At 44.5% G+C, this 142,814-nt stretch overlaps 5 protein-coding genes across 9 annotated transcripts; 3 read left to right on the top strand and 2 right to left on the bottom strand.

Annotated features, from left to right (window-relative positions):
- The first annotated feature begins 9,129 nt into the window (after positions 1-9,129).
- Positions 9,130-27,793, top strand: LOC119544758 (aspartyl aminopeptidase). Of its 2 annotated transcripts, XM_037850282.1 has the most exons (15): positions 9,130-9,344; positions 9,729-9,822; positions 9,909-9,997; positions 10,097-10,210; positions 10,580-10,705; positions 10,900-11,030; positions 11,306-11,381; positions 11,499-11,606; positions 12,292-12,369; positions 13,375-13,458; positions 14,513-14,673; positions 15,035-15,074; positions 15,197-15,298; positions 27,119-27,286; positions 27,643-27,693. In XM_037850282.1, exons 2-15 carry the CDS (start codon positions 9,735-9,737, stop codon positions 27,691-27,693), a joined length of 1,416 nt encoding a protein of 471 aa, XP_037706210.1. In that variant the 5' UTR covers positions 9,130-9,344; positions 9,729-9,734. The 2 variants fall into 2 exon arrangements, with proteins under 2 accessions (XP_037706210.1, XP_037706208.1); XM_037850280.1 differs by lacking the exon at positions 9,130-9,344 and having other exon boundaries at positions 9,735-9,822; positions 27,643-27,793.
- A 46,970-nt stretch (positions 27,794-74,763) lies between these two features.
- RESP18 (regulated endocrine specific protein 18) lies at positions 74,764-83,194 on the top strand. The gene is given in 7 exon segments (XM_037848673.1): positions 74,764-74,769; positions 74,872-75,022; positions 76,614-76,718; positions 77,612-77,744; positions 81,361-81,400; positions 81,523-81,612; positions 83,144-83,194. Coding segments are annotated over 7 exon segments (576 nt in total).
- Positions 83,195-101,116: 17,922 nt separating this feature from the next.
- Positions 101,117-118,711, top strand: PTPRN (protein tyrosine phosphatase receptor type N). Of its 3 annotated transcripts, none has more exons than XM_037850335.1 (23): positions 101,117-101,313; positions 102,731-102,781; positions 103,021-103,134; positions 105,560-105,656; positions 106,546-106,807; positions 106,892-107,246; positions 107,676-107,807; positions 108,416-108,450; positions 109,151-109,425; positions 109,603-109,689; positions 109,983-110,062; positions 110,224-110,288; positions 110,935-111,153; positions 111,613-111,813; positions 111,903-112,050; positions 112,184-112,257; positions 112,489-112,566; positions 112,677-112,796; positions 113,655-113,821; positions 116,850-116,903; positions 117,549-117,613; positions 117,822-117,895; positions 118,111-118,711. In XM_037850335.1, exons 1-23 carry the CDS (start codon positions 101,199-101,201, stop codon positions 118,180-118,182), a joined length of 2,940 nt encoding a protein of 979 aa, XP_037706263.1. In that variant the 5' UTR covers positions 101,117-101,198; the 3' UTR covers positions 118,183-118,711. The 3 variants fall into 3 exon arrangements, with proteins under 3 accessions (XP_037706263.1, XP_037706262.1, XP_037706264.1); XM_037850334.1 differs by having other exon boundaries at positions 107,673-107,807; XM_037850336.1 differs by lacking the exon at positions 103,021-103,134 and having other exon boundaries at positions 107,673-107,807.
- Positions 118,712-120,187: 1,476 nt separating this feature from the next.
- Positions 120,188-127,842, bottom strand: DNAJB2 (DnaJ heat shock protein family (Hsp40) member B2). 2 transcript variants are annotated; one of them, XR_005218721.1, is made up of 10 exons: positions 127,643-127,842; positions 127,286-127,386; positions 126,522-126,631; positions 125,395-125,448; positions 125,105-125,227; positions 124,251-124,343; positions 124,005-124,107; positions 123,720-123,790; positions 121,289-122,440; positions 120,188-121,079 (listed from the first exon to the last, which is right to left on the bottom strand). XR_005218721.1 is itself a non-coding variant. In XM_037848990.1 (10 exons), exons 2-10 carry the CDS (start codon positions 127,348-127,350, stop codon positions 121,069-121,071), a joined length of 831 nt encoding a protein of 276 aa, XP_037704918.1. In that variant the 5' UTR covers positions 127,351-127,386; positions 127,643-127,842; the 3' UTR covers positions 120,188-121,068. The 2 variants fall into 2 exon arrangements, 1 of the variants encoding a protein (XP_037704918.1); XM_037848990.1 differs by having other exon boundaries at positions 122,240-122,440.
- A 7,016-nt stretch (positions 127,843-134,858) lies between these two features.
- Positions 134,859-140,492, bottom strand: LOC119544018 (tubulin alpha-1D chain). Its single transcript, XM_037848989.1, has 4 exons — positions 140,352-140,492; positions 137,128-137,350; positions 136,645-136,793; positions 134,859-135,888 (listed from the first exon to the last, which is right to left on the bottom strand). Exons 1-4 carry the CDS (start codon positions 140,352-140,354, stop codon positions 134,905-134,907), a joined length of 1,359 nt encoding a protein of 452 aa, XP_037704917.1. The 5' UTR covers positions 140,355-140,492; the 3' UTR covers positions 134,859-134,904.
- Positions 140,493-142,814: the final 2,322 nt, after the last annotated feature.

Genomic DNA, 142,814 nt, shown 5'->3' with positions numbered 1-142,814 from the left:
AAGGGCCCTCCTCACAGATCTAATGGGTTATTGAAATGCTAATAGACAAAGCAACCAGGGCCATTAAGGAAAGGTCCACAGGGCAGAGAGATCAGGTTTTCTTCAGGATTTGCATATGCGCCTCAAGGCCTGAGCTCTGCCCTTCCCCTTTCTGTGTTCACCAGAACTCCAAAAATCCTCTGCTTTTATTTTGGAGTTTTTCGTGTTGTTTTTTTTCTATGCCTGTGTCCTCTCTGCTGGGCTGGCTGCTCTCAGAGTCTCTGGTGTCTGGTCTCAGTCTATCTATGGTTGGAGTTTGAATCAGTAGAATGAGTTTCCGATAAGAGCAGCCACTGCAGTTCTCCCTTCTCCTTCCCGGAGCTGACAGCCCCTCCTCCCCCGGGACTGAGCCTGGCAGGGAGGGGCGCGGGTCCCCTGGCCGCAAAAACTTACAGATTTAGCTGATCTCAGCAGTTCCACGTTTTCATGAGTGTTGTATGAAGTATGCCCAAAGACAGATTGCTCTGTGGTGTCCAGTCCACGCAGTTCCTGGCTTTTTACCTACTTTCCTGGAGGAGTAACTAAAACTTACAGCTCACCAGTCTGCCATCTTGCCCCGCCTCTCCAGATTGGTTATTAACAGTGTATTTGTCCATTTCTGATAGGCTGTTTCTATTGGACTAAAATCAGCTTATTTCTAATTGTTTCTTCAACTGCAACTTTTGCAGGGTATGTTCCATATTCTCAGAAAGTTTTTTGGGGAAACATTTATCTTTAACTCTTTAGAAAGTCCCTGTCACTTCCTGAAAAAGGGGACTGCTCCTGGTAACACCAATGTAGGCGGCCAATTTATTGGATTTAACACATGCAATATTTGGGACATACTTATACTAAAAATGTATCCATCTTTTATCTGAAATTCAATTAACTGGACATCCTCTATTTTATCTGGCAACAGTAATTTTATTCCATGTGTTGCTTCAAGTATCCACAACTGAAACTGAGAGACAGAGCTAATCTATCACTACATAGCACATCCTTGGGCCACCCCTCTGTGGTCACATGCACCCACCCACTCCAACCATCTCTAACCCTTGGCACCCACTAATCTGTCCTCCATCTCTATAATTTTGTCATTTTGAGAATGTTCTGTAAGTGGAATCGTATAGTATGTGACCTTCTATAAGTGGAATCATATAAAGTATGAGACATATCGCATCTGGCTTTTTTTCACTCAGCATGATGTCCATGAGATCCATCCAAGTTGTCGTGTTTATCAATAGTTCATTTCTTTTTATTGCTGGATAGTATACCATGAGGGACATTTTTCACAAAGAACAACTTTTTCATTCATTCAATAAATATTTATTGTATATCTACTATGTGACAGGCACTGAGTAAAAATTATTACATGTCGTGGACCTTCTGGTTACTCTGAATCCACAAATACTGAGTTCTCTTACTGTAGAACCAAGACTGCAGATGACACGAGTGCAAGGAGGGGGTAGCAGAGGACTGGGGCATTCTGCACGTATGAGACGTTCAGAAGAGACCTCTCAGGCTAGAGATATGTAAGTTTGGGAACTGTCGGATGTGATTTAAAGCCAGGAGATGTAGATGGTATGTAAAGTCACAAGTGTGGAGACAATCGACAAGGGAGTGAGGTGGACAGAATTCCCAGGGCTGACCTGGAGGTACTCCAACATTTAAGATGGGGAGATGAGGGGGAGCCAGAAAAGGAGGTGCTGAGGCATGGCCAGCAGGGGTGTGGAAAGCCGGGGCTCTAGGTGTCCTGGAAGTTGAGTGAGGAGCAGTTTCCGGGAGGCGGGTGCAGCAAACGTGGTCCAACACTTCCCATGGGTCAAGTGCCACAAAGGCCAAGAATTGACCTTGGGTTCAACATTGCAGAGGTCGTTTTTGACCTTGACGAATAGTTTGGGTGGAATGATGGAGATGAAAACCCCTTTAGAGTGGGTTTACAAGAGAACAGAAGAAGAATTGGAGATAGTAATATATAACTCCTTTTTTAAAAGGAGATTTACTTAAAGGGGTGCAGAAAAATAAGGCCATTGCTGGAGGAAGATTAGCGGTTGAGAAGACAATTTTTTTTTTTTTATTTATGAGAGAAGTTGTACGTTTACAGAAAAATCATGCAGAAAATACAGAGTTCCCACATACCCCCACCATTTCCTCTCATAACACTTTGCATTCGTTTGGTAACTTTGTTATAACAGAAAAACAATGTTACATAATTATACTATTAACTATAGACATTGGGGTTCACTGTTTCTTTACATAGTCATATATTTTTAAATTTTTATTCTAGTGACATATATACAACCTAAAATTTCCCCTTTTAACACATTCAAATATATAATTCAGGGGTGTTAATTACATTCACAACATTGTGCTATCATCACAACCATCCATTACCGAAATTTTCCATCACCCCAAACAGAGACTCAGTATCAATTAAGCATTAACTGCCCATTCCCTACTCCCACCTTGGCCCTGGTTACCTGCATTCTAGTTTCTGAAGAGAGAATTCGTGTTTAATGGGAGAAATTACAGCCTATGTACATGCGGATGGGCATGCCCCCTAGACCTGGGGAGACCGATGATGCGGGAGGAAAGAGAGAATTGCTGAGTAAGCAAGAGGGGTGGGACTAGTGCACAAGGGGAGGGTGTGACCTTAAATAGGAGCACAAAAGGTTCATCCACAGAAGCAGGGACAGTGGAATATGGAGCTCAGAGGCAGGTGAGAGGTCAGACGGGGCAATGGGAACTTGTGGAAATTTTATTTTCAGAGTAAAATGGAAACCAAGGTCATCAGCTAAAGGTGAGGATGGACTAGGAGACAGCAGAAACTGCCTTCCAGGACAGCGGAAGACCGAATCTTCTGGGAGATGCAGTAGGACCTCTGGCCTGAATGAAGAACTCACTTTGGGTTGGTGGATATGACTTTAAAGTGAGACCAGTCAGCACGGCTGTGTGTTTCTCCAGGCACTTGGGTGCAGTCGAACAGGAGAGAAGCTGGCTGCAGTCAGGCTTGGGGTTTGCCAGGCAAGTAAGCAAATCTGGGATAGGGCAAGAGAGTTGAAGGTGAAAGCTGGGAGGGATTATTATAATGGAGCATATGATTTCTGCTGAGTAGGGGGGAAAATAAAGAGGAGGGGAGTGAGACACAGGGAAGAGGTATGTTCAACCGTGTTCCTGTGTGTAGGCGAAGAATTCATGCAGTACCTTTATTTGAAGGTTTCCCTGTCATCCGTTTTTATTTATTGTTTTAAAAATCAACATTAAAAGAAACATTTATAAAATCTACTTCCCCTTCCACATGTAGACACAATTTCCATATCAGAAGGTAATATTGCTTTATGTGTGCATTTTAAAAACATTTCCTATTATTTCACTGAAGACATTCAGGTTAAATGCTAACTAACAAATTCTTACCAGCTCAATCAGGGTACAGAAAAAGAAAAAAAGCAGGGCCACAGAAAGCACTTAAAGATCGTCTTTCCAATTTATATAATTTACATATTTGGTTTTTAAAGGAGGTGTAGGTTTCTGTTTGGGGAGATGGGAAATTTTTAGTAATGGAAGGTGGTGAGGGTACCAAAATACTTTGTGCAGGATTAATCCCACTGAATGGTATGCTTGGGAGTGGTTGAGATGGGAAAGTTTATGTTGTATATATGTTCCCATAATTTGAAAAAAAGGCAACTAAAGAGACAATAACAAATATAATACACGATCCTAGGTGGGATCTAGCAAGGGAGGAGAAAAGGCTCAAAAGGACATTATGGGAACGTATGAAAAAATTGCAATATAGACTGTAAGCTTTATATCAATGTTAAATTTCTTGAACTTGATAACTGTACTTAAGGTGGTTACATAAGTGAATATCCTTGTTCTTTGGAAATGTACACGGCAATATAAAATGTTCAAGGAGTATGATGTATACCACCTGCACTCAAGTGTTCAGCAAACAGAGAAAGAGAGAGAGAGAGAGAGAGAGAGAGAGAGGGAATGATACGGCAAATTTGGCAAAATGTTAAAATTAGTGGATCTGAATATCAGGGGTGGGTAGGTGTATATTGGAGTTCTCTGTAAGGAGTTTGAGTTATTTTTGTAACTGTCCTGAAAGTTTGAAAGTATTTCAAAATAAAAAGTTTTTTTTAAAGGAGGTAATGCACACACATGGAAAAAAACTGAAAAGTGCAAAAGGATTTACAGGGAAAAGGCAGTGTCCCTTCCACCTCAGTCCCTTAGGCACCCCATTTCTCCTTCCCAGAGGCAATCAGTTACCATTTTCTTGTGACTCCTGACACATTTTAAAGTACACACACACCATAAACACACATTTATACACATATACATATGTGCATACATAGTATATTTGCACACACAAATGGCAGCATGCATAACTACTGTCCTGCATTTTCATTTTCTGCATCTTGTTTTTTCACTATTATCCTTTGTTTTCTCTCAATACCTAAAGAGGTGTCTTATTCTTTTCAACCACATAAAATATTGTTCAAACCTCCCTCCTAGAATATAATTGGTTGGAAATTATCTCTGCCAAAGAACTACTCATTTCAAGGCATCTTGGGATTTGTAGTTCATAATCAGTTGAGTCCTGTATGGAAAGCAGGGCTTGGGCAGAAGATATGTGTTAGAAACTATCGTGCCCCTCCAGCAACACATAAGAGAAAAATTGTACCATGTTATACGAGTTCCTATCATTATACCTAGAAGTTAAGTATTTATCTCTAAAAAACTGAGTATTTAAACAACCAGGATATCTACCAGCAGGAGCTACCCAGGGCAGGGCTGTCATGACCCAGGAAATCAAGATCATCTGATTCAGTCCTTGCTGCTCTCATTTTAGCAGACAGGGGCACAGGACACACACACACCTTACACCTTCACTTCCTTACAGCATTGCTTTGGTTTCCTGTATCCCAATTCACCCTTAACAATTATGTGATAAATTACTACTTAGAAAGCTGATCTCATAAACTGATGGATCAAAAAGACATGTATATATCAAATCAACTCACTCTGAAGTATATGCAACTGATTGATGTATTAAGTCAAGCACTTGTACCATAATATTTCTTAAACCAAAAGTATAAATCAGTAATGGTAGGTAGCATTATAAACACTAGCTAAGGGCTGGTGGGAAGATTTTCCCAGGGATTTGAGGGAGAGAATGATTCTCAGTTACTTTTTTTGGATAGCCAATGTCCCCCTTTGAACCTCCCATCTCCCACCCAATATCATTCCCTTATTCAGAGGTAACCCTTTTCCTTTCAAACCTGTTTCCACGCATTTACATAGAGATTTATATAAAATAGAGAAATGTAGCTCTTTATGTGAGTTTTTCCTAAATGCTTGTGCCCTGTAAATATTATTCTAGAAATTTGGAAATTGCTTTTTTTTTTTCACTCAACAAAATATTTGGAACTTTCTATGACAATGCTTAAAGGGCAAGCTCACATTATTTATTACTGCCACACGGTACTCTGAAACACTGCATCTGGAACTTTAGTGTGCATTTGAATCATCTAGGGATCTCTAACATGCAGATTCTGCTACTGTAGGTCTGGGGTGAGCCCTGAGGCTCTACATTTCTAGAAAGCTCCCAGGTGTTGCTGACCTCCTGGTCAACAGAACACACTTTGAGTAGCAAAGATGTAGAACATGGGTGCCAGTTGTGTGCTGTAACCAACTGGTACTGGCTCATGGGAGCTGACTGTCAAATTTTCAGGAATTTTCCAAGCTAGCCATTGTTAAAAACTAAATTAAACACAGCCATTGTTTAAAAACTAAATTATATAAATCTACAAGTAAATAAATTATATTAAAAACAGACATAATAAACACCAAAAAAATCATGTCCTAATTATTTTACTACACTTTAAATCTGTGTTGAGGTTATTGATGTCTGTTTTATCAGTATGGTGGAAATCTATATAAAGGAATGCTTCTGCACAGCTCTTCCCTGTTCAGTGACATCAGGTTGGCAGGTTGAAATCAGCCATGATTTCAACATGGTATTTACACCAAAAATATTGCATATAAAGGCATGTGTTGCCCCAAGCCTTTTCCAACACTTCTATTACCAATCTTTTTCATTTTTGCTGAATAATCAAAATGGTATATCATTTTTAACTTGCATTTTCCTGGTAACGGTGAGATTGGGCCTCTCATGTATTTATTCCTAGGAATTTAATGGTATTTCTAGCTCTTGTCAAAAGGATCTTTTTACTATTACATTTTCTAGTCGATTATTATTCAAGGAAGTTGATGGTTTTTAAAATCAAGCCACCTTGCCAAACAGTTCTAACAGCTTATCGGTATCTAACAGCTTATCAGTTTGTTCTCTTGGGAGTGCAAGGTAATCATATTACCTACAAATAATGACAAGTTTTACTTTTGCACATACATAGTTGTTTTGTTTTGTTGGTTTTGTCACACAGGTCTGCACTGACTATCAGGAGTGAAAACTCAACAGTGTCTCACTTCTGATTTGAATAGGAACAGTTCTGTATGTGGCAGCCCGTGGGCTGAGCAAAACAGGCCTGCAGATCTTGGTGCACAGCAGTCTGTGTGACCTAGGCAGCTAATGTTTAACCTATCATCTTTGTAAGCCAGTAAAGAGAAAAAGGCTAAATTAACCTTAAAATGTAACTTTAAAACGTGAACCAGAAAGTAAGCAGAAGGTGAGGAACTCTTGGTCTCACTAAAGAGCACGATGTAAATGTACCCCAGACCTCCTGCCGTCAAATGTTAATCTAGGCTCCCAAATGTTGTGGTTATCTATTGATCACCCCCCAACCCCTCCCCACCCCCATCCCCACCCCGCCTCAAGACTCTTTTCCTGTGCTTGCACCCTTAGGAATGTCTTTGTCTCAAACCCTTATAACTGTCCCATGGGCCGCGACACTGTATTTCCTAACTGTTTGCCATATATTTTTGGCAGATATCCTTTATCCTTTCTCTTCCTGTTTTGTTTTTTTTTAAGTAAAAAAAAATGGATATTCAGTTTATCAAATGTTTACTTTCACTTTCTAAGTTATGCTTTTTGGTGGTTTCAATTTTTCCCATAAACACATACTCTTTCTGTAATCAGACCCTCCTTCCGTTATACATTGAACCCATGCTCCAGCCCTTATCACTGTCCTTTTTGAATGCGTCCCCTCTCAGCAGCCAGCCTTTGGCTCCTCAGAGGACAAGAGTATTCTCTCACATCAGATTCAGCACTAAACTTTCTACATAAATGGCATGTCAATAAATGGTTAGGGAATCCCAGGAATTTACTCCATCCCAATATCTTTTCCTTTGAAGTGAAGGCTGTGGGACCTTTCCAACCACTCCCTAATCCACCCCCCCACCCCCCACCCCCGCCGAGAATCTAATGGACAGATTGCTCCATAGATCTGCGATCCACAGAATGTTGACTGCAGCCTAGGTGGCTGGTCCCATCATGAACCTAGGGGCCACCAAGAGTCCTGATCAGAATTTACAGTGAGGCAGGTGCATAGAGTTTTAAAAATTGTTACTCCTCTTGAGCTGGTGGAAAATGTGGAAGTGTTGGACTTCCTTAGCTGGATTGTTGCTGATGTTCTCACAAACACTGAGGACTGGTGGTTTGATGTGCTGAGCCCTCTATCTTGGGGCTTGCCCTTGTGAAGCTCGTTACTGCAAAGGAGAGGCTAAACCTGCTTATAATTGTGCCTAAGAGTCTCCCCCTGAGTACCTCTTTGTTGCTCAGGTGTGGTCCTCTCTCGCTAGCTAAGCCACCTTGGCAGGTGAACTCACTGCCCTCCCCCCTACGTGGGACCTGACACCCAGGGGTGTAAATCTCCCTGACAATGCAGGATATGACTCTGGGGATGAATCTGGACCCAGCATTGTGGGATTGAGAACATCTTCTTGACCAAAAGGGGGATGCAGGATGAATGAAATGAAGCTTTGGTGGCTGAGAGATTTCAAATGGAGTCAAGAGGTCACTCTGGTGAACATTCTTACACACTATATAGATAACCCTCTTTAGGTTTTAATGTATTGGAATAGCTAGAAGTAAATACCTCAAACTATCAATCTCCAACCCAGTAGCCTTGGCTCTTTGAAGACAATTGCATAACAATGTAGCTTAGAAAGAGTGACCCTGTGGATCACACTCCCTTTATCCAGTATATGGATGGATGAGTAGGAAAATAGGGACAAAAACGAAATGAAAAATAGGATGAGATGGGGGGAATGATTTGGGTGTTCTTTTTTACTTTTATTTTTTGTTCTTATTCTTACTCTTTCTGGTGTAAGGAAAATATTCAAAAATAGACAGGGGTGATGAATGCACAACTATATGATGGTACTATCAACATTTGATTGTACACGATGGATGACTGTATGGTATGTGAACATATCTGAATAAAACTGAATTTAATTAAAAAATTGTTACTCTTCTTGACATAAGAACATTGAAACTGCCTCCAAGAATATACAGAGGTTTTCTGCTCTCCCCTCCCCCACCACGTCGTTTTAAGAAGGGGAAAGAGCACACTTACCGGAGTCAAATCCCAGATCCACTCAAACAGCTGTGTGATCTTGGGCAAGTCATTAACTTCTTGTCCCTCAGGAACCTCCTGTGTAACCTAATATCTGCCAAAGTGTAGAGAAAAAGACCCAGAAATATCTCAGAAGCCTGTAGTGGTTGCTCTGGGCCTCTGGAATCAAACTATTTGCTTCCAAATCGCACCACCGCCATCTAACTACCTAGAGCAGCCTACTTGTCTCTGTATTTCGGTTGTCTCAGGTAAAATGGGGACAGTAAAAGTACGAAGTTAATAGAGAAGTTCTGAAGATTAAACAAGATAACGCGTTGAGCCTTATCCCAAAGCTAAATCTCCTCGTGAGTCCTCCGTGAACACCAGTCACGTGGCTTTTAGTATCACAAGGGTGATGTAGAGAGAAAGAGCTCCGTGCACCGTCCGCGTCGGACCTGCTGAGCCTGCCGAGCGAGTTTTCGCCGGGACTCACCGCCAGGGGCCCGGCTCGCGGCTCGCTGCGGTCCTAGCACCTCCCGGACGGCAGAGGGCGCCGGTCGCGGGCCGCGCGTCGGGGAGCCGGCCGAGCGCACCGAACCCGCTAGCTACGCCGCCCCGCGCGCGGGGTGCTGCAGGTCAGGGGCTGTCGCCCGCCTCGCTTGAATTTTCATTTCCAGACCCGGCCCCGCACCCTCTCGGGCCTGCGCCCTGCACTGCGCCGGCGAGCGGGGAGCGTCAGACCCAAAGCGAAAGAGCCCCGGCTGGTCGGACCCCTTCGGGGTTGGAAGGGTTCCGCCGCGAGAGGCAGGGGTGGGTAGAAGGGAAAGTGGGGTGTTCCTCGGGGACAGGACTAGGGGCTCTGGGAACAGGGCCAGGGGGCGCGCACGTGGTGCGGAGCGGCCCAGAGTGAGGGGTCCGCTCGGGAGCTCGCAGTTGGAGAACTAGACCCGGTTTTCGTAGCTGGGCAGGGACGTGGGGCCGGCCAAGGCTCGGATTGCGGGGCGGGCCGCCTTGAACTTGCTGAGCGAAGGTCGCGGCGGGAGTTGTGAGCCTTAGATTTCAATGGTTCGGCCCAGGATCTGGAACTCTTGGTGGGGAAAGGGGCGGAAGCCGAGGTCTGAGTCTTGGAGCGGTCGCGTCTGGGGGCGGGGGCCCTCCGGACCTCCCGGGAGGTTGAGCGCCCCTTCCCCCTAGGTGGCCATGGCCGGCAGGGCCCGCAGAGAGGCGGTGCAGGCCGCGGCCCGGGAGCTACTCAAGTTCGTGAACCGGAGCCCCTCTCCCTTCCACGGTGAGTGACAGGACAGGGGAGGAGGATGGGGGCCGGTGAGCCCCTCCGGTTTCCATCGCTGGGAGAGGGTTCTTCTTTCTCTACAGCCGTGGCCGAGTGCCGCAGCCGCCTCCTCCAGGCTGGCTTCCGTGAACTCAAGGAGACTGAGAGCTGGGATATCAAACCCGAGAGCAAGGTACCTGGGGTGGGGTGGGGACGGAGAGGCAAGTCCCAGGGTTGGGGCTCAAAGTCCTGTGCGCCAGCTGGCTAATCTTTCTCAACCCCCCACCTCCAGTATTTCCTGACCAGGAACTCCTCCACCATCATCGCTTTTGCTGTGGGAGGCCAGTATGTGCCTGGCAATGGCTTCAGTGTCATCGGGGCTCACACGGACAGCCCCTGCCTCCGGGTGAGAAACTGGGGCTGTGCTGAGGGTGCCGGCCTGTTGGAAGGTGGGGGGAAGGGCGTCGGGGAGTTTGGGCCAAGAGAGCCAGGGGATGCAAATTGGGGGGGCCCTAGTCCCTGGGGCAGGGGAGAAGGTAGACTTGTTGCCCCTCCTGTACACTTTGTGCCCTTCATCTGGCACTGATATTTTTGGCTCTGGGTTCCTTAGCTTGTGGATGGCTTCGGTCTCATCTCCAACAGGAAACTAAAGTCCTGAAGGCCAGGGTTCAACGTCTCACCCCATGGGTGTGGGGAGTCAGACCAGGTGGGGGAAGATGAGCACGTCCCGCCATTCTGCCTTCTCTGACTTGCCCTTCCCCATCTCCACGTTCAGGTGAAACGCCGGTCTCGGCGCAGCCAGGTGGGCTTCCACCAGGTGGGCGTGGAGACCTACGGTGGGGGAATCTGGAGCACATGGTTTGACCGTGACCTGACTTTGGCTGGACGCGTCATTGTCAAGGTGGAAACTGAGGTTGGGGAGCCTGGGGGGTGGGGTTCTCTGCTTCAGCTGCCTGAAGATTGACTGTCACCCCCCTTTAGGGTATGGGGGTGTGGAGGGAGCCCCTTGGGGCACTGATTTGGTGAGTCTGGGGGAGGGGCCTTACCAGGCAGGGTCTGGAGGCTCCCTGGGCTGACCCAGCTGCTGGGCTGCAGTGCCCTAACTCAGGCCGGCTGGAGCAGCGGCTGGTGCACGTGGAACGGCCCATTCTGCGCATCCCACACCTGGCCATCCACCTGCAGCGAAATGTCAACGAGAACTTTGGGCCCAACACGGAGATACACCTGTGAGGCTGGGGCTGTGGTGGCTGGGAGGGGCAGAGGGTGGCACCACATGGTAGAAGGGACCCCAGTGGAACCTGGGAGGCTCCACCTAACTATGGCCCCTGTCAGGTTCTCCTCATTGGACCGAGTTGGTGTCCACGGGTCCTCACAGCTCTGCCCATGGGGAGCAGGTGGGAGTAGAAGGGCAAGGGCAGTTCGTATTAGGGGCTCAGGGGTGTCCCGCTTTGCCATGCCCCCCAGCACTCCCCACATACCACCTCTCTGGGTCTCCCCACAGGGTCCCCATTCTTGCCACAGCAGTCCAGGAGGAGCTGGAGAAGGGGACCCCTGAGCCAGGGCCTCTCAATGCTTCAGTAAGAGAGTCCTCTGAGCACAGGGGAGGGGCGGGCAGAGGGGCAAGGGGCGGTTCCCTGACATGGGGAGGGAAGCAGAGGTGCAGGCTCTCCTCCCAGAATCCTCCTGTCCTGCAGGATGACCGGCACCACACAGTCCTCATGTCCCTGCTCTGTGCCCATCTGGAGCTGAGTCCTGAGGACATCTTGGAGATGGAGCTCTGCCTTGCTGACACCCAGCCTGCGGTAGGAACTTGTGGTGGGGATCTCCGGGCTCCGAGCCTGCCCCAGCATGTCCCCTGAAGCCAAGCCCCCAATCACTCTTGTCTCCTCTGCCTCCAGGACAGTGATTCTCAAAAAGGCAGGTTCCCCACCCCAGGCCTGCTAATTGGACACTGCGGGTAGGGCCTGGGAATCGTCCTTTTCACAGATTCCCCAAAGGTTCCGGCTGCAAGCGGGCCCTGTCCATACCCACTCTGGCTCAGAACCTCTGGCAAAAGGCCTGGAGGAGGCCATTCTATTTCTGGAGCCTCCCCTCCTTTCTCCAGTAGAAGACAGCTGACTCTTTCAGTGCTCTGTCCTCTGAACATGCCCTACATTTATTTCTTGGCTGGCTTCCTCTGTTTATTTCCTTTGCTTTTTGTGGCTGTTTAGCCCCTCCCTCTTCCTGTCCCACAGGAACTGGTCAGCAGCTAGGGGCCATCACCCACCAGCCATCAGGGCTCACCCCTCAGCACCAGACCAGCCCCTTCTTCATTCTCAGTTCAGCCCTGCACAGCAGGGAGAATAGTGCCCTGAACCAGGGGTCAGGGGCAGATGGCACAAGAAATCAAGGCACCTTGTTCAAGTTCAGGCCCAGGGGAGCAGGGAGAAGAAGCAGGTGAGTGTGGGGGCCGTGATGGAGCTCAGGCTGGCTTTCCCATCTCTCTAGGTCCTGGGTGGCGCCTATGAGGAGTTCATCTTTGCCCCTCGGCTGGACAATCTGCACAGCTGCTACTGTGCCCTGCAGGTGAGGCGCAGGGGCACCCCTAGGCAGCATACACCCCCAGGAGAGGTGGAGTGTTGAATGTGGGGGTGCTGCCTCAAGCCCCAGCAGGTGGTGAGAGAGGGCTGCTGGTGCTGGGTGGGTAGGCTGAGGGGCTCAGCTTTGCTCTCCTTGGCCCGAATCCTTGCACGGGCCTGGAGTTGGGGATGAGGGAAGGGGAAGGCTGAGAAGTTGCTTAGGGCACCACGGGATCCTGCTCTAACCCTGCTCCTGCTGCTTTTCCTTGAGTTAACCTCAGCTCCAGGAAAAGGCCTGCCCTACCACCTTACCATCTGTAGGGTGGTATCATCCATCTCCCCCTGCTTCCCTTCCCAGGCTGAAGCCCACCCAGCCTTCTCTCTGTTCCTTGGCATCTCTGGAGTGGTCTCTCTCCTTCCTAGTTACCCCGATTCCCCACCTTCTTTCCAACCCAAGTCAGTTCTTTCTGTTTCTCTCCTTTGGCCCTCGCCCCATCCTCTGCCCTTTTCTACTCCTTCCCCTCTCTTCCTCTTACTGAGACAGGCTTTAGGGTACAATCCATAGAACCAGAGCCAGACCCGGGGTATGCATCTGCTTCTACCCTGGGCCTGCCAGTCAGTCTTGTCACCATCAACTCTTGGCAACTCATCTTTTAACAGAGGCTAATTAATTCAATGTGATCTCCATGGTCCTTCTGACTTTCCAGGATTCTCAGCTCTTCTCTCCAACTGACATATCCTCCTCCTGCCTTTTGCATGGAAAGGTGTGGGAGAAGAACTCCCAAAGGATGGTTTCCCCTGACCCGGCTGAAAAGCACCCCCATCCCCCCTATATGCACACCCTCTGCCACACCGTGCCCTGAGAGAGGAAGGCCAGCGAAGGCCCAAGCCCACTTCACTCTGGGCAGGGCTGTGGGTGGCACGAGGGGAGTCTGAGCCTCCGAGGTCGGGTGGGCTGGGTTGCCAAGGATGGAGGGGTAAGGACGGTGCTCTTGGTCTCTGCTCCGGACAGGCCTTGATCGATTCCTGCTCAAAACCTTCCTCCCTGGCCACGGACCCCCATGTGCGCATGATCGCACTCTACGACAACGAAGAGGTGCGTGGAGGGCCCTGGGGAGGGGCCCCCCTGCCAAGTCCTCCCAGCCACCTTGTGCCAGGCACCCACCAGAGCCAGGGCTAATCTGGAGGCTCCAAAGATGGGGAGACGCTGCCCATGCCTCCTTATCCCTTGGTAGCCCTCTCTGGCTCAGCGTATATCTGCTTCCAATGTAACCACATCTCCCATCTCTGTCTCTGGTACATGGTGAGCTCCTTGAGGGCATGGGCTATGTCCAGTTCATCCTTGTAGGCCAAGGGTTAGCATATAGGCTCCTCCTTGTGCGTGCTTGTGTTACGATATCATCATAGACGCAGACACAGAGATTCCAAAATACAATGACTTAAACAAATAGTTCTTTCATGTAATTCCACAGGTCAGAGTTAGCTGTCCAGGATGGATCTCTGCCATCCATAACTCCTGGCTTCCATCTCAGGATCCAGGGGACCGTTTTAGCTCCTTCCATCATGTCTACACCCAATTACTAGGAGGGGAGAAGAGGACAGAGAGGAAGTGTACACCCTTGCCTTTTAAGGGCCTGATCCAGAAGTGGCATCCATCACTGCCTACATCCCACTAGTTAGAGTTTAGCATGGCCAAGTTTAGCTGCAAGGGAGGCTGGGAATGTAGTCTCTAGCTGGGTAGTTAGGTGCTTAGCTACAGCTTGGATGTTCTGCTAGAAGAGACATTGGTGGACAGTTAGTCTCTGTCACATGCATACAAGAAAATCAACAGTGCAGTGAGGACCAGTGCTGAGCAAATGGGAGGGCCAGGGAGAGGGGTGGGGGGTGGATGTGGGAAACCCACCCACCACTGACTGCTGTTTCTGCCCCCGAGGTGACCCTGAATTACCTTGGTCCCATCCCACAGTTTTCAGGGATGACACAGGTCCAGGTTTCTGGGATCGGGGAGTTGCTAACACCCCTCATTCCCCACCCAGTGACTCAGTGAGGGCCTGGGTCATTCTGGGCATTGGGCCCCTCTCTGTGGCCTCTCAGCTGCAACTCAGGCCCCCGACTCCAGACCCCCAGAGTCAGGTCTCCGCTGTTGCTAGGTGGGGTCCGAGAGTGCCCAGGGAGCACAGTCACTGCTGACGGAGCTGGTTCTGCGGCGGATCTCGGCCTCCTCCCAGCACCTGACAGCCTTTGAGGAAGCCATACCCAAGTCCTACATGATCAGCGCAGACATGGCCCACGCCGTGCACCCCAACTACCTGTGAGTTGGTCAGCCAGGCCCAGTGCATAGTCTCACCCCGGGGACCTGAGCACAGCCTGCCTTCAGGCCCTGCCTTGGCCCTGGTCCCAGCCTTTCCCCTCCCCCTTCTTCCTCATTCTGCCGGTGGGTTTAGGAGGGACTTCCGGTTGACCACTCCAAGGCCCAGCTCATTGAATGGGCTCTGTCTCACGGACTGATTTCCACCTATTGCTAGAGGCTGCAGTGTTTAGAAGGACTCTGAGGTCCTACCAGCCTGGGCAGGAAAGAATGCTGTGATCCATTAGTTATGTCGGCCGTGGGAGGGGTGGTGTTGACCGGCTGGTCCAGTTTGCCATCGCTGGCCCTAATCAATCTCTCGCAGGGACAAGCACGAGGAGAACCACCGGCCCTTATTCCACAAGGTGAGATGCTCTGGCCTCCTTGGGGACTTGGAGGCCCAGCTGGCTCTGAGCCTCATCTCCATCACTCGGGGCCTGTCACCTGTCTCTACTTCACCCTTAACTTCCGTCTTCCCTCTCCCCAGGGGCCTGTGATCAAGGTGAACAGCAAGCAGCGCTACGCCTCAAATGCGGTTTCAGAGGCCCTGATCCGAGAGGTGGCCAACCATGTCGGGGTACCCCTGCAGGTGAGGGTGGGCCCTGCCTGGGTCATTGGGGTACAAGCTGATGGGCCCCCAGTGAGGAAGGAGCCTGGTAGAGGACCTTGAGGGGCGGGGTAGAGTGAGAAGAACATGGGTTTTGCATATGGACAGAGCTGGGTTCAATGCCGATTCTGCCATGGTATTCGCTGTGTGACCTCAGACAATTCTCTTAACCTCTCTGAGTCTTAGTTTCCACCTCTGTGAAATGGGGGTGAAACTTTGCTACTTTCCTGGTTTGCTGTGGGGATTAAAGGCATGGGATGCTCCTGGCATATGGTGGGTTAGTCCTGCCCTTTTCCCACTCAGCACCCCCAGGTCCCCTGGGGTCTTCCATAAGGGAAGTTCAGGGCTGGGGAGCCTGGAGTCCGAACTACTCATTTTCCCTTTTGCCTTAGAACTCACCCATCTCGTCTCCCTGTGGTAGGGACTGGGGCCCAGGGTGGGCAAATGACTTACTGCCCAGCAAGTCTTGGTGGAGCTGGGACTGGGACCGTGGCGTTCTGACTCCCAGCCCAGCACTCTTTCCTCTGCACCCCTCACCCCGCGCCACCCCATGTACAACTGGGTTGTGCCACTTTCAGGAAGGCCTCTGGGGAGGTGAGAGTTGAGCCGATTGAGGAGGAGGCAGCTGTGAGAGGGTCTGGAGGAAGCCCTCGACCTGTTAGAAGGAGAGAAAGCCAGGGCCAGAGTGGAGGGCATGAGGGGACACCCCACACAGGCCAGTCATACGGAGCTTCCCAGGCCATGAAAGGGCGTCTGGGTTTATTCTAAGGCAGCAGGAAGACTTCGGGAGCTCTTTTCTTTAACAATTTATTGAAGAAGCAGGACATGTATACTTTAGAAAATCAGAAAATACAAATAGAAATGAGGAAGTAAAACTTAATCCCTGGAGATTTGGTATCTATTCTTCCAGAATTTTTTCTATGCATATACTTATACTTTTTAAAAATGAAATCCTATTGGATATACTTTTTGTTACCTTTTTTTAATATTCATTTTATTGAGATATGTTCACATACCACGCAGTCATACAAAATAAATCTTACATTCGATTGTTCACAGTACCATTACATAGTTGTACATTCATCACCAAAATCAATCCCCAACACCCTCATTACCACACACACAAAAATAACCATAATAATAATTAAAGTGAAAAAGAGCAACTAAAGTAAAAAAGAACACTGGGCGCCCTTGTCTGTTTGTTTGTTTGTTTCCTTCCCCCACCTTTCCACTCATCCATCCACAACTAGACAAAGGGGAGTGTGATCCCCATGGCACCCCCAATCCCGCTATCCCCCCTCATAAGCCACATTTTTGTACAATTGTCTTCAAGATTCATGGGTTCTGGGTTGTAGTTTGATAGTTTCAGGTATCTACCGCCAGCTACCCCAATTCATTAGAACCTAAAAAGGGTTGTCTATATTGTGCGTAAGAGTGCCCACCAGAGTGACCTCTCGGCTCCTTTTGGAATCTCTCTGCCACTGATGCTCATTTCATTTCCTATCACATCCCCTTTTTGGTCAAGAAGATGTTCTCCATCCCACAATGCCGGGTTTGTTACCTTTTTTGATTCAGCCATCTACACCTTTCCACTCAGTAAAATTTTGTTTCACTAAATTTGTATCTCACCTAATATGCAGATGATTTTCAATTTCCCCCAGTTATCCCCAGATTTTCTTTGTAGTTGTTTGTCCTACCCTTGTATCCAGTCTAGAATGGTATATTGTCACTTAACTCTCACTTACCCTAGTCCAGCCCCCCCTTTTTTTTTTTTTAATCATCATTTTATTGAGATATATTCACATACTACGCAGTCATACAAAACAAATTGTACTTTCGATTGTTTACAGTACCATTACATAGTTGTACATTCATCACCTAAATCAATCCCTGACACCTTCATTAGCACACACACAAAAATAACAAGAATAATAATTAGAGTGAAAAAGACCAATTGAAGTAAAAAAGAACACTAGGTACCTTTGTCTGTTTGTTTGCTTCCCCTACTTTTCTACACATCCATCCATAAACTAGACAAAGTGGAGTTTGGTCCTTATGGCATTCCCAATCCCACTGTCACCCCTCATAAGCTACATTTTTATACAACTGTCTTCGAGATTCATGGGTTCTGGGTTGTAGTTTAATAGTTTCAGGTATCCACCACCAGCTACCCCAATTCTTTAGAACCTAAAAAAGGTTGTTTAAAGTGTGCGTAAGAGTGCCCACCAGAGTGATCTCTCGGCTCGTTTTGGAATCTCTCTGCCACTGAAGCTTATTTCATTTCCTTTCACATCCCCCTTTTGGTCAAGAAGATGTTCTCCATCCCACGATGCCGGGTCTACATTCCTCCCCGGGAGTCATATTCCACGTTGCCAGGGAGATTCACTTCCCTGGGTGTCTGATCCCACGTAGGGGGGAGGGCAGTGATTTCACCTTTCAAGTTGGCTTAGCCAGAGAGAGAGGGCCACATCTGAGCAACAAAGAGGCATTCAGGAGGAGACTCTTAGGCACAAATACAGGGAGGCCTAGCCTCTCCTTTGCAGCAACCGTCTTCCCAAGGGTAAAACTTATGGTAGAGGGCTCAAGCCATCAAACCACCAGTCCCCTATGTCTGTGGTCATGTTAGCAACCATGGAGGTGGGGTAGGCGAATACCCCTGCATTCTCCACAGGCTCTTCAAGGGGGCACTACATCTTTTTTTTTTTTTTTTTCCTTGTTTGTCTTTTTTCTTTTTTTTTTTTTTTTTAACTTTCCCTTATTTTTTCAAATCAACTGTTTGAAAAAAAAGTTAAAAAGAAAACAAACATACAATAAAAGAACATTTCAAAGAGACCATAGCAAGGGAGTAAGAAAAAGACAACTAACCTAAGATAACTGCTTAACTTCCAACATGTTCCTACTTTACCCCAAGAAAGTTACATAATATAGCAACATTTCAGTGAACTTGTTCCTACTACATCCATCAGAAATTAACAGACCATAGTCATTTCTGGGCATCCCCAGAACGTTAAATAGCTTATCTGTTCTTCTTGGATTATTGTTCCCCCTTCCTTAATTGCTCTCTACTGCTAGTTCCCCTACATTCTACATTATAAACCATTTGTTTTACATTTTTCAAAGTTCACATTAGTGGTAGCATATAATATTTCTCTTTTTGTGCCTGGCTTATTTCGCTCAGCATTATGTCTTCAAGGTTCATCCATGTTGTCATATGTTTCACCAGATCGTTCCTTCTTACTGCCGCGTAGTATTCCATCGTGTGTATATACCACATTTTATTTATCCACTCATCTGTTGAAGGACATTTGGGTTGTTTCCATCTCTTGGCAATTGTGAATAGTGCTGCTATGAACATTGGCGTGCAGATATCTGTTCGTGTCACTGCTTTCCGATCTTCCAGGTATATACCGAGAAGTGCAATCGCTGGATCGAATGGTAGCTCTATATCTAGTTTTCTAAGGAACTGCCAGACTGTCTTCCAGAGTGGCTGAACCATTATACAGTCCCACCAACAATGAATAAGAGTTCCAATTTCTCCACATCCCCTCCAGCATTTGTAGTTTCCTGTTTGTTTAATGGCAGCCATTCTAACCGGTGTTAGATGGTATCTCATTGTGGTCTTAATTTGCATCTCTCTAATAGCTAGTGAAGCTGAACATTTTTTCATGTGTTTCTTGGCCATTTGTATTTCCTCTTCAGAGAACTGTCTTTTCATATCTTTTGCCCATTTTATAATTGGGCTGTCTGTACTATTGTCATTGAGTTGTAGGATTTCTTTGTATATGCAAGATATCAGTCTTTTGTCAGATACATGGTTTCCAAAGATTTTTTCCCATTGAGTTGGCTGCCTCTTTACCTTTTTGAGAAATTCCTTTGAGGTGCAGAAACTTCTAAGCTTGAGGAGTTCCCATTTATCTATTTTCTCTTTTGTTGCTTGTGCTTTGGGTGTAAAGTCTAGGAAGTGGCCTCCTAATACAAGGTCTTGAAGATGTTTTCCTACATTATCTTCTAGGAGTTTTATGGTACTTTCTTTTATATTGAGATCTTTGGTCCATTTTGAGTTAATTTTTGTGTAGGGGGTGAGGTAGGGGTCCTCTTTCATTCTTTTGGATATGGATATCCAACTCTCCCAGCCCCATTTGTTGAAAAGACCATTATGGCTCAGTTCGGTGACTTTGGGGGCCTTATCAAAGATCAGTCGGCCATAGATCTGAGGGTCTATCTCTGAATTCTCAATTCGATTCCATTGATCTATATGTCTATCTTTGTGCCAGTACCATGCTGTTTTGGCAACTGTGGCTTTATAATAAGCTTCAAAGTCAGGGAGTGTAAGTCCTCCCACTTCGTTTTTCTTTTTTAGAGTGTCTTTAGCAATTCGAGGCATCTTCCCTTTCCAAATAAATTTGATAACTAGCTTTTCCAAGTCTGCAAAGTAGGTTGTTGGAATTTTGATTGGGATTGCATTGAATCTGTAGATGAGTTTGGGTAGAATTGACATCTTAATGACATTTAGCCTTCCTATCCATGAACATGGAATATTTTTCCATCTTTTAAGGTCCCCTTCTATTTCTTTTAGTAGAGTTATGTAGTTTTCTTTGTATAGGTCTTTTACATCTTTGGTTAAGTTTATTCCTAGGTACTTGATTTTTTTAGTTGCTATTGAAAATGGTATCTTTTTCTTGAGTGTCTCTTCAGTTTGTTCATTTCTAGCATATAGAAACATTACTGACTTATGTGCATTAATCTTGTATCCCGCTACTTTGCTAAATTTGTTTATTAGCTCTAGTAGGTGTATCGTTGATTTCTCAGGGTTTTCTAGATATAAGATCATATCATCTGCAAACAATGATAGTTTTACTTCTTCTTTTCCAATTTGGATGCCTTTTATTTCTTTGTCTTGCCGGATTGCCCTGGCTAGCACTTCCAGCACAATGTTGAATAACAGTGGTGACAGCGGGCATCCTTGTCTTGTTCCTGATCTTAGAGGGAAGGCTTTCAGTCTCTCACCATTGAGTACTATGCTGGCTGTGGGTTTTTCATATATGCTCTTTATCATGTTGAGGAAGTTTCCTTCAATTCCTACCTTTTGAAGTGTTTTTATCAAAAAGGGATGTTGGATTTTGTCAAATGCTTTTTCAGCATCTATTGAGATGATCAATTGATTTTTCCCTTTCGAGTTTTTAATGTGTTGTAATACATTGATTGTTTTTCTTATGTTGAACCATCCTTGCATGCCTGGAATGAACCCCACTTGGTCATGGTGTATGATTTTTTTAATGTGTCTTTGGATTCGATTTGCAAGTATTTGTTGAGGATTTTTGCATCTATATTCATTAGGGAGATTGGCCGGTAGTTTTCCTTTTTTGTAGCATCTTTGCCTGGTTTTGGTATTAGATTGATGTTAGCTTCATAAAATGAGTTAGGTAGTGTTCCATTTTCTTCAATGTTTTGAAAGAGTTTGAGTAAGATTGGTGTCAGTTCTTTCTGGAAAGTTTGGTAGAATTCCCCTGTGAAGCCATCTGGCCCTGGGCATTTATTTGTGGGAAGATTTTTGATGACTGATTGGATCTCTTTGCTTGTGATGGGTTGGTTGAGGTCTTCTGTTTCTTCTCTGGTCAGTCTAGGTTGTTCATATGTTTCCAGGAAATTGTCCATTTCTTCTACATTATCCAGTTTGTTGCCATACAGTTGTTCATAGTATCCTCTTATAATTTTTTTAATTTCTTCAGGATCTGCAGTTATGTCACCTTTTTCATTCATTATTTTGTTTATATGGGTCTTCTCTCTTTTTGATTTTGTCAGTCTAGCTAGGGGCTTGTCAATCTTGTTGATCTTCTCAAAGAACCAACTTTTGGTGATATTTATCCTTTCTATTGTTTTTTTGTTCTCTATGTCATTTATTTCTGCTTTAATCCTTGTTATTTCTTTTCTTCTACTTGGTTTAGGATTGGTTTGCTGTTCATTTTCTAGCTTCTTCAGTTGATCCATTAGTTCTTTGATTTTGGCTCTTTCTTCCTTTTTAATATATGCGTTTAGTGCTATAAATTTCCCCCTTAGCACTGCTTTTGCTGCATCCCATAGGTTTTGGTATGTTGTGTTCTCATTTTCATTCGTCTCTATATATTTAGCAATTTCTCTTGCTATTTCTTCTTTAACCCACTGATTGTTTAGGAGTGTGTTGTTTAACCTCCAGGTATTTGTGAATTTTCTAAGCCTCTGATGGTTATTGACTTCTAATTGTATTCCACTGTGGTCAGAGAATGTGCTTTGAATAATTTCAATCTTTTTAAATTTATTGAGGCTTGTTTTATGTCCCAGCATATGATCTATTCTGGAGAAAGTTCCGTGAGCACTAGAAAAGTATGTGTATCCTGGTGATTTGGGATGTAATGTCCTGTAGATGTCTGTTAAATCTAATTCATTTATCAGATTGTTTAGGTTTTCAATTTCCTTATTGGTCTTCTGTCTGGTTGATCTATCTATAGGAGAGAGTGATGTGTTGAAGTCTCCCACAATTATTGTGGAAACATCAATTGCTTCCTTAGTTTTGCCAATGTTTCTCTCATGTATTTTGTGGCACCTTGATTGGGTGCATAGACATTTACGATTGTTATTTCTTCTTGCTGAATTGCCCCTTTTATTAGTATGTAGTGGCCTTCTTTGTCTCTCAAAACATCCCTGCATTTGAAGTCTATTTTATCTGAGATTAATATTGCTACACCTGCTTTCTTTTGGCTGTAGCTTGCATGAAATATTTTTTTCCATCCTTTCACTTTCAGTTTCTTTGTGTCCCTGTGTCTAAGATGAGTCTCTTGTATGCAACATATTGATGGTTCATTTTTTTTGATCCATTCTGCGAATCTATATCTTTTAATTGGGGAGTTTAATCCATTTACATTCAACGTTAAAACCGTGAAGGCATTTCTTGAATCGGCCACCTTATCCTTTGGATTATGTTTGCCATATTTTTCCCTCTCTCTATTAATATCCTTTATTGTACCCATACCGAATCTCTTAGTACTGAACCTTTCTCCAAGTCTCTCTGTCCTGTCTTTGTTTCTCTGTCTGTAGGGCTCCCTTTAGTATCTCCAGTAGGGCAGGTCTCTTGTTAGCAAATTCTCTCAGCATTTCTTTGTCTGTGAAAAATTTAAGCTCTCCCTCAAATTTGAAGGAGAGCTTTGCTGGATAAAGTATTCTTGGCTGGAAATTCCTCTCACTCAGAATTTTAAATATATCGTGCCACTGCCTTCTCGCCTCCATGGTGGCTGCTGAGTAGTCACTACTTAGTCTTATGCTGTTTCCTTTGTATGTGGTGAATTGCTTTTCTCTTGCTGCTTTCAGAACTTGCTCCTTCTCTTCTATGTTTGACAGTGTGATCAGTATATGTCTCGGAGTGGGTTTATTTGGATTTATTCTATTTGGAGTTCGCTGAGCATTTATGATTTGTGTATTTATGTTGTTTAGAAGATTTGGGAAGTTTTCCCCAACAATTTCTTTGAATGCTCTTCCTAGACCTTTACCCTTTTCTTCCCCTTCTGGGACACCAATGAGTCTTATATTCGGACGTTTCATATTATCTATCATATCCCTGAGGTCCATTTCGAGTTTTTCAATTTTTTTCCCCATTCTTTCTTTTATGCTTTCATTTTCCATTCTGTCATCTTCCAGGTCACTGATTCGTTGTTCAACTTCCTCTAGTCTTGTACTATGAGTGTCCAGAATCTTTTTAATTTGGTCAACAGTTTCTTTAATTTCCATAAGATCATCCATTTTTTTATTTAGTCTTGCAATGTCTTCTTTATGCTCTTCTAGGGTCTTCTTGATTTCCTTCATATCCCGTACTATGGTCTCATTGTTCATCTTTAGTTCTTTGAGTAGCTGCTCTAGGTGTGTCTCTTCTGGTCTTTTGATTTGGGTGCTTGGGCTTGGGTTATCCATATCGTCTGGTTTTTTCATATGCTTTATAATTTTCTGTTGTTTTTGGCCTCGTGGCATTTGCTGAACTTGATAGGGTTCTTTTAGGGTTTGTAGACCAGTTGAAATCCTTATCTCTAATTTATCAGATCTACAGCTTCGTGGAGTACACTTTCTCTAACTAACCAGCAGGTGGCGTCCACGAGCCACCTGTTCTCCACAAGCCAGATCTCCCCTGCTTAGCCTTTTTGGTGAGTGGGGGAGTGAGTCTTGTGGGGCCCAATTGGTGTACCAAGCTTGCGTGTGTAGTTGGTGTTGCCTGCCCTGTATGTGGGGCGTGTTTCTGGGCAGTCGGGGAGGGGGGGTGGCCCTAACAATCAAATCTCCCTGATGATCCTAGAGTTTTAAAGCTACTGCAATAGTCTAATCCTTCAGTTCAGTCCTGCCACAGTTTGTCTCTGCCACTGACCCACAAGTCTTTGGTATTGGCGTATGGCTCCTGAGACTTGCAAGTGGGCCCCTCTTCCAGGCCGTGCACCCCGGGTCCTCTGTTGAGGGATGACTGTGCTATGTCACAGGTGAGTGCCGTCCCCCCAGGGCAGTTCTGGGCTGCTGGGCTGTGTTGGGAGGCTCCCAGTCTGCTCAAATGATGGCTGAATGGGGCTCTGTTAATTCACACTGCTCCCCCTTCCCAGCTCTGGGACATTCAGTTGAGGTTGCAGGGAAGGCTAATGTCCACGCCCAGTTTTGTGGTGTGTGCCTGTTATTTGAAGCACTTCCGTCACACTGGGTTGTCTGGGGCAGCTCTGGGCTATGGGGCTGGCGATGGGCAGGAGTGTTTCCTGTCCACCAGGATGGTGGCTGTGAGCGGACACCCCCCTTTTCTTGGGAAGTTGTGTTGTTTAGTGAATTTTCTCAGCCACTGGATTATTGCCTTTTGTCTCAGAGCTCTCTTAGTTCTGCTCTTGATTTGACGTGCCCAAATTTCAATTCTTTGAAGCTTTCTGTATTGAGCTTCTTAGAGTAATTGTTTTAGAAAAAGCAAAAAGGATTTAAAAAAAACAAAAAAAAAAAAACAAAAACGGCCCTCCTCAGAGATCTAATGGGTTATTGAAATGCTAATAGACAAAGCAACCAGGGCCATTAAGGAAAGGTGCACAGGGCAGAGAGATCAGCCTTGCTTCGGGATTTGCATATGCGCCTCAAGGCCTGATCTCCGCCCTTCCCCTTTCTGTGTTCACCAGAACTCCAAAAATCCTCTGCTTTTATTTTGGAGTTTTTCGTGTTGTTTTTTTTCTATGCCTGTCTCCTCTCTGCTGGGCTGGCTGCTCTCAGAGTCTCTGGTGTCTTGTCTCAGTCTATCTATGGTTGGAGTTTGAATCAGTAGAATGAGTTTCCGATAAGAGCAGCCACTGCAATTCTCCCTTCTCCTTCCTTGAGCTGACAGCCCCTCCTCCCCCGGGACTGAGCCTGGCAGGGAGGGGCGCGGGTCCCCTGGCCGCAAAAACTTACAGATTTCGCTGATCTCAGCAGTTCCACGTTTTCATGAGTGTTGTATGAAGTATGCCCAAAGACAGATTGCTCTGTGGTGTCCAGTCCACGCAGTTCCTGGCTTTTTACCTACTTTCCTGGAGGAGTAACTAAAACTTACAGCTCACCAGTCTGCCATCTTGCCCCGCCTCTCCAGCCCCCTTTTTTATGACACTTGACTTGTTGAGGAATCCAGGCTGATTGTCTCGTGCAGTGTCTCACTTCCTGGATTTGTGTGGTGGTTCCCTTGTGGTATCACCAGCTTGTTTCTCTAACCCCCCCATATTTCCTGTGAACTGGAATTTCTATCTAAAGGCTGGACAAGTTCAAGTTAAGCATTTTTGGCCAAAAGACACTGTGGCCATGTGCTTCATATTGCATCATACACATGCTGTTCATCTAATGCCTCCTTAGCGATGCCAAGATTGGCACTGGATTGGGGGTATCGGTCTGATCCCCCTATCCTATGGTTGTTTCCTCTTCTGACTGGACAGTGACCTGTACAAGTGACGAGTTCACCACCAACCAGATGCCTGAGAGTTTTAACATCAATTGATAATCTTGCCGTAATCAGTTCCATTAGGGTTTATTGACCCCTCCCCCTCCAGTTCTTTTGTGTTTTCCACATTTTAGTTGCTCTTCTTCTGTGAAGTAGAACTTTTGCTATCAACTAGGTCTATTTGGTCATTGTGACTTCTATTTGGTACTGGAAAGGTGGGATAAATGCATAATTTTTTCCCTATAATAACCAGTTTTGTTTTGTTTTGTTTTGTTTTTTTAATCGACATTTACGTTTATTGGTGCTTGTGGAGTACGTCAAGGAAGCCGAAACGCTATTGGGGCTAACATTCACAGGAAAATGGAATCAAATAATTTTCTAAAAAGGGGACTTCAACTGGAAGCAAATAAAATGCATTATAAAAATCAAAGTAAATACACAGAAATACAGTAATCAAAGTAAAATCTATCATCACCAAAATGCTTGTACTATCCAAAGTCACACTCTGCTATGAAGCCTATAACAACCAGTTTTTAAGGTGAAGTGTTTTAATCGCCCTTCAATTGGTGACAAAAGTTTTGTTTTGTTTTGGTTTTCCTTATTTTTTGAACATCATTATGGAATCACAGCTTTCATCAGTTCGCTGTGGCTTGGGTCCACTGTCATTATTTTGATGCTCACGTTCCACAATCTGGACCACTGGAAGCCCTTTCATTGTAACCCTGAGTCCTTTTAACTAGACTCTTGAAAGTTTTCTTGCTATTTGGCACGGTAAGAAATCGCAGACTCCTCTTGTTAATTTCTCTCTCTCCCCAGACTCGGTAGCTTTTAGTGGACAGTGATATTGGAGAGTGGTCTGGTGTCACAGGTGCTTATAATTATTGGGGGGGGGGGTGCATTGTTTTGGGGCCACTTCCATGAACATAGCTAGGAAAAAATAAATGTATTTTTAAAATCAGGAGTTAATATTGTAATTCTTATTCAAAGAATAAGAACATTTAGTTGATTTTATTCTTTTACACTGAAAATCTTGAAACCTAATATTATGATAGTCTTATTTACTTTTTACCATGATATAAAGAAAATAGATTCAGAATGCCAATAGCAATAATTTTTTTTAAATGTTCACAAATAAAAATTTAGCTACTATACATATTTTAAATTACATACCATTTAAAACAATATATGAACAACATACAAATATTGACTTTTTGCATCCTCACATTTCCAGTCATTGTGTTGAAACTCTTTATGTGATTCTGTGATTTCTATGTCTTTGTCACTATTAGAACTACTTTTTAAGTCATAATTTCTCAGAGTACATCACCTTTTCTGCCTTCTAAGTTGAGAGTGCTTTTGAAAAATCAACTATTTCAAGGAATAATTTAGTATAATAAAATGCACCCATTTTAAGGTTTCAGCAAATGTGTACTCTTTTGTAATCCCCACCCAATCAAGATATCCAGCCCAGTAGCAGTATTTTAAAAAGCACTAAAACTACCGAGTGCTTTTTCTTTTACGGGGGGTTGTTAAAACAAGAGGGTGGCATAAAGGGATGAATGTTTTTTTATTTTTTTAATCTACTTGGCTGTTGTGAGGACAATGGGTTATTTCCACGAGGCAAGAACTAAGGGGGTAGTGTCAGTGCCAATGGAGAGAATTGGACCAACTCAGAATATAATGTACTTGGGCTCTACCATTTAGGGTTGGCTTTGTGACTTTGTACCAATCACTTCTGCTCGCCAAGGCGGTAGAACTGGACCATCTCCCAGGCCCTTTCAGCCTGTTCTAAGGCAACATCCTCCTTGGCCTTCATGTGCACATACTTCATCACTCATCAGCCTCGCCCCTCTCCCCAGGATCTCATGGTCCGGAATGACTCGCCCTGTGGCACCACCATTGGACCCATCTTGGCTTCTCGGCTCGGGCTGCGGGTCCTGGATTTGGGCAGCCCCCAGTTGGCCATGCACTCCATCCGGGAGACAGCCTGCACCACGGGAGTACTCCAGACCCTCACCCTCTTCAAGGTAACTCCCACCCCACCCCACCCACCTTGGCACTGGGCACCTTCCCCCTCCAATGCCAACATCACCATCAGTAAGTGGCTGACCGAGGAGATGGGGGCTACCTGGTTGTCGTGGTGCTACCATGTAGGAAAATAAGGGCCCCCCATTCTTCTCAAGGCGTAAGGACCCTGACCAGGCCCCTAAGGAAAATGAGGGGAGGAGAGGGGATCAGAGAAAGGAAGGTTAGGGCAATTGTCAAGCAGTTGGTGACACAACTGTGCTCTCTTGTTGGGGCCTGTGTTGGTGGGAAATGAGTGGTGGGGTACCTCCATCTGCTTACCCACCAATTCCAAATCCCACATTGCCTCCTATTTTAGGGCTTCTTTGAGCTGTTCCCATCTCTGAACCGCAACCTCCTAGTGGATTGAAGCTTCTTGGAAAGACTTCCCTTCCTTCCTCTTTGCCCTTGAGAGGGGAAGTTCTCAGCTGAGCTGAAACTGGATTATTAAAATGAATTTTTCACTCAAACTCACTGTACTGGGCTTGTTTGCAGAATGTAGGGTGGGGGTGGGGGTGGGGGCTCAGCCTGACTTGAACTTCGGGAACCAACACAGAGGGGAAATGGGGTGCAGGCCATGAATTCTGGTTGCCAAGGAGGCCCAAGTTCAAATCTCTTTTCTCTTTCTTGAGCCCGGGATTGAAAGTGGGTGAAGATCATTTCTTCTCCTACCCCTGGTCCTCCCTTCCTTTGGGAAGTGGCCTCAGTGCTCTTCCCCCTTCCATTCCTCAGGCCAGATTAGCCCAGAGCCCAGCTTGGCCCTCTGATGTCTCCACGCTCAGCATCAGGCCCTCCCAGAGACCTGGGCAGCCAGGGCCCTTTCCCCACCTGCTCCACCCCTTCCCTGCCCCTGCCAGGAGCTGCAAAGAGAATGGCAGCCTGTGTGTTAACATCCTCCTCCTCTTCCACTTCTCAGCAGCGCCTGATGTATTTTCTCATTAATATATTACCAAGAATAAAAAGATTGTCATTGAAAAACTTAAAATAGGAAAATTGTAAATCTGCCTATAAACCAACCTCCACTCTCCCAACCATGATTATTATGCTAACTGGTGTTCTTCCAAATTTTTTGATAGCCACTTAAAAATTAGTTTTTACGTAAATATGACCCCATAAGCTTCTTTTCAAACTTAAGATGATGTAGAGATGTCTCCATATCAATACATACAAATTTAACTTAGCAATGGCAAAAAATCAGAATCATAAAGGTTTACCACTAAGGGCAAAGCTAGTCCATACTAATTAGCTGTTGAGAAGGTAAATCACATGTACTAACATGAAGAGATCACAAGGACTCTGTTGTATGGAAAAAACAAGTTGCAGAATTATCCAGAGTATGATGCAATTTGTGCAAAGCCCTAGTACCCACAAAATGTTACGTATTTTCTATGGGTATGTAAATATGCATGTATGTATGTATAGAAAAAAGATGAGAAAATAGACATCAAACTTTAACAATGATTTTCTGGGGATGGGAGTGAGAAAAGGGCCTCAGCCGTATTTGTGATATTTTCCTTTTCTATACGACAATATATTCATATATTACTTATACAATTTTGTTTTACCTTAAAACTATATTTATCCTTACAATTGTGGTGCCATATTTTATTGTATAGATGTACCATTTTATATCAATCCCTTACTGATAGACCCTTCATATTTTTGCCCACTTGTTGACAATTCTAAACAACATGGGGATAAATATCTTCATACATTTATCATCGTACCCTTGTATACTAATTTTCTCCCGAAATGGACTGTGGAATCAAAGGGTATGCATGTTGATAATGTTGAGAAATATTGTCACGTGGTCCCTGGTAGCTTGAAGTCTTAGAAGGAGGGGTCAGTACAAACAGCGAGGCTCAGCTCCCCTGAACCACAGAATCTCCCATTTTCAAGGGGCTTCACTGTCCTCAAAGCACTTTCATACTTAGCCCATTTGATTCTCACAGACTTTTTAAAGGATTGAGATTTTTTTTCCCCCATCTAGATCCATTTTTTTTTTATTTTGAAATAAATTCAAAGTTATGGGAACAGTTGCAAAACAGTACTAACCCCATAAACAGAACTCCATCATACCCTGACCCCCCTCCCTGATAGCCCAATCCACCAACTTTAACATGCTGTCACACCGCTATTTCTTTCCCTCCCTTCCTCCCTGCCTCCCTATGTTCCATCATCTATTGCTCTGTCTTATGAACATAAGAGAGCAAGCTGCACACATCCTTGAACAAACACTGTAATTCACATATACGCTTCCCATGAACAAGAACATTCTTTTATGCAATCCCATTAAGCACAGCTAGGAAGTACAAGAGAGTCAACAATGATACAAAGCTTACATTCTATATTTCCTTTTCCTTATGTCTCAACTGTGTCCCTTTGAGCCTCCTGTCCTCCATCCTCCAATCCCATCCAGGTTCGTCCTTGGCATTCAATTGTCATCTATTTAGACTTTTTTTTTTTTTCAATTGTGGAAACATATATGCAGCTTAAATCTTCCCATTCCACCCCCTCCCTAGCATTCCATTAGTGGGATTAATCACCTTTAGAATGTTGTAATGCTCTTTCCCACCATCCATTACTAGAAATTTCCCTTTACCTCAGACAGCAACCCTACACTCATTTCTTAACTCCCCATTGCCCCTTCCCCCATTTCTCTTAACCCATACTCTACTTTTCATCTCTATGGTCATATTCTCTGATAATTTCTTTGTGTTTACTGTGGGGCTTAAAATTAACCTCTTAAATCCATAACAATCTTGTTTTTCTTTGATACCACCTTCACTTCAATAGGACATATAAACTCTGTTCCTATACTCCTCTATTCCCCCTCCTTTATATAGTTGTCTAAAATTACATATTTTACGTTGAGTTCAAAACCACTGATTTGTCATTAGAGTTTGTGTATTTTATATCATGTAGGAAGTAAGTAGTGGAGTTACAATTCAGGAATTATTGACTTCTATTTGTATTCCATTGTGGTTGGAGATGTGCTTTGAGTATATTCAACTTTTTTTTTTTTTTAATTTATTGAGGCTTGTTTTATGTTCCAGCTTATGGTACCTTCTGGAGAAAGATCCATGAACACTAGAGAAAAATGAGTGTCCTGGTGATTTGGGATGTAAGGTTCTATATATGTCTGTTAAAATTCTCTATATCTCTTTCTCCTTTCTTTGTTTCTCTGTTGGTAGGGCTCCTTTAGTATCTGAAGTAGGGCAGGTCTTTTATTGGCAAACTCTGTCAGCATTTGTTTGTCTGTGAAAAATTTAAGCTCTCCCTCAAATTTGAAGGAGAGTTTTGCTGGATAAAGTATTCTTGGTTGGAAATTTTTCCCTTTCAGAATTTTAAATATGTCATGCCACTGCCTTCTCACCTCCATGGTGGCCACTGAGTAGTCACAGCTTAGTCTTATGTTGTTTCCTTTGTATGTGGTGAATTGCTTTTCTCTTGCTGCTTTCAGAACTTGCTCCTCCTCTTCAGTATTTGAGAGTCTGATCAGAATATGTCTCAGAGTGGGTTTATTTGGATTGATTCTATTTGGAGTTCGCTAGGCATTTATGCTTTGTGTATTTATATTGTGTAGAAGATTGGGGAAGTTTTCCCCAACAATTTCTTTGAATACTCTTTCTAGACCTTTACCCTTCTCTTCCCCTTCTGGGGCACCAATGAGTCTTAAGTTTGGACGTTTTATTTTATCTGTCGTATCCCTGAGATCCATTTTGATTTTTTTCCCCATTCTTTCTTTTGTTCTTTCATTTTCTGTTCTGTGGACTTCTAGGACACTGAGACGTTGTTCAACTTCCTCTAATCTGGTATTGTGGATATCCAGAGTCTTTTTAATTTGGCCAACAGTTTCTTTTATTTCCATAAGATCTTCAATTTTTTTATTTACTCTTGCAATGTCTTCTTTATGTTCTTCTAGGGTCTTCTTTATGTTGCTTATATCCTGGGCCATGGTCTTCTTGATGTCCTTTAAATCCTTTGCCATGTTTTCATACCTTGATTGTAGTTCGTTGATTAATTGTGCCAAGTACTGTGTCTCTTCTGATATTTTGATTTGTGTGTTTGGAGTTGGATTCTCCATATTGTCTGGTTTTATCATATGCATTAAGATTTTCTGTTGTTTTTGGCCTCTTGGCATTTGCTTTGCTTGATAGGATCCTTTCAAGTTGTAAAAAAAAAATACCAATCTAATTTTTCAGAAACACAGTTTGGTGGCATACACTTTCTGTAACTAACCAGCAGATGGCGTCTGTGAGCCACCTATACCCCTCAAGTCAGTTCTCAACCTTGTCCCCACAGTGTGTGGGGAAATGATTCTTGTGGGGTTCAGTTGGAGAACTCAGTTTCGGTGTGTTGCTGGAACCATCTGCCCTGAATGTGGGGTATGTGTCCAGGTGGCCAGAGAGGAAGGGCAGCTTTAAAATTCAAATCCCCCAGGTTCCTGGAGATTCAAGGCCACCGCAAGAGTCTAAGCCTTCATTTCAGTTCAGCCCCAGACCCTCCCTCTCGCTGTCCCACAAACCACTGGACTTGGCGTAGTGTCCCTGGGTTCTCCGAGCAGGCCCCCCCTCCCAGCCGCAATCCTCCAGGACCTCTGCTGAGGGAATGCCATGCTACATCACAAGTGTGTGCCATCCCTCAAGGGAAGCCCCGGTCTGCCAGGCCGTGCAGGGGCGCTCTCAGCCTGATGCAAAGATGGCCGAATGGGGTGTCTCAAACCCCCCTCCTTGCACAGTTCCTCATTCCCAGCTCAGGGACAACTGGTGGGGCTCTGGGCTGTGGGCACGGCCCCGGGCAGGAGTTTATCCAGCCCTCCGGGGAGCCAGCTGCTAGCCGCAGGGTTTCTTTCTGCTCCCGGCTCTCCCCTCCGTTCCCCCGGCCCCGAGGGTATCTGCAGTGGGCTATCCTCCAGGCCAGACACTGAGAGGCCGGCCTAGCCCCCCTTGCTGTGTTTTACTGCGTGGTTCCCACTGTCACAACTGTAGCCGCTCCTGGGTTTTTCACTTTTTTTTTTTTTTTTAAAAAGAATCAATCTCCAACTGCCAACCCCTGGCTTCCCCACACCACCACGCAGCTGCAGGTCTTCCAGCCAGCTTACTCACTTGTTTCAGAATGCAGACTCCCGGTTTCACCAAGTATATGGCCCCTGTGGTACTAGCAGACCTCATCCAGCTGGCGCATCGCTGTAAGCAGTATTCTGGGTCACTTTCTGGTTTTTATCTAGTGTTTTTCACGGAGGTGTTTTTTTGCCCTGTCTCACCTAGCTGCCATCTTAGTTTCTTAAAGGATTGAGATTTAACCATAGCATATTCCACCACATTAAGGAACCCAAAGAAGTTAGGTGACTAGGGCATAACACAGAGACTCAGGGATGCCTCCGTGGGAGCCTTCTCCATTCCACACGCTTCCAAGGATGGCCAGACCCAACCTTGGACTAGCCGTACTTACGTGTACCTAGTCTGGTTAGACTGCATAACCCCTGTGATGCCTGCACAGATGTGCAAATCTATGCAGCATAAATTTCCCTCTCCTTCATGCAACAAGTCTTTATGGAGCCCTGTGCTTCCCTGCCCCAGACCGCTGTGGATAGCTCACAGTCCCTGCCTCCAGTTTCTTACAGTCTAGAAGGGAGGGAAGTGACTGATAATAAAATTACATGACAGTCACTTCATTCATTCAGTTGATATCGGGCACGACCTTAGTTAGGTACTGGGAACACAGCAGTGATAAGATAAAAATCCTGCCCTCATCTGCTTGGAGGCAGATGGATCATGTTACTTTCCTCCAAACTGTTTCCTGACCTTGCTGCTTCCTGGACAAAGTCCAAGTACTTCATCTAACCCGCAGGGCCTTCAGGACAGCTGCCTTGCCAATTTCTCTGGTCTCACTGGGTGTTTCCCGCCTTTGGTCCACCCCCTAAGGTGTGACAGTTCATCTCACTTGTGGATCCAGATCAGATGTGGGGGGCTTATAGCCCCAGGCCCATGGAGGTGAAGTTCCACCGGCCTCTTGAGTGCCTCCTATCACCACCTCCCACTTGTCTTGTCATTTTTTTTCCTTCAAATCCCAACTCAATTATTGCCTCGGCTAATGAAACTGTCCTAACATTCCAGCCCCTACCCCACCCTAAAGGGTTAATCCCTTCCCTGGGAAAATTCTGGGCCACCTCTTAGTATGGCACACTGGGCATTGAAATGGCCCATCTTTTTCAGAGGGGCATATCCCTGGACCAGCACTGTGTCTGCCCCAGGAAGGGTACTGACTAAATACTGCTAAACTGTATTTAAATTGCTGATGCAAAGCGAAGAGCTATTGGAGTTCAGTAGCTCCTTTGTAAACCCTGGATTATGCCGGCACAAGCATTCCTTCCATATGGGACATTCTATGATCCAGGATTTCTGACTGGAGGGGTCTGAGAAGGCCTCATGGTCTGAATGTTAATGGGAAGAGATAACATCAACAAAGATGCAGAGGCTAGAAGGCACAAAATTTGAAGGAGGAAAAACCAAATATTCTGGTAATTCTGGAAACCAGGCTTTGGGATGGGGCAGTAGGAGATGAGGGTGGTGGACAGCCAGGCTATAGGATTGAGACTTTATTGTTCAATAGGCAGCAGGAGCCATTGAAGATTTTTGAGCAAGAGAGTGATACAATCAACGCCATGCTTTAGGAAGAATAACTCCACATCATTGTAAAGGATGGATTATTTGGGTGGAAAGTCTGAGCAAGAAGCCATTTGGAAGACTGTTGCAGGGCTTGGACCTACCATAATGAGGTTCTGAAAATGAGTAGTGGGAGAGGGAATAGAAAGGGGCCTGGTTTGCAAAAGTTGTTGAAGGATGGCTTGACTGGCCCGGGCATCTACCTCTGGGTTTTCCTCCCCATAAAAATCCTGGTCTGAAGTGTAGGGGCAGCTACCTGAGAGAACGATGGTGCTGCTCAAAGACCAGAATGACTAGGGAAGGATTGCACTTGGGAAGGAAAAGGAGTTAAAATCAGAGTGTACTTCTCCCCGGATTTGTGGTCCTTTGCCCCCACCCTACCCCAAACCAGGGACTGGCGCCACAGCCTGTGCCCCGTCCTCAGGAACTTAGCCTCTGCCAGCCTTCACCTTCCACGAGGAGGTGCCCACATGACACACACCACTTGGCACTGCCAGAGGCCTGGAAGCTTCTACCAAAGTTTGCTGTGGCCTTGGGGAAAAATGGTTGTCCCATCAATTCAGGTAAATCATTTGATTTTAATGGGTTTCTGTTTCCTCTAAAAGGGAATAGAAATATGTGGGAAGCAAAGGTGAGGTAAGAGATATTTGAAAATTATAAAGGCTAGACATCAGCTTCTGATGGTGGCCTACATAGTTTAGACCAACCCTCTTACTGAAGACAATTGAAAAAGCTGGAATAATTATTTTTAAGATCTTCTTAAAGCATCAAAGAAGTAACAAGTGAGAAATTACTACTGGCTGCAAATAGGGAGAGATCACGAATCCAGAGAGTCAGCCAGGCACTGAGGAGCTTTGGCCCTGGAAGTGTTTGCCAACCGAAAAACGGCAGTCAAGGGACTGAGTGTGATTCCGACAGGCTTGAGGCACTGGGGGACAAAAATTGGAGTAAGGCTTCCCAAGGTCTGTGACCCAGATTCTCCATGCACCATGACCCAGATAATCCATGTACCAAAGGGCTAAATCCAAGGAGTGAATGAAAACTAGAAATAAGCTACCTTTGCATCATCTGACTGTTTTGGAAAATCTCAAGTCTTGAACTTGGCTTAAGATGGTCCCAGATTGGTAGCACCTCCAAATGTGAGACAAGACTAAACATAATGAACCCACAGAAAAACAAAGAAAGAGAGAAACCTGAAAGTAGCCAAAGAAAAAGGTTACCATCAAAAGAGCAATAGTCAGACCAAGAGCTAATTTCTCAATAGAAAAAGGAAGCCAGAAGATGATGGAATAAATAACTTTATCATGCTGAAAGAAAACTAGATAGACATCTATAGCCAATGAAAATGATCCTTAATGAATAAAGGTGAAACAAAGACATTTTCATTTAAACAAAAACTGAGAACATTCACAACCAGAACTTGCTAAAGGAAATTCATCAGGGAAAAGGAAAATGACTGACCATGGAAGTTTGGATATGCAGAAAGGAAAAAAGAAGAAAAAATTGGCAAACATGTTGGGTAAATTTAAGTGACCATTAAATGTATAAAACAATAATAATAATGTCTTGTGTGGTTTAAAATATATATGGCCATGGTAGCATAAAACCAGGGAGGAGGTAAATGGGTTAAAGTACAGTAAGGTTCTTGGAATGTCCAGGAAGAAAGTGAAGGAATCAATACCATATTTGATAAGTCAAGGATACATGTTGTAATTTATAGGAAAACCACTAAAAGAATTTAAAAAGCGTATATAACTTCCAAACTAACCAAATGAGGAAAATGGAATAAAAAATATTTAGTTCATTCTGAGACATAATTTCAAATGGTTGGGCAAAACTGTGTGTGTATATGTGTGTGTGTGTGTGAATGTATGTGATATAAACATAGTAAAATGTAAAGTACTGACTTTAGGTGGAAGGACTCTGGGTGTTCATTGTACTATTCTTTCAAATATTTTGTCTGTTTGAACGTTTTTACAATAAAAATGGGATAGATTTTAAAAATGCAATCCACAAGAAGAGAAGAAATGAGAAAAAAAAAGCAGGCGAAGCTATAGGAAGCACTTAATAAGATAGTAGGCAGAAACCCAAATATACCTAGTATTAATAACATTAAGAAAAAGTAGACTAATTATATCTCAATAAAGCTTTTATTTTTAAAAGTGGACTAAATATTTTAGCTAAAAATACAAAGATTCCCAGACTGGATATAAAAAATTATATCTGTTTACTAAAGACACAGCTAAGACGAAGACACAGAAGATTGACAATACAAGAAAGCAAAAAGGTACTATGCAAACACTAACCAAAAGGACAAAGACATTGTCATAGTAATATTATACAAAATAGACTTTAAGGCAAAAAGTGTTAGTAAAGATAAAGAGAGTCTCATCATGATGATAAAAGCTTGCTGTTTTGGATTGAATCATGCCCCCCACAAAGACGTGTTCAAATCATAACCCTTGGTCCTGTAGATGTGAACTCATTTGTAAACTGGAGCTTCAAAGATCCTATTAAAATGAGGCCAAACTGAATCAGGGTGGACCTGAATTCAATATGACTGGAATCCTTATAAGCAGAGGAGACCGGACGCAGGAGCAGGAGGAGACAGAAGGACAGACAGAAAGAGAGAGATGGCCATGTGATGGAGGCAGAGATTGATTTACGGACTGCTGGCAAGCCACCAGCCAAATGCTATCGACTTCAGAGAAAGCACGGCCTTGCCATCACCTTGGTTTTGGATTTGTAGCCTCCCAAACTATGAGACAATAAATTCCTGTTGTTTAAGTCAACTAGCAGCCCTGTATACTGTATACAACTGATAACATGGCTTCAAAATATATAAAGCAAATGCTGACAACTGCAAGGAGAAAAAAGACAATCCCACAGGCAAAATAGGCAACTTCAATGTACCTCTCTCAGTAATTGACAGAATGAGAAGACTCTTCTATTAATTTTTCCCCTCAGTTTGATGCTAATTTCTCCTGTCATTTAGTCATCCGTTCATTTTCTCCTCCTCCTCTTCCTTCCCTTCTTTTTCTATTTGTACATTCTCCTTTTTTTCTTGAGTGTTAGCTGGTAGCTTATACCAGCATTTTTATTTTATTTGTTAGTGATTGGCGTGGTGGTAGTAATTTCTGGCACGCTGCAGTATCACAATTACTAAGATTCTCATTTCCGAGTAACCGTTGTTGGCTGTCCTTTGGAGGCCAGGGTTGATGGAGGGAACGCTGCTGAGGTGCTCAGCTCCCTAGTATAATGGTGATGGTGGGACCTCAGAATAGCAGAGTCCAGGTAGTGGCACTTAACTGTACGAGTTTGAAGTGTTTTGTCTCCTGATTATGCTATAAGCATGGGTTACGATGGTGGTGTGTTTTCCCTCTTTCTCCCTTTGTTGAGTTGAATGACTTTTCTAGGATGTCTAGAGAGATTTAGATTTATGCAGCTGCTATTATCCTGTGGGAACTGCAAATGTTATTTGTAATAGTAAAATGTGCAGGAGTTTGTAGAAAACCCTGTCAGCACCCCACCCGTATCCATTACTTCACTGTACACGGGCCCGTTACCAACTGCCAATGTCTGCACTTCTTTACCCGAGGGCTTTCATTTGCTGCTTGACCAAAGTTTTCCACTCACATGGCAGCTGGAAGTGCCAGGAAATTAATGCTGTATCACCAGAGCAGCCCTCGCCAGTGACTGACAAGAGTTTTTGTATAAATAACTCCAGGTCCCTCACATCTTGGGTGAGATAACTCTGAAGTGTGTATTTTACACTGGCTCCCAGAGTCTCTCCAGTGAGAATCAGCTCCAGAATGAAGCCTAATAACACACTCATTTATGGGTTGCCTTTCCTTCCAGAGTCTCTCCAGTGAGAATCAGCTCCAGAATGAAGCCTAACAACACACTCATTTATGGGTTGCCTTTCCTTCCGTGTTCCCCAAGAGTGTATTCCTTCACCTCCCAAATAAAATACCTGAACTCAGATCCTTGACTCAGGGTCTAGTTCTGGGGGGACCCAAATTAAGTCAGAATTCCTTTGTGACTGAGAATGAGACAAAGTGCCTCCTATCCATTTCTATTCAACATTGTACTATAAGTCCTTAGCTAGGGAGGAAGGGAGGAAAAGAATAAAAGAAGGATTGCAAAGGAAGGATCAAACTTCCTTTTCATATAATTGATTATGTAGAAAATCCAAAAGATTTATTATTTGAATTAATAGAGAGTTTAGCTAGATAGCTGGCTGAAAAATCAATATACAAAAAATCAATCATATTTCTACACACCAGCAATGGATGGTTAGAAAATGAAATTTAAAAAAATTACTTGTATAAGGCATACAAATCAAGTACCTGTGAATAAATATAATAGATACGCAAGATCTCTACAAAGAAAATTATAATATACTGAGGTGAAGAAAATCCAAATAATTTGGAAAATATGTCCCATTCATTGTGAAACTCAATATTATAAAAATGTCATTTATCCTCCAAATTGACATATAGATGCAATGCAATCCGAATAAAAATGTCAACAGGTTCTCTCCGCCTCCTCCTTTTTTGTGTGAGTTGACAAGCTGATTCTATAATATATTTAGAAATATGCAAGGCACTTTTAAGAAGAAAAGGTACAAGGATTGATCTACCAGTTATCAAAATTCACTATAAAGCTGTAATAATTAAGACAGTATATTAGTGGTTCAAGAATATATTGACCAATAGATGGGCAAGAGACTTGAATAGACATCTCTCCAAAGAATATATACAAATGGCCAGAAAGCACATGAAATTCCTCAGCATCATTAGCCATCAGGAAAAATCAAATCAAAACCACAATGAGATACCATTTTATATCCATTAGCATGGCTGCTATTTAAAAAGTGGAAATTAAGTGTTAGAGATGATGCAGAGAAATAGGAACACTGATTCATTGCTGGTGGGAATGTAAACTGGTGCAACTGCTGTGGAAGACAGCTGGGTGGTTCCTCAGAAAGCTAAGTACAGAACTACCATATAACTCAGCAATCCCACTACTAGGAATATACTCAAAAGAATTGAAAGCAGGGTCTCAAACAGATATTTGCACACTGATATTCATAGCGGCATTATTCACAATTGCCAAAAGATGAAGCAAGAGATGAATGGATATATAAAATGGATACATAAAATGGATATATAAAATGGATGAATGGATATGTAAAATGAATGGATATATAAAATGTATATACATACAATGGAATATCATTCATCTGTAAAAAGGAATGAAGTCCTAATACATATGACAACATGGATGAACCTTGAAGACATTATGTTGAGTGAAATAAGTCAGACACAAAAGGACAAGTATCATATGATCTCACTGATTTGAAATAATTAGAATAAGCAAACTCACAGAGTCAGAATCCAGAATAGGGGCTGGGGTGGGGATATGGAATAGGAAGTTAAGGCTTAAAATGTACAGGGTTCTTGTGGAATGATGGAAATGTTTTAGTAATGGATGTTTGTGATGGTAGCACAACATTGTGAACACAATTAACAGCACTGAAATATATATCTGAATATGATTAAAAAGGGAAATGTTAGATTGTATATATGGTAACAGAATAAAATATTTTAAAAATCCATGGAACTACACTACATACACAAACAGGGAACCCTAAGTTAAACCAGAGACTTTAATTAATAGTACAATTATTAAAATGTGGCATCAATTGTAACAAATGCTCCACACCAAGGCAAAATTTTGGTGGTAGGGTGGTGTATGGGAATCCTTTATTTTATGCATGATTGTTCCACAACTTCTCTAATAAAGTAAAAAACTAATAAAACTAATAAACTAATAAAACTAATAAAGTAAAAAAAAAAAAGAATATACTGACTAATAGAACATGATAGAGACCCAGGAAGTATTTGGATACTTGATTTATGATAAAAGTGTTAGTTCAGATGGGTTTTGCAACAAATTATACAATGACAATTGCATATTCATGTGAAAAAATGAAATTGGAACCCTACTTCCCACCATACACAAAATCAATTGCAGACAGAAGCAGATAGCGGCATAGAGAGGAGTGGAAGCTAGTTTGTCCCCCTGGAACAATTAATAAACAACCAAGGACAACTAGTAAATAATCTGGAATAACTGCGGGGGGACAAATGTGACTGTCCATTTGTCATACACCAACCTGAATTGGGAGGAATGCCCGAGATTGCAGCATAAAATCTGTAAGTAAAAACTGTGGATCCAAGCCGGGAGCCCCCTCCCCCCATGGCCCAAACTGCAAAGCCTCATGGTGCTAGAGAGCAGCACTATCTGAGCAAGCAAACATAGCTCAGCTGAGCTCCAACTGGGGTTTTAATTAACAAAGATGGACTGCTCAATACAAGCTATGACTACCCAACAATCAGACAGAGGCTTTTAGTGACAACTGACCTTGGAGAGCCAGAGGGTGGCCGCGGACTGGCCCTGAATGGGGCTTTCTGTCCCTTTTTTTTGGCTCATTGGAGAAAGCCTCAGCCATTTTCAGTTCCCAGTGCTCTGACCCAGACAAGGGTGGAGATAGCCCAGGCAGAGAGACTATTTAAATGTAAATGACCTCTCCATAGTGGGTGTATCTTCCCTAAGAGGAAGAAGTTGGTGCCAAGCTCTACTACCTGCCTTCCATTCAGAACCAGATCTCAGAGGAAAAGCACAGTGACTTGAGGCCTCACAGGGTGCACCAATCTTCTAAGACACACCCTCAGGGAGACGTGATACTATTGCCTCCTTCCAAGACCTGAGCCCGTTCTGGTCTGGGAAAACCTGATTGGGGTAACCAAGGAAACCATATGCCTAGACAACAGAAAACTACAAACTATACTAAGAAAAACAAAATTATGACCCAAAGGAACAAAATTACACTTCAACTGAGATACAGGAATTTAAACAACTAATGCTAAATCAATTCAAAAAGTTTAGGGAAGATATGGCAAAAGAGATGAAGCATATAATGAAAATACTGGGCATACATAAGGTAGAAATCGAAAGTTAAAAAAAACTGACAGAATCTATGGAAATGAAAGGCACAACACAAGAGATGAAAGACACAATAGAAACATACAACAGCAGATCTCAAGAGGCAGAAGAAAACACTCAGGAACTGGAGAACAAGGCACCTGAAAGCCTACACACAAAAGAACAGATAGAGAAAAGAATGGAAAAATATTAGCAATGTCTCCAGGAACTTAGGGACAAAATAAAATGCAGGAATGTATGTGTCATGGGTGTCCCAGAAGAAGAGAAGGGAAAAGGGACAGAAGCAATAATAGAGGAAATAATCGATGAAAATTTCCCATCTCTTATGAAAGACATAAAATTACAGATCCAAGAAGTGCTGCATACCCCAAACAGAATAGATCTGAATAGGCCTATGCCAAGACACTTAATAATCAGATTATCAAATGTCAAAGATAAAGAGAATCCTGAAAGCAGCAAGAGAAAAGCAATCCATTACATACAAAGGAAGCTTGATAAGACTATGTGAGGATTTCTCAGTAGAAACTATGGAGGCAAGAAGGAAGTGGATGATATATTTAAGATACTGAAAGAGAATAAACACCAACCAAGAACCCTATATCTAGCAAAACTGTCCTTCAAATATGAGGGAGAGCTTAAAATATTCTCTGACAAACAGACAATGGCAGAATTTGTAAACAAGATACCTGCTCTACAGGAAACACTAAAGGAAGCACTGCAGACAGAAAGGAAAAGATGGGAGTGAGAGGTTTGGAAAACAATTTTGGGACATAGTAGTACAACAATGTAAGTACACTGAACAAAGATGACTGTGAGTATGGTTGAAAGAGGAAGGTTAGGACCATGTGGGACACCAGAATGAAAGACAAAACATAAAGACTGGGACTGTATAACTCAGGGAAACCTAGGGTGCTCAACTATTGTATAAAAGGTAAAAATATGTTTTTACATGAGATAGAACAAATGAATATTAACACTGCAAGGTGTTAAAAATAGGGTAGTGTTGGGGGGGAAATACAATCAATGCAAACTAGAGACTATAATTAACAGAAACATTGTATTATGTTTCCTTTAATACCTCAAAGGCAATATACCAAAGCTAAATGCATATGGGGGGGCGGGGCATAGGGGAAGGGTATGGGACTCCTGGCATTGGTGATGTTGCCTGACTCTTTTTTTCTACTTTAGTTTAATGCTATCTTTCCTTTTGTTGCTTTCTAGCTGTCATGTTCCTCCCTCTCTCTCTCTCTCTCTCCCTCTCTCTCTCTCTCTCTCTCTCTCTCTCTCTCTCTCTCTCTTTCTCTCTCTCTCTCTTTTTCTTTTTCTTTTGTCTCTCTACCTTTTTCGCTCTTCCTCCTTCTTTGTGGAAGAAATGGAAATGTCCTTATATAGATAGTGGCGATGGTGCTGAATGTATGAATACGTGACTATACAGAGAACCAATGATTGTTTACTTAGGACTGAATGTATGGTGTGTTAACAAAACCATCTTAAAAAACATAGATTGATGAAGAAAACTTGAGGGCACTATATTGAGTGAAATAAGTCAGACACATAAGGACAAATATTGCAGGGTCTCACTGATATGAACTAATTACAATATATAAACTCATAAACTTGAAATATTAGTTACCAGGATATAGAATGAGTCTAAAGAATGGGGAGCGGTTGCTTATTATGAGCAGAATGTTCAACTAGTTGAACTTTAGTGTTTGGAAATGGACAGAGGTGATGGTAGCAGGTTGTGAGATAACTAACATTGCTGAATGGTGTGTAAAGTTGGTGGGAAGGTTAAGCTCCAAGTTACATATGTCACCAGTAGGAAAGTTGGAGGTTAAAAGATGGGAATGTGTAAAACAGTGAATTTTGTGGTGGACAGTGTCTGTGATTAACTGTACAAATATTAGAAATCTATCTCATGAACTAGAACAAATGTATGACACTATAACTAGAAGCTAATAATAGAGAGGCATATAGGAAAAAACATATACCTATTGCAAACTATATATTACAGTTAATAGTATTTTAACATTCTTTCATCAATAGTAACAAATATACTATACCAAAACTACAAATCAATAATGGAAGGAGGGTGGGTAGGGGTATGGGAGGATTTGAGTTTCCTTTTTTTGTCATTATTTCTTTTCTGGAGTAAGGAAAATGTTCTAAAAATTGAAAAAAAAATTAATTGTGGTGATGGATGCACAACTGTATGATGGTACCATGAGCAATTGATTGTACACTTTGGATCTTGGGATAATCGTATGATATGTGAACAATCTCAATTAAAAAAATCAATTGCAATTAGATTTTAGACCTAAACATAAATAGCAAGCCATAAAGCTTTTATAAAATATTGTAGGAGAATATCTTTATGACCGTGTTGTAGGGGGACTAACAGGATAAAAACGAACACACTATGCATAAAGGAAAATATTGGTAAATGTGACCACATTAAAGTTAAGACATTGCTAAGATAATTAGAAAAGTCACAAAGTGAACCAAGATATTTGCAGCATATAACTGATATAGGGCGTATATTCAGAGTATACAAAGACCTACACATCAATAAGGAAATTCAGACACCTAGAAAAAAAAAAAAATGAGCAAAAGGCTTGTACAGGCACTTCACAAAAGAGAAAATCCAAATGACCATCTGAAGCATATATAATTTGGAGGCCCTTTTTAAGTGAAAGAATACAAAATCGCAAATACAAAAAGTTGGTATAAACACAAATATTAAATTAGAATGAGAACAAACATTTAAAGAAGAATTAACAGCAATCCTTCATAAATTCTTCCAAAAAATGGAATAGGAAAGAACACTGCCCTTCTCATTCTATGAGAACAGTAATAACCTAATACCCAAACCAGACAAAGACATCACAAGATAAGGGAAAAAATTCATCCCTTTTGCATATAGATGCAAAAATCCTCAACAAAATTGTAGCAAACTGAATCTAGCAATGAATAAAATGGGTTATGCACCATAACCAAGTGGAATTAATCCCAGGAATGCAGGATTGGTTCAATTTGTGACAATCAACCAGTACAATTCCCCATATTAATAGAATAAAGGACAAAACAACACGATCATCTCAACAGACACAGACAAAACATTCAACAAAATGCAGCCCCCTTTCATGATAAAATACTCAACAAATAGAAACAGAAGGGTACTTCTTCAATCTGATAAAAGGCATCTATGAAAAACCTACAGCTAACATCTTACTTAATGGCAAAAGACTGAAAGCTTTTCCATAAGATCAGGGACAAGACAAGTATGCCTCTCTTGCCACTTCTATTCAACATTGTACCAGAGGTTTGAGCCAGGGCAATGAAGACAAGGAAAATAAATAGTTAGAATGAGAAAATATATTATAACAAATTACTTTGCAAATCATGCAAAAACATTTGATCATGTGAACACATTGCTAAGACTCTTCCCAGAATCTTGGAAAGGGCTGTGAAATCTAGGACCCCAAAGCTGAAGTTTCATTAGCTTCACGGTACATTCAACTCTGAATTTTAATGTAAGGCAATCATACAGTAGAAGATTATATAGCACTGATAATGAATAAAATATAGTTATATTCAACAGCATGGATAAATATTTAAAGTATAATGTTGAATAAAAGAAGCTAGCACAAAATAATACAAACTGTATAATTACATTTCTATATAGTACTCTTTAAAATTGCTTACTTATATAGCAAAATAACAAATAAGGAAGCTTGTTATGACCACAAAACTCAGGAAAATGGTTAACTTTGGGAGGCAGGAAGGGAGAGGAAGGTTTGTAATCTGGAGGGGACCAGGGAGGTGGTTTTTTTTTTTTCCTTTTTTTCCCCATAAATTTCGAATGCAGTTTTATTGAGATATATTCACATAACATGCAATCAAACTGTACAATCAATTGCTCACAGTATAGCCGTATAGCTGTGCATTCATCACCACAGTCAATCTTTGTACATTTTCATTATTCCAAAAAATAAAATAAAAGTAAAAAGAGGATCCAAAACATCCCCTTTCCCTCCCCACCTTGTTCATTTACTTTTTAAATACAGTTTTATTGAGATATATTCACCCACAGTGTACAATCAGTTATTCACAGCACCATCATACATTTGTGCATTCATCACCAGAATCAATTTTTGAATCCTTTCCTCACTCCAAAATCAAAATAAAAGCAAAAACGAATGCCTAGATCTTTCCATCCCCTCCATCCCACCCTATTATTCAACTAATTTTTGTTCCCATTTTCCCATTAATCTGGCCATACACTGGATAAAGGGAGTGCAAGCGACAAGGTTTTCGCAATCACACAGTCACACTGTGCAAGCTACAAAGTTATGTAATCGTCTTCAAGAATCAGGGTCATGGTGTTGCAGTTTGACAGCTTCTATTTCCCTCTAGCCATTCCAACACACCAAAAACTAAAAAAGGATATCTATGTAGCGCATAAGAATACCCTCCAGAGTGACCTCTTTACTCCATCTGAAATCTCTCAGCCCCTGGAACCTTATATCATCTTTCTTCCCCCTTTTGGTCAAGGAGATCCTCTCAATCCCACAGTGCTGGGTAGGGGGTGTTTTTGTTGGCAGTGTTGTGTTGCCCGGATAATGTCATGTGGTTGCCCACTCTCTAGTTATTTGGTAAGTGGTACCTGTATATTTTATCCACTTTTGTCTATCCATATTATTTTTCACAATCATAAGATAAAAGTACCTTTTTTTTAAAAGGGAAAAATAAAAAAGCAGGAAAAGACTCCAAACGTGAAAATTGGTATCAGACTCATGTTAACTGAAAGAGGAGAGGAGTTGCTTCTAAAATGATTTGATTACTACAAGTAAAGAAATGCCCCCTTCTTGCCCAATTCACTCAGAAGCTCCAGGACCGGCCCTGAGCAGAGAATAGATGAGACGGTCATTGGCTGTCCCCAGGAAAGTCCCCTTCCCCTGTGAGTCTCCCGCTGCTTCCCCCAGGCCTGCTCCAGAGGGCGCTGCTCTCCACTGAAATCTCAGTTTCCAGGGAATAGAGCTCCCTTATTGCACAGCTGAAAGCTGAAATGTTCAAAGAAAAACAACGACACCATGACAAAGGGGAGCCAAATGCAGAGAGGACCGTGGCGCTACAGAACTGGACACAAGAGAGAGCTTGTTCTCCAGGTTCTCGATAACTTCCCTCCATGTGCTATCTCAGGAATAAGAGGTACTCCTCCCTGGGTCCCCCCATTCCTGGTTCCTGGCTTTCTTCCACATGACAGGTGACATGTCCAAGCTTGCACATGTGTGCTGGCACACATTTACACATGCACCCACATCCACAACAAGCACACACCCATGCACAAACACATACATTCTCTAGGGTAAACACTTAGGGGTGGGACTGTGGTCATATAGCAGTGGTACGTTTAACTTTATAGGATGCCAAAATGTTTTTCCATAATGACCACACTATTTTGCATTCTTACAAGCAATATATGAGTGTTTCAATTGCTCTGAATTCCTGTGAGCACTTGGTGTTGCCAGTATTTCTTTATTTTAGCCATTCTAATAGGTGGATAGTGGTATTTCAAGAAGGTTTTAATTTTCATTTCCCTGAAGGCTAATGATGTTGAATATTTTTCATGTACTTATTTGCCATCCATATATGCTCTTTTGTGAAGTGTTAGTTGAAGTCTTTTGCTCATTGTTTAATTGGGTTGTATGTTTTCTAACAGTTGAGTTTATTTTTTTTTTATTAAAGAAGTTGTAGGTTTAGAGAAGAAATCATGCAGAAAATACAGAATTCCCATATACCCCCTGCTCATATGTATGGTTTTTCCCTATTATTAACACTTTGCATTAGTGTGGTGCTTTGTTACAACTGATGAGACAATATTATAACTATACTATTGACTATGAACCATAGTTTACATTAGAGTTCATTGTGTTGTTCAGTCCTGTGGCTTTTTAATAAATTATTATTCTGGTAACATATATACAACTTAAAATTCCCTCTTTTAACTACATTTAAATATATGATTCAGTGCTGATAATTACATTCCTAATATTGTGGTACCATCAACCATCATCCATTATCGAAATTTTTCCATCACCCCAAACAGAAACTCTGTACCAGTTAAGCTCCCCATTCCCTACCCCCCAACCTGGACCCCAGTAAGCTGTATTCCAGTTTCTTACTCTATGAATCTGATTATTCTAATTATTTCATATCAGTGAAATTATACAACATCTCTCCTTTTGTGTCTGGTTTATTTCACTCAACATGATGTCTTCAAAGTTCATCCATGTTGCCACATGTATTAGAACTTCATTCCTTTTTACAGCTGAATGATATTTCATTATGTATATACACCACATTTTGTTCATTCATCTCTTGATGGACACTTGGGTTGCTTCCATCTTTCAGCAATTGTAAATAATGCTGCTATGAACATCAGTGTGCAACTATTCATTCAAGAACCTGCTTTCAGTTCTTTGGGGTATATACCTAATAGTGGGATTGTCAGGTCAAATGCTCATTCTATACTTAACTCTGACAAACTGCTAAACTGTCTTCCCTAGTGGCTGCACCATTTTACAATCCCACCAGCAATGAATGAGTGTTCCTATTTCTCCACATCCCCTCCAACACTTGACATTTTCCATGCTTTTAATAATAGCCATACTAGTGGGTATGAAACGGTATCTCATTGTGGTTTTGATTTGCATTTCCTTAATAGCTAATGAAGTTGAGCATCTTTTCATGTGCTTTTTGGCCATTTGTACATATTCTTTGGAGAAATGTCTGTTCAAGTCTTTTAGCCACTTTTTAAATTGGGTTGTTTATCTTTTTGTTGTTAAATTGTAGGCTTTCTTTATATATTCTGGGTAGTAAATCCTTATTGGATATATGATTTCCAAATTATTTTCTCCCATTGTGTAGATTGTCTTTTCATTTTCATGATAAAGTCCTTTGATGTAGAAAAGTTTTTCATTTTGATGAAGTCCTATTTATCTATATTTTCTTTTGTTGCTTGTGCTCTGGGTATAAATTCTAAGAAACCATTGCCTAACACAAGGTCCTGGAAATGCTTCCCTGTGTTTTCTTCTATGAATTTTATAGTTTTGTTTCTTATATTTAGGTCTTTGATCCATTTTGAGTTGAATTTTGTAAATGATGTGAGGGAGGGGTCCACCTTCATTATTTTGTATATGGAGAGCCAGTTTTCCCAGCACCATTTGTTTAAGAGGCAATTGTTCCCAGTTGAGTAGACTTGGCACCCATGTCAAAAAATCAGTAGGCCATGAAAGTGAGGGTTGATTTCTTAACTCTCAATTTGATTCCATAGGTCTATATGTCTGTTCTTGTGCCAGCACCATAATGTTTTGATTACTGTGGCTTTGTATTAAGTTCTATGACCAGGAATTGGGAGTCCTCTAACCTCTTTCTTCTTTTTCAAGGTGGCTTTGGCTATTCAGGGCCGCTTACCCTTCCATATGAATTTGATGATTGACTTTTCCATTTCTTCAAAGAAGGCTGTTGATATTTTGATTGGAATTGGGATGGATCTGTAAATCGTTTTGGGTAGTATTGACATCTTAAATATTTAGTCTTCCAGTTCATGAATCCAGAATATCCTCGCATTTATTTAGCTCTTCTTTGATTTCTTTTAGTGATGTTTTGTACTTTTCTGTGTATAAATCCTTTACATCCTTGGTTAAATTTATTCCTATACATCCGATTCTTTAGTTGCTACTGTAAATGGAATTTTTTCTTGATTTCATCTTCATATTGTTCATTACTGATATATATAGAAACACTACTGAATTTTGGGTGTTGTTTTTGTACCCCACTACTATGCCTATTTCATTTATTAGCTCCAGTTTTGTTGTGGATTTTTCAGGATTTTCTATATACAGGATTTTCTATAAGCATATTTTCTAAAATATGCATTTTTCTATATTTCTGTATATAGAAAAATAGGAAAGTTTTACTTCTTCTTTTCCAATTTGGATACCTTTTATATCTTTTTCTTGGCTTATTGCTCAGGCTAGAATTTACAATACAATGCTGAATAACAATGGTGACACTGGGCATTCCTGTCTTGTCCCAATCCTAGAGGGAGAAATGTCAGTCTTTCACCATTGAGTATGATGTTAGCTTTTGGTTTTCATATTTGCTCTCCATCATGTTGAGGAGATTTCCTTCTATTCCTAGGTTTCTAAGTATTTTTATTAAGAAGGAGTGCTGGATTTTGTCAAATGCCTTTTCTACATCGAGATGATGATGTGGTTTTTATCCTTTGTTGTATTTATGTGGTGTATTACATTAATTGATTTTCTTATGTTGACACACAAGTTAAGTGTTGACAATTTGTATATTCTGGACACATATCCTTTGTCAGATGCTATTTGAAAATATTATCCTGAGTCTGTAGCTTGTCTTTTTATTCTCTTAACGATGTCTTTCACACAACAAAAGCTTTTAATTTTTATAAAGTCCCATTTATCAATTTTTCTCTTATGGATTGTATTTTAGATATCATGTCAAAGAACTCTGCCTAACTCAAGGTCACAAAGATTTTCTCCGATGTTTTCTTTTAAAAGTTTTATAGTTTTACATTTAGACATAAGATCCATTTTGTGTGTTCTAACACTATTTATTGAAAAGACTATTTTTTCTATATTGAATTGCCTTTGAACTATTGTCAAAAATAAATTGGCTATAATCGTGTAGGTTTATTTATGGAATTTCTATTCTGTTCCATTGATCTATGTGTCTATCTTTCACCAATACCACAGTGTCTTGATTACTTTATGGTAAATCTTAAAATCTTAAAATCAGATAGTCCCAGGGATGAGCCTGGACCCGGCATTGTGGGATTGAGAAAGACTTCCTTACCAAAAGGGGGAAGAGAAATTAAACAAAATAAAGTTTCAGTGGCTGAGAGATCTCAATTAGAGTCAAGAGATCATTCTGGAGGTTATTCTTATGCATTATATAGATATTCCTTTCTAGTTTTTAGTGTACTAAAATAGCTAGAAGGAACTACCTGAAACTGCTGAACTGCAACCCAGTATCTGTGATGCTTGAAGAGGATCATATAACTATATAGCTTATACGGTGTGACTGTGTGATTGTGAAAACCTTGTGGCACACATTCCCTTTATCAAATGAGTACCACAGTGTATGGACAAATGAGTAGGAGAAAGGGGGACAAGAAATAAATGAATAATAGGGGGGAAAAGGAGTATGAGATGTTTTGGATGTTCTTTATTTTCATTTTTATTCTTATTCTTATTTTGTGAAGTAATGAAAATGTTCAAAAAATTGATTGTGGTGATGAATGAACAACCATGTGATGATACTGTGAACAACTGATTGTACACTTTGGATGAGTGTATGGTATGTGAATATAGCTCAGTAAAGTTGCATAACAAAAAGTTAAAAAAATCAGGTAGCGTGATTTCTTAAACTTTATCCTTCTTTTCCAAAATTGCTTTGGCTACACTACATTCGTTTTCAATTTAAATTTTAGAACCAGTTTACATGTATCTATTTATATTGGAACTGCATTAAATTTATATATCAATTTGGATATAATTGATGTTTATGATATTGAGTCTTTCAATCCACGAACGAGGTCTGTCTTCTTTTGTTCTTTCATTAGCATTTTGTAGCTTTCAGCATACAGATGCAATAGATGTTTTGTTAGACTTATGCCTAAGTGTTTCATTTATTTCAGCTTTTGTAAATGGTATTGTTTTAGTAACTTTCTATTTCCAATTGCTTTTTGCTAGATAAAGAAATAGAAATGCAATTGATTTTTTGTGTTGACCTCATATTCTTTAATCTTACCAAACACACTTATCAGTTCTTTGAGTTTTCTATTATAATGTCTCTGGAATTTTCTATGTGGGCAATCATATCATCTGCAAATGGAGACAGTTTTATTTTTTCTTTTCCAATCAGTATGTTTTTAATTTCCTTTTCTGCCTTATACTAGGGTTTTCAGTATGCTGTTGAATTGGTGTGGTGAGAGTAGACATACTTGCTTTGTTCCTCATCTTAGGAGGAAAGCATTCAGCTTTTCATCATAAGTGTGGTTAGCTGCATGTTTTTTTCCAGATGCCCTTTATCATATTGAAGAAGTTCCCTTCTATTCCTTGTTTGCTAAGAGTTTTTGTTTTATTTTTAACATGAATGGATGCTGAATTTTGTCAAATACTTTTTCTGCATCCATTGATACGGTCATGTGTTTTTTTCTTTAGACTGTTAAAATGATGGATTACATTGATTGATTTTCAAATATTGAACTAGCCTTGTGTTTTAAGAATAAAGCCCACTTTGTCAAGTGTAGTATTCTTTCTATATATTGCTGGATTCAATTTACTAATATTTTTGACTGCTTTCATATCCACATTCATTAGTGAAATTGGTCTGCAGTCTTCTTGTGCTGTCTTTTCCTGATTTTGGTAGCAAGGCAATAGTGACCTCAAATTGGTAGTGGTATCCCCTCTTTCATTCCTGATATTAGTAATTTGTGTCTTTTCTTTTTATTTCTTTGTCAGTTGTGCTAGAGGTTTATCAATTTTATTGATGTTTTCAAATGAAGCAACTTTTTGCTGCATTGTTTTCCTGTTGTCAGTTTTATTTTTTCTCCTCTTTAATATTTCTTCTGATGATTTTTAAAATATAAGCATTTAATGCTATAAATTTTGCTTTAAGACTGTTTTAGCTGCATCTCACAAAGTCACAAATTTTGATATATTTTCATTTTTGTTCAGTTGAAAATATTTTCTGATTGCACTTGAGAATTCCTTTTGGCCTCATGGATTATTTAGAAGAGTGTTTCTAATTTCCAAGTGTTTGGAGACTTCACTGTTATTGATTTTTTTGTTTAATTGCATTATTGTTGGAAAGCATACTTTTTATAATTTTAATTTTTTTTAGATTTACTAAGATTTGTTTTATGACCCAGGGTTTGTTTTATGACCCAGGATATGATCTCTCTTGGGCAATATTCCATGGGCACTTGAAAAGCATGTTTATTCTGCTGTAGTTAGGTGGAGAGTTCTTTAAAGGTCAGTTAGAACCAAATGTTTGATGACGTGATTCAATTCTTGTACATCCTTGCTTGCTTTTTGTCTATTAATTCCCTCAATTACTGAGAAAGGAGTGTTGACGTCTCCAAATATAATTGTGGATTCATCTATTTCTCCTTTCAGTTTTGTCCATTTTTGTTTCACACATTTTGAAGCTCTGCTGTTAGGTACATATACATACAGAGGGCTTAGATCTCATTCAAAATGCAGAGGGAAGTCATTGAGGATTTAAAGGAAGGAAATAGCATGATGTGACATACAACTTAGAAAGACCACCCTAGAGCTTTGGGAGAATGTATTGTTAGGGGTCACGAGTGGAACAGAGAGACCTCTTAGGAAGTATTATGTTGGTCCAGGGGAGACTGTGGTGGCTTGGACTGGGCAGCCACAGTGGGGCTGAGCGTGCATTCTCTCCCAAAGGCAGCCTGAACCTCAGGGGGTCGCCACACCTTCCTGCTCTTCAAGGAAACTGCTTCTCACTTCACCAGAGCAGCTGTGCTTCTTCTGCCTAGATTGGTCGCCAGGGTGACAGCAGCAGCACGAAGTGACTGATCCTCACAATGAGAACTGGTTGCCATGGCACTCCTAAGTATGCAAACAAGAATCTGCCCCTCTTTTCCAGGCTCAGGGTCCTGGACATTCTTTTTTTTTTTTTTTTTTTTTTTTTTAATCATCATTTTATTGAGATATATTCACATACCACGCAGTCATACAAAACAAATTGTACTTTCGATTGTTTACAGTACCATTACATAGTTGTACATTCATCACCTAAATCAATCCCTGACACCTTCATTAGCACACACACAAAAACAACAAGAATAATAATTAGAGTGAAAAAGAGCAACTGAAGTAAAAAAGAACACTGGGTACCTTTGTCTGTTTGTTTCCTTCCCCTACTTTTCTACACATCCATCCATAAACTAGACAAAGTGGTGTTTGGTCCTTATGGCTTTCCCAATCCCATTGTCACCCCTCATAAGCTACATTTTTATACAACTGTCTTCGAGATTCATGGGTTCTGGGTTGTAGTTTGATAGTTTCAGGTATCCACCACCAGCTACCCCAATTCTTTAGAACCTAAAAAGGGTTGTCTAAAGTGTGCATAAGAGTGCCCACCAGAGTGACCTCTCGGCTCCTTTTGGAATCTCTCTGCCACTGAAGCTTATTTCATTTCCTTTCACATCCCCCTTTTGGTCAAGAAGATGTTCTCCGTCCCACGGTGCCAGGTCTACATTCCTCCCTGGGAGTCATATTCCACGTTGCCAGGGAGATTCACTTCCCTGGGTGTCTGATCCCACGTAGGGGGGAGGGCAGTGATTTCACCTTTCAAGTTGGCTTAGCCAGAGAGAGAGGGCCACATCTGAGCAACAAAGAGGCATTCAGGAGGAGACTCTTAGGCACAAATACAGGGAGGCCTAGCCTCTCCTTTGCAGCAACCGTCTTCCCAAGGGTAAAACTTATGGTAGAGGGCTCAACCCATCAAACCACCAGTCCCCTATGTCTGTGGTCATGTTAGCAACCATGGAGGTGGGGTAGGCGAGTACCCCTGCATTCTCCACAGGCTCCTCAAGGGGGCACTACATCTTTTTTTTTTTTTTTTTTTCCCTTGTTTGTCTTTTTTCTTTTCTTTTTTTTTTTTTTTAACTTTCCCTTCTTTTTTCAAATCACCTGTATGAAAAAAAAAAGTTAAAAAGAAAACAAACATACAATAAAAGAACATTTCAAAGAGACCATAGCAAGGGAGTAAGAAAAAGACAACTAACCTAAGATAACTGCTTAACTTCCAACATGTTCCTACTTTACCCCAAGAAAGTTACATAATATAGCAACATTTCAGTGAACTTGTTCCTACTACAACCATCAGAAATTAACAGACCATAGTCATTTCTGGGCATCCCCAGAACGTTAAATAGCTTATCTGATCTTCTTGGATTATTGTTCCCCCTTCCTTAATTGCTCTCTACTGCTAGTTCCCCTACATTCTACATTATAAACCATTTGTTTTACATTTTTCAAAGTTCACATTAGTGGTAGCATATAATATTTCTCTTTTTGTGCCTGGCTTATTTCGCTCAGCATTATGTCTTCAAGGTTCATCCATGTTGTCATATGTTTCACCAGATCGTTCCTTCTTACTGCCGCGTAGTATTCCATCGTGTGTATATACCACATTTTATTTATCCACTCATCTGTTGAAGGACATTTGGGTTGTTTCCATCTCTTGGCAATTGTGAATAATGCTGCTATGAACATTGGCGTGCAGATATCTGTTCGTGTCACTGCTTTCCGATCTTCCGGGTATATACCGAGAAGTGCAATCGCTGGATTGAATGGTAGCTCTATATCTAGTTTTCTAAGGAACTGCCAGACTGACTTCCAGAGTGGCTGAACCATTATACAGTCCCACCAACAATGAATAAGAGTTCCAATTTCTCCACATCCCCTCCAGCATTTGTAGTTTCCTGTTTGTTTAATGGCAGCCATTCTAACCGGTGTTAGATGGTATCTCATTGTGGTCTTAATTTGCATCTCTCTAATAGCTAGTGAAGCTGAACATTTTTTCATGTGTTTCTTGGCCATTTGTATTTCCTCTTCAGAGAACTGTCTTTTCATATCTTTTGCCCATTTTATAATTGGGCTGTCTGTACTATTGTCATTGAGTTGTAGGATTTCTTTGTATATGCAAGATATCAGTCTTTTGTCAGATACATGGTTTCCAAAAATTTTTTCCCATTGAGTTGGCTGCCTCTTTACCTTTTTGAGAAATTCCTTTGAGGTGCAGAAACTTCTAAGCTTGAGGAGTTCCCATTTATCTATTTTCTCTTTTGTTGCTTGTGCTTTGGGTGTAAAGTCTAGGAAGTGGCCTCCTAATACAAGGTCTTGAAGATGTTTTCCTACATTATGTTCTAGGAGTTTTATGGTACTTTCTTTTATATTGAGATCTTTGGTCCATTTTGAGTTAATTTTTGTGTAGGGGGTGAGGTAGGGGTCCTCTTTCATTCTTTTGGATATGGATATCCAACTCTCCCAGCCCCATTTGTTGAAAAGACCATTATGGCTCAGTTCGGTGACTTTGGGGGCCTTATCAAAGATCAGTCGGTCATAGATCTGAGGGTCTATCTCTGAATTCTCAATTCGATTCCATTGATCTATATGTCTATCTTTGTGCCAGTACCATGCTGTTTTGGCAACTGTGGCTTTATAATAAGCTTCAAAGTCAGGGAGTGTAAGTCCTCCCACTTCGTTTTTCTTTTTTAGAGTGTCTTTAGCAATTCGAGGCATCTTCCCTTTCCAAATAAATTTGATAACTAGCTTTTCCAAGTCTGCAAAGTAGGTTGTTGGAATTTTGATTGGGATTGCATTGAATCTGTAGATGACTTTGGGTAGAATGGACATCTTAATGACATTTAGCCTTCCTATCCATGAACATGGAATATTTTTCCATCTTTTAAGGTCCCCTTCTATTTCTTTTAGTAGAGTTATGTAGTTTTCTTTGTATAGGTCTTTTACATCTTTGGTTAAGTTGATTCCTAGGTACTTGATTTTTTTAGTTGCTATTGAAAATGGTATCTTTTTCTTGAGTGTCTCTTCAGTTTGTTCATTTCTAGCATATAGGAACATTACTGACTTATGTGCATTAATCTTGTATCCCGCTACTTTGCTAAATTTGTTTATTAGCTCTAGTAGGTGTATCGTTGATTTCTCAGGGTTTTCTAGATATAAGATCATATCATCTGCAAACAATGACAGTTTTACTTCTTCTTTTCCAATTTGGATGCCTTTTATTTCTTTGTCTTGCCGGATTGCCCTGGCTAGCACTTCCAGCACAATGTTGAATAACAGTGGTGACAGCGGGCATCCTTGTCTTGTTCCTGATCTTAGAGGGAAGGCTTTCAGTCTCTCACCATTGAGTACTATGCTGGCTGTGGGTTTTTCATATATGCTCTTTATCATGTTGAGGAAGTTTCCTTCAATTCCTACCTTTTGAAGTGTTTTTATCAAAAGGGATGTTGGATTTTGTCAAATGCTTTTTCAGCATCTATTGAGATGATCAATTGATTTTTCCCTTTCGAGTTTTTAATGTGTTGTAATACATTGATTGTTTTTCTGATGTTGAACCATCCTTGCATGCCTGGAATGAACCCCACTTGGTCATGGTGTATGATTTTTTTAATGTGTCTTTGGATTCGATTTGCAAGTATTTTGTTGAGGATTTTTGCATCTATATTCATTAGGGAGATTGGCCGGTAGTTTTCCTTTTTTGTAGCATCTTTGCCTGGTTTTGGTATTAGATTGATGTTAGCTTCATAAAATGAGTTAGGTAGTGTTCCATTTTTTTCAATGTTTTGAAAGAGTTTGAGTAAGATTGGTGTCAGTTCTTTCTGGAAAGTTTGGTAGAATTCCCCTGTGAAGCCATCTGGCCCTGGGCATTTATTTGTGGGAAGATTTTTGATGACTGATTGGATCTCTTTGCTTGTGATGGGTTGGTTGAGGTCTTCTATTTCTTCTCTGGTCAGTCTAGGTTGTTCATATGTTTCCAGGAAATTGTCCATTTCTTCTACATTATCCAGTTTGTTGCCATACAGTTGTTCATAATATCCTCTTATAATTTTTTTAATTTCTTCAGGATCTGCAGTTATGTCACCTTTTTCATTCATTATTTTGTTTATATGGGTCTTCTCTCTTTTTGATTTTGTCAGTCTAGCTAGGGGCTTGTCAATCTTGTTGATCTTCTCAAAGAACCAACTTTTGGTGATATTTATCCTTTCTATTGTTTTTTTGTTCTCTATGTCATTTATTTCTGCTTTAATCCTTGTTATTTCTTTTCTTGTACTTGGTTTAGGATTGGTTTGCTGTTCATTTTCTAGCTTCTTCAGTTGATCCATTAGTTCTTTGATTTTGGCTCTTTCTTCCTTTTTAATATATGCGTTTAGTGCTATAAATTTCCCCCTTAGCACTGCTTTTGCTGCATCCCATAGGTTTTGGTATGTTGTGTTCTCATTTTCATTCGTCTCTATATATTTAGCAATTTCTCTTGCTATTTCTTCTTTAACCCACTGATTGTTTAGGAGTGTGTTGTTTAACCTCCAGGTATTTGTGAATTTTCTAAGTCTCTGATGGTTATTGACTTCTAATTGTATTCCATTGTGGTCAGAGAATGTGCTTTGAATAATTTCAATCTTTTTAAATTTATTGAGGCTTGTTTTATGTCCCAGCATATGATCTATTCTGGAGAAAGTTCCGTGAGCACTAGAAAAGTATGTGTATCCTGGTGATTTGGGATGTAATGTCCTGTAGATGTCTGTTAAATCTAATTCATTTATCAGATTGTTTAGGTTTTCAATTTCCTTATTGGTCTTCTGTCTGGTTGATCTATCTATAGGAGAGAGTGATGTGTTGAAGTCTCCCACAATTATTGTGGAAACATCAATTGCTTCCTTTAGTTTTGCCAATGTTTCTCTCATGTATTTTGTGGCACCTTGATTGGGTGCATAGACATTTACGATTGTTATTTCTTCTTGCTGAATTGCCCCTTTTATTAGTATGTAGTGGCCTTCTTTGTCTCTCAAAACATCCCTGCATTTGAAGTCTATTTTATCTGAGATTAATATTGCTACACCTGCTTTCTTTTGGCTGTAGCTTGCATGAAATATTTTTTTCCATCCTTTCACTTTCAATTTCTTTGTGTCCCTGTGTCTAAGATGAGTCTCTTGTATGCAACATATTGATGGTTCATTTTTTTTGATCCATTCTGCGAATCTATATCTTTTAATTGGGGGGTTTAATCCATTTACATTCAACGTTAAAACCGTGAAGGCATTTCTTGAATCGGCCATCTTATCCTTTGGATTATGTTTGCCATATTTTTCCCTCTCTCTATTAATATCCTTTATTGTACCCATATCGAATCTCTTTAGTACTGAACCTTTCTCCAAGTCTCTCTGTCCTGTCGGTCCTGGACATTCTAAACTTAAGGGAACAATGCAAAGACAGAGAGAGAGAGATGATCAGATCAGGGAGCCAAGGGGAAGCCAGCTGTCAGGCGGTTGCTAAGTCATTATGCTTCAAGGCTTGTCTGTTATGTGTTTGGGGAAGAGGGAGTTTACATAATGGAGAGGCAGTCCCCCAGCACATAGACACACAAATTCCAAATCCCATGTTACCTCTCACTTTAGAGTTTCTTTGAGCTGTTTCCTTCTCTGGGCAGCACTTTGTAGCAGAGAGAAGCCTCCTTGTTCCCTCACCCCACCCCACTCCCATTGCTCTCCAGAGGGACAGTTCTAGGATGACCCACTACTGGATTTTTTAGCATAGTTTTTCATGCAAATTCTTCCTGTGGGCTTGTCTGGAGGCAGGATAGGTGGGCTTCGGGCTTATCCAGAGCATCTGAAGTGAAATATGTAGACCCAGAACAGAGGGGATGTTCCGTGGCAGTGGTAAGGTATAGCACAGCTCTTGGTGCAGATGGTACCCTGGTTTCCGAGCCCTTTCTCCTTCTGGACATGACTCCTAAAATGGATGTAAGGCAGAGGAGGACCACAGCTGAATTGGCAGTCTTACCCACTGTTCCCAGCCACACTTTTCCTTTCATTAGAGAAACTGTGGGTTTACAGAACAATTATACATAAAATACATGACCCCCATATACCACCTGTTCTGGTTTGCTAATGCTGCCGGAATGCAAAACACCAGAGATGGATAGACTTTTATAAAGGGGGTTTATTTGGTTACACAGTTACTGTCTTAAGGCCATAAAGTGTCCAAGGTAATGCATCAACAATCGGGTACCTTCACTGGAGGAGGATGGCCAATGGTGTCCGGAAAACCTGTTAGCTGGGAAGGTACATGGCTGGCGTCTGCTCCAAGTTCTAGTTTCAAAATGGCTTTCTCCCAGGATGTTCCTCTCTAGACCACAGCTCCTCTTCAAAATGTCACTCTTGGTTGCTCTTGGGGCATCCTCTCTTAGCTTCTCTGGAGCAAGAGTCTGTTTTCAACAGCCGTCTTCAAACTGTCTCTCATCTGCAGCTCCTCTCTCAGCTTCTGTGCATCTTCAAAGTGTCCCTCTTGGCTGTGGCAAGCTGGCTTCTTCTGTCTGAGCTTATATAGTGCTCTAATAATTTAATTCAGAACCATCCAATGGGTGAGCCAACACCTCCATGGAAATTATCCAATCAGAGTCATCACCCACAGTTGGGTGGGGTGCATCTCCATGGAGACACTCAAAGAATTACAACCTAATTAACACTGATAGGTCTGCCCACACAAGATTACATCAAAGATAATGGTGTTTGGGGGGGACAAAATACATTGAAACTGGCACACCACCCTATTATCACACATACTCTATGGTATCTCTTTTTTTCCTGGAGAAGGAATTCCTCCCTCTGGACCTCTGGTCCAACAGGCCTTGGAATCTGCTTGGTCTTCTGACCACATTAGACACCCTTCAGAGATTTCGCCTAATCTCACCTACAATGAATTTCAAAAATAAGTGCATTATCAATACATGTGCACATTTACCATTTTAAAAGATATTTCTCTGACAGTTTGAAATCTTAAAAGAAGGAAGCACACCCACTTCTGCTCAGCCTACCCGAAGACCAACATGTCTCTTTTTCTTGGAGCATTATACTTCTCGAAGCAGTTTCATACTCATTTGATCCTAGGCCTTAAATTATTTCTGCAAATAATTAAAAAATACTATGTATACCACAATCAATGATAGCCAGATAAACTTATAGTTCTTGGCAGAACAACATAGTTTGTGTCAGGCTAACCCTCCTACTATTAATAAATACATACTCTGGACAAAACATAAAAATAACTGTATGAAGGCATGGAGACCAAGCAAAAGAAAGAAAAACTAGAAGGAATATAGTCCTTGAAAAAAGCAACACTCAGCAGGTGAGTTCTGCATTTGACAGGCTTTTCCCTGAGATACTTCATAGCTCGCTATAGCATGGGAGATAGAGCTCAATTAGAAAGCTCTATTTGAGGAAACATCTGGGAAATGAGTGAGTCACAAAGGGGAAAACCCAAAATTTGTATACAAATTCCGCTTGGACCCTTAACTATCTTCTAACTGGAATGTTTGCAGGATGAGACTTGAAGATCCTAGTGGAAAGGAGCAACTGGAAAGTCAAATATATGAGTATTCTGGCAGCTGCCTCAGCATCAGGGGGACCAAGTTTGGGGCTAGGGACCCAGAAAGCTAGAGGACCTTCATAAACACTTGGGGTTTTCACTGAAATCCCAGAAAGACCACAGCTTAGGCATAAATACCATGTCACAGGACTAAGGGATACAACCTAGGGCAGAACATAACCAGGCCCTAACTAGGTCTCCATAAGAGCAAGATTTTCTGCCAAAAATTTAACTCTTTAAAGGAAGATAATGCAATCTAGAGTCTCTACAATGCATTAACCAGAATGTCCAGTATACAATAAAAAGTCATATGGCAAAGAAACAGGAAAATGTGAATCATAATCAAGAGAAAATGGCCAATAGAAATAGACCTATAGATGACCCAGATTTTAGCAGACAAGGAATTAAAAACAGCTATTATAAATATGTTAAATAATTTATAAGAAAATACAGACAGAATGGATAACAATTGGAGAACCTCAGCAGAAAAATAAGAACTCTAAAAAGAATCAGATTTGAATTCTAAAAATTGAAAATATAATAATTGAAATGAAAAATTCATTGGATGAGTCAAGTAGCAGACTTGACACAGCAGAAGAAAGGATAAGGCCAATAGAAATTATCCAAACAGATGTACTGAGAGAAAAAAAATTTTAACTGAACATAATAGAGAACCTAAGTCCTGTAAAATAATATCGAATAGTCTAACATATATGTAATTGGAATTAGAGAAGGGGAGAAGAGACATAATGGGGAACAAAAAATGTTTGAAAAGGTAATGACTAAAAATTTTCTAATATTGGTTAAGTACATCAACCCACAGATCAAGAAGATCAGCATACCCCATCCAAGATAAATGCAAAAAAAGGAACCACATCTAGACACATCATAACCAAGTGTTGAATGAGAAAAATCTTAAGAGCAGACAGAGAAAAAATACATATTGTATTCAGCAGGACAACACTAAAAATGACTGTCTTTAGATCATAGAAGCCACAGACATTAGAACGATATCTTGAAAGTGCTGGAAGAAGAAAGTAAACACAAAATTACATTACGGAAACATCTTTTTAAAATGAAATTGAAATAGAGTAATTTTAAACAAACAAAGAATATAAGATGTCATTTCCAGCAGACCACACAACAAAAAATGCTAAAGGAAGTTCTTCAAGTTGAAAGATAATGATCCCAGATAGAAATTGAGTTATTTATATAAAGGAAGATTCCTTGGAGACTGTTCTAGTTTGCTAATGCTGCAAGATTGCAAAACACCAGAAATGGATTGGCTTTTACAAAGGGGGCTTATTTGGTTACAAAGTTACAGTCTTAAGGCCATAAAGTGTCCAAGGTAATGCATCAACAATTGGGTACCTTCACTGGAGGATGGCCAATGGCATCCGGAAAATCTCTGTTAGCTGGGAAGGCACATGGCTGGCATCTGCTCCAAAGTTCTGGTTTCAAAATGGCTTTCTCCCAGGATGTTCCTCTCCAGGCTGCAGTTCCTCAAAAATGTCACTCTTAGTTACACTTGAGGTATTTGTCCTCTCTTAGCTTCTCCGGAGCAAGAGTCTGCTTTCAACAGCCATCTTCAAACTGTTTCTCATCTGCAGCTCCTCTCTCAGCTCCTGGGTGTTCTTCAAAGTGTCCCTCTTGGCTGTAGCTCCTCTTCAAAATGTCACTCTCAGCTGCACTGAGTTCCTTCTGTCTGTCAGCTCATTTATATGGCTCCAGTGGTTTAACTCAGACCTACCCTGAGTGGGTGGGGCAACACCTCCACAGAAATTATCCAATCAGAGTCATCACCGACAGTTGGGTGGGGCACATCTCCACGGAAACACTCAAAGAATTACAATCTAATTAACACTGATAGGTCTGCCCACACAAGATTAAATCAAAGATAATGGCATTTGGGGGGACACAATACATTCAAACTGGCACAGAGACCATGCACCACAAATGGTAAATAGGTGAGTATTATAAAAGACTAGTTTTTCTTAATATCTTTAAGTGTCCATTGGCTGATTAAGGCAAAAATAAGTATAACAAATATTGTGTTGATTATAAAGTACGTAGAAATAAAATACATAACAATGGTACATGGGTTGTGAGGAGTAAATGAATGTTTCCAAGATTTGTACATTGTAAGTGATGTGGCATAAAATTAATTTAAAGTAAATATGATAAGTTAATCATGCTTATTATAATTGCTAAAGTAACCTCTTAAAAATAATTCAAAGGGGTTACAACTAAAAGGTCAATAGATAAAATAAAATGGAATACTAAAAATTACTTGATTCTTGTGAAAAAAGAGAGAAGAAGAAACAAAGAAAACAGGCAAGACAGAAGAAAAAATAACAAGATAGCAGAATCAAACACAAACATATGAATAATTACATTAAATATAAATGGACTAAACACTCCAATTAAAAGGCAGATATTGTCAGGATGGATTAACAAAAATCAGAATCTACTATATCTTTAAATTATGCTTTAAATATAAAGAGAGAGATAAACTGAAAGTAAAATAATGAGAAAAGATATGTCATAAAGACACTAGCCAACCTAAATCTGTTGTGATTATCATAATATCATAATAAATAGACTTAAGCAGTATTACCTGAGATGAAGAGGGATATTTTATAATGATAAGAAGGTCATTTCTTCAAGAAGGCATAACAATCCTAAATGTGTATACATCAAAGAGCATAACTTCAAAAACATAAAGCAAAATTGATACAACTAAAGGAAAAATAGATAATTCCACAGATATATTTGAATATTATGGATATATCAAACAGACAAAAATTAATACAGATATGAAAAAAATGAACGTTATTAATCAACCTGATTTACTTGACATTCATAAAACACTAAAACCAACAATTGCAGAGTGAATATTATTTTCACTTGTACATGGAACAGTCACCAAGATAAAGTGTATCCTAAGTCATAAAAATAAATAAAGTCAAAATATTTGAAGTCATATAGAACATATTCTCAGATGACACTGAAATTAAAATGCAAATAAATAACAAAAAGATAACTAGAAAATCCTCATTAGCAACACCCTTCTAAATACCCCATGGGTCAAAAAGTCATGAGAAAACAGAAAATATTTGTAATCAAATGACAATAAAAAGTACACAGTCGTGCTTGGAGGGAAATGAGTCACTTTACATACATTTATTAGAAAAGAAAAAAAATTTTAATCAATGATTTGAGCTATTGCCTCAAAAAGTTAGAAAAAGAGAAGAAATGAAACCCAAAGGAAATAATTTTAATAAAGATAAGTATGGAAAAACTAAAATAGGCAAACAATGGAAAAAAAAATAATGAAACTAAAAGTTGGTTCATTAAAAATATCAATAAAATTGATAAATCGCTAGCTACAGTGACAAAGGAAAGAAGAAAAATACAAATTATTGTGATTAGGGATGTAAAAAGTTAAATTACTTCAATGTCTATGGTTATTAAAACATTAATGAAGAGATATTATGAGCATCTTTATTCTAACAAATATGATCATTTAGATTCTATGGACAAATTTTCTGAAAAACTCGTTTCTGAGACCGACACACAAGAAATAGAATATCTGAAGAGCTAAAGAAATTAAATTTGTAATAAAAATTTTTCCCACAGGAAAAGTCCAGGCCCAAGCATATTTAAGGAATAAATAATACCAGTCATACACAAACTCTTTCAGAACACAAAGGAAGAAGGACTGCTTTCCAACTGATTTTCTGAGACCAGTATACCAAACTTTTGGAAAGAAACATAAAAGAAAATCTTTGTGAATTTGGGTTAGGCAAACATTTCTTACGCAGAACACAAAAAGCATTAAGCCATAAAAGAGAAAATAAATATATTGGACTTCATCAAAATTAAAATCTTTTGCTCTTCAAAAGACACTATTAGGAAAATTAAAACAAAATGCTCAGAATTGGAGAAAATATTCACAAATCATTTATCTGATAAAGGACTTGCATCCAGAAGTATTAGAGAATTATTATAAATTAGGGAATTACTGTAAAATTTTAGGTGTTGTATTAGTTTCCTATTGCTGCTATAACAAGTCCCTTCAAATGCGGTGGCTTAAAACACCACAGATTAATTTCCTTACTGTTCTGAAGTCAGAAGTTGTCACAGGGCTGTGTTCCTTCTGGAGATGTCAGGGAAGAATCCATTTCCTTGCCTTATTCAGCTTCTAGGGGCTTCTGCATTTCTTGGCTCCTGGTCCCTTCCTTGCATCACCCCAGGCTCTTGCTTCTGATGTCACATCTCCTACTACTGACTGTGATCTTCCTGTCTCCCTCTTACATGGTCCCTTATGGTTATACTGGGTCCAGCTGGATAAACCAGAATAATTTTCCATTTCAAGATCCTTAATTTAAATCACATCTGAAAAGTCCTTTTTCTTAAAAGTTTTTTAAACTTTATTTATTGAAAAATTAAAACAAACAACAGAGGCGGGGCAAGATGGCAGACTGGTGAGCTGTATGTTTTAGTTACTCCTCCAGGAAAGTAGGTAGAAAGCCAGGAACTGTGTGGACTGGACACCACAGAGCAATCTGTCTTTGGGCATACTTCATACAACACTCATGAAAATGTCGAACTGCTGAGATCAGCGAAATCTGTAAGTTTTTGCGGCCAGGGGACCCGCGCCCCTCCCTCCCAGGCTCAGTCCCGTGGGAGGAGGGGCTGTCAGCTCCAGGAAGGAGAAGGGAGAACTGCAGTGGCTGCTCTTATCGGAAACTCATTCTACTGATCCAGAATCCAACCATAGATAGACTGAGACCAGACACCAGAGAATCTGAGAGCAGCCAGCCCAGCAGAGAGGAGACAGGCATAGAAAAAAAAAAACAACACGAAAAACTCCAAAATAAAAGCAGAGGATTTTTGGAGTTCTGGTGAACACAGAAAGGGGAAGGGCGGAGCTCAGGCCCTAAGGCGCATATGCAAATCCCGAAGAAAAGCCGATCTCTCTGCCCTGTGGACCTTTCCTTAATGGCCCTGGTTGCTTTATCTCTTAGCATTTCAATAACCCATTAGATCTCTGAGGAGGGACCATTTTTTTTTTTTTAATCCTTTTTTCTTTTTCTAAAACAATTACTCTAAGAAGCCCAATACAGAAAGCTTCAGAGACTTTCAATTTGGGCACGTCAAGTCAAGAGCAGAACTAAGAGAGCTCTGAGACAAAAGGCAATAATTCAGTGGCTGAGAAAATTCACTAAACACCACAACTTCCCAAGATAAGGGGGGTGTCCGCTCACAGCCACCATCCTGGTGGACAGGAAACACTCCTGCCCATCGCCAGCCCCATAGCCCAGAGCTGCCCCAGACAACCCAGTGTGACGGAAGTGCTTCAAATAACAGGCACACACCACAAAACTGGGCGTGGACATTAGCCTTCCCTGCAACCTCAGCTGATTGTCCCAGAGTTGGGAAGGTAGAGCAGTGTGAATTAACAAAGCCCCATTCAGCCATCATTTGAGCAGACTGGGAGCCTCCGTACACAGCCCAGCAGCCCAGAACTGCCCTGGGGGGACGGCACTCACCTGTGACATAGCACAGTCATCCCTCAACAGAGGACCCGGGGTGCACAGCCTGGAAGAGGGGCCCACTTGCAAGTCTCAGGAGCCATACGCCAATACCGAGGACGTGTGGGTCAGTGGCAGAGACAAACTGTGGCAGGACTGAACTGAAGGATTAGACTATTGCAGCAGCTTTAAAACTCTAGGATCACCAGGGAGATTTGATTGTTAGGGCCACACCCCCTCCCCGACTGCCCAGAAACACGCCCCACATACAGGGCAGGCAACACCAACTACACACGCAAGCTTGGTACACCAATTGGGCCCCACAAGACTCACTCCCCCACTCACCAAAAGGCTAAGCAGGGGAGAACTGGCTTGTGGAGAACAGGTGGCTCGTGGACGCCACCTGCTGGTTAGTTAGAGAAAGTGTACTCCACGAAGCTGTAGATCTGATAAATTAGAGATAAGGACTTCAATAGGTCTACAAACCCTAAAAGAACCCTATCAAGTTCAGCAAATGCCACGAGGCCAAAAACAACAGAAAATTATAAAGCATATGAAAAAAACCAGATGATATGGATAACCCAAGCCCAAGCACCCAAATCAAAAGATCAGAAGAGACACAGCACCTAGAGCAGCTACTCAAAGAACTAAAGATGAACAATGAGACCATAGTACGGGATATAAAGGAAATCAAGAAGACTCTAGAAGAGCATAAAGAAGACATTGCAAGACTAAATAAAAAAATGGATGATCTTATGGAAATTAAAGAAACTGTTGACCAAATTAAAAAGATTCTGTACACTCATAGTACAAGACTAGAGGAAGTTGAACAACGAATCAGTGACCTGGAAGATGACACAATGGAAAATGAAAGCATAAAAGAAAGAATGGGGAAAAAAATTGAAAAAATCGAAATGGACCTCAGGGATATGATAGATAATATGAAACATCCAAATATAAGACTCATTGGTGTCCCAGAAGGGGAAGAAAAGGGTAAAGGTCTAGGAAGAGTATTCAAAGAAATTGTTGGGGAAAACTTCCCAAATCTTCTAAACAACATAAATACACAAATCATAAATGCTCAGCGAACTCCAAATAGAATAAATCCAAATAAACCCACTCTGAGACATATACTGATCACACTATCAAACACAGAAGAGAAGGAGCAAGTTCTGAAAGCAGCAAGAGAAAAGCAATTCACCACATACAAAGGAAACAGCATAAGACTAAGTAGTGACTACTCAGCAGCCACCATGGAGGCAAGAAGGCAGTGGCATGATATATTTAAAATTCTGAGTGAGAAAAAATTTCCAGCCAAGAATACTTTATCCAGCAAAGCTCTCCTTCAAATTTGAGGGAGAGCTTAAATTTTTCACAGACAAACAAATGCTGAGAGAATTTGCTAACAAGAGACCTGCCCTACTGGAGATACTAAAGAGAGCCCTACAGACAGAGAAACAAAGACAGGACAGAGAGACTTGGAAAAAGGTTCATTACTAAAGAGGTTCGGTATGGGTACAATAAAGGATATTAATAGAGAGAGGGGAAAAATATGACAAACATAAACCAAAGGATAAGATGGCCGATTCAAGAAATGCCTTCACGGTTATAACATTGAATGTAAATGGATTAAACTCCCCAATTAAAAGATATAGATTCGCAGAATGGATCAAAAAAAATGAACCATCAATATGTTGCATACAAGAGACTCATCTTAGACACAGGGACACAAAGAAACTGAAAGTGAAAGGATGGAAAAAAATATTTCATGCAAGCTACAGCCAAAAGAAAGCAGGTGTAGCAATATTAATCTCAGATAAAATAGACTTCAAATGCAGGGATGTTTTGAGAGACAAAGAAGGCCGCTACATACTAATAAAAGGGGCAATTCAGCAAGAAGAAATAACAATCGTAAATGTCTATGCACCCAATCAAGGTGCCACAAAATACATGAGAGAAACACTGACAAAACTAAAGGAAGCAATTGATGTTTCCACAATAATTGTGGGAGACTTCAACACATCACTTTCTCCTATAGATAGATCAACCAGACAGAAGACCAATAAGGAAATTGAAAACCTAAACAATCTGATAAATGAATTAGATTTAACAGACATATACAGGACATTACATCCCAAATCACCAGGATACACATACTTTTCTAGTGCTCATGGAACTTTCTCCAGAATAGATCATATGCTGGGACATAAAACAAGCCTCAATAAATTTAAAAAGATTGAAATTATTCAAAGCACATTCTCTGACCACAGTGGAATACAATTAGAAGTCAATAACCATCAGAGACTTAGAAAATTCACAAATACCTGGAGGTTAAACAACACACTCCTAAACAATCAGTGGGTTAAAGAAGAAATAGCAAGAGAAATTGCTAAATATATAGAGACGAATGAAAATGAGAACACAACATACCAAAACCTATGGGATGCAGCAAAAGCAGTGCTAAGGGGGAAATTTATAGCGCTAAATGCATATATTAAAAAGGAAGAAGGAGCCAAAATCAAAGAACTAATGGATCAATTGAAGAAGCTAAAAAATGAACAGCAAACCAATCCTAAACCAAGTAGAAGAAAAGAAATAACAAGGATTAAAGCAGAATTAAATGACATAGAGAACAAAAAAACAATAGAGAGGATAAATATCACCAAAAGTTGGTTCTTTGAGAAGATCAACAAGATTGACAAGCCCCTAGCTAGACTGACAAAAACAAAAAGAGAGAAGACCCATATAAACAAAATAATGAATGAAAAAGCTGACATAACTACAGATCCTGAAGAAATTAAAAAAATTATAAGAGGATATTATGAACAACTGTATGGCAACAAACTGGACAATGTAGAAGAAATGGACAATTTCCTGGAAACATATGAACAACCTAGACTGACCAGAGAAGAAATAGAAGACCTCAACCAACCCATCACAAGCAAAGAGATCCAATCAGTCATCAAAAATCTTCCCACAAATAAATGCCCAGGGCCAGATGGCTTCACAGGGGAATTCTACCGAACTTTCCAGAAAGAACTGACACCAATCTTACTCAAACTCTTTCAAAACATTGAAGAAAATGGAACACTACCTAACTCATTTATGAAGCTAACATCAATCTAATACCAAAACCAGGCAAAGATGCTACAAAAAAAGGAAAACTACCGGCCAATCTCCCTAATGAATATAGATGCAAAAATCCTCAACAAAATACTTGCAAATCGAATCCAAAGACACATTAAAAATATCATACACCATGACCAAGTGGGGTTCATTCCAGGCATGCAAGGATGGTTCAACATAAGAAAAACAATCAGTGTATTACAACACATTAAAAACTCGAAAGGGAAAAATCAATTGATCATCTCAATAGATGCTGAAAAAGCATTTGACAAAATCCAACATCCCTTTTTGATAAAAACACTTCAAAAGGTAGGAATTGAAGGAAACTTCCTCAACATGATAAAGAGCATATATGAAAAACCCACAGCCAGCATAGTACTCAATGGTGAGAGACTGAAAGCCTTCCCTCTAAGATCAGGAACAAGACAAGGATGCCCGCTGTCACCACTGTTATTCAACATTGTGCTGGAAGTGCTAGCCAGGGCAATCCGGCAAGACAAAGAAATAAAGGCATCCAAATTGGAAAAGAAGAAGTAAAACTGTCATTGTTTGCAGATGATATGATCTTATATCTAGAAAACCCTGAGAAATCGACGATACAGCTACTAGAGCTAATAAACAAATTTAGCAAAGTAGCGGGATACAAGATTAATGCACATAAGTCAGTAATGTTTCTATATGCTAGAAATGAACAAACTGAAGAGACACTCAAGAAAAAGATACATTTTCAATAGCAACTAAAAAAATCAAGTACCTAGGAATAAACTTAACCAAAGATGTAAAAGACCTATACAAAGAAAACTACATAACTCTACTAAAAGAAATAGAAGGGGACCTTAAAAGATGGAAAAATATTCCATGTTCATGGATAGGAAGGCTAAATGTCATTAAGATGTCAATTCTACCCAAACTCATCTACAGATTCAATGCAATCCCAATCAAAATTCCAACAACCTACTTTGCAGACTTGGAAAAGCTAGTTATCAAATTTTTTTGGAAAGGGAAGATGCCTCGAATTGCTAAAGACACTCTAAAAAAGAAAAACGAAGTGGGAGGACTTACACTCCCTGACTTTGAAGCTTATTATAAAGCCACAGTTTACCAAAACAGCATGGTACTGGCACAAAGATAGACATATAGATCAATGGAATTGAATTGAGAATTCGGAGATAGACCCTCAGATCTATGGCCAACTGATCTTTGATAAGGCCCCCAAAGTCACTGAACTGAGTCATAATGGTCTTTTCAACAAATGGGGCTGGGAGAGTTGGATATCCATATCCAAAAGAATGAAAGAGGACCCCTACCTCACCCCCTACACAAAAATTAACTCAAAATGGACCAAAGATCTCAATTTAAAAGAAAGTACCATAAAACTCCTAGAAGATAATGTAGGAAAACATCTTCAAGACCTTGTATTAGGCGGCCACTTCCTAGACTTTACACCCAAAGCACAAGCAACAAAAGAGAAAATAGATAAATGGGAACTCCTCAAGCTTAGAAGTTTCTGCACCTCAAAGGAATTTCTCAAAAAGGTAAAGAGGCAGCCAACTCAATGGGAAAAAATTTTTGGAAACCATGTATCTGACAAAGGACTGATATCTTGCATATACAAAGAAATCCTACAACTCAATGACAATAGTACAGACAGCCCAATTATAAAATGGGCAAAAGATATGAAAAGACAGTTCTCTGAAGAGGAAATACAAATAGCCAAGAAACACATGAAAAAATGTTCAGCTTCACTAGCTATTAGAGAGCTGGAAATTAAAACCACAATGAGATACCATCTAACACCGGTTAGAATGGCTGCCATTAAACAAACAGGAAACTACAAATGCTGGAGGGGATGTGGAGAAATTGGAACTCTTATTCATTGTTGGTGGGACTGTATAATGGTTCAGCCACTCTGGAAAGTCAGTCTGGCAGTTCCTTAGAAACTAGATATAGAGCTACCATTCGATCCAGCGATCTGCACTTCTCGGTATATACCTGCAAGATCGGAAAGCAGTGACACGACAGATATCTGCACGGCCAATGTTCATAGCAGCAATTATTCACAATTGCCAAGAGATGGAAACAACCCAAATGTCCTTCAACAGATGAGTGGATAAATAAATGTGGTATATACACACGATGGAATACTACGCGGCAGTAAGCAGGAACGATCTCGTGAAACATATGACAACATGGATGAACCTTGAAGACATAATGCTGAGTGAAATAAGCCAGGCACAAAAAGAGAATATTATATGCTACCACTAATGTGAACTTTGAAAAATGTAAAACAAATGGTTTATAATGTAGAATGTAGGGGAACTAGTCAGTAGAGAGCAATTAAGGAAGGGGGAACAATATTCCAAGAAGAAAAGATAAGCTATTTAACGTTCTGGGGATGCCCAGAATGACTATGGTCTGTTAATTTCTGATGGATATAGTAGGAAACAAGTTCACAGAAGGTTGCTATATTATGTAACTTTCTGGGGTAAAGTAGGAACATGTGGAAGTTAAGCAGTTATCTTAGGTTAGTTGTGCCTTTTCTTACTCCCTTGTTATGGTCTCTTTTGAAATGTTCTTTTATTGTATGTTTGTTTTCTTTTTAACTTTTTTTTTCATACAGTTGATTTAAAAAAGAAGGGAAAGTTAAAAAAAAAAAAAGAAAGAAAGAAAACAAGGAAAAAAAAAGATGTAGTGCCCCCTTGAGGAGCCTGTGGAGAATGCAGGGGTATTCGCCTACCCCACCTCCATGGTTGCTAACATGACCACAGACATAGGGGACTGGTGGTTTGATGGGTTGAGCCCTCTACCACAGGTTTTACCCTTGGGAAGACGGTTGCTGCAAAGGAGAGGCTAGGCCTCCCTATATTTGTGCCTAAGAGTCTCCTCCTGAATGCCTTTGTTGCTCAGATGTGGCCCTCTCTCTCTGGCTAAGCCAACTTGAAAGGTGAAATCACTGCCCTCCCCTCTACGTGGGATCAGACACCCAGGGGAGTGAATCTCCCTGGCAACGTGGAATATGACTCCCGGGGAGGAATGTAGACCCGGCATCGTGGGACGGAGAACATCTTCTTGACCAAAAGGGGGATGTGAAAGGAAATGAAATAAGCTTCAGTGGCAGAGAGATTCCAAAAGGAAGAGGTCACTCTGGTGGGTACTCTTACGCACACTTTAGACAACCCTTTTTAGGTTCTAAAGAATTGGGGTAGCTGGTGGTGGATACCTGAAACTATCAAACTACAACCCAGAACCCATGAATCTCGAAGACAGTTGTATAAAAATGTAGCTTATGAGGGGTGACAAGGGGATTGGGAAAGCCATAAGGACCACACTCCACTTCATCTAGTTTATGGGTGGATGAGTAGAAAAATAGGGGAAGGAAACAAACAGAGAAAGGTACCCAGTGTTCTTTTTTACTTCAATTGCTCTTTTTCACTCTAATTATTATTCTTGTTATTTTTGTGTGTGTGCTAATGAAGGTGTCAGGGATTGATTTAGGTGATGAATGTACAACTATGTAATGGTACTGTAAACAATCAAAAGTATGATTTGTTTTGTAAAAAAAAAAAATAAATAAATAAATAAAAATAAAGTGGAGGGAAAAAAATTATAAAAAAAAAACAACAACAAAAAAGCACATTTCAAACAAAACAAAGCAAAGGATTAAGAAAAATGAATAACCTAAAGTAACTACTTTGCTTCCAACATGTTCCTACCACACCCCAAGAAAATTGACAAACCATAATCAAAATATAAGAAAAACCAAATAACCTAAAATAACTACATTGAAGCTAATTTTTTAATGCAATAGCTTTTATTTTTTACTTTATCAAAAAATTTAAAAAATTCAAACAAAACAAAACAAAGGATTAAGAAAAACAAATAACCAAAAATAACTGTATTGCTTCCAACATGTCCCTACCATACCCCAAGAAAATTAACAAACCCTAACAGAACAAAGGAATAAGAAAAAAAAATAACCTAAAATAACTACATTGCTTCCAACATGATCCTACCATACCCAAGAAAGTTTGCAAACCATAATCATTCCTGAGCATTCCCATAACATTGAGATTACTTTCAATAGTTTATCTGTTCTTATTAGATTATGTTCCCCCTTCATTAGTTGCTGTCTATCTGTATGTCCCCTACATTCTACAATATAAAATATTTATTTTACACTTGAAAAGTCCTTTTGACCATGTGCTCCAGCCTGACTCAACCCAAGACCAAAGAACACATCAGGCAAAAAGTTTCCCACGAATTTTGATAGGAACTTACAGGAGGATTTTTCCCAATGGTGGCACTTTGGGAAAAGCAAACCAATGATCTGCGCAAAGAGGAAGAGGAGTGTCTTATATAGCTCAGCAGAGCCTCACTAGATGTGGTTACAAAGAAACCTCAGCTAAGTCTCCTGAAATTGATTACCAACAGTGATTAAGCTTAATGAACTTCAATGTCTGTGCACTGGTCACGTGGGCCGCTGTGTGCTCAAGTCTCCACCCTTTTCCCAAAGGGAGGGCGTGGGTGCCATGTCCTGGGCTGCCACACCATGTAAGGCAACACAGGTACAGTTTCCAGGGATTAGGACGTGGACATCTTTGAGGGCTGGGGGTGGAGTGCTCAATAGTCAACCTGCCACAGATATGATAATGGTACTGTGATTATATAGGAAACTATCATTAACTCTAAGAGACGCACAGTGAATTATTTAGGAGTGAAATGTCATGATGTCAGTAAATTACTTTTGAATGCTTCAGCAGTAAAAGAAACAATTGTGGCAGAATGTTAAAAAGTGTTAAGTCTGGGTGATAGTTTTATGAGAAATATCTAATGACTATTCTTAGACAACTGAAATTTTCATAAATAATATTTTAGTTTAATTTTTAAAAGATTGAAATGCCACTTTTGGGGTCTAGAAAGTTCTCACATTTGTTTATAGGTAGAAAGAATGGAAGCAGGAAGCCAGTTAGTTATTGCAATAGCTCTATTAAAAAGAGAACAACAGTTTGCTTTAGGGTGATGTCAGTGGATGTGAAGAGAAGAAAATTGATGTGCATTGTATTTCCCAAGTTGAAGCCATATGGTTGCTGAAAATTCTTAGGTAGGTCAAAGGAGGCAGGTTGAAGGTAAAAGGAGCATCCAAGATAATAAAAATAGACTAAATTTATTTGGCACCTACTGTCCATCACTGTTCATATATAATTCTTACAACAAACCTGTGATGTAGGTACAATTCACACCCACATCTTACATGCATCTGTCTCACCTTTGAACTGGCCTATCTTACCCAACCCCTCCAACTTCCATAACTTCAATCTATTTTGCCAACCTTGGGACTGGAGATGGAGGCAGTGGTAGGTTTTGGGACCCAGCTTATGTCAAAAAGGAGTGGGTAATGGAAGACTGTATGAATTTTAACTTACTGTATTCCTCCTGAGATAATAATGAAGGGCCTTTTCTCAGAACCATTACATAATTGTGTGCACAACTGAAAGGGGAAGTGGCCCAGATGGCAGCTTACCATGAACACCGGCTACAGCAGGGGAGCAAAGCCATTTATCACTTGGAAACATTTGTGGCCAAACTTATGACAGTTTATAAGAGGTTCATGGAGGATGGATTGGAAAGCATGATGTTTTGACTCCCATCAATAATTCTTTGAATATTTTTCAGAATCAACATTTCTAAATAGTTTTTATTGGAAGAGCTGTGGATAAAATAAACTGACTGACAAAAAAAAAAAAAAAGAAGCAGGGTCATTTGGGAATTCTAGGATGCGAGGGCAGGGGTGGGATGGGGGGGTGGTGTTGGGTAGGCGTCCGCAGGAGCAGGGCTCTGACACCTGACATTGACGCTGATGAGGGTAAAGCGCTGCCCGCCCGCGATTGACTGAGGTGCCAAAGAAGGGTCAACCGGTGGAAAGCGACAGCCCCACCTCAGCCCCTCTGGCCGCGGTCGCTACCAGCTCTCAACTTTTAGGCGGTGGACAGAGCAAGCTAAGCCCGGGAGGGTGCAGCCCCCGCGCTGGCCTGCGGGCTCCGGGCGACGCCAGCTGCTCCTCTGCTTCCTGCTGCTGAATAGCCGCCTGGGGCACTGCAGCGATGTTAGTGCCCATGGTCAGGAGGAAACCTGGGGGGTGGGGGCGTAGCAGGGGGCGAGAGAAATTGTTCAAGGGACCTCAAGGTTAGGAAACCCAGGAGAAAAAAAAAGTACTTGGGAGAAGTAAGAAAAAAAGTGTTTGGGGGAAGAGAGAAATGTAGAGAGGGTCTCGGAGAAGTGTAAAGCTTGGGGTGCGGGTCTGTATAATAGGATCTAGAAAGATTCGGGGGGAGGAAAGGAAGACAAATGTGCAGAGGGAAGTAGAGCTGGCCTGTGAGGCCGCGGGAGAAGCATTTCGCCCCAGGCACCCAGGAAGAAATCGGGAGGAGCCCAGGATCTCTCGCAGTAGAAACAGGGGCGCAGGTATCCGGGTTCTGGTTCCGGAAAGGCCTCTGGGCCGAAAGACACGCCAGGGCTTTATAAACCCACAGAGCCTGGTAGCTGCGATCCAATTTCCGATAAGAAGGGGAAGGCTCAGTTGGGTCAGAAGAGAACGGAGGGGGAAAAGGTCCATATTTCTTCCTCCCCTTCCTCCCCTGCGCCATTCCGGGTAGAGCCAGTGCTGACTCACCTCTGAATGGGCAGAGGCAGGCTACGTAGAATCCGAAATTCCCGCGCCGGGCGCGTGGGGAAAAAGGCACATGTCTTAGTCTGATGCTCACTCTCCCCGTCCTATTCTTGGGTTTAGAGGTCAATGCAGAGAACTCAGAGACCTGAGGGGGGAGGCCTGGTGGCAAATGAAGGGTAGCAGGAGATACCTCCGCCACTTCACCCTTCAGAGCCGCCTCCACGCCAGACTTCTGCTACCTCTCAGCACCACGGACAGCGCCAGCCGCGCAGGGCACCCAGCTCAGCACGTGTCCACCTCACACGCCTTCCCATGAGTCCTGGGAGCGCTGCCTCGGTGAACCATCTCCTCTCCCCGATGCTCTTTTCCTTCTTGGTATTGTGCTGGAGGTTCCGGTTCTCCCTAAAGCCAGGAAATTGTTAGGATCCAATTGATGGGGGAGGAGAATTCCCTTTTCATAAAACCTGTCCAAAATGACTCGTGGTAATTCCACTCTAAGAAATGTTAGAATCTCCTCCAACCCTATCCCAACTTGGAAAAAAGGAAGTTATGTATAGCAGTAGGATTTAACCCCTCTCACCCTGTCCATCCTCTATTTCACAGTTGGGCAAACTGGCTTGCAGGAAAAAGATCAGACACCCAAACCTGTACACCCTACTACCCTCATCTCCTAAGGATTCCAGGACACTCCAGTATTCAAAGCCTTCATTATGGTGCAGCTCACCTGAGTCCCCATCCCCCACATGTCCACCAGATTGCCTATTCCATGTGCATATCTATCTGATCCTCTGCTCACCTGAACCTCCACAGACTGCTCTTTGCCTGTAAGCTTGGTTCTTACCTGGAAGCTTGAACCAAGGATGAAGAAGGTGATGAAAGGAGGGAAAATGAGAAGGAGGAGGACGTGAAGGACATGGGGCACTGTTGGGGGGGTGAAGTGGCAGAAGAGACCAGGGGATCCAGGAGTGACAGTGGATGAAGCTGGGACTTTGGAGGGCTTCTGGTCAGGCTCCTTGCTGACATCACTGCTGTACCCTTAGACGGACAGGGACAAGTGGGAGTGAGGCAGCTCTGGCCCCTCCAAGGACTCATCACCCCAGTCTTCCAGTACTTGCAAGGTGTGCTTCAGCAGATTGTGCCCCACGGTAAGTCTGGGAGAGATGCTGGGGGCTGGTCCAATTGAAAGGGCTGGTAGTGAGGGCTACCTAACCTGAGGGCAGGCTTTCTCCTTTCCCAAATGTCTCTACCTGAAATTTTCCCATCATCTCACCTCATGAAGGAAGGAGAAAGACAGGTAGTGGTAATGGTTTGTTTGCACATGAACCCTCTGGAAAAACCCAGCAGAGGCTTCTAGAAGAATCCCCTGGAAGAGGTTATCATGCAACTCCTGGGGACCAGCTCCAACCCTTGGTACTATCTGAGGTCTTCCAGGGCTTGGAATCCTGGGGTTCTTAACTAGGAGAACACACACTCACATACACATACACCTCAGACTCTGATTAGGCCACAGGGAAAATTCATATTACTACTAATAACCATCATGTCTACTATGTGCACAATGCCTTAGAACAGTAGTTCTTAAAGTGTGTCTCTGGACAAGCAGCATCAGCAACACCAGGGAATTTGTTAGAAATTCAAATTATTGAGCTTCACTCCAGATCTATTGAATCAGAAACTCTGGGGGTAGAGAAGAGCAATCTGTTTAATATGTCGTGCAGGAGATTCTGATAGCCAGTAAAGTTTAGAATCAATACCTTAGAGTTTTCTAAGAACTCTTTACATCTCTGACCTCATTTAATCTTCATGACGGTATTGAATGAATAAACAAAAAGAGTATTATCATATTCTTAATTGAATTTTTACTATATGCCAGGCACTGTGCTAAGCAACTTTTATACACCATCTTATTTAATTCTCTCCATATATGATTCCATATCCACTTTTAGGGAGAGGGAAAGTGTTTATCTCACTCTGGCCCCTGAAGTAAACCATTGAGAGTATGCCAGATGTCAACGTGCCCCATCCTTTAACCCTGCAGGACTGTTCCGGAAGGATGACATCATCCAGGATATGATGACCCAAAAGATGGAGCACATCACCAGACGCCACTCCCAAGATCCCTACCTGAGGGATGAGAAAGCAAATTTTCCCACCAAAACCACTGGGATGAGGTGTGTGAAGCCTGTGATCAGTCCATGCTGCCTGGTGGACAGACAGAACAGAGGGGGATGGTTTATAAAACTGAATGGGGATGGATCTAAGATGGCGGCATAGAGAGGAGTGGAAGCTAAGTAGTCCCCCTGGAACAACTAAAAAAAACCAGAAACAACTAGTAAATAATCCAGAATAACTGCAGGGGGACAGACATGACTGTCCACTCATCATACACTAACCTGAATTGGGAGGAATGCCCGAGATCACAGCATAAAATCTGTAAGTAAGAACTGCAGATCCAAATCGGGAGACCCCTCCTCCACAGCCTGAGCTACAAAGTGTCGTGGTGCCAGAGAAACACTTTCTCCCAGCAAGCAAATATAGCTCAGCTGAGCTCCAACTAGGGGTTTTAATTAGCGAGTGTGAACTGCTCACTATGAGGTACGAATCCCCAGCAAGTAGACAGAGGCTTTGGGTGACGACTGACCTTGGAGAGCTGGAGGGTCACCTCGGACTAGCTCTGTTCCTTTTTCAAATCAGTGGAGAAAGCTTTGGCCATTTTCAGTTCCCAGTTCTGTGACCCAGACAGGGGTGTGGCACAGGCAGAGAGAGACCATTGAAATGCTAATGACCTCCCCCTAAGGCGTCTATCTTCTCTAGGAGGAAAGGGCTGGGGCCAAGCTCTACTACCTGCCTTTCATTCAGAACTTCTACCAGTCAGGAATTATAGGGTAATCTTTGCATCGGGCTGGGAGCGCCCCTGCACAGCCTGGCAGCCCAGGGCTTCCCCTTAGGGACAATGCTCACTAGTGACGTAGCACAGCCTTCCCTCAGCAGAGGTCCTGGAAAATCACAACTGAGAAGAGGGGCCCGCTCAGAAAACCCAGGGACGCTACATCAATGCCGGTGGTTTGTGGGTCAGTGACAGAGAGGCTCTGGGGCAGAACTGAAATGAAGGCTTAGACTCGCAGCGGCCTTGAATCTCCAGGAACACCTGGGAGGTTTGAATATTAAAGCTGCCTTGCCTCCCTGACGACCCAGACACACGCACCACGTTCAGGGCGGACAGCTCCAACAACAAACCCAAACTGAGTTCACCAACTGAACCCCACAAAAATCATTTCCTGACACACCACAGAGACAGAGTTGGGGAGAACTGACTTGAGGGGTACAGGTGACTCACAGACGCCATCTGCTGGTAAACTGGAGAAAGTGTACACCACCAACTTGTATTTCTGAAAAATTAGATTGGTATTTTTTTTTTCACAAATTGAAAGAACCCTACCAAGCAAAGCAAATGCCAAGAGGCCAAAAACAACAGAAAATCTTAATGCATATGATAAAACCAGACGATATGGAGAACCCGATCCCAAACACCCAAATCAAAATATCAGAAGAGACACAGTACTTGGCACAATTAATCAAACAATCACAATAGAGGAATGAAAACATGGCACAGGATATAAAAGACATGCAGAAGACCATGGAACAGGATAAAAGGGACATAAAGAAGACCCTAGAAGAGCATAAAGAAGAAATTGCAAGATTAAATAAAAAAATAGAAGATCTTATGGAAATAAAAGAAATTGTTGACCAAATTAAAAAGACTCTGGATACTCATAATACAAGATTAGAGGAAGTTGAACGACGACTCAGTGTCCTAGAGGTCCACAGAACAGAAAATGAAAGAACAAAAGAAAGAATGGAGAAAAAAATTGAAAAAATCAAAAAGGATCTCAAGGATACGACAGATAAAATAAAACGTCCAAATTTAAGACTCATTGAAGTCCGAGAAGGGGAAGAGAAGGGTAAAGGTCTAGAAAGAGTATTCAAAGAAATTGTTGGGGAAAACTTCCCAAACCTTCTACACAATATAAATACACAAAGCATAAATGCACAGCGAACTCCAAATAGAATAAATCCAAATAAACCCACTCCAAGACATATTCTGATCAGACTGTCAAATACTGAAGAGAAGGAGCAAGTTCTGAAAGCAGCAAGAGAAAAACAATTCACCACATACAAAGGAAACAACATGAGACTAAGTTGTGACTACTCAGCGGCCACCATTGATGCGAGAAGGCAGTGGCATGACATATTTAAAATTCCGAGAGAAAAATTTCCAGCCAAGAATACTTTATCCAGCAAAACTCTCCGTCAAATTTGAGGGAGAGCTTAAATTTTTCACAGACAAACAAATGCTGAGAGACTTTGCCAATAAAAGACCTGCCTTACTTCATATACTAAAGGAGCCCTACCAACAGAGAAACAAAGAAAGGAGAAAGAGATATAGAGAATTTTAACAGACATATATAGAACCTTACATCCCAAATCACCAGGACACTCATTTTTCTCTAGTGATCACGGATCTTTCTCCAGAATGGACCACATGCTGGGACATAAAACAAGCCTCAATAAATTAAAAAAACAACAACAAAAACAATTGAACATATTCAAAGCACAATCTCTGACCACAATGGAATACAAATAGAAGTCAATAATTCTTGAATTGTAACTCCACTATTTACTTCCTACATGATATAAAATACACAAACTCTAATGACAAATCAGTGGTTTTGAACTCAATGTAAAATATGTAATTTTTGACAAGAACTATATAAAGGTGGGGGAATGGAGGAGTATAGGTACATAGTTTATGTGTCCTATTGAAATTAAGTTGGTATCAAAGAAAAACAAGATTGTTATGGATTTGAGGGTTTAATTTTAAGCCCCACAGTAAACACAAAGAAATTATCAGAGAATATGACCATAGAGATGAAAAGTAGAGTATGGGTTAAGAGAAATGGAGTAAGGGGCAATGGTGAGTTAAGAAATGAGTGTAGGGTTGCTGTTTGAGGTGAAGGGAAATTTCTAGTAATGGATGGTGGGAAGGCAATAGCATTACAACATTCTAAATGTGATTAATCCCATTAATGGAATGCTAGGGAAGGGGTGGAATGGGAAGATTTAGGCTGAATATGTTTTCACAATTGAGAAAAAAAAAAGACAGTCTTAACAGATGACAATTGAATGCCAAGGATGACCCTGGATGGGATCTGAGGATGGAGGACAGGAAGCTCAAAGGGACACAGTTGAGACATAAGGAAAAGGAAATATAGAATGCAAGCTTTGTATCATTGATGAATCTCTTGTACTTCTTAGTTGCACTTAACGGATTGCATAAAAGAATGTTCTTGTTCATGGGAATTGTATATGTGAATTATAGTGTTTGTTCAAGGATGTGTGCAGCTAGCTCTCATATATTCAGAAGACAGCAATAGATGATGGATGATAGATAGGGAGAGAGGGAGGCAGGGAGGGAGGGAAAGAAATAGCAGTCTGACAACATGTTAAAGTTAGTGGATCGGGGTATCGGGGGAGGGGGGGTCAGGGAATGCTGGAGTTTTGTGTATGGGGTTTGCATTGTTTTTGCAACTGTTCCTATAACTTTGAATTTATTAAAAATAAAAACTGAATGTAGGAGCTGCCAGGAGCACTAAAAGGAGGATGATTCTGAGGCCCTGCCTGGAATCAGCAGAGAAAAAGTCTAGGATCCATTAGTGATATCAGCGAAGGGAGGGGAGATGGGGGTTGGCAAGCCTGGGTCCTGTCTACCACCCCTTTCACTTCTAGGGGCAAGAAAGAGAAGAAACTTTGACTCTTATTCTCCAAGGTGAAACTCATGTGTCTTCTCAGGAACTGTGAATCCCTACCTTTTGAGTCTCATCTGTCTCCCTCTGGGGACCTGTCACCCTTTTTTGTGTCCATCTTCACTACTGAACTCCCTCCTCACAGAGCCCAATGGCCAAGATGAGCAGGGATAAGTGCGTCATGTCCAAAGTGGCTTCCAAGGCCCTGAAATGAGAGGTGGCCAACCCCGTCAAGGTGAGGGACTGGATTTTTCTGGAGAGGTTGGACTCACAAGGGTCAGTTTAAATGAGGGAGGCAGTATGAGGGAGGGGAAGTAGACCAGTGAGAGTGTCCCAGATGTCAACGTGCCCCATCCTTGAGAAGTGTAAACAGCTAAGCTGAAGAAAAGATCTTTCATTTTCTGATCAGATGGTGTCCCCATTCTCCTGTCTATCTCACAGACTCCCCGTGGTATCCATTTGAGAGCTCGACAGGGGGGAAAGAGGGTGATGCAGGTGTTAGGACCCTCAAGGAAGAAATAATCTATAAGATCATACGTAAGCATTGAGTTTGAAGGGACTGCAGAGTTTTCAAAAATTAAATAGAAGATCCTCCTTTTTGCTAATAGAATCTTACATGAGACCTCTCTCTCCTCCCCACATTTCCTAATATATAATGGGTGATAGCAAAGCTGCTTTGGATAAATGGGAGAAAGTAGCCCAGAGTCTCTCACACTGGGCAAGGGGAAAGCCACATTGTGTGTTCATGGTGGAGCTAAGGTGGACCAAGGACTCCTGATTCCAAGTCCTTTCCCTTGCATAGCTTCTGCCCTTCCTCTCAACTACCCCAGTGGGGGTTGGACCACTCCAAACATCAGATTCCTCATTCAACATTGAGGAAGGCCTCTATGAGGCAATGATATTTGGACTAGGACCTAAATGACAAGAAGATGGCAGCAAGAGGAAGATACAAAGGAAGGGCCTCCCAGGCAGAGAGCATTGCAACTAGAAATATCCTGACATGAAAATATCATGGCATGTTAGACGGAAACATCAGTGGTAGAAGATGAGATTGGAGAAGTTGGGCCAGGACTGACCATAGAGTGTTTCATGGGTCACGATAAAAGGTTGGGATTTTATTCTAAGTGCAGTGGGAAGTTAACTGGGATTTTAAGGAAGGAATATCATAATGCAATATGCAATTTTAAAAGGCCACCCTAGTGATGTTGGAAAATGGATTGTGAGAAGAGAAAGAGTGAAAATGAATAGACTAGTAAGGAGACAATTATTCTGGTCCAGGGAGACTGAGGTGGCTTGGACTGGGGGGTGGCAGTGGAGCTGAGCTCCCCCAGCTGGCTGTGCACCCCATCCAGAGGCACCCTGCACTCGGGGGTTCCAGCCCCTCATACTCTCCAAGGAAACTAGCTCTCACTCTTGTCATGTGGCAGCTGGGCTTCCAAGCCTGGACTGGTTGCTGGGACAACATAATCAGAGCTGAGTGACAGACCCACCTGTGGGGGACTGGTTGTCCTGGTGCTTCGGAGAATGCAAACAAGAAGCGGCCAATCTCCAGCCCTGCACTTAAGGGAAAATCATGGGAGGGAGAAGGAATTATATGTGGAAGCCAAGGGAACAAAACAACTGATGAGGTGATTAAACTATGTTTAAGGTTTGCTCAAATCCGGCTGTTATTCCAGCCTCCTATGCATTTTGGGAAAGACAGTAGGTGAGAAAAGAGGTGCTTCCTACCTACTGATCTCAAATCCCTGTTTTTCCCCTCATTTTAGGGATTCTTTGAGCCACTGCCCACTGTGGGCCACAGCCTTGTAGCTGATTGAGACCTTGTGCAAAGCCTCCATGCCCCAGCACCCCCCCTCTGTTCCACTGCAGAGGAGCAGTTCTGAGATCACCCAAACCTGTAATCATTCAAGTATGCTTTCATGCAAACTCATTCTGTGAGCTTGTCTTGAAGAAGAATAGATGGTGTTTGAGCCCAGTCAGAGCCTCTCAAATGAGAGAAGGGGGACCAGAGCAGAGGGTGAGCACAGCTCCTCTGTGCTGACAAAAGACTAGCTTTTGTCTTGTTTTCCTGACATGGGGCAAGTCAGAGTAGGACCATGGTTGGAATGGCAGTCTCCCCACCCCTCATCCCCAGCCACATTCGTGGCCACCTTTTGTGGTCTTGTCACCCATCCTTTCATGTTATGGGGAAGTGGCCTCCATGGGCATCTGGTCATTCTCTCCATCCCCCATGTCAAACAGGCCTAGACCCTGCTGCTTTATGAAGGTCTCCACCTTCAGCATTAGGGTCCTGCTAGGGCTCTCCTGCCTATCCTAACCCCAAGGATCAGCATGGAGAAGTGCTACAATCAAAGTGTTTGCACATTTAACATTTTGATGACTCTTGTCTCATAACCAGGCCTCCTCCCTAATCCCCTCCAGGCTTCAAAGTCTTCCCTAAGAGGCAGCTCACCTGCTTCTCCATACCCCACCTGTCCACTTGATTATCTACTCCATGTGCTCCCTATAGCTTAAAATCCTAAAATGGAGTGTGTAACCCAACCACCCATGCTCAGTTCAACCAAACACTAGACTGTTCTATTTGCAGTTTTGTACTCCTCAAAGCACTTTCATACTAATCGAATCGTTTAAGATTTTGTGTTTAGTTCTCATTAAGTCAGTTAACCTCTGCCATCCACCCACTATTCTATGTCATATTTTTCTTTCTCATTCATTCATTAAACATTTACGGAGCTCTGTGCTTCGCTGTGTCTGGCCTCTATGAGTATATATGGTTCCTGTCCTCAAAGACCTTTGTAGTCAGAGAAATAAGTCACACATACCATAACTTCATTCAGGAGGTATTCATTGACTACCGATTTAGCAGACGTGGATGCCTGCCCCATATCTCCTGCCCACCTCTCCATTCACTTGCAGCTGCAGTGGACAGTTCCTGTATTTGCTAACAACTTCCCACCTCAAGCTACAAGACACTCTGCTTCTCTTCCTGTGAGTTTTCTGGAGTTCCAGGGAACTCACCTCCTTGTACACCAGATTGCCCTGAAGTGCCTGTGATTTAATACCCCCAGAGGCAACCCTCAACAAGTTAAAGACTGAGTTTATTGGGAAAATACTCCTGGCCCTTGCGGACAATTCTGAGGCAAGTTCGATATGATTCCTCCAAGGGTCCACAGTGCGAATGAGGCCAGTTTCCCACAGTGGTAACCTGCACAACCACATACTTTTATCAACTTTGACTTCCTTCTTTGCCTCATTTTTCCCAATCTTCATTTGTGATTTCTGGGATCATCTCCCATGTAAGGTGGAAGTTAAGCAATCTGATAATTCTGGAACACAGTGAGTGAGTAGAAAAGATGGAAGTTGTTTAAAAAGGAAAGTAGGCTTAGTTGTGATCGCAGAGGACCAAGTTATATGATTTGGATCTTATTATTTGATAGTCACTGGGGAGCCACTGAAGGTTTCTGAGCAAGGGAGCGACAAAATGAGAGCTGTACTTAAGAAGAACATTTTCATATTTCTGTATAAGAATGGGTTTGGGAGCAGGGGAATGGTGGAAGCATTTCAGAAATAGCTTGGATGTACCATATTAAGTTGCAATAGCTTGGGTGTGCCACACTAGGACATGAAGTTGAGTGGAAGAGGACATAGATAAAGAGATATTTTCAAGGATAAGTTAACAGACCTTGGCAACTGACTGGACTTTGTTGAAGAGAGAAGGCTTGCCTGAATTTAGAGATATCCTGCCTAGGGAGAATAATAGTGTCACTCACAGAGCAGAGCCGTCTGGAGAGGGAGTGGCTGGGGAAGGAACATTGATTTACTCTTAAGTGTTAAAACCAGAGGCATATTCAAGGACAGCTCAATAGCAATTCTCTGCTCTCTCTCCCACTTCATTATTTTTCCTCTCACTGCCTAATTGTTTTTATCAACATGTCAGTATGCTGCAATATCTCCTATATTTAATTTTTTCTCAATTTCTGCTTCTGGCAATGGCGCACTGTGTAGTTCATACTATTCCACCTGCTGAAGACAATTTGTCTTAGTCTGACTCCCCCGGAGACACACACACCACATCAAAGCCTGAAATAAGGCTTGCATGGGGGTAGTTTCGTTTGGGAAGAGATCACAGGATAAAGAGTGGGAAAATAGGAAAAGTGAAACAGTGGATTAAGGGCTGCACTATGGGTGTTAATTTCCTCCCACTTCCAGGTTTTGCATGAGGATGGCTGGGCAGACTCACATGGGCGTCTAAGGCTATGGCATCAGAAGACCCAGGGAAGAAAGCAAGAGCTGTGCAGTGCAGGTGAGGCTGGCAATGCCCTTGGCTGGAGTTAAAGGGGTAGAGTTAAAAGGGTAGCCCAAGAGAATGCGAGATCAAACAGACACACATGCACAATGTACACAAATGTTCTTGGTAAATTGTATATGCAATAATTCCACATTTGGCCTATAATGTGGATTATAGGCCAAATGTGAAGGATTAAAAAAAGATTTCTTAAAGAGGAAACAACAGTTCTAAAAATAAAGGAAAAGATCAATGCATTTGATAAACTAAATTATGACTATATGATCAAAAGGTATCAAGAGACTGGAAAAGCCATGCATTAGAATCACCTGGAGGGCTTGAAAAGTCAGATTATTGGGACCCACCTTCAGAGTTTCTGATTCAATAAGTCTGGGGTGGAACCTGAAAACTAGCATTTCTAAGAAATTCCCAGACGATATTGATGCAGCTGACCCAGGCCACACTTTGAAAAGCACTGGCTTAGAGAAGTGCACACAAATATGCAGCAAGGAGACATGTACAAAAATGCTCATAGCAGCATTATACATATCAATCCCAAACTGGAAATCCCCAAATGTTAATCAGTTGGGCAAATAAAATGTGGTATATTCATACAATGGAACACTACACTGTACTGAAAATACTACTGATATACACAATGTGGATAAATATTACAGACAATAATGTTGAGTGAAAGAAATCAGACATAAAAGAGACATATGTGTGCTTTCATTAAAACGAAGTTTCAAAAAGAGGTAAAATAATCTATTGGATTGAGTCAGAATAGCGGTTATCTTTAGGGGGATTCTGACTGGACAGTAGCATGGGGGAAACTTCTGGGGTTCCGGAAATGTTCCATATATTGACCTAGGTAGTGGTTATGGGTGTGTATACACATGCTAATAAACATAGGGCTGTAAACTTAAGTTTGTACACTTTACTGGATGTAAGTTATAACTCAATAATAATAAATAATAAATATGAACACCTCTAAATAAAAAGGCAAAAGGTGAATAAATAAAGGATGTTTTTAAAAAGAGAAGCAAGATGGGATGATTTGCTCTACCAGATATCAAGACTTAGTATGAAAATTATAGTAATTAAGAGACAACAGAATTAATGCAATTATAAACAGGTAGACCTATGAAACAAAATATAAAGCCCAGAAATATACCAAAAACTATGTGAACACTTGATTTATGATGAAGGCACTACAGAGAAAAAATGACAACTCAGGGACAATTGGATATTCTAGCGAGAGAAAAATTAACCTTTGTCCATAACCTATAACATACACTAAAATAGAATCCATGTGGATTATAGGCCAAATGTGAAGGATTAAACAATGAAACATTTAGGAGATAATATAGGAGAATATCTTCACATCCTTGGGGTTGGAAAAGATTTCTTAAAGAGGAAACAACAGTTCTAAAAATAAAGGAAAAGATCAATGCATTTGATAAACTAAATTATGACTATATGATCAAAAGGTATCAAGAGACTGGAAAAACCATGCATTAGAATCACCTGGAGGGCTTGAAAATTCAGATTATTGGGACCCACCTTCAGAGTTTCTGATTCAATAAGTCTGGGGTGGAACCTGAAAACTAGCATTTCTAAGAAATTCCCAGATGATATTGATGCAGCTGACCCAGGCCACACTTTGAGAAGCACTGGCTTAGAGAAGTGCACACAAATATGCAGCAAGGAGACATGTACAAAAATGCTCATAGCAGCATTATACATATCAATCCCAAACTGGAAACAACCCAAAGGTCCATTAACAGTAAAAAGGATAAATAAATTATAGCATATTCACATAATAAAATACTACAGCAATGAAAAGGAACAAACTACAGTTTCACAAAACAATATGGATAAAGTATGTGTGTGTGTGTGTGCATGTGTGTGTGTATATATATATATATACACACACACACTCACACACATATATATATATAGAGAGAGAGAGAGAGAGAAGCCAGATAAAATATAATTTTATATGACTTGATTTATATAAATTTTTTAAAAATAAGCAAAAATACTTCTTTTGGACCATTTTCAGGAGTTTTGGGATAGAAGGGAAACCTTTTCTTGACTCCTACCCAGGTTTTTTTTTTTCCATTCAAGAGGCACTGTCCAGTGGGAACAAGGATGGCAGCACCTCTAGGCTTCTCTTCCCAAGGCCCAGCATGACGTGGCCAGTACTGATGGATGGGTGAATAAGTTCTTGGCAAGGGATAGTTGCTCCATCAATGCAGGCCAGTCACTTGATTTGGAAGAAATATGATAGAAATAAGGCTCCAAACACATGTGAGTTTTTACCAGGTGTACTGGAGCAATCTAACTTGAAGGAGTAAAGTATAGATTTGGATTAGCAGAAGTGAGGAAATGCCTCTTTCTTGTAACCCTCTAAGCCCCAGAACCTCAGAGATTGTCACTGGGACATTTCTAAAAAGAAGAACCAATTGAATTGGGTATGATAGTTCCCTTGAACTTGTAGGAATTCATAGTCTTTCCTCTAATTCCTAGAACTAAGCCAGTTCACAGATATGAAGCCCTTGATGAGAGTGGCAATGTAGCATTACGTATATGAAGTGAGTCTTCACATCTTCCCCAGAAGGATCTGCAGCCATTTACAAAGGTAATTGTGCCCTGGGGAAAAGGATATATACAAACATTCTGGGGTTATTAGAAATTGGTTCTAAATAGAGGCAAGTCCCCAAAGACCCTAAATACCATTATGGTCACCATCTGAGTGAGAACTTATGGATGTCAGTAATAAATGGAGGTGTGGCCCCTGTCTGTCTTACAGTAGTCCAGTGAGATTGTGGACTCATCCTGTGGTAATTTCCTCAGTCCCCGTGGGAACAGATATACTTAGTAATTGGCAGAATCTCCTCATGGAGGCTATTTTGGAATGACCCAGTGAAAACCCCTGGAACTACTTTCCCCTTCCAAAAGAATGCACCAAAAGCAATTGTGCATCTCTAGGGGAATTTCAGAGGTTAATACCACCATTAAGGACATGAAAGAAGCAGAGGTGGTTATTCCTATCATATCCTTAGTTAATTTGTCTATTTATCCTGAGAAATAGACAGATGGAATTTGGAGAATAACTATAGATGAACATAAGCGTGGTCAACTGGTGATGCTAATTGCAGCTCCGGTTCCTGATGAAATAGCTTCAGCAAAGTAAATCAACAAAGCCCTTGGCACATGGTATGCGGCCATTGGTCTGTCCAAAATGATGGCCACTGTCCAAAATGATGGCCACAGCCACAGGTGACTATTTAGCACTTGAAACATGGCTGGTCCGAACTGAGATGTGCCATAAGAATAAAATACACACTGGATTTTGAAGACTTAGTATCAAAAGAGAATGCAATTAATGACTTTTTATATTGATTACATGTTGAAATATGTTGGATAGATTGGGTTGAATAAAATATATTATTAAAATTAATTCACCTGTTTATTTTTAATTTTTCAATGTGGCTACTACAAAAATTTTAATTACATATATAACTACACATTCTATTTCTACTGAATAACACTGATCTATAAAATACTTTCTTTTCTTCTCAGGAAAGACATCAATAGCAGCTTGCATTCACATGGCAGACACAACAGTATACCCTGTCTTACTTCAGGGTTATGTCAACTCTCCTATTCTCTGTAAAACTACAGTAGAGAAAGACTTTTGTTACTTTGATATTCCATAGGTAATCATACTGATCCATGGTTATATTGATTATATTGTGCTGATTAGACATGGCGAACACCATGTAGCAAGTACCTTAAATGTCAAAATAAGGCACATGCATGCCATATTATGGAAAAGAATCTCATGAAAATTCAGTCCTGCCACATTAGTGAAGTTTCCAGAGGTCCAGTAGTCTATGGCATATTGAGAACCGCCTCTAAAGTGAAAGATAAATTGTTTCACTTTGCAAGTCTACCACAAAAAAAAAAGAGACAATACATAGTGTGCCTCTTTGGAATTTGAGGCAGCAAATGTTCTGCCTTGACCCATTACCAGCAATCCATCAGGCTTCTAGTGTGGCCTGAAGAAAGAAAAGGTTCTGCAACAGTTCCAGGCTACAATGCAAGCAGTCCCTTTACTTGATCATTATGAGACAGTGGGTCCCAGTGGTGTTGGAAGTATCTGTGGCAGACAGAGATGTTGTATGAATCCATTGACAAGCCCCATTAAAATAATCACAATGTAGACCCCTAGAAATTTTGAGTAAGACCATGCCATCAATAGTCTCCATTTGAAAAGCAGCTCCTGGTTTTCTACCAGGCCCTGGTATAGACTGAACACCTGGCCATGAAACAACAAGTAATCATGAACTGGGTATTATCTGATCCACCAAATCATGACACTGGGGGTTCATCACAGCATTCCATTATTAAATATAAATGGTATATATGAGACTGGGCCCAAGAAGGTCTATACAAAACAAGTAAATTGCATGAGTAGGAATCTCAGATGCCTACCCTTTCACTGCTTCTCCCACAATTTTTTATATGGTCTCATAGGGAATTCTCTATTACCAACTAACGGAGGAAGAAAAAGCACAGGCCTAATTTACAGATGAGTCTGCGTGAAATGCAGCCAGAAGAGGAAGGCTGCTTTATTGCAGCCCAACTCAGAAGTATCCCTGAATTATATTGGTGAAAAATCCCCTCTTCACCACCCTCTTCACTTGATGATTGTTGTTATCTCTCAATTGTGGGGAGTTTTGTTGGTATATCTGGTTGTCCACTTGGAATTGAAGATAAGAAGTTCTGAGAGATGGATCTATACTGATACAATGTTTATGGCTAACAAGTTGATTGGCTAATCAGGGACTTGGATAGAACAAGATATGAAGATTCATGACAAGGACGTCTAGGATGGATTACTTGGAACAGGCAAAGAGTGTAAAGATAGTCATGGTTTCTTGCATGAATGACCATCGGAAGACAAAGACTATGGAAAAACCTGTCAATAATCAGGTGTATGAGATAACCCATTCTGTCTGTATCAGTCATCCTCTTTTCCCACACCTTGACTGATGGGTTTGCATATCCCACCTGGTCACTTTGGGTTCCTCACGCCTCTAAACCAATAGACAGACATGAGAAGTCTATTGGTATAGCCACAGTGATTAATTCCAATTACTGGGGGAGATTAAGTTTCTGCTATAAAATGGGGACAAAAAAGGTTATTACTGGAACCAAAGGGATTCACTTGAGTTTTTCTTTGCAGTATTTGCATGACCTGTAGTACTGGGTCAGAAGAAAACTTCAGACACCCAGTAAAGCCAGGAGCATCAAAGACACAGGTCATGCAGAAATAAAGAATTTGCTTTACCTACCAGTTCAAACATCCCTTCCCCTCCTGGGTGCTGACCAAGAGAAAAGAGACCATGAAATGGGTGGGAGAAAAAGGAAGTTATTATTATCAACTTGGGCCTTAGGGCCATCTATAGAAGCAGAGAATGTAGCAACTGTGTTTAAAGTTAACTTGGCATGGAAATTTCTTTTCTTCCTCCCATTTCTCTTCCCTGCTATTTATATTAGAAGCAATGGCATTGGACAATGTCTTAGGTTTCATATGGGAGTATTTCTTATTATTCATATGGGTGTATGTTTGAATTAAGTGTGGAAGTAAATGAAGACCACCCAAATGAGAATAAGTAAAGGATATGTATTCAAAGTTTGCTATAGAAAGGGAGTCAGTCACAATCATTTGTGTTTAGCAGAGATTCAAAGGCAGACAGGGGAGTGTAAAAGCATTATAGAGGGAAAAGGGGAAGTTTTAGGTATGCCTTGTTTGGAGGCTGTCAGTATGGGGAAGTTGGAGGCAAGCTAAGTAGAAGCGGGGCTTTCTATATGATTGGTTAAGGGACCAATTTGGCTTTCTCTGGTTGGTCCTAAGTTGGAAGCTGGGGTTAAAAATTAGGCAAGGTAGAGTTTATTAAGTCCTAACTGTTTGGGGTCGATTGCTACAGAGGTAGTGGTTTGGTTTCCAGACTTGTTTCTAAAGATTCTATTTTTATATATGGTCTGCTGCTGTCTCTTTGTATATTCAGTCTCTTATAAGGGTCACTTAGATAAGGATAGAAGATTTTTTTCTAAACAAGGGACAAGGGTAGAAGCTAGGATTTAGATGGAGAGTTCCCATTTTCTAATCCATGTTCATGCTTTATCTGTCTTCATCTTGTGATGTTTACAGACTGCCTCAACCAGAGGCCCTTGCTTGCTGGCTTCTGCTTGAATCTGACCAATTGTAGGTATTGACAGGAGACCAAAGGTAAAAAGGAGAGAGAGGCCAAGGTATGTATTCCTCTGGCTCCCTTCCTGAAAAGTTGTGAGTTGACAAAGGTCTGCATTCTCTTTTCTATCCATACCTTTATAAATAGTTCCTTCATTAAACTCTTCTCATTTACTCTGAGTATAGCATATGTTTCTGACAAAGTTCAAGACTGGTACACAGGTTTAACAGCAGACTGTGCACAGCTGAAGAGAAAATTAGTAAACTGGAATATAGCTCAAAAGAGAATATCCAGAATGAAGTTCTTCCAGTTTGTTAAAGCTGCTAGAATGCAATATGCCAGAAATGGTTTGGCTTTTACAGTGGGGATTTATTAGTTTACAAATTTACAGTTCTAAGGCCATGAAAATGTCCCAATTAAGGCATCAATAGGAAGATACCTTCTCTGAAGAAAGGCTGTGGCATCTATGGTTCCTCTGTCAGATAGCGAGGCACATGGCTGGCGTCCACTGGCTCTTTGCTCCTGGGATTAATTACTTTCAGTTCCCAGTTCCAGTAGCCTCCTCTCTGAGCTTCTGTGGGTCCTCTCTTACCATCTCCAGAGTTTATCTCCTTAAGCTCTCTTGGCTTTTTCTGCCTTTTATCCTCTGATAAAGGACTCCAGTAAAGGAATAAGACCCACCTTGAATTGGGTATGTCACATCTCAATTGAAACAGCCTAATCAAAAGATCTCACCCACAATAAGTCTCGCACCACAGGAATAGATTAAAAGAACATGGTGTTTTCTATGGTACATAACAGCTTCAAACCAGTGCAGAAGTATAGAGAGACAAAAAATGGAAAATACAAATGAGGTGGAAACAGAGAGGATACCATAAGAAGGTCTAACATATATTTACTTGGAGTTCCAGAGAGAAAGGAGAAAGAAAATGGGAGAGACACAATATTTAAAGACCTAATGGCTGAGAATATTTCAAAACTGATGAAATACATCAAGCCACATATTCAAGAAACTCTTTGATTTCCAAGGAGAATAAATAAAAAGAAAATCCCACCTGGTCACAGCCTAGTAATACTGTTGACAGTCAAAGACAGATTACCTACAAAAAGGTAACAGTAATACTGACAGATGACTTCTGGGAAAAAAAGAGGGAAAAGTGGAGCAAGTGAAATGATATGTGAAGTTTGCTCCTAGAAACTTCTCACTACCTTTCTGTCCCAGGAAGCTGAACTGCATGGGCTACTTTGGTGAGCTCCCTCTTCCTCTGGATTCTGGTTAGGTTAGGATGATGGAAACACCCAAGAGATCAGAGGAAAGGAGTGAGGAGAATGAAGACAGGGTATTTATTCCTCCTAGCTCCCTCCCTGTGATGTCATCTCAGGTTGTCTGCTTCCCCTAACATATATGTGCACCAGGAAACATGTATGAGGATATACACAGTCTCACTGTTAGTGGTAATCCAAGACTGTGGATAATTCAAAATCCATCAACAGTTAAGAACCTATGCCTAGGTGATAAAACTTTAAAGAAAAGCAAAGAAATACGATCAGAACAGAATGGACTTTGGGAAGATGTAGTGATTAGAGGACACAAGAAGGCTTCTGGGGTGCAGAAATATTCTATTTCTTGACCTGAGTTACATGGGTGTTCACTTCGTGATAATTTGTGGAGCTATTCATTTTTGTTTTATGTGCTTGTCTTTTTGTTTTATTTCGCAATTAAAAAGGTTAACAAAATAAAAAGAAATAAATGGGATGAAATGACAAAGATGGCAGGGGGAATTGTGGAAGGTGAAATGAAGACGTCCCTGAGAATATCTTATTATATAGTTTAGATTTTTGAACAATGTAGATTTTTACATATTCAAAAAAATAAAATTATGTAAAAAGGCAAACCCTAAAATTGAAAACAAAAACAAACAAACTGGTAAAATAAATATACAAATAAAAGTAATATTTCAAATGACTTCAGAATATAGTATTTTTTTAAAAATTTTTATTGGGATTGTTCAGATACCATACAATTATCCAAAGATCCAAAGTATACAATCAGTTGCCCCTGGTACCCTCATACAGCTGTGCATCCATCACTGCACTTATTTTTTTTTCAATTTTTAGAACTTTTTCATTACTCCAGACAAGAAACAAAGTGAAAGATGAAAAAAGAAAAAAAGAAAAGGAAACTCTAATGCTCCCCTATCCCCAACCAACCCCCCTCAATTGTTGACTTGTAGTATTGGTATAGTACATTTGTTACTGTTTATGAAAGAATGTTGAAATACTACTAACTGTAGTATATAGTTTGCAATACATATATATTTCTTCCCTATATGCCCCTCTATTATTAACTTCTAGTTGTATTGTCATACATTTGTTCTGGTTCATGGAAGAGCTTTCTAATATTTGTACAGTTGATCATGGACATTGCCCACCATAGGATTCAGTTTTATACATTCCCATCTTTTGACCTCCAACTTTCCTTCTGGTGACATATATGACTCTGAGCTTCCCCTTTCCACCTCATTCATGTGCCATTCGGCACTGTTAGTTATTCTCACATCTTGCTACCGACACCTCTGTTCATTTCCAAACATTTAAGTTCATCCTAGTTGAACATTCTGCTCATACTAAGCAACCACTCCCCATTCTTAAGCCTCGTCCTATATCTTGGTGCCTTATATTTCATGTCTATGAGTTTATATATTATAATTAGTTCTTATCAGTGAGACCCTGCAATAGTTGTCCTTATGTGTCTGGCGTATTTCACTCAGTATATTGCCCTTGAGGTTTTGTCATCAACCCATTTTTTTTTTAAGATGGTTTTGTTCACACACCATACATTCCATCCTAAGTAAAGAATTGATGATTCTCTGTATGGTCACATATTTATGTGTTCACCACCTTCACCACTATCTATATAAGGGCATCTACATTTCTTCCACAAGGCAGGAAGGAGAGTCAAAGAAGGTAGAGAAGCAAAAGAAAGAGGAAAAAAAATGACAGCTAGGAAGTAGCAAAAGGAAAAGTAACCTTAAATCAAAGTAGAGTAGAGTCAGACAACATCACCAATGTCAAGTGTCTAACATGCCTCCCCTATCCCCCCCTCTTATCTGCATTTACCTTGGTATATCACCTTTGTTACATTAAAGGAAGCATAATACAATGATTCTGTTAGTTACAGTCTTTAGTTTACATTGATTGCATCCCTCCCCCAATGCCTCCCCATTTTTAACACCTTGCAAGGTTGACATTTTCTTGTTCTCCCTCGTAAAAGAACATATTTGTACATTTTATCACAATTGTTGAACACTCTAGATTTCACCAAGTTACACAGTCCCATTCTTTATCTTTCCTCCTTTCTTCTGGTGTTTCACATGCTCCCAACCTTCCTCTCTCAACCATATTCATAGTTATCTTTGTTCAGTGTACTTACATTGCTGTGCTACCATCTCCCAAAATTGTGTTCCAAACCATGCACTCCTGTCTTCTCCTATCACTCTGTAGTGCTCCCTTTAGTATTTCCTGTAGGGCGGGTGTCTTGTTCACAAAGTCTCTCATTGTCTGTTTGTCAGAAAATATTTTGAGCTCTCCCTCATATTTGAAGGACAGCTTTGCTGGATATAGGATTCTTGGTTGGTGGTTTTTCTCTTTCAGTATCTTAAATATATCACACCACTTCCTTCTTGCCTCCATGGTTTCTGCTGAGAGATCCGCACATAGTCTTATTAAGCTTCCTTTACATGTGATGGATTGCTTTTCTCTTGCTGCTTTCAGGATTCTCTCCTTGTCTTCGACATTTGATAATCTGATTATTAAGTGTCTTGGCATAGGCCTATTCAGATCTATTCTGTTTGGAGTACACTGTGCTTCTTGGATCTGTAATTTTATGTCTTTCATAAGAGATGGGAAATTTTCATTGATTATTTCCTCTATTATTGCCTCTGCCCCTTTTCCCTTCTCTTGTCCTTCTGGGACACCAATGATACGTACGTTCTTGTACTTCATTTCAACTTTAAGTTCTCAGAGACGTTGCTCATATTTTTTCATTCTTTTCTCCATCTGCTCCTTTGTGTGTAGGCTTTCAGGTGTTTTGTTCTCCAGTTCTTGAGTGTTTTCTTCTGCCTCTTGAGATCTGCTGTTGTATGTTTCCATTGTGTCTTTCATCTCTTGTGTTGTGCCTTTCATTTCCATAGATTCTACTAGTTGTTTTTTTGAACTTTCAATTTCTGCCTTATGTATGCCCAGTGCTTTCTTTATAGCCTCTATCTCTTTTGCGAAATATTCTCTAAACTTTTTGAATTGATTTAGCATTAGTTGTTTAAATTCCTGTATCTCAGTTGAAGTGTACATTTGTTCCTTTGACTGGGCTATAGTTTCGTTTTTCTTAGAGTAGGTTGTAGTTTTCTGTTGTCTAGGCATCTAGCCTCCTAGGCCACCCCAATGTGGTTTTCCCAGACAAGAACAGGCTCAGGTCACATAAGGAGGAAATATTCAGTATCTGGTTTCCCTGACGGTTTTTTTTAGAGGATTGATACACCTGTGCTTTTCTGCCTGGCAAGTGCACCCGTCACCCTGTCACCAGCTGGTGTAAGAGGATGTGGCCTGTGGCTCTCCTCCCCCAGGCTTTGGGGTCTGGTTCCAGAAAGGCAGGCAGTAGAGCTGGGCCCTTCCCTTTCCTCTTGGGAAGCTATGCCCCCTCCAGAGAGGTCATCTGCATATCAGTAAGTTCTTTGTTTCTCTGACTCTGCTGATCAAAGTGTTTTGATTTTAAAATGGCTGAGGCTGTCTTTACTGCAAAGTACTGTGGGCTGAAAATGGCTGAGGTTTTCTCCACAGAAAGAGAAAGGGACAGAAAAGCTCCCAGGTTCACCCGTCAGCCAGGGATAGCACCCAATCCTCTGGACTCCCCATCCTGAGATAGATATGTCCCCCAACTCTCCCAAGGTCAGTTGATACCAAAAGCTTCTGTCTGCTTGTTGAGGATTCACTGTCTGTATTGAGCAGTTAACATTAAAACCCCAGTTGGATCTTTGTTGCTCAGATGTGGCCCTGTCTCTCTAGCTAAGCCAACGTGAAAGGTAAAATCACTGCCCTCCCCCCTACGTGGGATCAGACACCCAGGGGAGTGAATCTCCCTGGCAACGTGGAATATGACTCCCGGGGAGGAATGTAGACCTGGCATCGTGGGACGGAGAACATCTTCTTGACCAAAAGGGGGATGTGAAAGGAAATGAAATAAGCTTCAGTGGCAGAGAGAATCCAAAAGGAGCCGAGAGGTCACTCTGATGGGCACTCTTATGCACACCTTAGACAACCCTTTTTAGGTTCTAAAGAATTGGGGTAGCTGGTGGTGGATACCTGAAACTATCAAACTACAACCCAGAACCCATGAATCTTGAAGACAGTTGTATAAAAATGTAGCTTATGAGGGGTGACAATGGGATTGGGAAAGCCATAAGGACCACACTCCACTTTGTCTAGTTTATGGATGGATGAGTAGAAAAATAGGGGAAGGAAACAAACAGACAAAGGTACCCAGTGTTCTTTTTTACTTCAATTGCTCCTTTTCACTCTAATTATTATTCTTGTTATTTTTGTGTGTGTGCTAATGAAGGTGTCAGGGATTGATTTGGGTGATGAATGTACCACTATGTAATGGTACTGTAAACAATCGAAAGTACGATTTGTTTTGTATGACTGCGTGGTATGTGAATATATCTCAATAAAATGAAGATTGAAAAAAAAAAAAAAAAGAGAATATCGGGGAAAAAAAAAAAAAAACCCAGTTGGAGCTGGGCTGAGAGAGTGCTGCCCATGAGGGAGGGGCTCACGGCTCTCGGCTCTCAGCATAGGTCCGCAGTTTTACTTACAGATTTTATGTTGCGATCTTCGGCATTCCTCCCAATTCAGGTTGGTGGATGATGAGAGGACAGTCACGTTTGTCTCCCTGCAGTTATTCCAGGTTATTACTAGTTTTTTGGTCATTTATGAATTATTCCAGGGGGAACTAACCGTCTTCCACTCCTCTCTATGCTGCCGTCTTAGCTCCTCCCTCTAGAATACAGTATTTTGATGGTATTTCCTTAGGGGTTATATTCTAAGGACAAAATAAACTGCCAAAAAAACTTAAATGTAATCCATTGTTTTATTAGTAGAGTAATAACTTTTATTATTTTTAAGTTATTTTATGTATATTGTAGGACTAAACATATAAGTAATTATGTCAATGTTATTAGGAACCAAAATTTTCAGTTTAGGAATAAAGGGATATGAAGCATAAAATCAAAAGTGTTCAGTAAAAATCACATTTAAATTTTAATTGTTAAGATCAACGTGTATGTGTATCTGTCTGTCTCCTAGCTCTGTGCACTAAAAGGGTCTAGAAGCAACATCACCTCAGCAGCCATTAACACCTCTAAAACTCAGGTTGTGTTCTCTAAAATCAGTCCTTACTAAAATCTATCAGGTCTTTTTGAAGGAATGATTACTTCCATGTATGGGGCAAACAATGAATGAAATGAACCCAATACCTTTTAGAGTGACAGAAAGCATGGGAGCTTTCAACAATGTATGGGATTTTTCAAAAGGTCATCAGAGCCAGTTTAAAGGAGCTTTTACCAGCTTAAAATGGAACAATTTGAACTCAAAAAGAATAATCTTCTGACTGATTAATACATATTGAATATATAAAAATCAATACTTCCACAGTAATACTCCAAAAGAAAAGTCATTTGCCATTGTTGAAGGTGACAACTGCACCAACTCATTATTCTGCAAATTGGTAAAGAGAATAAAACTAGGAATTTTGGTAGTAATTGTATTTTGGAGTAACAAATCCCAGTTGATGGGAGAAAGCTTTTCTTTACCCAACAGTATTGGCTAATAAACATAAAAGGAATGATAGACTTAGAAAAATCCCCTCTAATGAAATGATTTAGTCATGGATCATCAACAAATGGTAAAACTATTAGGTGAAAAGTTGGTAAGGAACTAAAGATTCTCCGGATGCTGAAGAATCATCCCACAGACTACATGCTGGTCACAAGAGGAAACATAACCTTACAAATACAAAGATCTGCCTGTCTCTACCTTAAACCAATGATCAATTTATCATCACTAATAGAGGGATAGCCAGACATTATATATCTCCTGAAATGACGCAATTGAAGGCATCCAGCATCACCTATAAAGCACTTTGCTTAAAATTTTTTTTAACCAGAGCTAATCAAGCCTTTAGATCTGACTTCTAGTTTACAGGAAATACAAGGGATAGAGAAATAAGTAAACACGCAAAGAATCAGACAAATCCAGAAGATGAGGAATTCCACAAAATTACTGATCTGGTCTCTTTAACAAGACAATATCAAAAATAGGGGCTTGGGGGTATCTATACTAATTTAAAAGAAAATTAAGAAACATAACAAAATGCAATGGTGGTCCGTGATGTACTTTTTTTTCCTTGATGTACTTTTGTTTTAAACAAGTCAGTTGGGAAAAAAAGACATTTTTTAAACAATTTGAGAAAGTGAATATGAACTGAGTCTTAAATTATATTAGGGAATTATTGTAAATTTTGTTAGGTATCACAATGGTATTTTGGTTATGTGAAAAAATGTCCTTGCTACTTGGATATGCACATTTAAATATTTATAAATAAAATAGGATATCTATAATTTACTATGAAATACTAAAGTTATGCAAATATGGCAAAATTTCAATAACCCGTTAATTCTAGATGATGGGTGTATGAATATTTACTATGCACTTCTATCTTTTTCTTTTTTGGATATTGGAAAATTTTTATACAAGTGTGAAAAGTTTTCAGGGTTTAATGGTGTTTAATAGTTTAATAAACTAAAGCTAAAGCTGCAAGAATGCATTACACCAGAAATCAGCTGACTTTTACAATGGGGATTTATTAACTTACAATTTACAATTCTTTGGCCATGAAAATGTCCAAATTAAGGCACCAGCAGGATGATGCCTGGACTCTGAAAAAAGGCTGCTGGCATCTGGGACACCTCTGTCACATAGGAAGGCAGATGGCCTGTGTCTGCTCCCAGGTTTCATTGCTTTCAGCTCCTGATTCCAGTGGCTTCCTCTCTGTGTCCTTTTTCCTCTCATAAAAGACTCCAGTAAAAGGAGTAAGACCCACCTTGAATGGGCTGGGTCACAATCTCAATTGAAATAACCTAATCAAAAAGTCCCACCCACAATAAGATGGCACCTACAGAAATAGAAGAAAAGAACATGATCTTTTCTAGAGTACATAAAAGCTGCAAACCAGCACAAAAGGGAAACTACTAAAGCAAGAGAGTAACATGACCAAATTTGAATTTTAGAACTCTCTCTCCCTAGCTCATAGGGTGGCAAAAGTGGAAGCGAAAGACCAACCAGGTAATTACTGCAATAGTCATGATGAAAATATACAGTGGGTTAGATGAGTATGGAGAAAAGTAGACTGATGTGAGAAATATTTTGCGGGTGTGTGTGTGTGAGGGAAAGAGAGAGAGAGAGAGACAGAGAGAGAGAGAGAGAGAGAAAGTCAAGGTTAATAACTCTAGTTTGTATACAGTAGAGGTGAGTATGTTCCAGGCCAGTCATTTTTCTAAGTGATTCACACGCATTCAATGCATATAATTCTCACAACTACCCTATGAGGTCACCCTCATTTTAGAGATCAGGAAACGGGCGCAGAGAGGTTAAAGCAAAAGGTTATACCCCAAGAGGGTGGAATTGCTAGAACCGGGATCCCAGCACGCATGCCTAATCATTCCTTCTCCTAAGGACATCCGAACTATTAATGACGATGCGTAAGAGTACCTATAGATTTTTCTTCTCCTTACCTCAGTGTTTACACTCGCCATCTCACGTATCTTTCCTGGCCCCCACCCAACTGGTAACCCCTTTCCTCAAACCTGGGACTGGGGGACAGAGGTGGTGGTTCTAGGGAAGAACATATGTCCAAAAGGGATGGGGTCACTTGGGAATTCTAGTGAGGCGCTATATCTGGTGGGGAAGGATGGTTCGCGTAGGTTTCCCGCTACCACTGGGCTATTACGCCATATATGACGCAAGTAGGCATAAGAAGCGGGGGTGGGGGTGTCGTCACCACTCGCTCGTACTTGGCGGAGTTGCCGCGAGAGGAGCGGGCCGACTCCGCCTGGTGGGTGGGTGGGGAGAGGCAGGCTCCGCCTCGGCCGCTCTGACCCGCTCCCGCCGGCGTCGCTGTGGCTCAAGCAGGGGAGCCAGCGCGCGGAGCCGGGAAGAATGCGGCGCCCGCGGCAGCCTGGGGGTCCCGGAGGATCTGGGGGTCTCCGGCTGCTCCTCTGCCTCTTGCTGCTGAGCAGCCGTCCCGGGGGCTGCAGTGCCGTCAGTGCCCACGGTCAGGAGGAAACCGTGGGGACGGGGGAGGGGGCGGGAAGCAAAACCGGGACTGAAGGGGTGGGGTGCCGTGAAGGTGGGAAGCTCAGATAGGTGGTCTGAGGGGAGTGGGGGTGGAGGGAGACTGCTTGCTGAGAAAGGTGAGAGGGCATCTGGAAGGAAAGGGGCGTAGGCCTGGAGGTGGAGCTCGGAATCCGGGGGCGGGACCTAAGAGCAGCAGGCTCAGGGGAAGATTGCGGGTTCTGGAGGAGGAATGGGGTGCACATAGGCAAAGGGACTTAGAGCCGGGCTACAAGACCACGGGAGAAGCAAGTCGCGCTGAGACACAAGGGAGGTGGAACCGACCGGCGCTGAGGGGGAGGGAGCGGGTGGGGGCGGAGGGACCGCGATCTTCGGGCAGTAGGAGCCTGAGCTGAGGACATCGGGGTCCCGGCTCCGGGTAGAGGGCTGGGCCGAGGAAGGGGCCAGGGTTTTTCTTTAAGCCTTGCTACTATCTGATCTCCGTCAAGAGAGGGACAGCGGGGAAAGAGGGCAGAAGAGAATGAAGAGAGAAGGGTCCCTTTCCGTCCCCCTCCTCACAGCCAGGCCCTGTGCTGACTCACATCTGAGCGGACAGAAACAGTCAGCGCTGACTCATGGGCTGGGGGCGGGGGGGGGGGGCACCAGAAGGGGGAGGGGCTGAGCCTCGCGGTCTGGCGCCCCCTCTCCCCACTCGGGCTTGGAGGCCAATACAGAGTACTTCCTGTGGCTCTGTGGGCTAGCGGAGTGGTGCATGAGAGGTGGGACAGAGGTCTTGTGGAGACTCCTCGCCCTGTCACCCCTTCCTCTCCCGGAACTGCCTCCAGACGAGCCCTCAGCCCTTCCAGGCTCAGAACTTCAGCACCGGGGACAGCACCCAATGCGCTGAGGCCCGCAAACAGTAGCGCCTGCACCCAGAGTCACTCCCTTTCCTTTTGGTATTGGGGGAGGGGAGGGTTGCCTTAGAGACCCCACTATCCCATTACCTCACGGAGTGTGTGTGGGTTTTCAACTTTTTTGAGCTCCAGGCCATCACAGTTACAGTGCTTTTGGAGATTTGGGAAGGAAAGTCCCCTATTCCCCAGAATTTAGCCAAAAAATCCAGTGAGAACAGAAGTGTTCGATCCTTCACCACCACTCGCTTATTGTCCCCCTTAGTCAATTAAGCAAACTGGCTTTTAGGAAAAAGATCTAGACTGGTAGATCCTAAAAATCCAAAGCAAGGTCCGGTTCTTCCTTCTCTTAAGAATTCTAGGCACTTCTCTACTCTCCTCCAGGCTTAGAGCTTTCCTTAGAGTGAAAGAATGGACACTATCTGCTTCCCTGTTGCTCAGCGTGTTCATCTGACCATTTGATGTGTGTGTGGATGTCTGAGTCTCTGCTCACCTGTCCCCCTACAGGCTGTCTATTTGACCGGAGGCTCTGCTCTCATCTTGAAGTCTGTATTCAGGGTGAGTGAGGAGGCCCAGGCATAGGAATCATAAGGCTGAGATGACATAATAAAAAAGAAATGGAGGGAGGAGGACCAGGAGGGAGGAGGGACATTGGCCTTGTGGAGAAGGGGAATGTCTTGGAGGAGCAGAGAATTCTGAAGCCAGAAGAGAAAGTAGAAAGAGTTCTGCTCATTTGCAACCTGACTTTGGATGCCTTCTGTCCAAGCCTCCTACTGACACCACTTTTGTGCTCTTAGATGGCTTGTTTGGACAGTGCCAGGTGGGAATGGGGCAAGCCCGGCCTCTTTTGCAAGTCACCTCCCCAGTTCTCCAACGTTTACAAGGTGTGCTCCGACAGCTCATGTCCCAAGGTGAGGTCTGGGTGTACTGGAGGAGAAAGACAGGAAACTTGGTTATTTATGGATGGAGCACTGAGAGGCTTCCTGACCTGAGGAGAGGCTTTCTCCTACCATAAACATCTCTTCATGAAACATTCCTATCACATCCACTTCTAGAAGAAGCCACTGGAAGAGGCCAGCATCCATCTCCTTGAGACCAGCCCCACCCCCTGGAACTACCAAGTGCTCCAGAGTCATAAATCCTGGGGTCCTCAGGCAGGGGAATATATACCCATCCAATTAATTCATTCAGCAAATGTTATTACCATGTGGCAGGCAGATATTTTGATATATCTGGATATAAAACAAAGATCCTTGCCTTTTGGAGTTTACATTCAGGGATGGAGGCAGGGGTATGCTATATAAATTAGAAAGTATAAGTATGTCAGAAGGTGATAAGTGCCATGGAAAAATCAAATATTACAGCAGGATAAAAGGGATCAGAAATGGTGAAGTGAGAAGATACAAAGTATTAAATTGGGTGGCTAAGGTAGATCTTACTGACACTATGAAATTTAAAGAAAGACTTGAAGAGATGAGAAATTTTTCCAGAAGATTATTTTGGGGATGAGTGTTTCAGGCTGGCAGAACAGCTAGAACAAAAGCCTTAAGGAAGGAGCACTGGTTTAAAGAATAGCTTAGAAGTCAGTGTAGTTGTAGAGGAGTAATGGAGGGAAAGAGAAGATTCAGTGAGGTAGGTAATGGGGTGTGTGTGTGTGTGTGTGTGTGTGTGTGTGTGTGTGTGTGTGTTTCTGTATGCAGATCATTATACAGCCTTATATTCTCCTGTAGGAAAATGTATGGACATAGGCTTTTACACTGAGGGAAAGAGGAAGCCATCACAAGGTTTTGAGTACAGCTGTGCATGGTCTAACTTCTACTTGAAAAGGACCACTTATGTTGCTGTGTTGAGAACAGAATGTAGAGAGCCAAGGGTAGCGGGGGGGGGGGGAGACCAATTAAAAGCTACCACAATATTCAGGTGAGACATGAGGCCAGCTTGAACCAGCGTGATTGCAAGGAGACAGTGAGGAATAATAGAATTCTGCATATATGTTTAAGGTAGTCAGCATGATTTCCTGATATATTTGATATGTGCTGTGAAAGAAAGAGAGGTGTCAAAGATGATACCAAGGTTTTATTGCTAAACAACTGGAACAAAGGAGATTCCATCAACTGAAATGGGGCAAGTTGCAGAAGGATCAACTTGGGGAGGTATTCAGTTTTGAACATGTTGAGATTACAATGTCTGTTAGACATTGAAGTAGAGTTGGAAGTTGAGTATATGAGATTAGACTTGAAGAGTTCTAGAGTAGAGATATAAAATTTGGAATTCTTTGGCATATAGATGTAACTAAAGCTGTGACATGGACGAGACACCAAAAGATTGGGTGTATATGAAGAAGAAGACCAAGGATTGGGTGCTAGAGAATTCTAATATTGAGAGAACCAGGAGAAGGAGAGAAACCATTAAGAGAGACTGAGACTGGAAGCCACAGGGGTAGAAGGAAAACTAAGAGTGTTTGGTTCCTATAATCCAAGTGAAAGTGTATTAAGGAGGAGGCAGTGATCAACAGTGTCAAATGATGATGATAGGTTAAGTAAGATGAGGTCTGAGACTTGACCACTGGATATAGCCATGCAACATAGATTATATGTCCAGAAGCAGGAAAGAAAGAATGGGGGTGGAAAGTGGGATATGATTCCTTTGTAATAAAAACTGACCTTTCCCAAGAACAGAGTTTCATGAGGGAAAAGAGTCAAATAGAAGACCTGCCTCAGGATAAAATGATGATGACAATGACGATGATGATGATGATGATGTGTTTAAAACATTTGTATAGTACTTTGAGTTTTCTAAGCACTTTCAATTCCCTGATCTTACTTGATCTTCACAACAGGAGTATGTAATATTCCCACTTTACATACAGATAAAGAAAACTAGGGTTGGGGATCAGCAAAGAGAATGAAAATAATAAAAATAATAGTTATAATTATTATTTTGATGATGATGACACTATGTAACAGTTACCATTCCAAACATTTCATATGGGTTATTTTAACAATCACAACAATCTTAGAAGGTATGAATCCCCATTTTACAGACGAGAAAATTGAGGCTCAGAGAAGTTCAGTAACTTGCCCAGGACCACACTATTATAAGTGGCAGAGGCAGGATTCAAACCCAGGCAGTCTGATTCCAAAATCTGAATCTGAGGGTAGGAAGAAGACAACTCAGATCGTCTACTGGATCCCTAGTCCCCTCCACTGCCCCTCTGTTCTGTCAAACTTAATGCACTTCTGGGAGGTAGTACAGTTCTGATCTCCTGCTGGTTCCTGTTACTGAGCCCTCAGGCTATCCTGGGAGTCAATCTCACTCCATCCTGTCTACTGGTAGGATTGTCCTGGCATGATGACCTCACCCAGTATGTGATCTCCCAGGAGATGGAGCGCATCCCCAGGCTTCACTCTCCAGACCTCCGTCTGAGGGACAGGTAGGCAGCCTTTCTGAACGACAACACCAACATGGCAAGGCTGGCGGGTCTGTGGTCATCCTGATGGACAAAGGGAAGGGGGAGGGAAGTGGGTGTCAAGGCCAGCAGGGTGGAGCTGGAGCACAGGTAAGAGAGACTCATGAATGGTCACCCTCTGACACTGCCACACATCCAGTAGAAGCTGAGCTCATTCCTGAAGATCCAGTAGAACAGGGACGTTAAAAACTGCTCTGAAAAGCATTGACATCTAGTGTTCCAAAAGAAGCATCAAGGTAGTTATCATGGGGCAAATTAGAATTTTGTAGGACCTGAGTTGTTTAATGCTTCAGTTTTGTTACTGTGTAGAATTACATACAGCAGGAGGCACTATTATCTTTTTGTAGTCAGGGCCTCTAAAGCAGGGGAAGTAAATGAGGCCCATGGGGCTCAGGTGATGATACCAAGATGTTTAAGACAGGTGGTGGGGGAGGGGCAGTCCCGAATGTTCAAACATACACTTGGAAGGCCAGGTGTTGGGAAGATGGCACACAAAAGCAACAGGCAAGCTCCAAGTTGCAGCCACAGTTTATCTAGAAAGGTCCCCAGCTACCCTCCCCTGCTTCTGTTCTCTCCTTCTCCATCCCTAGCCTCACTCTTCCCTAACCTCTGCAGCTCTTTATGGGGGTGCTAGGCATGCTTACCAGGGAGGCAGATGACTTTTGTCCCAGGCTTCACCCTCTAGCCCTTCCCTATGCTACTCTCTCCTCCCTTGAAGCTACCTCATTTCTCAGGAGGTCAGGCCCGTCTGATCTGCTGAGACTGTCTAACCTCACTATCTCTGCCTCCTAGGCTCTCTATACGCTTGCTGCCACAACTAACACATACATGCACACTTTGCTTTCCTCCCCAGATCTGGCTTCGTGCACAGGAAACCTGCCTCCACTGGGGAGCTGCTTTTACAGGGCTTCCCCACTGGCTCTGCCCCTGCTACCCAGCACCGGCTTCCTCAACCTCCAGTGGGTGGGGGTGGAGCGGGGGTGGGCACCTCCCTGTCCCCTCTGCAGGCTGAGCTGCTGCCTCCTCTCTTGGAGCATCTGCTGCTGCCCCCACAGACCCCCCATTCTGCTCTGAGTTATGAACCTGCCCTGCTGCAGCCCTACCTGTTCCAGCAGGTGAGCCCTAGACTCGAGCCCTACCCCAACCCCAATCCTCCAGCCCTGACTACTCCTCTTATCAGGATCTCTGGTTTCCCACAGTTTGGTTCCCGTGATGGCTCCCAGGGCTCAGAGAGCTCCCAAGCAGTGGTCAGTGTTGGCCCCCTGCCCAAGGCTGAACCCCCTGCCCTCTTCAGCAGAGCTGCCTCCAAGGGCATGTTTGGGGCCCACCCTGGCCACACCTATGGAGATCCTCCAGGGCCTTCACCTGCTCAGCTTTACCAGGACTCAGGGCTGCTCTACCTGGCCCAGGAGCTGCCAGTGCCCAGCAGAGCCAGGATGCCAAGGCTGCCAGAGCAAGGGGGCAGCAGTCGGGCAGAGGATTCCTCAGAGGGCTATGAGGTGGAAGGACAAGGGGGTCGTGGGGAGAAGCCTCCTTCCCCCGCAGTCCAGCCAGGTAATGGAGGCCTCAGCATCCACCTCCCTGCCTGTGGGGGCTGCTTGGGGAACCACGGGGCTCCTCCCTGACTATCCGTGCATTTCTTATTCTGTCCTTAAAGCTATTCATTCATTTAACTACTGTTTACTGATAAGCTGATCTATGCCGGGCACTAGTAGGCACTGGGGATACAGTGGTGAGTGAAGCTGGCATGACTCTTCTTTGGATGAAGAGTCAGAAGTCCATGGTGGCCCTGAAGTTTGGTCTTTGCCCTAGAAAGGCTTTTCCCTGACGTGTGGACAAGGGCTGGGAAGGGGAGGACATCAATGTCTGAGTGTTTGAGAATCTCATAAATGTGCTAGTGCCCTCCCACCCACCACTCACCCATCTGCATCCCACAAGTTCATTCCACCGTCAGCCCTAAGCTCTGTGTCTGGCTCCCAGGAGATGTGACTCTGCAGAGACTGGCAGCTGTGCTGGCGGGCTATGGGGTGGAGCTGCGTCAGCTGACTCCTGAGCAGTTCTCCACCCTCTTGAACCTGCTGCAGTTGCTGCCCAAAGGTGTAGGAAGAAATCTGGGTGAGTGTCCAGGAAGAGACTATCCACACCCCATTCCGTAGAGGCCTCTTGCACCACCTTTCATAACCACATGGAGCAGCCTGGAGGGGAAGGGTCAAGGTCAAAGGAAGGGCATTCTTTTGAGATCCAAGTTCATTGCCAGCGAAGGCCAGGAGCAAGGGGTGGGGTGGGGAGCTGAGGGGTCAGGCCAGGAAAGGATGGGAGGGTGAAAATAGTGGAAAAAGAAACCAACAGAAGGTGTGAGCAAGGATAAGTTGGTGCCAAGATGGGCGTGGTCAAGGATAATGAGGACCCATGGAGGGGCATGGCCAGTGTTAAGGACGAGCCAATAATTAAGGAGTAGAGGGAGGACTGAACAAAGAATAGCTTTGAGAGCTGTGGCCAGAGCCTGAGGGAGAAGTTAATAAACCAATGAATTACAAAGAGGAAGCAAAGAGAAATAAGGCCATGCTGAGGGTGAGACCAGTCATAGAGGCTTGGTCAGTAGCGGGGAGAAAGGACACAGCAAATATAACAGGCTCAGAGTCTCTGGCCTCTTCTACCATCTGTGTTGTGTGGCCTTTGGCCTTGACCCTTTGCCCAGAGTCTTGTTTTCCCTGTCCCTACAGGAGGAGCTGTAAGTGTTGGAGCTGACACCAAGAAAGTAAGTTCCCAGCACTTTCCTGACCTGAAAGTGCCCCATTGGCAGCTCTCCCTCTTGCTGAAATCTAAACTTCAGGATGGGGACCCAGAATCTGTACCCTGCACCCCTTTATTTTACAAAAGGGGAAGCCAAGTCCCAGTGACTGCAAGTCACTGTCTAAGTCACATGAAGTTGATGGTGGAGCTGGGACCAGAAGCCAGAATTCTTGGTTCACTGTTCTTTTCCCTGCGGTCATTTCAGATCATGCTCTAAGGAGTCAGGGAAGAGGGGAGTCGCAAGCAGGGAGGCTCCCAACCCCTTATAGCTGGAAGAGGTCTCCTTCTATCTGTTTCACATGTTGGACTTCTAACATTTTGTGGCTAAACAAATGTCTAAAAATCATTGCCTGCCTATTCATCTTCTACCCTAATGCCAGCTTCCCTTGCTCCAGAGGTTCTCCCTGACTCCAGCCCCATCCTGTGGATTATTGCAGACTGTCCCATTCATTCAATCCTTTATTCTTTCATCCATCCACTTGGTTCACATTTTCTGTGTGCCCTGCCTATGCCCATGATGGCATTGGACCCTGGGAGTAGAAAGATAAACGGGTCCTAAACTCCACTGGGGACTGCTCAGAGTCCAGGGTGCAGACCTCCTCTCCCCAGCCCCTCCATGGTCCAGTACCAGGCTCGGCCACACCTCTCGGTTCTCTTCTAAACAGACAATGGAGGAGCAGATGCAGGGCAGAGATACAGCGGAGCCTCCTCCCCCCACGCCCTCCCTGCCTGGACACCCCACTGCCAGCCCCACCTCCGAGAAAGGCCAGCAGGTGCTGAGCGCTGGCTCCTCCGAGCTCCCCAAGGCTATCAGCCCTCCTGCCACACCTGTCCTCCTGGAGAAGAAAAGTCCACTGGGCCAGAGGCAGCCCACAGAGGGAGGGCAGCCCTCAGCTCAGCCGTCAGCAGAGGAGTATGGCTACATCGTCACTGACCAGAAGTAAGGGCTCCTGCTGGGGGAGCCTTCCAGTCCCCTAGGGAAGGAGAGAACAGAAATCCAGATGTGAAGGAGACAGGGAGTGGGCAGGTGGTCTGCACCTCTAGGGGTGGCCTGTTTCAAGAAACAGTGGTTGAGGGGGCACCCACATTCCTTCCTCTGCCTGCTCCCCATCCCCAGGCCGCTAAGCCTGGCTGCAGGAGTGAAGCTGCTGGAGATCCTGGCTGAGCATGTGCACGTGTCCTCGGGCAGCTTCATCAACATCAGGTGGGGCTGGTTTCTTGCGTAGGCATCTAGAAGGCAACTTGAGGAGGGAGGGATACAGGACAGGAAGGTGCCAAAGTGGGGTCAGAGATATGCTCCCACCTATCTTGGAGGTACAGCCACCTCTTGCCTTGCTGTTGACCCCCTCCAGTATCTTCCTGGCTTCAGGCCCCCTCCAGGGTATCACTGATCTCCTCTAGCCCCATCCTCTGATGGGGAGAAGGCCAGAGCTGGCCTCTCTTTTAGAGTCTTCGGTCTGGGGTGGGCAAGGCAGTAACATAGCTCCTATTTGGCAGTGTGGTGGGACCTGCCCTTACTTTCCGCATCCGGCACAATGAGCGGAACCTGTCTTTGGCTGACGTGACACAGCAAGCTGGTAAATATTGCCCCAACCTCAACCTCAGGCCTGGCCCCAGCCCCAGCCCTAGTGGGACTTACCCAGGTCTGTGGCTGATGTTTCCCTTGATATACCCTTAGTCCACATGGGCTCTGCCTGTCGCCTGGCTGGACAGAGCCTGACCCACCTTCTCCCTGCAGGGCTGGTGCAGACGGAACTGGAATCACAGACAGGGCTCCGGATCTTGCAGACCGGAGTGGGACAGGTATGAGTCAGTCAGAGCCCCAGAGGACTGACATTGCCTTCAAATGCTGGAGGCAAACTTGGCAGGAGAACTGGAGCTGAAACCTCAGCTTCATTTTCCTGGCTTCGCCAAAGCAGCCCTGTCCGGTGCAGTTTTCTTTCCTACCAGCAGAGGGCGCAGGTGGCTCCTCCACCTTGCGGGACCGGCCTTCTATAGGAAGGCAGTGCTCTAGGCAAGAACAGAGCCTTCTGGAGCAAGTCTCTAAATTCCAAGGGGAAAAATGGCACAGAAAAGACATTATGCTCAAAATATATTCTATTCTGCATCCAACATTGAAGCCTCACATTCCACTATTCACTCCCTTTGGGTAAAGCACTGTTTTCTCTCCCTTCAACAGCCATTTTTAAATGCAAATACTCCTGCCGGGGTCACCCACTAAGCCTCTGGCACTGTAGTGAGGTTGAGTTGGTCTGCTGGGGATCGAGGAGGAGGATCGTAGGTCCATCGGGGCCCTTATGCCCGTACCCCCTGCCTCCACCCTCCCAGCTTTGCTCCAGGGAATGTGCCAGCAGGGAGCGGAGGCCTGGGAGCGGGACGAGGAGCAGCTCTGAAACTCCCCAAATTCCCACATCCTCTGCCGCCCTTGATTCTGGCCTTGTTCCCACAGAGAGAGGAGGCAGCTGCCGTCCTTCCCCGGCCGGCCCACAGCTCCTCGCCCCTGCGCTCGGTGCTGCTCGCTCTGGTGGCCCTGGCGGGTGTGGCCGGGCTGCTGGTGGCTCTGGCGGTGGCTCTGTGTGTGCGGCAGCATGCGCGGCAGCGGGACAAGGAGCGCCTGGCAGCCCTGGGGCCCGAGGGGGCCCAAGGCGACACTACCTTTGAGTACCAGGTGTGCAGCCCCAGAGCCTGCTGAGGAGAGGAAATGGAAGGGGCTTGGGAGTCTAGGATTTGCGTGGGGTGGGGACGGATTTGCATGGGGTGGGGACAGGCAGGCGAATGGACAGTGAGCTCCCACCTGTGAATGTCCAGGCAGAGGCTGCAAAAGCCCCCTTAGGGGTGTTGTGGGGGCATTTTTTGTGGGATGGGAATTGAGGGCAGACAATTCCTTAAGGATCTCCCCAATGCTGAGATCTGGGGTTCTGGGATTCTACTCTGTAATATCCGAGGTTGTCGTAAGCACCACCCAAGCAGTGCCACCCTGAGAAGGACAAGGGCCAGGGCAGAGGCTCGACTCCAGAGGAACGGGTTCCATTTAAAATCAGTCACTAAGGACCGGCCTGAGGGCCCAGGACCCTGTTGGAAGGCTTCAAGGGGACCCCTGGACCCCCACCTGATTGTTCCTCTGCAGGACCTGTGCCGCCAGCACATGGCCACGAAGTCCCTGTTCAACCGGGCAGAGGGCCCGCCCGAGCCTTCGCGGGTGAGCAGCGTGTCCTCCCAGTTCAGCGACGCGGCCCAGGCCAGTCCCAGCTCCCACAGCAGCACCCCGTCCTGGTGCGAGGAGCCCGCCCAGGCCAACATGGACATCTCCACGGGGCACATGATTCTGGTCAGGACAGGGCCAGGCCCTGGGGTGAGGGGGAACAATGGAGGGAGGGGCAGGGTGTGGGTCAGAGCCAGGCTGTGGTGCCCCCGCAGGCATACATGGAGGACCACCTGCGGAACCGGGACCGCCTGGCCAAGGAGTGGCAGGCCCTGTGCGCCTACCAGGCAGAGCCGAACACCTGCGCTGCCGCCCAGGGGGAGGGCAACATCAAAAAGAACCGCCACCCTGACTTCCTGCCCTGTGAGTGAGCCCTGCTGGGAGCTCTGGAGGGCCTGGGGAGAGGGGCTGGCTCCTGGCTCGGGCCAAGAGGCAGCGGTGCCAGGACCCCGATGACCGGGGGGGCATCTGGGTGGGATGCGGGGGGTCTGTGCAGATGACCACGCCCGCATCAAGCTGAAGGTGGAGAGCAGCCCTTCTCGGAGTGATTACATCAACGCCAGCCCCATTGTGAGTGGCCCTGGCTCCAGTCGCCCCCTCTCCCCAATCCCCATCCTCTCTTTCCCCTAGTCATGCCATAAACTCCATTCCCATGAGGTTACCACCCAAGGCCCTGGAATTGTGGGGCCTGAACCCTGGCATGGAAAGGTGGGGGTGCTGGCCCCCTCCCACTCCTTTGACCAAGCCTCTCCATGGTGGCATCTCCCATTCTGGCTCATGTTGCATCTTTCCTGCCCCCAGATAGAGCATGACCCTCGGATGCCAGCCTACATAGCCACGCAGGGCCCGCTGTCCCACACCATCGCAGACTTCTGGCAGGTGGGCTCTTGGAGGGAGGGTTTCTCTAGGGACTGGGGCCTCATGGCCAGCCAGGGCCAGCCAGGTCCCGGGGAGGGGAGGGTGGAGCTTACCTGGGCCTCTGCCCCTAGATGGTGTGGGAGAATGGCTGCACCGTCATCGTCATGTTGACCCCGCTGGTGGAAGATGGCATCAAGCAGTGTGACCGCTACTGGCCAGATGAGGGCTCCTCCCTCTACCATGTGTATGAGGTCAGCAGGACCCTAAGCCATGGGAAATGGTGCATGGTGGCCTCCTTATACATATATGAATACATACGTGTATATAGATACATATGTGCATACACACATATATTCACACACACACATACATATATGTGCATGTGTCTCCTGTCTATGGCCTTTAAAAAGCATCTGTAGGCTTATGATAAAAGGTACAAAAATAAAACTACAAAACCACTAAAACATAGGTAAGAAACTAATTGCCAAGAGTAAATGAGACAGGGAAGGTAAGTATACCCAAAGACCAGGATTCAGACCTACTTCAGTTGAGTCTCACTTGGCTCTGAATTTCCCAGAGGCCAAAGCAAAGAAAGAAGCAACATATGGCAATAGATTCTGGACAAATGGGAAATGGTGACCCTTCTTTAAGACAGGAAACATCAGGACCACATCAGAAGCTTATTGCCAGATAAGCACCCAACAGCCGTTTTTCTTTTTTTTTTTTCTTGAAGTTTTTTATTGCTCTTGCTCATGGTTAAAGAAGAAAAAATCAAATATTAGAGAATTTCATCAAAGTTTATGGTGCATGTGGCACAGACACTTTGCTAGGCCCTGTGAGGGAGATGAGGGAGAAACTCTGACCTCAAGAAGCTCATACTAATAGTTGCGATAAGACCTGATTAGATGGAAGAGCCGCCCGTTGTCCTGATGTCTGACACCGGGTTCTGGGGGACAGCTAGAACAGTTGGGGTGGCTAGTGGGTGGGCTTCCCTGAGGATGACGAATGTGAACTGGCCTGGAAGGCTGGGGGGACTGGGAGAGGCCCAGAAGGTGCGGTGGCCAGGTGTGCACGCAGCTGGGGAAGCTGGAGAGCCCACTCTTCCGCAGGTGAACCTGGTGTCGGAGCACATCTGGTGCGAAGACTTTCTGGTGCGGAGCTTCTACCTGAAGAACGTGCACACCCAGGAGACGCGCACGCTCACGCAGTTTCATTTCCTCAGCTGGCCGGCAGAGGGCACTCCGGCCTCCACGCGGCCCCTGCTGGACTTCCGCAGGTCCGCAGCGCCTCGGGAGGGGCTGGGCGGGGCCGGCCTTGGCAGGGGGCGGGGCAGTAGAGGGAGGAGCTAGGGAGACGCGCGGCTAGGGTGGGAGGGGCGGGGCTAGGGGAGGTGGGCGAGGCTAGGGGAGGGGCGGGATCAGGCAGGCTCCCAGGGGTCTTGAAAGAGCGCGGCACCCGAGTAGGGGGCCGGGAGCTAGACTCCCCCTTCCAGCCCACCTACTGCTAGGGGTCCGTGGGTCATACGCTGACCCAGTTTATGCGCTGACCTGGAGCCTTAGCCTCTGACCTCTGGCCGCCCTCTTCAAGACGCCCCGCCCCCGCCAGGACTGATGCTCTGTCTTGCTGCGCCCGTCTCCCCATCACCCACCCCCATCCCCGCTTTCCGGGCTCTCTCTGCGGCCTCCCTCCCGCGCCCTCCTTTCAAGGCGCTCCTCCCACGCTCCGATGTTTCCACTCCCCCTCCCTCGCGCTTCTCCTTTACCCCTCCCCCAAGAGCGGCTCACCTATTTCTTACTCCCGTCTCCCCTGCCTCCCTCCCTCTCTATGCTTCTTGTCCCCTGCTTCCTGCTCTCCTCTCCTCCAGCAGTATTCTGCCTGCTTTTTCCTCTCCTTTTCTCACGCCCTCCGGCCCCACCTCCCCTCCTTTATCCCTCTCCCTGTCTCTGCCTCTCTTTCTACTTCTCTTCCCTCTCTTCCATTCTCTCTCCTCCTTCTCTCCCTTCCTTTTCATGTCTCTTTCCCTTTGGCTGTTTCCCTGTCACTCTTTCCCTCTGGATCCCTTGGTCCCTCTCTGCACCTCTCCCTTTTCCTGTCTCCCCCTCTTCCTCTCTCTCTCTTCCCCTCTCTCTCTTTCCCCTGTATCTCCCGATCTATAGCTGTGTCTCTTTTTGTCTGTCTCACTTTTCTCTTTGTCCCTCTCTGTCCCACCCTCTGTCTGTCCCCCATCTGTCCTTCCCTCTCCTTCCTTCCCTCCCTGTCTTTCTCCTCCACTTTCCCTCACAGCTGCCAGTGTCATTTTTGTGATCTGCAGCTAGTATTCTCACTCCAGTTGCATAGTCACAAAAGTGATCACTGGCAGGTGTGGCTGCTACATGGACAGAACAGACAGGACATGTGGGCCCCAGGGGGCTCTCTGCAGCCTGCTGGGAGAGCTGGGGACTGGGGAGAGACAGACTGTCGCAGGGAGTGTGGACGCATCCCTGGCTTCTTGGGGACTCTGTGGAACTGCGTGGGGGCTGGGACAGGAAGCTAACTGAGGGACTTACCCTGTCCTGACACCAGACCCACACTCAGGACAGTCCTCCAGCACCTGCCTTTCCTCTTCCCAGACAGGCAGCTGAGAAGCCTGCAGCCACGGGTGGGGGCCCAAACTGCTTCTCTGCCCTCTTCCAGGCTGGGCTGAGGTTCTAGGTACTGGGCAAAGAGCAGAGGAGCAGAGCTGGGGGTGGGGACCTGGCTATAGTTTCTTAGCCTCGGGAAAATGGTTTCTAACTGGGGTCCCTGGGACCTGAAGCATAGACATCTTGAAGCAATGCCAGGTGTATCAAAGCCATTTACTGTTTTCCACATTTTAAAAACCCTGATAGGACTAGTTCATGGATCTGTTTTAAGGCTGCACAGGTAAGCTAAAAGGTTATGTTTCTTTGCTTTAGGCTAAAATTATGTAAACTCAGTGTGTTTAATTAGACATCTGGAACTGATCGATAAATGCAGTTTGGTGAAGGTCCACCAGAGGGACAGCGAAATAATAAAAGAAGCCCTAGAATGAACAAGTTCCTTGACTTCCCTCTGTTTCCTTACGTGTGAAATGAGGGTGATGACACATACTTTAGAGGCTTGTTGGAAGAGTTAGGAGAAAGCATGTAAAATCTAACTTAAGTGTCTGGCACAGAGTAAATGCTCAGTTAATGAATTCTAGCTGCTGTTTGTCATTCTTATTAAATGATTGGGAACCACTGTTGTGGCTGTTGTTCAACCCAGTCACTCTGACTTTCCAGGCAATGCAGAATCATTGTGGATCCTGTAAAACCACTCAAAGATACCTGATTTCTGCAAGTCTGGGGAAGCCAAACTAGAGGATTGCTAAGTTCCAAGCTTCCCCTGATCTGATAACCCCTAAGAAGTTCCTCCCCAGTTCAGGCCCAGAGTGGTTATCAAGAGTCTGCAGGTGACTCAAAGCAGGAAGGTAACAGGAGATAAGAGAAAGCTGGATTGAGCCACTGAGGAGATAAACCCTCTGCTCCTTGCTGAGCTGTGGTCAGAATCAGCAAAGAAGAGTCTCAGATCCAAGTGGACCCCAAATCTGAATATGATCCAGCCACACAGCTCCTGTGCTAAGGTGAGGCTGGCCCAGAGATACAGGCAGCAGCACAATGTTCAGAGTTGAGGGGTTGTCCTTCCCTGGCCAGAGAAACTGTGCCCAGGGATACCTGACATCACAGCTGGTGAGGACCACAAGGAGCCTGAGGAGGAAGGAGAACAGCCTGGTGGTTGTAGAAGAGAGCAGAGGGGTAGAGCTCATGCAGGATGTGGCAAGAGTGACGCCCTGGAAGTCACCAGAAAGCCCATCCCCCTTGGACTTCTGGCAGAGGTGGCCGTTAATATTATAAGATATTATCATTAGTAGGAGTTACCACTTATTGAGCACCTACTATGTGACAGACTGTGTGCTTAGCTCTTTATATGGACGATCTCATGTGATCATTGTAAGAATCCTAAGAGGAAAGTTACTATTATTCTCACCCCCATTTTACAGATAAGGAAACTAAGACCCAAAGAGGTTAAATCAGTTGATCCAGGTACAGAGCTTGGGCACATAGCTCGTCAGTGACAAGGCAAGCCCAGTGCCACTGTGCCAGCTCTGGCTCTTTGCCTGCAGCCCTGACTCTGCTCCCTCCAACCCCCTTCCCTCCCCTGCCCTGAGCATGTGGGGAGAAAAGGAGGAAAGAGAGGCCAGCAGCTGTGTATTTTGGCTGGTACCCCTTCTGGTCCTCACTGGTCCTCACACCTACTTCTTGTTGCAGGAAGGTGAATAAATGCTACCGGGGCCGCTCCTGCCCGGTCATCGTACACTGCAGGTGTGTGGGGAGGGGCTCAGCTGGGAGTGGGGACGGAAGGGCCCTGGTGGGGCACTCCTGGTTCCCGCCCCTCTCTGTGGGCCCCTCCCTGTGCACATCTTCCATGCCATCACCTGCCTGTCCCCTCGATACCAGAAAACTACAGCCCGAAGGCCAAATCCGGCACACCACCTGCTTTTTCAATGACCCATGAGCTAAGAATGGTGTTCACATTTTTTAATGGGAAAAAAAAAAGTAATATGCAACACAGACTGTATGTTGCCTGCAAAGCCTAAAATATTTACTACCTGGCCTTTTACACATGAAGTTTGCTGAAGAAAAGCTTTGGCCAGAGGTTGGAGAGGGTCACACCCCCTTCCCTCCTCCTGCCCCCCTCCCTGCTCAGGGCTGAGCCAGGGCTCTCCTTTTTGACTGTCCTATTGCCCAAGTGACTCCCCACATGTCACAGGCTCCCCACTGGAGGCCACTTCCCAAGGCCAGGTGATACAACTTTTCCCTCACCCCCAGCTCACCATGCCCTCCCCAAGCCAACCCTATGGGATTGACCAACCTGTCCCCACCCCGCCAGCCCCCCACCCCATGTCTCCTCTGTCCCTGCCCCTTCCTGCTGGTTCCTGAGCTGAGCCTGTCACCATCCCGTTTCAGTGACGGAGCGGGGAGGACTGGTACCTACATCCTCATCGACATGGTCCTCAACCGCATGGCAAAAGGTAAGGCTCTTCCCCGCGGCACCCACAGTCCCCGGCTCCCACAGCCCCCGGCTCCAGATTAAGTCTCCCTAGCACGCAGGGCCAGGGAGCTTTTAGGAGGCAGGCTGTCACACCTCCAGGCTTTGCCCCAGCCTCCAAGCCTCCCACCCCAGGATGTCCCAGGCTTTCTGGGTCCTGAGCAGCCCTCTGCTCCCCCCAACCCCCCCAGGAGTGAAGGAGATCGACATCGCTGCCACCCTGGAGCATGTCCGAGACCAGCGGCCTGGCCTCGTCCGCTCCAAGGTGACCAGGCCTCCTGCCCCAACCCTCACGGCCACTCTTCCCCCAGCACCCCCTGCTCAGCCACCCTGGGGATCCAGCCTGGCCCCTCCTGCCTGCCTCTTCCCAGCCTGCTCCCCTTTTCCCCGGGCACCTTCCCAGTACCCCCTCAAAGACCCTGCTGGGGCAGGAGTGGAGGATGGGCTCCCTATGACTCTCTTCTCGCTGCCCCTCCCCAGGACCAGTTTGAATTTGCCCTGACGGCTGTGGCAGAGGAGGTGAATGCCATCCTCAAGGCCCTTCCCCAGTGACCCCCCGTGGGCCCCTCGGCAGGCAGCCTGGCCTCAGTTCCCTCCATGCCCTGTGAGCAGCTATCTGTACCCACTCCTGACTCCCCCAACTGCCACCCTGGTCCTTCTTGGGCATGCCCAGCCTTTCTAAGAGGAGAGTATAAGGAAGGGGAAGTGGGAAGGGGCAGGCCTGCCCTGGCCTTGCAGGCCGGAGCCCCGGGCATCCCCTAGGGGCAGCCGGCCAGGACGAGAGGAAAGGACAGAGAGCTGTTCTGTCCAGGCCTTGGCCTGCCTGAGTCCCCCAGACGCCACAGTGTGGGCAGAACAGGGTGGAGGGATCGCCAGACCTCAGCTCCTCAGCTTTCGTGGCCCCTGCCGCAGTCTCGTTTCTGTGACCCTCGCTGGGGCGCAAGCCCTTCCTGTCCCCACCCTCAGGCCTCCTCCTGCCCCTCGCCACCCATCCCCTGTCCCCCTGGCACAAGAGAGCATTTCTAGAAAAAAAAATCTACTTTTGTATCAACGTGAATAAAGTTAGTGTATCGTCTGTGCAGCTGCAACCCGGGCTCCGAAGCATTTCTGTCTGCTTTGCTTCCAATCTCAAAAGTTGTGGTCTGGAGCCTGGCCCTGCTGCAGCCACCAACAGGTGTGACGGGAGAGCACAGGGCATGGGATCCAGCTCTCCCAGGTGTGAACATGGGCGATCAGGCAGTAGCGTTTTAGAGAGTGCATCCCATGGGGCAGACAGCCCCCAAGGGGCTCCACGATGACCCTACCGCACACTCCTGGCCCCATTTCACAGATGAAGGGGCTGCGGCACAGGCCCCGGACTTGGGCGGCTGCTTGGTGCGTTTGGGCCTCAGCTCCCTGGGCCACAACAAGAAAGACGGATGTCATGCAGGACTGCAGTTAGGCAGAGTGCCTGCCACACCTCCGGCCCTCAGTGATGCCTGCAGTGATGGGACATGGGCCAGGCCATTCCCCTCCTGTCTGGCTGTGGCCTCTTTGTCCCTGGCAACACACCAACCCCTCAGCCTGGGCTGTCCTGTTACTCCAGGCTTTCTGATACCAACGCAGAGGCCGGGCCTGTGACATGTCATTACAGAGTTCACCTGGGGGTAAGGGGCACTCTCTCCTCTTCTCAGCCACAACCTCCTAAGCAGGGAGTGAAGAAGGGCCAGCTAGCAGACAACAGGCCCCTCCTGCTGTCTCCCCCTGCTCTGCAGAGACTCAACACCAGTATGCCTGACATCGTAAAGGCTATACAAGTGGGGAAAACAGCCATCTTATAAACTCCCAGCAGATTTTCTATAGAGATGGAGGCTTGAATTCCTCTTTCAGGGCAGGTTGCTCCACTGCTTTGAGAAAAGTCCATCACAGGCCCTTTGGCTATGCAAAGAAGCTGAGCTCCTGTCCTGGACCTGTTCTGGAATGGCAGGGAGAGTTGATGGGGAGCTGTGCTGCCCTCTTGACCATGGATAGGTGCTTTTCCCATGGGTGGAAGGGCACTTCTGCAGGCATCTGGACATTGAAGGGGAAGGGGTAACTGGCTTTTTCCACCCTGGCCCCTGGCAGCTTGCAGCCTAAACCTTGGGTAGTATGAGGTCCCTCCAGATGGTGGGTGAGGGGGACAAGCCTCTGAAACTCACCTCTGGCTGTGAGCTAATGAAGCCTGTGGAGGGGCCTAGGAGGAGGTTTTAAAGGTTTTCACCACAGAGTAACTGCTTTCTGTTGTCCCTGTGCTTTCAGTCAAGTCAGCCTGTCCCAGCTGTGCTGTGGAGTACTGAGCAATGCCTGCATCAGGGGAACATGACTGCCTGGGGGAGGTCAGTTGGGAGACCCAAAGGATGATGCAGAATATACACAATCTCGGGATCCCACAATGTACTTGGGGAGGGCAACCTGGTAAAAAGGGGACTTCCTACCATCAGCTGGGAGGCTTAAAGCTCTAGCTATCTGGGCAATAAAGGAAGGTGTCAGGACTGCGTGTCACCAGGAAAGAAGGAACATAGCACACAGCACACCACCATGCTCTCAGAACTCAGCTTTATTGATTTCCAGTGTCTCCCTCTTGGTCTGAGCTTAGCCCAGCTGGCTTTGATTGGTCTCTGAGGCTGTTACAGGGCCTGGCACCCCCGCTCCACCACTCCCCTCCCTGGCCACTAGGCTCCCCAGGCAGGGAGGAGGAGAGGCGGCTCTTGTCTGCGATGTTGTGATGTTGGAGAGAAAGAATGGGAGAAGGGTCAGAGGCCAAAGTAAGCCATACAAGCAGCAACATGCTCGGAGCTCCTGTCACAAACACACCCCCATGAGGGTGGCCTTCCCTTCCCTATGCTCTGCCAGCCTTTGAGGGCCACGCCCTGCATAGCAGAAGGGCCTTCTTGCCCTGGCCAGCTACTCAGACCCTAGCTGGGCCCACAGCCCCTCCCAGGTGCCTCAGGGCTTTGATTCGTACACTCCAACCCCAGGCTAGCAAGAGGTGTCAGGGAACAGAGGCTTGGACCATTACCCCTTCATCCACATTCTTGCCACCCTCGCCAGGGACAAATCAAATGACAAAATCTCTCCATCTCACAGCAAGTGACTGCTGACCCGGGCTGGAACTACTAGTCCCAAGATGCACAGCTCCATAACCACACACCACTTCCCCCAAGCATGCGCTATCAGAAGTGAAGCAGGGTGTGTTGCATTCTGGAACTTGTAGTCCTCAGGAGACTACCAAACACCCAGGGAAGAGTTTGCAGGCTAAGACTACTAACCACTGCCTCCCACCTGGCCCCCACCCACCACCCAGACCCCAGCTCTACACTTGGTACAGGTGAGGGAGAGGAAGAGGGTCCCCTCCCAGAGCACGGGGTGGGCGCTGTCCCGCTGGAACTGTGCAGCGACTCTGGGTCCCGGACTTCCAACTCAGAACACATCTGGGGAGAGAGCAGGAGCAGATGACAGGACAGAAGGTCAGCAGCAAGCCATGGAGGGTGGAGCCGAGCATAGAAGCTTGGGGTAGCCCTGTGGCCTCTCCCTGAGCCCCAATGCAGGGGGGTAGTAACATGGGGTATGGGCCCCTCCTAGGCCTCCCTTCTGGGTCACCCTGGCCCTATCCCACCTCTCCAGGGTCAGCCAGCCTCACCTCTGCCTAGTCCTGAGGCCGGGGGCAAGTTGAGGCAGCAAGAGGAAGGGAGGAGGAGTGGACTCCGGTTCCGAATCTGGAGGGCTGAGAGGCTCCCGCCCCACCCAGCTAGCCTCCCCTGAAGACCTCAAGGCCCTACCGGCCCTGCATCTTCCTCGCCACACTGAGGCCTTGGCAGCAGAGGAAAAGGAGGAGAAGGGAGTCCTAGGCAGATGGCAGTGAAAGCAAGTGACACGGCCCGCAGGGAGTTGGAGAAAGAAGAGTGAGAGGAAGGAGGAGCCGCAGCCGCAGCAGGGAAGCACAGAGACAGTCAGAGATCAATGCTGCACAGAAACCAGGGCAGGGGGGAGTGCAGCTGGACAAGGAGAGCGGGAGACTCCACTCAGCCTGCACTGCTCCTCAGCATGGCTGCCAACTCGGGCTCAGAGAACCCGAGGCCAAATCCTCCTTCCTTGACATCTGTCAGCAACATAGGTAGCATGGGACCTGGGCACAAAAGCCCCAACCCAAACCCCTAACACCCTTCTGAAACCCCCCATCCCATAAGCGCATGCTGGCTTCTTGGGGCCCTTTCCCTGCCCTGAGGCCCCCTCCCTGGGCTTCCCCCAAGGATCTATTAGTCCTGGACTGAGCACAGCAAATCCCAAGTCCACGCTTAGAGGGAGTGGAGCCCAGAAGGGTAACTTGTGAAGGGAGCAAGGAATTGGAGAGGGGCTTCTGCAACCTCACGCCATGCCCCTCTCTGCTTTCCTGACAGACCCCCAGTCACAACTGAAGCAGATTGGGTCGGGCCTGGGGTTCAGAGGATGAGGCAGCGAGAGGACTTCTCCTCTGGGGAGGGGCTGGGCCTGGCTGCCTCACCCTTTGCACACTCATGGATCCCCCCCATGCCCTGATCTTTGTCCTGGGCCTTGGGCTGCCCCCGCTGTCGTTGCTGCACCCCCCGCCCACCTGCCGGTTTCTTCCCAGCTGCCTCCATCTCTGACAGGCTGTAGGCCATAGCAAGCTGCAGGTCCTCATCATCCTCAGAGAGGTCGCTGTCCGAGGGGTGTGTGACAGGGGCCTGCCGGACCTGTGTGCCCCCAGGCCTGGAGGTGACCAACTGCTCACGGCGGCTCAGCTCCAAGCCCAGCGCCAGGTCATCTGGGACACCTGCAAGAATTACAGCTACCGTCGACTGTGAGCCCCCTGATCCAGACCAGGACTCCCTGCCATGCCCTCAGACTGTAACAGCTCTGATCATGTCTGGCTCCCACTTTGGACTGGCACGCAGGCATCTCGGCTGTGGGAAGAGGTCAGCTCCAGGAATCATCCATCCTGAGTCTGATTCCTGGCTTTACCCCTTCCTAGGGCCTGGGGCTACTTGGAAGTTAGGGTCCCTTAACCTTGCTGAGGTTCAGTCTCCTCAAATGAAAAACAGAACTAATACATAATGGGTGCAGGTTTCTTACTGGGGTGATGGGAAAATTCTGGTAATGGATGGTGGTGAGGGTACTGCTACATTGTAACTGTGAGTAATCCCACTGAATGGCTGGGATTGGTTGAGATGGGAAAATTTATATCGTATATATGCTTCCACAATTGAAAAAAAAAGAGTGATTGAAGAGACAATGACAATTGAATGCAATCCATGATCCTGGATTGGAACTTATAATGGAGGCAAAAAGGCCCAAAAGGACATTATTGGGACATATGAAAAACTTGGGATATAGACTGTAAACTGATATCAACATGAAATTACTTGACCTTGATAAATGTACTTAAAGTGGTTATATAAGTATCTTTGTTCTCAGGAAATGTATATGGAAGTATTAAATGTTCAAGGAGCATGATGTATACAACCTACTCTTAAATGTTCAGAAAAGAGATAAATAGATAGCCAGATTGCCAGACAGTTAGGCAGGCAGGTAGAGAGCTAGAAAGAGAGATGGATAGGTGATAAATAGATAGATAGATAGATAGATAGATAGATAGATAGATAGATAGATAGGAAGGAAGGTATGTTCAAGTTCTCTGTATGGGTTTTGTATTGTTTTTGCAAATATCCTGTAAGTTTGAAAGTGTTTCAAAATAAAGTTCTCTGTGTGTGTGTGTTTAAATAGGGCTAATACCATCTGCCTTGCTCATTCCCCTGGGATGTTTTGAGAATAAAAGGAATGCAGTATATGCGCAAGAGCTTTAAAAATAATCAAGTACTTTGCCAATGTAAGGCACCCCACTAATGATGGTGATTAGCCAGACCTTTTAGAGACTCCTCACTTCTTGCCTCTGCTCCCTGTCCCAGGATCACCATCTCTGACTCGGCCAGGCTGCCTGGGGTTGCCATTCCCTCCCTGCCCCAAAGGGGTTCAGAGAGGAACAGTTTGGGGAGGGAGCCTTGGGGCCTAGGTTGGGCCCTCCTGCTGGGGGGGCTGGTGGAGCAGTGCCTCACCATTGATTGTGATTGACTTCAGCTGCCCGTCCTCCTCCACTTCCACCCGTTCCTGCCCATTCTCCATGATTCTGTGGGAGACAGCACAGTTCATTCAATAAGCGTTTACTGAGTCCTGCAAGCACAGGATCACGCTCTGGAGTGACCGCAGTGAACAGGATAGACAGGGCCCTGCCCTTAAGGAGCTTGCCTTCTGGTAGTATGCAGCTCTCCCCTCCAACCCTCACCCCTCTCTCCTAGCCCCCAGACCCTTCCACCCTTCAGGGTTGCCGAAGGAGCCCTCACCTGCGGGTTGTGATGCGGTGTCCTTGGACAAAGGTGGTGGATGTTGAAACGGAGCGAAAAGCACCAGCCCCAGGACTGAAGGAGAAAGATGAGGAGGAGAAATCTGGCATTGGGGGCAATGGAAGAGGAGAAGAGATTAGATAGAGGTTGTAAGCTGCCTTGCCTGAGACACACAAAAAAGAAGATGGCTTTGAAAAGAGCAAGCTGAGGCCAGGGCTGGCAAATGTAGGAAGGGGCAGCACTTACCAGAGTGTCCAGGGAAGGAGGAAGAGAAGGAAAAGAAGGGGCCTGACTGTCGAGAACCCCGGCTCTGAATCTCTGAGAAGGCACCCAGGTCATCTACAACAAGTAAGCAGATTAACAGTCATCTGGAGAACAGTTTAAAAAAAAAAGTGACCCCTGAACCCTATTTATTTATCCCAGAAATATAAGCTGCTAAGCAACTGAGTACATTTCCAATCTTATTTTTTTTTGGGGGGGGGGGGCACGGGCTTATTTACAAATTAAAATGTCTTTTAAACGTTGTTCATGGAAAAGCTAACTGGTTAATTCTGTCCACAATAAAAAATACCCAGGAAGGAGCAAGGGAGGACAGAGAACTCCTTCAGGATAGACAGATAAACATCGTGTGATGTCAGCCAGACACAGCTTGGCCATTTGCTGTGTAACAAAGCAAGTTACCGACTGTGTCTCCATTTTCTTATCTGTAAATGGGGATAAAATTACCCACCTCCCAGGGTGCATTAGAGAATTGAAGGATATAAAATACTTGGCACATATTAGTCACTCGAAAAAAATGTCATCTGTTGTTGTTTGTAATGTTATTACTACCATCGCGTGATGCTTTCAGTCTCCCTTTCCTGGCTGTTACTGTGAAGGTCTAACAATATATTATTGTTGTTGTCATTGAATAAGGCAGTTCTCTGAAGTGTCTCTATAGGGTCACGTGTGTCCTGGCATGTGTGGGGTTCTGTCCTGGCTTTCACTGGACCCACCCCCACAAAATCTTTCTGTCTGTGGAATTCAGCTTCCCTCTGAGCCTCCTGTCTAAGGGCTCCTGGCCAAGGGAAGGAGGACCAGGGCCTCCTGAGTCCACTCACCAAAGAGCTCCGCAAAAGGGTCTCCACTCCCGAAGAACTCCCGGAAGACCTCCTCAGGGCTGCGGAAGGTGAAGGTGAAGCCAGGCCCACCACTGCCAGCTTCCGCCCGAGAGGGGCCAGTTCCTGGAGGCAAGGCCGGGTCGGGGGAAGTGGGGTGTGTGCCTCTTGTCCTACTCCAGGGTTCCCCACCCCAGCAGAGTCAGGAGACTCAGAGAGCATCTGTTGCAAGAATCTCCCTCCCCTTTAACCCCCTGACTCATGTCCATCCTTGCACCCACCGCACCACCTACCTGCCCCAGTCAGCCCTTCCCGGCCATAGCGGTCATAGATCTCCCGCTTATGCTCTGGAAAGAGAAACTAGGTTATTTCTCTCTGGGCTGACCCGCCTCCCTTCCCAGGCTTGGACCCTCAGAGGACTGCCCTGAGACTGACTTTCTGGGGGCGGCAGGGTACACAGGAGACACGGACTATGGGTTTAGCGACAGCTGAGCCCTTCACATGGCTGGGCCCTTTTCATCTGTAACATGGACATAACCGCACCTGCCTCATAGGGTTGTTGCTAGGATTAGCTGAGGGAAGCCATGTACACAGCTTAGCACAGTGCCTGGCACAGAGTAAATACTCAATTCTGTTAGCTAATTATGATTATATTATTATTATTCAGGGTCAGCCTAAATATTGCCTTCTCAGAGAGGCCTTCTCTGCACACCCTAACAAAAACAGGGGCCCATGACTCCCTATCACATCTCCCTGTCACTTTCTTTGGAATACTTAATCTATAATCTTGTCTATGAATGTATACGGGGTTACTACTGGACTTCCTCAACCAGAATACAGTAAATCCATCATGATGAGGACAGTGCCTGCTTGTCCTCCACGGCTTCCCCAGGACCCAACAAGTACCCGGCACAGCAAATATTCAGTGAACATTTTTGAACATGTAAACGAATGCATGAATAAAAGACAGCCCTGGATTCATATTCCAGCTCCGTGTGGCCTTGAGACAGTTTACTTCACCTCCCTTGGCGTCAGTTACCTTGCCTGTAAAATGGGGGTGATAAAGCCAGCCTCACAGGAGGGCTGTCAGGAGTCATGGAGATTGCATGTAAAAGCCCTCTCCAGTATCTGGCTGGGAGCAGGCTCACTGCACAAGGGTTACCTGCCCTGCTTCCTTCCCCTTGTCAGGACCCTGGAGGCAGGCACGGAGCACAGGAGATTAGTAGAAAAATGAGAGGGTGCTTTACACATCATAGGTGCTTATCTGAATTGAAGCAAGAAAAGAAAACAGTCCAGAAGTCCCTCTGGGAGGGGGACACCTAGAATGCCAGGTTGGAAAAAGGCATGGAGGCATGGTTTGGGGAAGAAGTGAGACAAGTGGAAGTGATGGGCCATGCCCTGCCCTGGCCCTGGCCCTTACTGTCAGACAGTACTTCATATGCCTCGGCCACCTCCTTAAACTTCCTCTCGGCAAACTCTTTATTATCCGGGTTCTTGTCTGGGTGCCACTGGAGAGCCTTCCGCCGATACCTGCGGGAAGGGGGCCCAGAGGGGAGGGTCAGGAGACAAATGCAGGCACTTCCCATCAGGGAACGGAATGACCCATTTTCTCATTAACCCACCATTTTCCCTTTACCACCCAGGTCCCACCCACCCCAGTTGCTAGAGCCGCCCTGCCTCCAAGTCCCTATATCTCCCATCTGCAGGCCAGTGGCAAAATTACAGGTATTAGCTGATGATAATGGGGGTGAGAAAGTCCCAACCCTAACCTCTCCCTGGGGCTCAGCTTGGGGGTACATGAGGCTATGGAAGGAACAGAGCCATTGGTCTCTCCTGGGGGCAGAGACGGGGCATGCTGGCACTGCACCCTGAGACAGCCCCCACCTAGGGAGTGGGGCAGGGGCGAGGGGTGATGGGAGGGGAACGGAAGGAAGGGAATTTTGGAGAATGACTCACAGCTGGCTCCCAGCAGAACTTCATTCCGCGAACTTTCTCCTTGGACTTTTCCAGAGTTTTTCTCCCTCCCTATAGGTTTCACTGTCTGAGGTGACCCTTCAATCTGAAGACCTGGTTCCCTCAGCACTGCTTCTAGAGGGCCCCAGCGGTCGTGGTGGGCGTGGGTGGTGGGCCCCAGGGAATATGTGAGCCGCAAGAGGTTTTCTGATGCACAGCGGAGGCACTTACGCCTTCTTGATGTCATCAGGAGACGCACTTCGCGGCACATCCAGGATCTCGTAGTAGGATGCCATGGCAACTCGTCAGTCGTCAGGCGGGCTTCCTCGGAGCTGCAGGAGAGGAGAGTCAGGCAATTAGAACCAAGAGCCCTCCCGGGGTGGCGGGGGGACGCTCCCGGGTAGAAGCCGAGCTCCTGGGCTCTCTGCTTGCGGCCGGTGACTAGGCTCCCTCAGGCAGCCTCACCTGCGGCGCAGGCCGGGGCCTCGGGCTAACTCGGTGCCCGAGCCCCGGGAGCCCTATCGGCGCCCCCTCGCTCCAGCAGCCCGATCCAGGGACCCCAGCCAGCCCTGGGCCCCCCGCCCGCACCTCCTCCGCCCGCAGTCCCTGGCCTCCTGCAGCGCCCCGCCCCTGTGCCCGCCGGGAACCGTCTGGCACCCGCAGCCCGGCTCGCAGCAGCTGCGTAGAACGCGCCCGGCCCAGCTGGGCGAGCAAGCATGCGTCAGCGCCACGGAAACTACTAGAGACCGACAGAAGGCCGGCTCGGCCTGTCACCCCGGGCGGGAGGCGGGGACTGAGGGACGATGCTGCGGAGGCTGCCGGGAAATGGGGGCGGTGCCGGCTATTTGGAGGATGACGTCACTCTCCAGGTCCTTCCGGGGGACCGCGGCCGGCGGCGTCCCAGCCCGAAGCGCCAGCACAGAGCAGGGAGAGCCAGCAAGCTAGCTGCTTTGGTCCCTCGGCTGTTTTACTTTCAGTGTTCTCGGGGATCAGGGACTCGCAGACTCCCCTGGGGCCTAACTTCTCCCCGTTCTCAGGTCCCTGCTCCAGCCCACGTGCTCCGGAGGCTGCGCTGAAGACTTCGACTAGGTCAGACCTGCCTCTTTATCACACTCGTCAGAGCTACAAGTCAGCATTTATTTATTTCCTTGACATTGCCTCCCCCATTAGAATGTAAACCCCACAGGGCAGAGATTGTCTGCTTTTTTCTCACTAGTTTATTAGGGCAGTAGTCAGGTTAAAAAATATCTGTGAAGTGATTAAATCATGTATCGATTTGTCTCCCTCAGGAACAAACTCCATTGACAGTTTTGACACATTTGGAGGAAGTGGGGTTAAAAGGGGCACTGAAAAAGAATTCCCCAGATTTGAGGCTTTTCTTCCCAAACTGATCTTGAGTGGACCTATGCTGCTTCAAAATGATTTTTGGCTTCAGGCTTCATGGGAAGGTTAGGGAACCTTCCAAAATTGGCTCCTGCTTGATATCTAGTCCAGCCCACAGCCTTGCTACAAGCTGCCAGGAGGTATAAAGAACATGGCTGAGTCCCTGCCCTCACGACACTCCTGCTTGGTGAGATACCAGCCCATCAACATAACCTACTTTGGAAACAGACAGGCCTGGATTTGCAACCTGGCACTGCCACTTAGTAGCTGTATGACTTGGACCAACCTCCAAAGACTCAGATTTTTCCCCTATAAAATGGGAATCATTATAGCAACACATAGGGTTGTTTGAAAGTCAGAAGAAATATGGTACAGGGTAAGTGTTATTGTTAGTACAAAGCTTCTCTGGCATTATGATTTGCCCATGCTGTAATGGTTATGCAAGTCCAGAAAAGTGATTTTAGGCTGGGTGACCTAAGACTTACCCGAAGGAAGGGATTGATCTGAAAATGAGGGAGTTGGTGGTGTGCTTTTGTCTCATTTTCCTGGCTGTCTAGGGGTTGAGCTCCTGCCTACATCTGGGGAATTCCCGTTGCAGAGACCTTGATGGGAGGCAGGCCACCATTTGCCACAAAGCCTCAGTTCTTGCTCTCCCAGATTCATGGTGTAAGAATACAGACAAGACAGAAGCTCTGCCATTGGATGCTCCAACTGGGACTTTGAATCTGGAGCAAGTCACCCAGAAGCAGGGCAGTTGAGAATGTATTTCTGCATTAGTGGCAGCAGGGCCGGCAGCGCCCTCCAGTGTCGGGAGGAGGAGGAGGAAGTGCCAGAATCGGTGCCAGGATAGAAAGGGGGTTCACTGCAGGGGGCAGAGAGGTCAGGGGTCTCTAAGCAGGCTGTCCTGGTCTCTGCCCTTGACCGTGGTGCCGGTTGTCCAGCTTCCTTTGTGCCTGCGTGTTTGTCGAGACTTGTTTGTTGGTCCTCGCATTGATATCTCTCTAACATCTTTTTTTCTTTTCCTTTTTTTAATTTGCCAGAGTTAGTTTTTGCTGTTTACAGCAAGAGTCCTGACTAGCCCAAAAAGTAGGGCTTAAACCTGATATCAGAGGAAGGAGTAGGTTAGGTTAGATCACGATCACTACAAAATCTTGCAAATCTCTGCCTTTCTTCTCATCTCAACGACATCTGTCGAGCACCTACCATCTATGGGGTATTTATTGAGAATAGGAATATAAAGAGGATAAGATCACTGCCCCTGGACTCAAAGAGATGAAAATCTAGTTGGGAAATAGACACAGGACTACTGGGGAATAATTTCTCTAATTTCATCTAATTTGACAGAATGACTCTAGCAGACATGGGGCTAATTTCCTTTGTTCACAGAGAAGTCCAACAAGTTAATAAGAAAGAACAAACAATCCTATAAAAAACAGACAAAGGGCATATACAGACAGTTTGCAGAAGAGGAAATACTGGCTTTTAAACATATAAAAAATGCTCAATCTCATGCATGATGAGAGAATTATATGTAACAGTTGCAACAAAATACTTTGTTTCACTTATTAGAGGATTGACAAAGATGAGAAATTTATTCCATTATATGAACAAGTCGGTGGGCACAGGCATTCTCCTACACTGAGAATGGGAGGTTAACTTTGTGTAACCTCTAGGGAGAGCAATATGGAGCATATGGAAATTAAAGGTACATTGCCTTGACCCAGAAATTTCAATTCTAAGAAAGTATGGTTTTCAATTCTAAGAAGGTGTGTGTGCCAAGAAGTATGTACGAGGTCAAAGGCAGCATCTTTTTTTTTTTTAATATCATAACATTGGAAACAACCTAAATACCCATTAAGAGCAGACTGGTCAAATAAGTGATGGTACACTATGCAATGGAATATTATACAGTCATCAAAAAGAATGAGGCATATCTATATATACAGATATGGACCATCTTCTAGATTTACTAATTGGTAAAAGCAGAGCATAGAAAAAAGAGTAAATTAAATGTGCATACTCACATTTGGATATATGTAGAATATCACTGGAAGGAAACATGAATAAAGTCATTAACTATGGTGGCTGCCAAGAAGGGAACAAGAAGCCTAGGAGACCAGGAAGGGCAGGAGACTTATTTTTGCCATTTATAAATACTCTTTGGTTCCCATTTGAATTTTGAAGCACATGCATGTAATAACTGTTCGAATACATATATAATTTTTAAATATCTAGTTGGGGAAAAAGGACATCTACAAGAAACTAAGTGCTATCGGGCAAGGCAGCCCATGCCAAGTGCCAAATGAGTGATAGAGACAGGCGGTGGGTGCTGGGAGAATCCCCAGGACAGCATGGGCTCTGGATGACTGTGCCTTGAGCTGCTGGAAGAAACGGCAACATTGAGACAAACGGGGAGTTGGCGTTCCAGAAGGAGGGAATGGGGAGAACACGGGATTGGGGGCATGGCATATTCCTGGCACATCAGAGACAGGGGAATGAATTTGTTGGGTAGAATCCAAGGAGGGAGCCTGTCTCTTGTCTGTCTGCAGGAGGTAAGTGTACCCTGGCTTCAGGAGCGTCAGGGATGAAAGCATTCCCTTGCGCTGGAGGGAGCCCCCAGGAGCCAGGCTGGTGGTGCTCCCACTGCCCCGTGGAGGTCTGAGTGGCCACCCCCCGTGCATGGCACCCAGTATTCTTGGGTCTCCCAGTGCCTGCTAGCAGAATTATAAGCTGGCCATCCAGCCACCCAGGGGAGACAGCAGCCATCCTGGCAGGTGGAGACCTCTCCTCCCTCTCTACTTCTCTCTTGGCCTCCCCCAGGCCCTCGCCCCAACTCAGGAGTCAGGGACCCTTTCCAGGGAGCACTGACAGCCCCAAAACCTGGTCCCAAAGAAACCTCTACCCTCTGTCCAATCCCAGAAGTTGGGTTTCAGCCCTTCCACCTCTATGCCCTCAGCGCACCCTCCACCACAGTGCCTGGGCAGAGGAGTGTCACGCGTCACCTCCTCCCTGCCTTCCAGGTGGCTGAGTCACTGTCTGGGCGTCAGGGACCTGGCAGGCCCAGAAGAGGTGGCGTCTGGAGGGTGCCTGGAACTGCTGTGGGAAGGAGAGAGAACTCGAGGAAAGGGCGGGGCAGCAGCATAAGCTTGGGCCCAGAAGGCCTGGCGTCGAATCCTGACTCTTCCACTTCCCTGTTAGGTAACCATATGCAAGTCACATGACTCCTCCCAGCCTCAGTCTCCACATCTGTACAATAGGCATTCATTCAAGAAGTTAATCCACCAAATAGTGAATGTCTAATATGTATTAGGAAATATTCCCACGTAGCTTCCATTCTGGTGGGTATAATAATAGTACTTACCTCAGGATTAAACAAGATCACCTGGTTACAGGACCCAACACATAGTAGGTGCTCAATAAATGACACCTATTTCTTGGGGTTTGAAAAGTTGCCCCAAATGTCCCATCTGCCCTAGCTAAGTTTGAAACTAGCTGAGAGAAAGAGAGACCCAGGAGTTGGACTGATGGATATATATTCAGTCTTTTTGGTGTGTGTGTGTGGTGCATTGGAGGATATGGCTGAGATATTCAGCCAAGATGGGCTTCTGAATACTCTCTCTGAATTAAATTGCCCCCCACTTCCCACCCCTAAGCGCGACTGCAAACCTCTCTCTTCAGAGTACAGAGCCTGTCCTGGTATGTTAGATTCTCAAGGAGGACTCAAGAATACCTGCTGTCTCTGGGTAAATAATTCCTGAAGAGAAGGAGGAAGGCGCTGAGGTGGGCATGCCCAGTTTCCTCTCTAATCCCTCCCCCCATCCTGTTGCTTCCACCCCATCCTCTACTTACTACAGGTTAGTTATTAAGACAAGAGTGACAGAGACAGGAGAATGCGATCAGATGGGAAAGGGGTAGAGGGAGTTACTCCATTTCCATTTTTGCCTACATCAGGCCCCAAATGGCATCCTAGTGCCAGACCGAGGTGGGGGTATGTTCTGGTTACTGCCTGTTTCCCCTGAGATCTACCCCCCACCTTCCCTGCCCTGCTGGGAGGGCTGCACACTTTTGACCTGGGCCCTCTTGTCCTCTTGTCCACTATCTTCCGTCTAAGTTTAGCCAGTGGGAGCCGCTGGCTGGAGATTGAGGGCGGGACAAAGGGAAGATGCTGGGTGTTTCTCTCCATCAGGTGGCATCTCAGCAGTGGTTGTGCCTCCTCCGTGGCCCCAACTCCTGCCAAACATCCCTCCCTCCTTGGCCTCTCCTTGATCCCTCCAGGTGGCCCTGGTGTGGTTCCAGCTCCCACCCAGTGGTCCCAACTCGAGGCTCCAGTATCACCATCTCATTCCTTCATTCCTCTCCAGCCCTGGGGGTGACAGCAGCTTCCTGGTATTGCTAACCTCTGGGCTGCCTCTTCATCTCCTACCTGGCCTTTGAGTTCTTCCCAAGCTTTTGTAACTAGTCCCCAACATTAAATGCTCTCTACAGGATCGCCTGGCCTTGGTTCTGCTTTCCTAGCTGGACCCAGCCAATTTCAGGGCAGTCCTCAGGTGAGACAAAGAAAGATCCTCTTGGCGATTATGGGAAAGCACCCAGCATTCCTAGGAGATGACTCTCTTGATTGCTTGTGGGTTTGTCTGTCTTGCCTGTGTTGTTTCCCAGGAGAGGGGGAGGGTTTTAAAAGGCCTCCCCAAGTGAGACATCAGGAAGAACTGGATGAGGCAGGTTGAGTTGATTTCTCAAGGTGAGGACAGCTTGCTTGTTCCCTGGGCTCAGGGTGGTTACCACTCCTTAGCACACTGACAGAGAACTGGAGGCTCCTGGAAACAAGAAGGTAAACGGGCAGCCAGATCTGGGACTCTGAAGCAGTAGGGTTCAGGAAGAGGCTTCTGGTGATTGGAAGGATCTGGCAAAGGACACATAAGCTCCAGGGAAGCCTGATTCTTGCCTTCAGGTTCTGGGACAGCCTCCCGGCCCAGCCAGGAAATACATCTAAGCAAAGAGCATAGAATCAGAGAACAGTGGTTGAGGGCGGGGTGCATGTGAGAACTCACCACCCTATGGACCACTGGACCAAGGACAGAGGACTTGACCGTGGTCACCCAGGCCAGGCTGGCCACTGGGAACCAGGCACATTGAGGTTAGAATTCCTTTGGTTGTAGTGATAGAAATCAGCCCGCGGCTTATGGAAACACGGGCGTGTATGATGAGTATCACAGGGCAAGAAGGGGAAGGGGAGGCTCACAGGACCCCAGGAGGGATAAGACCACAGGTGGAGCCAGCACCTGGGGCCAGGTATCTTGATAAGCCTCTCCTTTCTGCCTTCCCAACCACATGGTGAGTCAAGACTCCCTTCCCTCGGCTCCCAAGTTCATGTCATAATTCAAGCTGCACTCAACTCCATTCTCTGTCCCTCCAAATGCCAAATTCCTGGAGAGGGGACAGAGTCGCATTGTACCAGCATGGCTGCCAGAAGCCCACCCACCTCAGTGAGGGAAAAGAAGTCAAGTGTGTCCTTGGGAACTGAGAAAGGGAGAATGTAGAAGGACAAAGCTGAGGGCAAAACTAAGAACTGAATCTCTCCTGGGTTGGGGGCAAGGTGGCATTATCCCAGTTCCTAAACCTCCAGTGGTTAAACTATTCCTCCAGCCCAGCAGGGGCTACAGAAGGTCCACGTGAAAGGATCTTAGGAGCAGCCGTCTGGTTTGGAACTGGGGGCTTGAAGCCATGCTTGCATAAATAGCACATGGCATAGGACTGAAAAAATGTCACTTGTCTTTATCCGAAAGTGGTGAGTTGAGGAGATCACCAGGAGGTAGGCCCCCCTCCCAACCATTCCTCATTTGTTGTGGAGCCAACTTACGGACTCCCTATGCCCAAACCTCCCACCTGGAGCAGACAAACGCCCAGAGCCTGTAGGGTGGGCTCCTGATCACCTGTTATGTCTGACTACTCTGATACACCTCTTCGGGTTCTCCTGGCCCCACCAGTCTCTTGCAGCTCTGCGTGGGCTCAGATCAACTTCACACATGTACAAAGGGATGGTGCCTCTCCCCCTGCCCCAGGGCTTTCCCGCTGATGCTGCAGCCCAAGTGTGTGCAACCCAGAAGTGCAGGGAAGTTAACACTCAATGGGGTGAAGGGAAGAACAAAGCCAGTGGATAAATTCTCCCACCTCCACCCTCTTGCTTGTTCCGTCTTGTTCGGAAATTTATTTATTCGGCTGTGTCTTCTCTAGGGTGCATTCTCCCTCCTCTGATCTATCCACCTCGTCCCCAATTCTGCTCCCTGGAATTCCACTCCTAAATAAATTCAGAAATCAGATCTCCTTTCTGGGGAACCCAGACTAGACACACGCCTTCCCATCCCTCTTGGAGGAGGAGCCCTTCCCCATAGTTTTCCCCAAGAGAAAAAGACACGTGTGCGACAGTAAGCCCTGCACTTTATTTAGGATGAACACCCAGGACTCATCTAGTATTCATCCCCTTCCTCCTCCTCTCCCTCCCCCTCCACACTATCCATGCCCACTTCCTCGTAATCCTTCTCCAGAGCAGCCATATCTTCCCGGGCCTCAGAGAACTCACCCTCTTCCATGCCTTCACCCACATACCAGTGCACAAACGCCCTCTTGGCATACATCAGGTCGAACTTGTGGTCCAGGCGGGCCCAGGCCTCAGCTATGGCGGTCGTGTTGCTCAGCATGCACACGGCACGCTGCACCTTGGCCAGGTCACCCCCAGGCACCACAGTGGGTGGCTGGTAGTTGATACCAACCTTGAAGCCCGTGGGGCACCAGTCCACGAATTGGATGGTGCGCTTGGTTTTGATGGTGGCGATGGCGGCATTGACATCCTTGGGTACCACGTCTCCACGGTACAGCAGGCAGCAGGCCATGTACTTGCCATGACGGGGGTCACACTTCACCATCTGGTTGGCAGGCTCAAAGCAGGCGTTGGTGATCTCCGCCACTGAAAGCTGTTCATGGTAGGCCTTCTCTGCAGAGATGACGGGTGCGTAGGTAGCCAGGGGGAAGTGGATGCGGGGGTAGGGCACCAGGTTGGTCTGGAACTCTGTCAGGTCCACGTTGAGGGCCCCGTCAAAGCGCAGGGAGGCTGTGATGGAGGAGACAATTTGGCCGATGAGGCGGTTGAGGTTGGTATAAGTTGGGCGCTCAATGTCCAGGTTTCGGCGGCAGATGTCATAGATGGCCTCGTTGTCCACCATGAAGGCACAGTCTGAGTGCTCCAGGGTGGTATGGGTGGTCAGGATGGAGTTATAGGGCTCGACCACAGCTGTGGAAATCTGGGGGGCTGGGTAGATGGAGAACTCCAGCTTGGACTTCTTGCCATAGTCCACGGAGAGCCGCTCCATCAGGAGTGAGGTGAAGCCAGAGCCTGTGCCCCCTCCAAAGCTGTGGAAGATGAGGAATCCTTGGAGTCCCGTGCACTGATCAGCCTAGAATGTCAACGAGAAGAGAAACTGGGATGCAAAGCGCAGCCAAACACACAGGAGAGAACCAGCTTGTGCTGTTTTCGAATTCCCCAAAAGATTCATAAAATCTCTGGAAGACTTTCCCAAGAGCACAAAATAGACCCCTATAGGAGGGCCCACTCGCTCTCCTCCTGGTCCCTCTTTCTCTCTAGAAAAAATCCTGACCTCTTTCACAGACAGCTCTCATGAATCTTGCAACACAGTCATCTTGTATCATAACTTGCTGACTCCACCCTGCCTTATGCCCATGATCCCTTGATTTAACTTCAGATGTTTCTGGAGGGCTGAGATCACTGAGATCAACAATCCAAATACCGAATTCCCAACCTTTGTGGGGGCTGAAGTCAATCACGAAGACTTGGGCCAGCATTTTTGGGTCCCTGTTTTTCCCAGGGCGTCCTGCCCACAGCTGCTATAATACAAGTTGCTCTCCTGGAAATGCTCACGGCCGTAACTTGGCCAGGCACATCTGCACTCATCATCACTCTGCCCAGCATTGGACCAGTCACTATAGGACATGGAGAAGACACCCAGCAATACAGTCTGCCTCCCCCGATCAGAGGGCAGGGCCCCTCCTCACTAGTCCTGATCCTGCATGCTTAAGACTTGTTCATGAGGCTCTCTCGGGAGCTAACACTGCCCCTCCCCCTGTCTGGTCCCCAGACCCCTTCATGAAAGGAAGCCAGACTGCCCCTCCTCAGCCCTCCGTCCTTCCCTTACCAGCTTCCGAATCCGGTCCAGCACCAGGTCAATGAGCTCCTTTCCGATGGTGTAGTGGCCTCGGGCATAGTTGTTGGCAGCGTCCTCCTTGCCTGTGATGAGCTGCTCCGGGTGGAAGAGCTGGCGGTATGTGCCGGTCCGAACCTCATCTGCAATGAGCAGAGTTTGGGGCCCTGCCTCCCCTTGCAACCTGGTTCCCAGAGCCCCTGGGTAACCAGCCCCAGGGGCGGAGCAACTAGGCCCCAGGTCCATTCAGGTTGCTGCTATTGCCCATGGTTTTAATGTTTTTCAATGAAAAGGAAAAGAACTTGGGGTGGCCTTGGGATTCAGGAGTTGAGCAATGGTAATTCTGCAGACATGGAGTTCTAATTGGCTGCAGCAACTGGGAGGCTTTAACTCCAAACTCCGGTGCCCTCCAGCTATGGAGACAGACTTGCTGGGGGGCCTGGAACAAGACTGTGCCAGGGACTAAACGTCACTCACCAATCACAGTGGGTTCCAGATCCACGAACACTGCCTGGGGCACATGTTTTCCAGCCCCAGTTTCACTAAAGAAGGTGTTGAAGGAGTCGTCCCCTCCCCCGATGGTCTTGTCGCTGGGCATCTGCCCATCTGGTTGAATGCCATGTTCCAAACAGTAGAGCTCCCAGCAGGCATTTCCAATCTGCACGCCAGCCTGCCCCACGTGGACGGAGATGCATTCACGCTGAGAGAACAAAGGACAGGGGACAACATCCTTAACAGAGGGCAGCGTGTCATGCCTGGACACGGAGCTTGCCTTCCTTCCTTGAGTAGTTCTCCCGCTGAGGGCAGTTTCCTGAACTCTGCTCTCCTTGCCCCACCCCCGATGTCTAGGCATCTACTGGTGGCTTTGAGAACCAGCAGGCACTGGCTCTACAGGCTGGGCCAAACTCTCAGAGAGGCAGAAGATGTGGGCAGTTCTAACATTAGAGAATCTTGCCCAGTGACTAAGCATCCTGAGGAACGTTGAAGGGGATCAAGTGAGTCTGGCAGTGCATGATAGTCAACCCATCCCTGTTCAGAAAGAAATTAGGGGCCGTTGGTGCGGGAAGCAAGATCCCAGTGAGGTTTCAGTGGTCAGAGATAAGGGAGAGGTTAGAAAAGCAGAGGGAACTCTGGGTTTGTGTTAGGGCTAGAAATACCAGCGCAGAAGGGGAAAGTGGGCCTGGAACCTAGGAGGGCTCCCCGAGGCCTCCATGTGCACGGGCAGTTCTTTCCCCTCTTGGGTGTCTGTGGTTCTGGGATGGAGTGGCCCACGTGATTGAAGGCTGGTGGTCAAAGAACTCCTGACCCTGAACCAGGATGGGGCTATCCTGCTTGACTCTAGAAAAGGGAAAGGTCAGCGTCCATCCTGGGGAGCCCCCATGAGAATGAAGAAAGCTCAACCCTCTTGCTTCGTGAAACATTTATTAAGCAAACTATTACACTTCTTGTGGAAGCTTAAGGTGATCCATTTCTTTTGGAAAGGAAGCTGGCAATATCTAGTAAAGCTGAAGAGGCCCCAGCTCTAGAGGTAATGTTGCTCAGGTAAACAAGAAAACAGGTGCAAGAATGTCATCACAGCATAGCAACTGAAGTCAATTAAATACCCTTCCACAAGAGAAAGTGGATAGAAGTAAGATTCAGAGGTGGAAATGAATGAACTACAAGATAAAATCTTACAAAGAATGTTGAGAGAAAAAGCAAATTAAGAATCATACCATAGGATACTATTTATATAAATCTTTAATTGTAAAACAATACTCTGCATTGTTTTCAGAAAAATTCAAATATTTATTATATTCTTGTAATATGTGTGTTTGTTACAAAAATAAAGCACGGGAAAATATGAACACCAAATTTGGAATGATGGTTCTCTCTGTCAGGAGAGGGAGGGGATGAAATCAGAAAAGAACTCTACTTCTTAATCTCGGTGTTCATTACATCATTCTTTGTACCTTTATGCATATATAAAATATCATAATTTTTAAAATTATCACCTCAGCTTTATCCATAAATTTAACATGAAACTGACTTTTTTTATTGGGATAAGAAATTCACCATTTTAACCAATTGTACACAATTCAGTGGCTTTTAGTACATTTATTATGGTTGTGCAACCATCAACACTATCCAATTCTAGGACAAATTTTCACCATCCCAAAAAGAAACCCTATACCCATTAAGCAGTCACTCCCCATCTCTCTACCCAGTCCCTGGCAGCCACGAATCTGCTTTCTGTCACTAACTTTTTTATATGACACAAGTGCCTTGACTTCTTACGATTTTTAGATGAACATGACAAATCCGTATAGTCTATATCCCAGCCCCGCTCATTACTTGTCTACTTGTCCTGATCAGGGGCTTCAACTCTCTGTGGTGCTCTCACTGTGAAACGAGGAGACACTAAGAGCTATCTCCTATAATCACTATGAGGATAGATGAGATGATGCTCATTGCCTGACGCCTACGAGGGTGCACCATGCATGTTGGGTGCGTCTGCCAGTTTCCCATCCCCCAATCCCAGGTGTCCCAGGAACAGAAGGTAATGAGTTGGGCTGGGAGGGGTGGAAGGACACAAGGACTAGAGAAATCCTCAGGTCCAGGAGGGAGGGCTGACTCGGCTCCACAGTCCCCTGGCAGGGCTGGCACAGGCCGCTGCACCTCTGAGCCCTCTCGGGCTCTGTCCATGAAGACAGACACAGCCCTGGTCCTCTTAGCTGCCGGCTGAGGCGAGGGGTCTCTGGCCTCTCAAGGAAGCCTGAGATGCTGGGGAACGATGGGGCAGCTGGTTTGGGGCAAAGAACTCAGCCTCTGGAGTCACACAGACCTGGCCTCAAACCCTCGTCCCTCTATGACCTAACTCCTTTTTCTTAACTTTAATAATAGTATAGCCACCCCCAGGCTGTGGTTATGTTGTTTAGCTACTGTTCATTAAGCATTAATTAAGCGCCATGCTTAGTGCTTCACAGACATTATCTCGTGTAATCTTCACAATACCCTTGGCTAGGTAATTTTATTATCCCCATTTTACAGATGAGGACACTGATCCTCAGGGAGGTGAAGCAAGTTGCTCAAGAACCTTGAGCCAAACCAGGAATGCTCAGAATGAGGATGGCCCTGCTCCAGCCATGCTCTTATGTCTTATGTCCAGCGCTCTTATGTCTTGCCTGGTGGTCTTAAATGAGCCCCTCGCTCGGCGCAGTTCTCGGTAAATGGGAGCACCATCCCTCCTCCTACTCCCCCTCCCCACCCCATATGTAACTGTTGAGGCATGAAGGGTCAGACAAAGGCTCAGCAGACTGGCAGGTCTATGGGAGAAACCAGAGGGCAGCAGCTTCCTTGGTGGGGAGGGGGTGTCCCCACAGCTGGGAGGTGACTCCAGAAGCCAGTAGGGAGCCTGGGGCGGGGCCCAGGGCTTGGAATTCAGCCGGTGTAGGAAAGTGCCCTGTCCGGTAGGATCCTGCTTCCGGTAGGATCCTGCTTCCCCCACCTGGACCCCCAAATACAGAGCCCTGCAGCAGCCCTTTCTTTCCCCAGCCCCTGTGTCCGCCCCCACAGGCCCCACCTTTGGTAGGCGTCTCCTTCCATTTCCCCCACTTCCCTTGGACACCTGTCACCCCATGGACCCCTGGGCTTCCCAGCATTCCCTCACACCAGCCCCCTGGGCCCCTCACTTCCTTCCTCATCTCCCCAGCCCTGCTCACCATGCTTCCTGGGAGGCGGCTGCCTGGGGCTGCCTGTGCCTGCTGCTGGAGGGAAGGCAGGGACGGATCTGTGAGATCCACAGCCTGCTGGCCTCCTTATACCCTCTGCCCGGCTCTCTGGGGGGGACTGTTGTTAGAAACAGCCCCACGGGGCCAGGCCCGTTGACCTGGTTACACAGCAGCAGGCAAACGCTGGGGAGTGGGGGAGAGAGGTGGGGCGGATGGAGGAGGAGCCGGCGGCAGCCCACGTGAGGGGCCAGGCCTGCGGGTACACAGTGCCCGTTGCCAGGTCACACAATCCCTTTCCCTGGTGGCGCAGCCTGGCCCCCACAAGAGGGAGGGAAATTGGAGATCAAGCCCCTGAGCTCCAGCTGCGCTTCCCCCACCCCACGCTGGGTTCGCGAGGGCTGTAAGTACAATGTGGGTTTGGCTAAGAAGATGTCTGCAGTGAACCAGAAATAATGAGTCTGAGGGCAAGAGATCAAGCCTCGGGGTATTCTGGGGGAAATTCAGAAATATCATGGAAAAGGGAGGCAGTAGGAACCAGGGCTCGTTAATAGCATGGACTTTGGAGTCTGCTAGAGCTCAGTTTTAGTCCCATTTCTGATACCTACTAGTGCTTAGCTTCTTTCTGCCTCAGTTTTTGCCTCTGTAGAATGGGAAGAGGTAGAACTGTAAAAATTAAACAAGATAATCTTGCTTAAGTGCCATTGCTCTTTGCAAGGAAGGCAAGATGATGAGCAGGGTATCAGGACTATTCTGAAATGTCTCCTCCAAGCCCACTGTAAGTCTTTGCTGCTCTAGCCTGGCCTGATTTCCCTACAAAATGTGGCTTCCATGGCCTTCAGCAAAACTGTGAAATGGAAATGCTAATCTCTCTCATTTGTTTTCTGCTTTATGGTTCTTGTGGCAGCTTCACCGTTATCTCCTTTGAGTCCCTCATCAACATTGTGAGGTAGGCAGGGAGGGGCCTCCCATTCCCAGGAGGAAGGCAAGGAAATTGAAGCCTCCTGTGTCTTGCCCAAGGTCACATGGGTGTTAATTAGTGGTAGAATTAGGATTCATATGGGGCTCAGGCTCAGTGTCTCCTCTTTCCACAGGGCAAAGCTTTCACTGCTTCCACCTCTCCTATGCCTCAGTTTCTTTCCTAACCCATCTTAAATTCCACAGTCAGTCCTAATCACTCCCTTACATCCCCCACAACTCCCTGGCCCCACCCTAGCTTCAGCACCCTTGTTTGACTAAACCACAACCCTGGTTAATTCCATTTCTTTACCAACTCTATGTCTGCCCCCACCCAGCTAGATGGTGGCAGTAGAAAAACCCAGAACTGTGCTGACTGATCTAACTTCAAGTTCATGACCGCTGACCTCAAGTGCACCATTCGTGCTGCCTGGAAACCACATTGCATTTCTCTAGTCACTCTCCCAGATAGCAACCATAACCAGGAAGAGGGTTGCCAGAGTTAGCAAATAAAGTATTGTATCTAGCAACCTTACCCAGGAGGTAATGGCTAATTTGAGATTTCAGCCACCATGGCAAATGGTAGGGGAGTCATTCTGAGGTAGGAGGCCTTTTCAGAGCCCCTTTCATCACAGTATATCACAGAATGGTCCAGATTCTCTGGGTGGCTAATTCTGGCTTTGGCTATGGACTGAGGTCTCCAAGAGCAGACCATTTAAGAGGTTAAGTTCCCCAGAGAGAAGACACAGTCAGTCGATAGTGCAAAGGTAAGAGAGCCCAGCTTCTCGTGGGGTTGATCCATGAAGCATAGACCTTGGGAATTACTATCAGGATGAAGGGATTTGGAGCCCCAAAACTCTCTTGTCTGGTGCTTCAACTTCTCCCAATTGGCCTTGGAATTTGGGCATCCCAAGGCCAACCTTAGGCATTACCAACTATGGAAAGCAAACTATCCTAAAGGTGGGGTGAGGGGATGAGTGTTTTCCATAAAGCAGAGTAAAGAGACTGAGATTTTAAAAGTATATAAAAGTATCTAAATAATGAGATGAGGTGCAGCCAATACTCTTCATTGCTTCATCAAATATTTATTGAGTACCTGCTGTGTGTCAGTTTCGGTCTTGGTACTGGGGATATGATGGTGGACAAAAAAAAAAACCAAAAGGTCTATGCTCTTAAAAGCTTACATTTTAGTGGGAAGACAGAAAATAAAGAAACAAAAAAGATAATTTCAGATAGCAAGAGCACAGCAAGAAAACAAAACAGGAGAATGGGACAGAAAGAGATGGGTTTCAGGGGGCTACTACTTTAGATTGAAGCATGAGGGAGCAGCTCTCTAAGAAGATGATATTTGAACTGAACCCGGAATGATGAGGAGTGAGTCTGTGCAAACGTTTGTGGGTCAGGGCAAGCCCGGTGTGTTCAAGGAAACAGAATGAGGGAGGGAGGGTGGGAGCTGTACAAGCTGAGATCACAAGGGTAAAGGGACCTTGGAAGGACATG

Source organism: Choloepus didactylus, chromosome 9 (genome assembly GCF_015220235.1).
Source record: "Choloepus didactylus isolate mChoDid1 chromosome 9, mChoDid1.pri, whole genome shotgun sequence".
NCBI classification, from domain to species: Eukaryota; Metazoa; Chordata; class Mammalia; order Pilosa; family Megalonychidae; genus Choloepus; species Choloepus didactylus.
Note: the sequence above shows the minus strand (reverse complement) of the source record. Positions and strands in the feature narration are given on the sequence as shown.

Excerpts from the sequence above, each read along its gene's own strand:
- LOC119544018 (XM_037848989.1), bottom strand. Across the intron at positions 136,794-137,127 it reads TCTGGAACCCACTGTGATTG|ATGAGGTTCGGACCGGCACA; the intron begins GTGAGTGACGTT and ends TGCTCATTGCAG. Across the intron at positions 135,889-136,644 it reads TGGACCGGATTCGGAAGCTG|GCTGATCAGTGCACGGGACT; the intron begins GTAAGGGAAGGA and ends TTGACATTCTAG.
- DNAJB2 (XM_037848990.1), bottom strand. The coding sequence starts at position 127,350 with ATGGCATCCTACTACGAGATCCTGGATGTGCCGCGAAGTGCGTCTCCT. Across the intron at positions 126,632-127,285 it reads CCTGATGACATCAAGAAGGC|GTATCGGCGGAAGGCTCTCC; the intron begins GTAAGTGCCTCC and ends CCCTTCCCGCAG. Across the intron at positions 122,441-123,719 it reads GAAGTCAATCACAATCAATG|GTGTCCCAGATGACCTGGCG; the intron begins GTGAGGCACTGC and ends TAATTCTTGCAG.
- LOC119544758 (XM_037850280.1), top strand. The coding sequence starts at position 9,735 with ATGGCCGGCAGGGCCCGCAGAGAGGCGGTGCAGGCCGCGGCCCGGGAG. Across the intron at positions 11,607-12,291 it reads TTGCTGACACCCAGCCTGCG|GTCCTGGGTGGCGCCTATGA; the intron begins GTAGGAACTTGT and ends CCATCTCTCTAG. Across the intron at positions 13,459-14,512 it reads CACTCTACGACAACGAAGAG|GTGGGGTCCGAGAGTGCCCA; the intron begins GTGCGTGGAGGG and ends CGCTGTTGCTAG.
- PTPRN (XM_037850334.1), top strand. The coding sequence starts at position 101,199 with ATGCGGCGCCCGCGGCAGCCTGGGGGTCCCGGAGGATCTGGGGGTCTC. Across the intron at positions 106,808-106,891 it reads AGCCCTACCTGTTCCAGCAG|TTTGGTTCCCGTGATGGCTC; the intron begins GTGAGCCCTAGA and ends GGTTTCCCACAG. Across the intron at positions 112,051-112,183 it reads CCACCCTGACTTCCTGCCCT|ATGACCACGCCCGCATCAAG; the intron begins GTGAGTGAGCCC and ends GGGTCTGTGCAG.